This window comes from Ursus maritimus, unplaced genomic scaffold (genome assembly GCF_017311325.1).
Source record: "Ursus maritimus isolate PB19 unplaced genomic scaffold, ASM1731132v1 scaffold_18, whole genome shotgun sequence".
NCBI classification, from domain to species: domain Eukaryota; kingdom Metazoa; phylum Chordata; class Mammalia; order Carnivora; family Ursidae; genus Ursus; species Ursus maritimus.
In genome coordinates, this window is record NW_024424230.1 from 10,523,850 (window position 1) to 10,668,028 (window position 144,179).

Consider the following 144,179-nt stretch of genomic DNA (forward strand, 5'->3'; position numbering starts at 1 on the left):
TACTAAGATTGTGTTTTTCTTGTAAAACATTAAGACAGTTACAAACTATAGTGGAGTTTCATGTCCTGCATGACTGTGATCTTTATCAGTTGAACATTTGTTTCTCCCCTGCCATTGCTCTTAGGCAGTCACTAGTGCCTGAGGAAGGTTACACATATCCCGCCTTAAGGGGGTGGTTTGTGGGGTGTCAGGTTGAGTTTTGCCCTCACCTTGCCTTTTGCCTTCTCAACAAGGGTCAATAAATCTTTTTAAAAAAAGAAAAAGAAAAAAGAACCAACTGAAGGTGATATAAATTACCAGAGTAAATGCCAAAAAGGAGAATAGAAAGCATCTAGAAATATTTTGCTAAAATGTAAGGACATCCATGACAATAAAGAAAATTGAATAGATTCTGAGAGGGAAAACTAAAGATAAAAGGAGACAGCTGGAAACAGACTTTCAACTGGACACCAGGAGATAATGAAGTTTTTGAGGTATTAAGGAAAACAAATTTAATTCTATAATTTTGTAGCCATTATGAGAACATTTCAAGGAACAAGCACAGTAAAGATCTCTCTAGGTATATAAAGCTTTAGAAGGTCCTAACAGGAAGACCAGCTGAAAACACCCTTTGATGAAGCAATCCAACAATAACAAGTGGCACTCTCAAGAATGCAAGAATGTATATTGGTTGTAAAGGATGATTAAATAATCTACTGTTCCATAAAGAAAGCAAGGACCACAAAAGGAAAATGATGACAACACCACACAAAAGGAGTGGGGGAGTAGAAGAAGGAAGAGATACAAGGTGTGCTATGGTACTTGCTTCTTTTGGGATAGGTGAGTATCTTTGGTGGACTGTCGCAGGAGCAGAAGACTGAGCTGATGAATATGAATTGCCCATGTGAGACCGCCTGCAGGTACAGGCATCACTGAGCAAGAGGGGGGTTTAGAATTAAAAGTGGAGAAGAGGCTGAGTGACAGTAGATGGCCAAGACCAACCAGCAGTGGGGGTTGCAGCTTGTCTCAGTGATTGACCTCTTCTGAATCTCCCCTCAGAAACAGAAGTCCATTGGAACCTTGGAGGAGCTCCTCCCTGAACATGTGCAGGAAAGTAGATCCATAGATTGCAGCCAGAATTTTCCTACAAGAAATAATTTGCCTATCAGTTGTGATGAGTGCAGTTAGCCGACAGCCTCTGGCTGAGGAGCTCTTGTTATCTATCACAGCATTTAAGCCTAGACCTTTGTAGAGAGCAAAATGGAGTCTCTCGAGTCAAGCAGGAGCCTTACCTGCAATGACACAAGCAGGTAAGGTACTGCAGCCAGAAGATATCTCTGGACCAATGTCAGCTGACACCCCAGAACTAATATCGAGCAAAACCAGAGGAGGTCTGCAGGAGCCCAAAACTGATTAAATCCCTTTAAAAAGGGGAGGACTTTGGCAGCAAACTGTCAGACTCTTCAGACCTGACCCCTCTATGTCTGGCCACTTGAAAAAAGCAACTGCCACCAAAGGCTGTGCCGGATTGATCTCCCAAAAGAACCGAGATCCTTCACTGTTTGAACATCAGAAGCAGTAAGTGCTGAGAGCTGACCCGGACCGGACCCAGGTCTTATCTCAACAGTGGGCCCACAGACTGACTTTGTGTTGGCTTCGTTAACTTCCAGCACCCTTCTGTTATCCTGTTAGCTGTGTGGCTTGACTTCTGTCCTGCTCTGTGTGCCATGTAAGAAGCCAACTTCAATCACATGGTGAATTGTCATTGAGTTAGGAATCTGGAACCTGCTTTATAATTGTGATTTAACTTTGCTTTAAGATTGAGTAAAGCTGACATCGTGGAAAGACACAACTCATGTGTGCGCCTTTATCATATGCTCATGACAACTTCCTCTTCCTGGTTAACTGCAGCCACTGCTTGAGTACGGCCAAGTGCTAAAGTACCTAATGGCATGATCCAAACCCTCACTCTGGAGAGATCTGCATGCCTGGTAACCAGACCTTTCGTACATCAGGATTGCTGTGCTTGTCCAGTCACAGTCACTCCGGGACAAGGGAGGATTAGAGACGTCTAAGAGATTCATCTGTATTCCACATACAGTCAGTCTTCACTCCTTCATACCTAGCAGCAACCCTAGCTCTTTCCTGGTGATCAGAGTCAATTACCCCTGGTAGGATGGTGAATCCTTCTTATGTTTGCTGGTCCCAGGATGCCACGAATCTAAAGGACTCACTTGATGCTTGGTGGATTGTCATATCTCCTTGGATATAGAATGAAGCTCTGTTCTTTTTATTATTATTATTAGTTTTATTATTTTTTAAATTAATTTAATTTTTTTAAGTGGGCTCCACATGGAGTCCAATGTGGGGCTTGAATTCACAACTCCGAGATCAAGATCTAAGTTGAGATCAAAAGTAGGTGGTTTAACTCACTGAGCCCCCCAGGTGCCCCGGAGCTCTCTCTATTCTTAAATGTGCAGTGTGTTCCCTCCATAACAAAAGAGGCTTAACGGGTGGCATCATATGTTCTTCCATGTGATAAGGGATGCCAAGGGCAGGGGGAGATCCCAGTATTCACCTGACAATGAGAATCCTAAAAATATTCCTTAAATAGATGGTCCCTGGATATTGATAGGATTTAGCCCCAGCTTCTAGGGCACGTATTTTTTCTTTCTTTCTTTTTTTTAACCAAGGCCTCCAGAAAGCTAGCCACCTCTTTGTCACCCTGCTCAATTAAAAAGATGCTTTCAATATAGTGAATCAATACAATGTTACGAGTGATATCCTGAAACTCATGATCTGTTCTGGAGATTATGACAGAAGGCTGGAGAGTTGAAGTAGCATCAGACAAAACCGTAAGTGTGTGTCTTGTCTGTTCCTTATGAGTGCAAACTGTTTCTGTTTTTCTTTTCTCATTGAGATAGGAAAAAATACATCTGCCCAATCAGGTGATCACAAACCTGAGGCCATATTAATCTGATCTAGCAAAGATCTCACGTTCAGTGCTGCAGCTGCAATTCCCATTACTTGGTTGAACTTGAGGTAGATTACAGCCATTCTTCAGGATCCTGGAGGCAACTGGTTAATTAAATGGAGATATAATAGGGATCATTACCTCTGCACCTTCTTCCCCCTTCCTTTCAGTAGTATCTGGTTTGCACTGTGACTGGAGGCTTCCCCTGATTGCTACTACTCCTTCCCTCTACCATTCACAGGAGTTAATACCAATACATTTGTTACAAATCTACCTGGGGTTGGCACCTGCATTGCAGAGGACACACCTGACACAGTTGGTCCTACCGAGGTTCAAGGCCTTAAGCACTAATGTGAGACATTAAGATTAGTTCACTCACTTCCCGTCTAATTAGGAGAATCATGTTGAGTGGTATATGGAATGTTAATATCACAGAATGCAACACTATGTGTGGCAAACTCCTTGAACTTAGTGTTTGAACCCCAAAAGCCTGCATCTTGGATAGCTGGTAATTCTGAATTAAACCAGTCCTCAGAGGAAGTAACTCAAAACTCTAAGTCATCTAATTGTCTGCAAAATTCTGAATCATGGATATTGGATTCATATAATTATGTATGGTTCTACTTTTTTTCAAATACAATATCCAGGAAAATCTCAAAATTAATGATAGAATGGTAGAGAAGGGCATGAAGACAATATTGTTTTTCTTGTACTGGATGGTAAATGAATGGATATTATTATAATTTATTAAGCTATATATCTGTTTCCTGTATTGTATTACATTTTCTCAATACAATGTTTTCAAGTAATAATAAATAGGAAATGTAGAAGAAAGCAACGTACATCTTTCCAAGTGCCCACGTGTGATTCCTGAAGATAAATTGTATATTTGCCAACCAGAAAATTCTCAGTAAGTCCCCCAAACTAGAAATGATAATTTTGCATCCAAAAAAAAAAAAAAAGAAAGAATGAATGAATTAAAAGTGAAACATAAATTTAGAAGCAACAGGTAATTTCATTGTGAAATTTAAAACCACTACATAGTAAACAAAATAAAGCAGAAAAATCTCAGGTCTATGGGGAAATACAAACTGAGAAGCATGAATTCCAAAATAAAAAATGAAAAGATCTCATATTAGAATTTCTCAGTAGAGCTAAAGCAATGCTCAAAAATAAGTGGCTTGAAACACATCATTGTGTGTGTGTGTGTATAGCTTAAAATACTTTTTAAAACAAAATACATGAATTATTTATCCAAAGCTAGAACAGGTTTAAGAAAGCTGTTAGAAAGTAGAAGTAAATAAGAAGCAAAGATAAAAAAGTAATTAATGGAGGGTACCTGGGTGGCTCAGTTGGTTAAGTGTCTGGCTCTTGATTTCTGCTCAGGTCATGATCTCAGGATTGTGGGATCAAGGCCCGCATCAAGCTCTGTGCTCAGTGTGGAGTCTGCTTGTCCCCCTCCTTCCCTCTGCTTGTGCTCTCTCTCTCTTAAATAAATAAATAAATAAATAAATAAATAAATAAATAAAATCTTTTTTAAAAAAGTAATTAATGAGTTAGAAGACCATCTGTAGACTGTACATATAAATGTAAAATTTTGCCTCTAGGGGAAAATCAGTATAAGAAATATATTTCTCAATGACCTAACCTGGAGACACAAGAGGAAGTACAAACACACAGGTATTTATAGCAAAGGAGAAAAGAACATCAAAATAGATGAAAGTTCAAGCAAAAATTCAACTTTGTACTGGTCTATGCATACAAATGCGTACAAAAACCCAGCTCACAATGTAACTTACCAAAACTAATCTCAGATGAAGTAGAAAAGTCTAAGTAGATCAGTTTCCATTCATAGGATAGAGAAAGTTTTCTAACACATCCCAAAATACTAAGATCAGACAGTTCCTCAGGGGAGTTTTCCCAAAACCTTAAAAAATAATAATATTTCAAAATTCATTAAATTATTTCATATCATACAAAAACAAGAAAAATTTAATTAAGTAAATATAATATTGATACTAATTATTTGAAATTTGGATTAAGAAGTGTCCAATCAGGGGCGCCTGGGTGGCACAGCGGTTAAGCGTCTGCCTTCGGCTCAGGGCGTGATCCCGGCGTTATGGGATCGGGCCCCACATCAGGCTCCTCTGCTATGAGCCTGCTTCTTCCTCTCCCACTCCCCCTGCTTGTGTTCCCTCTCTCACTGGCTGTCTCTATCTCTGTCGAATAAATAAATAAAATCTTAAAAAAAAAAAAAAGAAGTGTCCAATCAATCATGCTTACAGATATTAAGGAAACATCACACATGTATAAATATTGTTGCGGAAATCCTAAGAAAATATTTACAGGTAGAATCCAATGACATCATCAAGAAGAAATACATGATATTCAAGTAGAACTATTTGTAAGAATGTACATATTATAAAAATTGGGAAACTATTAATATAATGAATCATTTTATTGTTTTCAACGGGACATGTTTCTCCATATAGGATAACAATGAATAACAGAAGAATGGAAGAATGGTTAGTTTAACAAGTTTTTATGAATATAAATATGTATAAATACATATAAACATCCCAAATTCCCCATCTTCTCTATATGGGAAGCAGTAAACGCATTCTTTGTGTGATTAGGAACAAGAAGCCATGCTTATAACCATCACAGGTATTTAATACTTAATTTGCTGTAATGATAGGAGTTTGAGAACTAATGGCAGATACAATGACCAATTGGAAAACTATTACAAGCAATAGGAAAATTCTTAATTAGCAAGATATATTAATATACAGACCTAGACTTTATTTCTACCAATAAAAGACAGAATATATAAAATGCTAAAGAATTACTTTAACAAATGCCTAAAATGTAATAAGAAATCCCAAGGTACTTCTGAAATGCTTAAAAGTAAACTAGAACAAATGGGAAATTATATTATGTTCTTGAAGTGAGAAACTCAACATCATAAAAATATCTCCAAGTTAATGTATTAAAGCAATTTAAATAAAGATATAGTCTGATTTTCCTTTACTGGAATTAAAAAGTTTCTAAGGTCTAAATATAAATATTAATGAACAATAATAACTAGTAACATTTCAAAAACAAAAACAAAACAGTCGAGTCTAGACCATCAGATAAAAACTGTTCGAAAACTCTAATAATTAAAACAATTTGGTATTGGATTATAAATAGGTAGAGCACAAAGTAAAAATTCTGAAAAAAACCCCACATATACAGAAATTTAAAACATGATAAATGTGATGTCTATAATCTGAAGCATGTAAAATGGACTTTTGATTAACAGTAAAGGCACAGCTGAGCAAATATTTCAAAAAAAATCAAAGTTGCATCCATTCCATACATGATGCCAAATTCACTAAAAATTGAAATGTAGAAAGGATTTTCTAAGTGTTCCAGAAGAAAATATTGGTTAATTTTAAAGTCAACTTGAAGTTAAGAAAACTGATTTTTGATTTAAAGTATTTGAAAGAGAAAAATCTGAACACCTATTACAGTTTTACCCATAGTGATCCAAAAACATGTCACAAATCATCCGGGGGTCCATGTAAATAGGTCATCAGAGAAATCCCACTTGGGGCTGCAAATATACGTTTACCAAAATTCACAGGGCCATTTAACATAAGTCCTACACAACACATAATGACCAAGATAGGGCAGTGAAATAGAAGATATAATATCAAAAATTTATAACTTTAAAAATTCTGTTATACATGTGAGCCTTGAAGAACATGAGATTGAGCTGCCTGGGTCCACTTACAGGCAGACTTCTGTCAATAAACAGACTGTTGTCGATAACCTATCTTTTCTCTTCCCTATGACTTTCTTAATATTTTCTTTTCTCTACCTCACTCTATTGTAAAAATACAGTATGTGATACATAAAACATACAAAATAGGTGTTAATCTACTGTTTATGCTATAGATTTCTGGTCAACACTAGGCTAGTAGCAGTTAAGTTTTGGGGAGTCAAAAGTTGTACATAGATTTTTCAACTGCATGGGGAATTGGCATCTCTTAATCCCTATATTGTTCAAGGGTCAACTATATGTTTTTTGTAATTTCATTTAGATACAGCTTTATCTATTCCTAATCACAGTCTATATTAAAATTATTCTCATTTATAATTTTTATATTAATTATTTATACTTTTGTTCAAGATTAAACTTTGCCATACATGAGTTCAGATAAAGGAATGCAACTATGCTGTAGAAAAAAATACCTGGCTGATAATGAAGTCTTGGAGGATTTTCAAATTCATATGAAATAATGTATGTCAGGGTAAAAATACGTGAGAGCATAAAAGAATTAATACCAGTATTTTTCAAGGCATCAGTCTATCTCCAGAGAATGGGCTTTCATTTTAATTTTGGCGTGTAATGTTGCAACAAGTAGAGAAGAAAACTTGGTCTGGCTCAAATACTCAGTCTGACAGTGTCCGGGCCACTGGGGTGGAGGGAAGGAGAGGAGAAGGCAGCGCTGGAGGAGGCCATTGCCTTCGTGACTCAGCAGCTGCTGGAAATCCAGGGCCCGTCACTAGCTGGGGGAAGCATCCCTGCGTCACACTACCACCTGATTCCTCACCGGCCCTGCTCGCAGGACTCTTAAACTATGATTCAAAATCTAGAATCCATTGCTAAATCTGTGTCCTTTAAATAAAATAAAGCAGATCTACAAGACTAACTACCTTGGAAGTTAAAATAGTCAACAGACAAAATATGGACAAACTATTTGTGGTTCATGTCGCAATGGCTGTGTATATACGCAAACACATACACACACCCAGGGCGATCAGGCTGGCTCAGTCAGAAAAGTGTGGGACTCTTATCTCAGGGTCTTCAGTTCAAGCCCCATGTTGGGTGTAGAGATTACTTTTTTTTTTTTTTTTAAGATTTTATTTATTTGCCAGAGAGAGAGAGAGCACAAGCAGGGGAAGCAGCAGGCAGAGAGAGAGAAAGAAGTGGGCTCCTGCTGAGCAAGGAGCCTGATGTGGGACTCGATCCTAGGACCCTGGGATCATGACCCGAGATGAAGGCAGACGCCGAACTGGCTGAGCCACCCAGGCATTCCAGGTGTAGAGATTACTTAAATAAATTAAAAAAAAAAACAAACCTTACATATACACACACAGACATGTATAGAGATGTATAGATACGATATACATCTATGAAGCAGATAGCGAACATAGGTTGCTCCTAGTCATTGAGAAGAAAAAGTTTAATGTAATAGTGCTATATATACAAAATGACTCATTCATCAATGATTATAAAAGTGAGAGATTGGAGATAACTTCATATAAAAAACTGAATGAAATTTGTAATGCCGTCCATTTGGAGAAAAAAGGCAGTTCTGAATATACAGAAGTGCTGACACTTGTGGCTTGTAGTGATAGGTGACAAAAGTAAGGTGTAGAAAATGCATGTAAGATACTATCACGCGTGTAGAAACTGACAGCTTGGTTAGACAAAGTTTTGCTAATGAGACATCTTATATATACTTTCATCCTAACCTTTTGGTTTTTGAAAATTGAAATATTTTATTAATTTAGATATATACAATTTAAAAAGAAGAATAAGAGGAAGGGAGAAAAGTGGGAAATATAAAATTAAAGATGAATACAGTAGGTAAAACAGGTATGTAGAAACAATGACCATTATGAACTACTGTTTACTAATAAATTAGGAAATTTAAATAAAAGAGCTAAAAAGCACTGAAAGAAATTTCTGGAAAATTCTGAATAATTGATAATAATGCAAAACAAATAAATGATAAAATGCAAGTATTACTAACCAAACCATGTTAAATACACTGCACGTGTGTGTGTGTGTGTGTGTGTGTGTGTGACATATGGCTTTATGGGTAAGTTATAAAAATATGTCCAGAAACCAATAAATTCTTCTCTCTTAGGAAAGTTTTCTTCAAAATAATAAAAAGGGAATGAGATGACCAACCCATTCTGTGTGTCAAAAAAACAAACCTCTAGTGGTAGTTAATTTTATGTCAATACGTCTTTTTGATAGGGTGCCCAGATATTTGACTAAACATTATTTCTGGGCATGTGAGAATGTTTCTGGATGAAATGAGCATTTGAATCAGTGGACTCAGTAAACCAGTTTGCCATCTCCTGTGTGAGTCGGCATCATCCAATCCACTGAGGGCCTGAATAGAATAAAATGTCTGAGATAGAAAGAATTTGGCCTTCGTGACTGACCCCAGTCTTCTGCTCTTCACGTTACTAGTTCTCAGGCCTTCAGATTTGGGCTAGGCCTACATCACCCTCTGCCCTGGTTCTCAGGCCTTTGGATGCAGACTGAATTACACCACCCACTTTCCGGGATCTCCAGCGGGCAGACAACAGATGAGGAGACTTCTTAGCCTCCGTAAGTGCATGGGACAATTCCTCAAAATAAATCTCATATATATATATATGATATATATATATATATAAATAAATAAATCTCATATATATATATGATATATATATATATCTCCTATATATATATATGATATATATCTCCTATATATATATCATATATATATATATCTCCTATATATATAAATCTCCTATATATATATACATATATATATTATATATATATATCCTATTGGTATCTATCTATCTATCTATATATATCCTATATATATATATATATATATATATATATATATCGGTATCTATCTATCTATAGGTATCTATCTATATATATCCTATATATATCATATATATATATCCTATATATATATATATATATATAGGATATATATCGGTATCTATCTATCTATCTATATCCTATTGGTTCTATTTCTCTGAAGACCCCTGACTAATATACTTGATCCAGAATGAATAACAACAGTATGAGAAAATAAAATATATAACTGTTTTATTTATAATTGTGGACATACTATCTTTTTCTTTATTTTCTTATTTATTTATTTTTATTATTATTAACATACAGTGTATTATTTGCTTCGGGGGTGCAGGTCTGTGATCATCGGTGTTACACGATACACAGTATTGACATGGTATCTTTAAGAGAGTAGTAATCAAAGTGTATGTCCGCATATTTACAAAGAACTTATACTCAAGTACAGTATATCCTAGGAAGGCAGAACAGCTCTCTCAGAATATGTATCAGAGTAATTCATGATATGTAGCAGTTAGATTTCAGATTAGACAAAGCTTGCCAGTTTGCTTATGAAAAGTTCAGTGAATTATGGGATACTTGCTTTGGGTTGAGGTTCCAAGAATGATTTGTCTGAGCAACATCCTAGAGTTAGTCCCCGGAGGAAAGTGCTCCTCCTAACATAACCAGGAGACAGGAGATCCGGGAAGTCCAACCGCTGAGCCGGAACATCCCTGCCTCGCTCACGCTCACAGTACGGAGAGCAGGAAGTAGCCGACTGTGTGGCCAGAATAGCTCCACTGTGATCCACGTGCAAAGGCTGGAGGTCCCGGCCCTGCTGTCTGACAGCCACAACGTTAAGAAGCAAATACATCTGCTACCCCCGCTGCAGAAAAGCCACCTCTCAGCCTCGCTCCTGTTCCAAATCCCGTTCCATGCATCGTCTGCTCGGAACCTAGTTGTGTGTGGGACACAAACCATGACTACATTGCAAGAGATAGGGGACTGAACTGGAGTTGAGGGGCCCAATAATTTTTTATGCCCTCAGCCTGCCTTTAACTAGTCAATCTGTATAAACGAAATCACATCGTGTTTAAAATCCGAAATACAGTAATATTCAGTATTCACCTAAATGATGCAACTACCCATTTAACAAAAAACAAGCAAATGAACGAAACACGGTTTCCAATGCTTCCCTAAAGGAGAGTCAAACAATCTCACTAATCAATAGTACCCATTTCTGTATAATACCCTTTTCTTCTCAAGTATAGGAGCTTGAGATTCTTTCATTGCCTACTGGGTCAATTGGTTCCAATCTTGGCAGCTGCCCTGTATAATATTCACACATGTTCAAGCAGGCTGATTTTGTTTATATTGCTTTGACTATGCATGTGTTTATATGTGAAGTAATGCTTGATTATAACAAAAGCTCCATTGGTTGGTTATAACACATGTGTCCCTTTTTAAGTTTTTGTGATTATTCCTTCTGAAGTCCAGACGGTTGAAGATTCCCCCTGCTGTCTGCAGAGAAATATATCTACTGTTCAGAGTTTCTTAGATAAAGTAGATTTTTTCCAATTCAATTATTCTTGATTCTGACTCATGATTCTCTTTGCCTCATGGGAGCCTGAGTTTCAATTACCGTGACTATTATTTTTCTTTTTTCTATTAAAGACTATATCCCTAGACTTCATAGGAAGTCATGCTAGATATTTTCTTCTGTTATATTTTTCACAGTACAGGGTGTTTTGCAGTCCAAGGAAGTCTTTATAAGCCTAGTTTCCAGTATTTAAATTTGCTGTGGCAGATTAGATCATTGTCCTTTGTTTTTTCCCTCCTAGCTTGTTACCTGGCAAAGTAAGAAATTGTGCAGAGTATCTTTCCCCATGCATTTGGCTCAGCAATGGGATTTTTTTGGTCAATGGAATTGGTGAAGAAATTGCATTCTTACTAGTCTGAGCCGAGACTTCAAGAGTTTACTCATATTTCTGCCTTGTCTCCTGGTCTCCTGTGACCCAGGATGAGACGAATGCATACCAACTAGCTGGGATCCAAAGATGATGTGGAGCCAATATGGAGCAGATCTAAGTGGGTCTACCTGGAGTTCAAAGCTGAAAGCCAAGGCCAACTGACTGCAGGCCTGAAATAAAATTTCTCCACCCAATCCACAGGCAAGTGAAAGGAAACAAAATGCCTTGGGGTGTTTTGTTATGCAGCATGAATTTAGCAAAAGCTGAGTTAGAGTTGGATAAGCAAAATCACGTATTGCTTCTTCACTTAGAAATTGAGGCAGGAACAACCTTTTTAGGTGAAATTCTCCACTTAACTGTGATAATAAATGGCCTTGTAGCTAGGCTATCAGAAGTAGTTGTTGTTTGAGGAATTGCAAATCTCAGCAGTACAAGTAAGTCAACTTGTAGGAGAAATACTTTGAAAGAAAGGTGCTCAAAATCACTATCATGTTGTCCATATGATTGGATCACTTTCCCCGAAATCTGTCACCAGTGCTAGAAATGGTATGCACAATGACTATACACAAACTAGGAATAACTTTCTTCCTGCCATGGGTGATACTCTGCTATTTCAAAGGCGTTTGGTTCATTCAAAAACCAGATCATGCAGCAACAAAAATGAGTGACAGACTGGTGAGGACAGTGGTGAAAAGCTGTCTTTTTTTCATAAAGTCTGATTTGTCACAAAGGTGCAATTTATTTGTATTTTTAAGGTGGAAATGGTCTGGGTCAACCTGGGAAACATTCTTGAAAGGTTTACAATTTAATTTATTCATTTGATTATTTTTTCTAGTAGCAATTTCTTTATGGTCTGATCCGGTTCAGCTGGAAATTTTAATCCATTGTTACAGGACAGTGTGCACTTTTCTCAGTTAGTGGACATCTTCTGGAGGGTAGGTGGTCTGATGTGGTAAAGCTGTACTTGGGAAGATTTTAGGGAACTCATTAAGTTGGGAAATGCTAAGGAAAAATGAAACTGCTAATGACGGGTGGCCGGTCTAACATTTTTGGTCCGAATTAGCTTTGCAATACAATATATGTAAAACATCAGTTCTTGGCGACCTTAGTGTGGTCAGCCAGAGGACTTGGTGCAACTCAGCTACTTGTATTCAGGGCACATCACTTAACTGAAGGCATGTGTATCTAGGAAAATAGAGCGCTGGGAAAGAACTGTAAGCAGCAGAAAGTTATCAAGCAAGTATGTTTATAAGGGCAATTGATAGAGCACAGCAAACTCATTGGCAAACTCCCATTTCATCAGAAAAGAATGGGTCTGCCAATTGGAAGTCCAGAGTCTCGAAGAAAAATAGTCAAACAGCAAATCACTACTTAGTGTTTTTGGAAGTCACTACTTATTAGAAGGATAGTTCAGTTTAGTTTTGTTTATTTAATGCTATACCTACCATCTCTTTGATATGTTTCACCTGGACCCAGTTGGCTAGAAGTAGCTGGTAGCCAAGGTTAGTAAGGGGTCTGGAAATATTTTTTAGATATATGAATGATAAAATTTTACATCATATGCAAGTTATAGGAACTTACAACATAGTTATTATCATTGAGGATATTATATGGAATGAGAATTGATGAAAATAATCTGCTGGGTTTTCCTACTCATGATTTTGTGTGGCTCAGATGAGGATTTTTGTTACGAGTTTGTTCTCATTCTCCTTAGGGCGAAGGACATTGCCTCGGGTAACTAAAATGCCATATTCTTTACCTAACATATATATTATAATTTCTTATTCTTATGCGTCTTCTCTGTGATGATAGAAAGAATGAACAGGGTTGAATCCACTAGAAATTGGTGGCTTATCAACTTTACATTGAAATGCATCTAAATCGCCTTATATGGGAGATATGTTCCCTTTCTACAAAGAGCCTAGACAATTCAGGGGCGGAGGTGGGGGGAGTAAACTTGAAAGCAGATACTTTTATTTTTTCGCAACATAAATTAATTAGCCTAATGTCCATTTACTTGATATGTATTTTCACACTGGAACAAGGAGATCTAAGTTCTAGAAACACAGATGGAAGTGAGTTTAAGATGGATTCTCTTTTTAGACTGTGCTCACAGTATTCAAACATGACAAGTCCTTCATTTTTTTTTTTTTTTTTTCCCAGAAGAGCTTTTGGGAGTGCTTGACAAAATCATTTAAAACGCTGGGTTTTCTGGGGTGCCTGGGTAGTGCAGTCTTTAAGCGTCTGCCTTGGGCTCAGGGCGTGATCCAGATCCGGGCGTGCCGGGATAGAGTCCCACATGGGGCTCCTCTACTGGGAGCCTGCTTCTTCCACTCCCACTCCCCTGCCGTGTTCTCTGTCTCGCTGGCTGTCTCTCTGTCACATAAATAAATGAAATCTTTAAAAAAAACAAAAACAAAAAAAAACGCCGGGTTTTCTAGTGTCTCTCCTGCTTACTGTATTATTAGACACGCAAAAAAAATCCCATGAACCAATTTCAGTTTTATTGACTTTCTTATATTGACAGTTCCTCCCTTGATCCTGATGATCCCACATTCTTTTTCTTTATAATTTACGAAGCTAAATTGAGGGCCGTACATTGTGCGTCTCTGTCTTCCCCATCTTGTGACTGACAGCTTACACAGTGATCAGTCATCTGTCTCGTTTGTGCAGAATCTCTGCCTCTCAGCTTTTCTCACTAAAGTGATTTAAAATTGCTTTTGAACTTCAGGGTGGAGGCCACAGACAACTATGGCCCCGAAGAGCATTTTCTGTGGTTTCAATTCCCAAATGGCATTCAAATCTGTTAGTCATTCTCCGAAGGGTACTCACCTACTGTTTCACCTTTGCTCAATTTACGAATGTTTATTTTTGTTCAGTCTGACCTCCTGGACAAAATGCAGAAACTGCCTCTACCAATTTTTATGAGACTGCCTTTACAAATTTCTATTTTCTAGAAAATTTGGTTTATCTATGCAGTCAGCCTGGGCATGCCGTTGGCTTGTGCATACAGTTTATGAAGTTTATCCGCTGGCAAGACAACCATGGAGAACATAGAGAGAATCACTGTGACTTCCCATTGGAAGGAATCCGAACTGGGACTCTTAACAGTTTTTAGTTGAGTGGTTTACGCCCACTTATGAACTGTTGGCGACCACATCCGCCACGCTTCCAAGATCTGCTATGTGTTCTCATCTAAGACGAAACTAGAATTTGGGGTCCCCTTCTCCAGGTCTGTGTGTGCAGGGGATGAATGTGGAGTAGAGTCCCATGACCAACTACACTGAAAGGGGGAACTGGAGGGCTTTACACATAGGGTTCAGACTTGATTCAGTTTACAATTCTTCTGAAAGATCTAGGGCTTAGATTTTTAGTTTACTATTAAGAAAGATGGAGGGAGAAATTATGGCTACTAGGTGCTAACAAGTGCCTTTTTAGTATAAGAACGCCGGCTTCCGTGAATCTTTAACATTTCTAGATTGTGATTCTGTATGTCTTTGATGATGTCCTAGCTGAACAGCATCCAACCAAAATTCTATTTTATTTTATTTAAGATTTTATTTATTTACTTGAGAGAACAAGAGAGAGAGAGAGAGAAAATGAATGAGTGTGGGGGAGGGGCAGAAGGAGAGGAAGGGAGAGAGAGAAGCAGCCTTCCCGCTGAGCAGGGAACCTGACGTGGGGCTCCATCCCAGGCCCCGAGATCATGACCTGAGCCAAAGGTAGATGCTTAACACCTGAGACACCTGGGTGTCCCCAACCAAAATTTGAGATCCAGGGCCTTTACAAAGCCTTAGAAGTAAGTGTGCTGACTTAAAGCAAGTATGCCAATCAATATAAACGACTATTTTGTTTTCTTCTTATTATTCCCGGGATTATATTTTTTTATTGCATTTATATGTATCTTTTCTGTAACTCTATAAGAAATCAGCAGGTATTGTAGAAAAAAAAGATATTTGATGAGACTTATTAAAGAGTAAGGCAGACTTTATCTGGAACCACTGTGATAGGTATAGGGGTACTGCAATACGATTTAACGGGGAAGAGAGACTGGGCTCAGCTCCAAAAACAGCATGGGGAAGTGGGAATTCATAGGCAAGAGCGGGGTGGGGATCAGTGGATAGAAAATTACTAAGAGGAAACTTCCAAAGTGAAGGGGATGGTGGTTAAACTAACTTAGCAGGGTACTTGCTAAAACTGGCGTTTAGGGATGCCTGGGTGGCTCAGGCGGTTGAGCGTCTGCCTTCGACTGGGGTCGTGATCCTGGGGTCAAGTCCCACACTGGGCTCCCTGCTCAGCAGTGAGCCTGCTTCTCCCTCTGCCTGCCGCTCCCCCTGCTAGTGCTCGCTGGCATGGTCTTGAAAAACAAAAACCTGGGTTTTATAAGAAAGTGCATAGGTGGGCCTCAGAGAAGCTTCCAGGAGGCTGACTAAAGTTTGAGTCTTTGCCAGTCTTCCCTTACACAGAATCGTCACGGCTTGAGATTTTTTTCTGCTTTTCATTTTGTTTTAATTTATGTAGTTGTCATTATATATAAACAATTCAGATTTTTTTAGAGCTTGAACTTGACATCGTTCTCTGCAATAGGATGTTTACTTTATACCCAAGTATGCTCTCACTGGTACTACCTCCTCATAGACTGATACCTACTTCTGAATTGTTCTACTTCCCGGTCGTAAGGATTTAAAAGCAATTACTTAAAGACTCGATGGCGTCCCAACCTAAAAACAGTTCTGAAATATGTTCTTTCTCCGTGGCCTTTATGAACTATTTTACTATTCCTAGGAAATTTCTACTTATAAGATCCCCCTGAATCTGACTGAAGGCACAAGACAAACACACTAGGCAAATGTATAAACTTTTATTTAAAAGAGAATCACATGGCACTTCGGAAGTGGTGTCTTATTCTAAGTACCGTTCATCGAAGTGGCACCACTTCATAGCATAAGTAAGTCCTCCTTTGCTTTCTTTGAATGTGTACTTGGAATTTGTGAAGAAAGTTGATAATCCATTTTTGCTAGCAGTGGACACTTAACAATATGAGATCAGGGACCAATTAATTATCAAGGCACAACTGAAGAACTTGCATGCTCAGTTAAACTGTCTGAAGTCTTGCCATTTATGGCCACGGTGTTGCCAAGAGTCAATCAACTGTGTCCCCAGGGTGCCAGATGCATGACATACTACTCTATGCAGCCAGCCTTACAACTTTAGATTTCACGTAATAGACACAATAAAATACACACACGAAAATTTAGATGTCACATAATATGCCATCAATATACACAATACACAGAAATACTATCCGCAAAATCAATCTTTTCCATGATTTCATTGAAAAAGAGGGAGTTTGACTGACTGGTTTCTCAAAATATTTTATACTTACCTCTCTAAAGTTATAGCATATTACGCTGTTGTTAAGATGCATTTTCCCCACAAATTTGCATATTGGTAATCCAGACATGTTTCACAATCAACAATTTACAAGCATAATTTCCTTTTACATATTAGTACAAATTACATATTAAGAGGTAACTTGAAGTTGATAAAATATGGTATATGAATAATATTTAAATTATTATACAAACAAATTGTCAAGTAAAGGACTATGATATGGAATATATGGTATACTGGCCAGGGAATGCTAAAAGTAGATGAAAGGACACTTCCTGGGAATTCTGAAATTTTTAATGGAACATTAAAAGCATCATTGCTATAGAATACAAGGGTCTCTCTGGTTCCTAAATCCGTCCATTTCAGCAGTATATATTTTGCTCAAGCATTATATATATGGCAAATTGTGAGTCATAAAGCTTGGCATATCAATCATAATACCTATTAACATAAGGGTTTTTTGGTGGTTTTTTGTTTTGTTTTGTTTTGTTTGGCTGAATCATTCATCTCAGGAAACTAAATAAGCTTCTCCAGGATTTTAAAATAATGAGCAGAAATACAATCTTTGGATGGCATAGATATGTCTTCCCTGCCATTGACAGAATCATTTTAGAGACACATAAATTCAAGAGGTAGTCTCATTTGCCTAAGGACTTTAGGGTCCGTGCCAGAGCGAAGAAAGGCCTTTGTTAGAAAAAAATCAAAAGCTAATGTGATAAAATTCTGTATTTGTACCAATTTTCAGGAGAGATCTAGGGGAAAGCATGACCTAATAATAGAATATGGGTTTAGAAAAAAAGGATCTGACTCTGAGTACAGCTAACATAACAGTATCCTGCAAATTGTAAAATCATCTTGGGCAAGGCTTCAGGTATGTTTTATTGAATAAGATATTGTATCTGATTGAAGCCCCAATACTAGTAATGCACAACTAACACTAAAAATCAAAAATAAAACAGCAAAAAAAGAATGTTGCTATCATTCATATATCGTAATGGAACAGTGGCACGAAAAACATAAATAAGTTTCTCAGAAAAAATTATAAAACCTAACACACAAGAAGGTAAAAAAGAAAAATAGCATCTCTACATATACACGTGTGCCTATATGTGACTTCGTATTTAAATTGTGATAGTGTAGATTGAAACAGATTAGAGCAAATCTTCCTTCTTTACGTCATACAGTTCTTTAAATAACTGCCTGATGGATTTTTTCTCTCCTAGCGTTTGTTGGCTTTTATCTAAGTAGTTATGTATTTTTACTCTCACTATTATTTGATGGGTTGATTTTTTCCTTTCTTTCTTCTAATAATATACAAAGACCACCAATTCTCAAAAACAGCACTGATGTTCTCCTGTCTAGGACTGCTAAACTGAGACCAGCCTCTTATTTGGGTGATGCCCAGTGGCTGGTGTACATGAATGAACTGTGGATAGAACTGGGTCAGTGAAGAGTAGGTGGAAGAACTCACTCTCTCTTCCCACATCTACTGGCTAGACACAGATGTTCCTGTGGGCAACTCTGAGCCCCTAGGGTTTCGGGGAGTACGCATGTGGAAGGAATCAAGATCTCTGACTTCAGCTGTCTGCTGAACATTTGCACTGGAGTTTATTACAGGAAAGAAATAAAAGCGGATTCATTTTAGATTACTGGGAGATTTTTGGTAGCTTACCGCAACTAGTACAAACTAACTTTAAGTAAGGCAAAAAATGCTGTTAGTTTACATATTGCTGCTTTAGAGGAAACATGTAATTTCTGATTGGCAGCTTCTTAAGATTTTCTTTTCAATGTTTTTTAATGTTACAGTGAAATGTGCATAGGCCTAGATTAACTTTTGACATTTTTGATAAAGCGGTCACTTGAGGTAGAATCAAAGCAGAAATCTTTACAGACATTTGAGGTACGGCTCAGAAGATTACATATAATTGTTTTGCATAATTTTCTGAATTAATGCATAGTTCTTCCCTCCCAAACTCACAAATATACATTGCAAGGGTAAAAACAACAATGGCAACAACAACCAGGGTAACTATATGAGGTGATGGGTGTATGAGTTAACTTGATTGTGGTAATCATTTCAAAATGTAAGCATATATTAAGCCATTCCATTGTACACCTTAAATATATACAATTTTAGTTGTCAATTATACCTCAATAGTGCTGGGGGGAAAAAGTAAGTCAGTGGAGGAGTGTGAAGTCAGTTAACTATGCTTTAAATCCAATACTTGTATTTTTTTTCAGCTTTATTTTAGGTTGTTTTCTCACCTTGACTCTTATGAATAATGCTGCGATAAATGTGGCAGTACAGCTAGGGCTCTAAGATAATGATTTTGGTTTCTTTAGATATGCTTGGAAGTGGGATTGCAGGAATCTATATTGGTTCTCTTTGTAATTTTTTAAGGAAACTCTGTATTGTTTGCCATAGTGGCTGCACCTGTTTGCGTTCCCACCAACAGTGCCCAAGGCTTCCCTTTGCACCACATCCTTACCAGCACTATTTATCTCTTGTCTGTTTGACAGTTTACATCCTAGCAGGTGTAAGGTGATATCTTGTCATAGTGTAAATTTGTATTCCCCAAAGGTTAGTGGTTTTGAGCAAATTTTCATGTATCAGCTGGTCATTTGTACGGGTCCTTTGGAAAAATGTGTATTTAGATCTTTTGCCCAGTTTTTAATTGGGTTATTTGTAGTTTTGCTATCTGGTTGTATGAGCTCTTTGTATATTTTGGATATTAACCATTTATTGGATATGTGGTTTGCAAATATTTTCTCCCATTTCATAAGTTGCCTTTGCATTTAGTTGATGGTTTTGTTTTTCGGGCAGGAGCTTTTTAGTTTGATATAACCCCACTTGTTTATTTAGCTTTGCTTGTCTTTGTTTTTGATGTCAAATGAAAAAATAATAATTGCCAAGACCAATGTCAAGGGACTTATTCCCTATGTTTTCTTCTAGGAGTTTTATAGTTTCGGGTCTCACAGTTAAGTCTGTAATGGATTTTGAGTTGATTTTTGTGTATGGTGTAAGATGAGGTCTAGTTTCACTCTTTTTATGTCGCTGTTCATTTTTCCCAGCACCATTTTTTGAAGAGTCTATCCTTTCATATTGTATATTCTTGGCTCCTTTGTCATAAATTCATTGATTATAAATGCCTGAATTTGCTTGTAGGCTCTTTATTCTGTTCCATTAATCTATACTCCTTTGTGTGTGTATATGTGCTAATGCCATACTTTCTTAATTACTATAACTTTATAATACAGTTTGAAATCAGAAAGTGTGAATATCCAACTTTGTTCTTCTTTCTCAAGATGACTTTGCGATTTAGGGTCTTCATGGTTTTGTATATATTTAAGGATTTTATTTTTTAGACTTGTTAAAAAATGCCAATGGAATTTGTTGGGAATTGTATTGAATCTGTAGACTACTTTGAGTAATAGCATAAATTTTGGAAATTTTTAACAGTATCATTCCATGAACATAGAATATCTTTCCATTTGTTTATTTTTTCTTTAATTTCTTTCACCAATATTTTATGGGTTTTAGTGTACAGAACTTTCACTTCCTTGGTTACATTTATCCCTAAGTATTTTTTTCTTTTTTGATTCTACTGTAAATAGGATTGTTTTCTTAATTTCATTTTCTAATAGTTCTTTGTTAGTATAAAAATACAACAGGTATTTTTTGTATATCGATTTTCGTATCTTGCTGCTTTACTGAAATTATTAGTTCTAATAGTTTTTTGTCTCCAGTGTTTCTACATGTAAGTTCATGTCATCTGCAACTATCTTTTCTGTTGGGATGTCTTTTAGTTTTTCTTGCCTAATTTCTCTGGCTAGGGCTTCCAGGACTATGTTGAATAAACGTGATGAGTGGGCAGCCTTGTATTTTTCCTGATCTTAGAGCAAGAGCTTTAAACTTCTTACCATATAGTATAACATTAGCTTATATATGGTTATGTTGATATACACCCCATTTATACTTAATTTGTTGAAAATTTTATCATGAAAGGAAGTTATGTTTTTTCAATGTTTATTTTTTTTGCATCTGTCAAAATTGTCATGATTCTTATCCCTCATTTTATTAATGTGGTATATCACATTGATTCATTTGCAGATGTTGAACCATCCCAGAATCCCTAAAATAAATCCCACTGATCATGGTATAAAATCCTTTTATTATACTATGGAATTTTGTTTGCTAGTATTTTGTTAAGGAGTTTTATACTTTTATTTGTTTTCCTATTATTAGTTGTTATCCTTTTATTTCATCTTGAAAAACTCTTTTTATCATTTTTTGTAAGGCTGGACTAAGTGATGATAAACTCTTTCAGTTATTTATTTATTTATTTATTTATTTATTTATTTATTTATTTATTTATTTTTATTTGGAGAAACTCTCTCTCCTTCAATTCTGAAGGGTAAATTTGCCTGGGAGAGTATTCTTGGTTTGCAGTTTTGTTCTGTTTTTTTCTTCAGTACTTTGAATATATTTCCCTATTCCCTTCTGGCCCACAAGGTTTCTGCTGAATTAATTCTCTGATGGTCTTATGGGTAAACCATTAATCTGTTTCATAAAGATTAGATTTGAAGGTTTTTCATGTTTTGCTTGTAATAAATTTCCCTTTTTAAAAAATTTTTATTTTCTCTGTTGGTTTCTGCACATTAAATAAAACAGCTACCTCTTCTAATCTTGACAGACTATTCTCATCAATCTACCTGGTCCTGGCTCCTGATTGTCTCTCAGATTTTTTTGATTATTCATGCTTCCCTCTGTTCTTAGTGGCTCACAGTGGTAGAGAGTGTCCCAAAACCTGTCAGTCTCTCCAAGGGAAAGATGATTATCTGCACCCATATGCCAGCTTGTTAGAAGCTGGACCCTTAAACACTCAAACTCCTTCCAGGGGAAAATTGGAAGATGGGCATTTCGGCCCGTTTCCTCTGTGCTGAGCCCTGCAGAAATAGCTGTGGTGAATTCTTCTGTGCCCACTAAGGACCGTTTCCTTATATGCTGCAGTGCCTATGGGATTCCTGAATGCAAGCCCCACTGGCTCTCAGAGCTAGGTGATTTGAGGGCCCATCCCTCAGGTGGCAGCCTTAAAAGTTGGGGTGCTAGATGTGTGATCCAAGCCCATTGCTCCTCAGGGAGAAACTCAGAGGTGGTGGTTCCCTCTGAGCTGGATGGTACTTTGCTGAATGTGGGGTCTGTGGTGGGTATGTTGTCTGTCACCTACGTAGGATTCACTTAGCTACATTCTGAATTTCTTTCGGAGAGAATTGATCCACACGTAGCTGTACTTTCAATGCATCCATAGGAGGAGGGAAATTCAGGAGCTTCCTGTGTGGTGATTTTGGTCCAAGTCCCCATATCTAAATCCAGTGCTCTTGGTCATCAGCCCTGTGGCAAGGAGCTTCCATTTCCCAGCGTGTAATAACGGGATAGTTGAAATTTAGAAAGTTGTTCTGAAGGTAAAATAAGATAATGTATGTAAAGTGGAATGTACCATGCTCAATAAATAAATTTCACTTAATAAATGTGTCTACTTGATTTGAAACATAGTCTCTCTCAAAGAATGTCACCATTAAATATAAAAGCAATGTTTCAGGCTCTAATTATATAGTCCATTTTTTTAAGTAACAGTTTTAGAATCTATCCAATCTTACCATTGTCAGTTATAATTATTCTCATCTGACTTTATTTATGCCAGTGACCTTACTAATTTGGAGAGACATAGAGACACAGTTGCTTTCCACATCTGTCCAAACAAGAGAAAGAAGACCCAGAGTGTCTTCTTGTTTTGTAGCATATAAAGATAATACTTCAGGTTTTGACCTTCCGAAGTCTGGCATTTGCTCCTCAATCCATGTTTAAACAATGCCTTCTACCTATTATATAATTTAGAATTAAGAGAATCTCAAAATTTTACATCTCACATTTCATCATACGGTCTTTTTCTCCTCCCCAGCAGACTCTCCTTTCTTTCAAAGTATCTTTCCTATTGCTGAAGAAATATCCATTAATCTCTATTTAAGATGGTATTAACATATTTTTTAGCCATGGATCTGTCTTTATGCTTGTGTTTTGATCCTCCAGCATATTCAGAATGATTTCTAGTTGTCTTAGCTTAGTGTAAAATGCTTTTCATAATCTGGTGTTAATATGTTGTCAACAAGCTGAAGTCCGTTCCTTGGTCACTGGAAGCATGCTTTGCTCTTTTAAAGATTTGATATCTACCAAACTATACTGGATCATTTAAGGGCCAAATGCTAAAAGAAACTATAGAACATGATTCTTGAGAAGGCTCCAGCAATAACACTTTGGGATTCCTGGAATTTGCCAATAAAAAAAGTGATGAGTAAAAATGAATCTAAGAAGGCAAGTAGGATGTGCGGGAAGAATTTTAGTGAGCGACTAACATTAATGTATAAGGATATATCACATTTCTTGGACATTTTGGACATTTTTATAATCCAAAAAGTCAATAAATCTATCCCCAAAATGGAGGAGTATTCTTTTTTTTGCAGGTTTTCTAGAAATAATAAGGCATTGAATGAATATTTGTCAGAATATGCTTCAGGAAACATTCTTCTTCCACTGGCTTCTTTCTTCACTCTAGAATGCTGGGTACAGAACCATGCTGTTCTACAGTACTTTTTAACCTTCGCCCATGCTATCATAATTCAACAGTACATATAATAAATAGCTTATCTATTCTGCAGTTTTTAATATCAGGGATCCTGTATTGATTAAAAGCCAAGAGGCTAATTTTCCACTGATCATGTGGTTTAAGGCAGGCTGTTATGTTCTGCTGTAGGCCCCCATGCCATAAATCCGTCCTGACTCTTCAGTGTCTCAAGGATAGAAATTATTCTACATTATCTGTTTGATTCACTATCAAAATTTTAGAACTCAGACAGACATGGCATGTCTACAGTCTGTGGTAGATGTCATATCACCTCCCTGGGTTAAAAGAATCCCGGTGTTCTGGACTACACTCTGTTCCCGGGTCAGTGTTTGATGCTGCTGTGCTGCCCAGGTGATTGTCAGTTCATGGGGGGCAGATTCCAACATTCTTCTATAATTTCCTCGACAGTGTTAAAATCTAGAGAGGCTGAAAGCAGAACTGTTGCCTATGTGTTTCAGCCAAGTGGCTGTGGAGAGCATGCAGTTTTGAGTTTGTAGTGGTGGGAGAGAGCTACAGTGACATAAATTACCTCTAATTAGTAGCTGTGCCTTTTTCACAAAAGCAATGTGAACTTCCCTCGCCTTTCATCCCTAAGAAGATCTAGCATCTTATCACGTGACTTGTGAAATCATCATCATCGTTGTTTTTACAAGGATTTCCGTAGATACCCAGTACATCTACCATATTAGTTTTTGCTTCATTTCACCTATAATCAGTTCAGAGTGTGTTCTGAAGCTGACTCAACCTTTTTTCTTTGATTATGTTTTGGTTACATTATAGGATAAATAAATGTATGTGTATGAGTATATTGTAGTATTTGTGTAGATTGCTTGGGACTTAAAATTTCTAAAAAAAAAATTTAATCTACATTTTTAATCCTTTTCACTTGACAGCTGGTTTGAAAAACGTTCTCTAAGTTAAATTTTTAGAATATTATAAACACATACTTATCACTATATTTTAATCTGCGATTTTATATTTGATGCTTCTATTGCTACTTGGCATCAGTCTGATTCCTGGTGAGCAGATGGCTTTTTAAAATTTACCTATGTACTTATCTACTTAACTATCCATTATCTATCTATATCTTTGGAATTTAACTTTACATAGAATAGACTTGATATTCTGATAATTTTGGAGACAATTTTTCTTGTTTTGGTTTTTCTCCCCCACTCACATTTCTCTAGAGTCAATAGTCACACACTTTTTTTTTTTTTTGCTTCAGGAAATCGTCTCTTTTGGCTTTGGAAAAATATATATCCATATCCATATGTGTATGTGTGTGTGTTATATATATATATATATTTATTTATTTATGAATATCTCATAAATTATACATTGGTGAAATATTACATTCTCACAAAACAGGATGGAAATACCATTCTTTAATCATAGATTAGACGAAGAACTCATCAGGGTCAAACCGATTTGGCCATCTCATGAAAAGTAGAAAAGCTGCATCATGGTTAGATAGTAGAAATAGGCTCTGACTAAAAAAAGGGAAATATCTCATGTTCCTGGTCAAAGCTCCAAAGGAAAACCATACATAAGAGCTTGAGCCACATGTAAGTCACCCTTGACCTGTTGCTCCACCTGAACATGGAACAACTCTCTGAATGTCAACCTTTAAATATTCCCATCCATCAGTTTAGTCGCTTTTCCTGATATCTCCTCTGAGGTAAACACATCACATAGATAAGTGAATATTAACAAATAATTGAATACTACAATTACATCAACAGTTTTTGGCAATTTCAACTACTATCTTTCCCATCGTAGATAATACAGTGTGTTTTGATTGTATTGTTTATACAGGGAACCACAAAAGAATGTCAGGTAATATAGTTATTATTTTTGTGCTGTAAACATTTTTTCTGATACATTTTTTGCAGAGATGTGAACCCAAGAATAAGACTTTGTTACAATGAATAAAATCTTCCTGAAGGAAGGGCTCTAAGAAGTCACATTATAGCAGTTTGATAGTTTATTATGTGTAACTGCTCAGAATATTTCATGAATATGTTTCAAATTTCTGTAGATGCATCATGATCAATAAGTGAATTTCCATTTTGAGGAGTCACAAAGGAAAAGTAATTGACACATCTCTGTCGAGAAGTCCAGGTCAACCTGTTAAAATGGGCCCGGAAGATGTGTTATTTCTACACCTACTGCTTGGTGGATGTGAGAGCAAGGGTAAATTCCACTTACCGTATGATGCTAACACCAACGGACAGAAGGAATATTCACAACTGAAGTCGCAACCTGAAGATCGAATTGACTTGTCGGACTCAGATTGCATGTCCCTAGAAGAAAACATACCTGTGAAAGTCATTATTTTTTTTAAAGATTTTATTTGTTTATTTGAGAGAGAGACAGAGTGAGTGAGAGAGAGCATGAGAGGGAAGAGGGTCAGAGGGAGAAGCAGACTCCTCATTGAGTGAAGCCTGACAAGGAGCTCAATCCCAGGACCCTGGGATCATGACCTGAGCCTAAGGCAGACACCTAACCCACTGAGCCACCCAGGTGCCCTGAGAGTCTTCATTATTTAAGGAGAAAGTTATATATTTCAGATCTTACTGCTCGAAATGTTATGCTAGTCTGTGTGGTAAGAGATGGAGTGATATTTCCTTTACTCTCCGCTGAGTAATACAAGAATGATGATTAAAAATCTCTATCTGTCATGGAACTACCTGAAGTCAATAGCAATGTAGAATTCACACATAGAAACTATTTTTCTTTCTTTCTTTCTTTCTTTCTTTCTTTCTTTCTTTCTTTCTTTCTTTCTTTCTTTCTTTCTTTCTTTCTTTTTTAAAGATTTTATTTATTTATTTGACAGAGAGACGGCCAGCGAGAGAGGGAACACAAGCAGGGGGAGTGGGAGAGGAAGAAGCAGGCTCCCAGCAGAGGAGCCTGATGTGGGGCTCGATCCCATAACGCCGGGATCACGCCCTGAGCCAAAGGCAGACGCGTAATGACTGAGCCACCTAGGCGCCCCTAGAAACTATTTTTCTAATACCACATGGAGTTGGTATATGGTTTATATTGGAATAAAATAGAAATAATCTTATAAATTGTGCCTTATATAACTCTAATTCATTAATTCATGTACCATTTGACTGACGATTTTCAATTTGTAAATATGCAGCTCTCCTTAAAGCTCAGTGGAACAGATTATATATATTTTTTCTAATTACTATTCATATAGGTAGTTCCTTGTTCTAACTCTAAAGTGGATATGTTTATTTTATTTCTTCATTGGTGATGGTTAATATTTTATTAGATTTTTATTAGAAAGTCTAGTAGAAAATAATTTACAATTTACACTTAACCATGCAAATATTATGACTTTCTCTATCAAATTTATTTTTCATGACATCATTAATACTTTCTTTCTCTTATAAAAGTTTTCATTATTTTTGTAACTAGAGAAAACCACAAAGTATTTGAAATATATAGAAAACCTTAGAAATGAATGTAGTGGACCTTGTGTTGCCATCAGCCAAATTAGTAAATGTTAATATTTTATTATGTTTATTTCAACTATTTTTAAAATATATATCACTAGTGGTGTAACTACAGCGATCCCCCAACCATTTTTCTTTCATTCCTTTCAACAGATCTGGGAATATGTGTCTTTTATTATGTGTAATCATTCTTTTGCATTAGATCTGGCACTAGAATCATTTAGTGCCTTTGGGACCCTACATTAATTTCTTAATTTATAATACTTCCTTAATTAATACTACATACAGATATAGCTCTTTATTTCTTCTTTGTTAAATTAGATTGCTTTTTCAATTAAAGGGAATCACAAATCCTCCATTTGTGAGAATTCTCTGAACAAATTTTGCCAAAAAGTTGCCTTCCCATTACAAATGTTCAAAGTGTCTTCTTGAGTAAGTACCATTGTCCTATGTCAAATTTAATAGATTTTTCTCATTGCCCCCTGGTGAATGTTTAGATGAGACAACTCTTCTTCCAGCTGTTAATCCAACTCTGATGAAAACTCAAACCAAATTGACAACCTAATAGAAACAGAGATAGATGGTGAAACTCCAGTGATTTCTTCCCCTGAAAAAGTGACTGATAAAAAAATATAGGCTTCCTTTGGAGTTAAAGGAGAAATGATTTGGTGTTTTATTTCCCAGGGGTCAGTATGTTATGGGCTGGTTTCTTTCCCCTTTGAGAAACTATATTCTATTTATGAATAATAGCTTTTGAAACCCTAGCATCCATTTGATATAAGAAATAAAGGCAGTACATTTACAGAAAGGTTATGAGTGTGTCACAGAAATCTGCTGGCCTATATTCTATCCCTTTAAAATCGGCTCTAGTTGAATGAACATCACTCATCCAAGTAAGAACTTTATCCCTCACTACAAATGTGCTTAAGAGCTTATTACCAAGCAGAATTCCCAATTCCCAGCTATATTCTGGGCATCAGAAAAGGCAGAGTTTCGTCACACTTAATAGCTTCATTTCCCCCAAACTTTTGGAATACTAAACACTGAAGATGTTTTCCTTTCTCCCCAGCGATACACGATATTTCCTTGCCTACTTAATGTCTTGTGTATTTCTATTAAGCCTGGAAAAATGATTGTCTTAAAACTATCAACACCAGAATATTTTTAGATTACAGTAACATCCTTTAACAAATGCTTACTGTCCATAATTCAATATTTCTTTTGAAGATCAACTTTAGCAATTGGGGTTAATGTAAAAAACTAACTCCAAAAATGATTGTACATTTTTTTTTCCAATATGAAATGGCTTTCATATGATTATTTGGGCTTCCATGGTTTTTATCAACCCACACTAAAGTGTTTTCTGTCAGTGTAGCAAAGTTCTTTGTTTCTTGAGAAACACAAGGTTGTGACATAAATATCAGATCAGGGAAACATTAAAAATAGAGCTAATCATATTTAAATTAAGAAGTAAGACTCAATACCTAATTGAGGTTCAGAAGCAAACAACAATGGATGTATTTAAGAAATGCATTTCAGGCTGTTAACTGTCTAAATCGAACTGACCAAAGGGCGCCTGGGTGGCGAAATCGGTTAAGCATCTGCCTTCAGCTCAGGTCCTGATCTCAGGGATTGAACCCCATGTCAGGCTCTCTGCTCAGTGGGGAGTCTGCTGCTCCCCCCTCTTTCTCTCCTACTCTGTGTGCTCACTCTCTCTCTCAAATAAATAAATAAGATCTTTAAAAATAAAAAAAATAAGTTGAACTGACCAAACCTCAGCTCCTATAGGAAAGATCTACTTATGGGTAGAATAAAGGTATAAAATTAATTCAATCGCAGGGAAGGAAGGCTTGCCAGAACAGAAGGGGTGGGAGGAAGTAGTGGGGCAGGTGGTGAGATTAACCACCTCACTATTGATTAAAAGAAAGACTTTCACAGAGCTCTATGCATTTTAAAAATCAATTCCAAACTAAAATCCTTATCCACTGTGCTTTCATGACATTTTGAACAACTATTTTAACACTCTTCACAGTGTATCAATGCTATGTATGGCCTAATATCACATTCACATCTTACTTATTTTCTATTCAAAACCAAAGCTTCTGTAGGGAATAGCCAGATGAGCAACTAGCTGAGGCATCCATTATTAAGGTATACCAAACAATTTCTGGAATAAACTGAATTATTATCCCAGCTAACTCACCTCACCCGTATGTCACCCTTCTGCAACAGCGAAATGTATATTGGTTCTATTCCTGTGGGTGCTTGAGGAGCCAACACCATTTCCATTTTGAATTTTGCAGCAAACAATAAAGGGTGTGGTTACAGGCAGGGCCACCAAAATCTATCAGTCACTTGTAGGAACAGGTGACTTTTAAGAGGAATCAACTCTCTTTTCTGTATCCACTGCAAGAATGAAGACCCTTCTCAGCAATTGGACCATGTACATTCCAGAAAATATTGACATCACTCCGAAGGGACACAGTTATTGTGAAGACCTCCAGAGAATTTTAACCACATTAATTAGAATTCAGTTACCTTGGAAAGAAAAAGAGGCTTAAGATGGACAAACGATGGGGACATGGAAAGTAATAGGCTACAGTTGTGACGATCTGTCATCATGTGAAGAACACGTTCAGGGGGTCACGCTGGGCTTCCTTTACAAGACGGTATCTGTGTAGGCTCCCTTCCTCATCAGCACTGCTGTTCAGAGGAATGAGTCTCTTGTTCAAATCTGAAATTTCTTGGGTCAAAAAGCAGGGTTCTGATGAGACCAGCCATTGCTTGTTCAGTTTCTCAAGCTTCAGAAGATGAGTGAATTCTCGAAGGAAACAACGTTGAATGTGTATCAAATTCAGATGCATTCATTCAGCAGGCCCAAATAGTTAAAAACAAGGATTATTGAAATATTCTGATAGTATCTGTGTCTCTGGAAAAGGAACAGTTCGGCAGGCCAGTGAACAGAATCTAAGGGTGATGGGCTATGGAAAAAGCAAGATGCTAGATAATTCTTTTAAAAAAATATTTTATTTATTTATTTTAGAGAAAGAGGGAACATGAGTGGGGGGAGGGGCAGAGGGGAGGAAGAGGGAAGGGAGAGAATCCCAAGCAGACTGCACTGAATGTGGAGCCTGACACAGGTCTTGATCTCATGACCCTGAGATCATGACCTGAGCTGAAACTAAGAGTCCAGTGCTTAACTGACTGAGCCACCCAGGCTCCCCATGATGCTAGATAGTTCTTAGGATCTATTTGTGATATGTAAAGATATAATAAAAGCCCCCTATTAAAAAAAAAAGGAATCAGTGTTTGTTACAATGTTATTTATCAAAACAAGTTATTAGTTATTTAATTTTAAAAATGTATGTGCTTGTTCTTTCATTTACTCATCAAATATTATTGAACACTTAATATTTTGGACACTGTTCAACAATCTGGAGATGTCAGAAAACAAGACATTGCACATGAAACTAATTGAAAGCAAATATATAAGGACCCTATGAAATATTTGAGAACTTATTAAGTATTTGTACTATTTTGGGGAAAAGCTTCATCAGAAACAAAGGGAGTTTCTCAGAGTTAAAGTCTCCTGGTATGTGGGAGGGGCAGCTACACACACACACACACACACACACACACACACACAGTGTTTCGATTTCTGTCGAAGTAATTGATGTTTTTGATGTTATTGTGGGTTGTTGCTGTTGTTTTCTAGTTTCAAGTTTTTATTTAAATTCCGGTTAGTTAACATACAGTGTAATATTTGGTTTCAGGGGTATAATGTAGTGATTCATCACTTATATACAGTACCCGGTGATTACATGGTCTTTTTTTTTAAACTTTGAATTTCAATTGTCTGTTTCTAGTTTATAGAAACACAATAGGTTTTGTTATTGACATTGTATTCTGTGAAAATGCTCAATTTATTTATTAAATTTAGTAATTTTAATAGATAACTTGAAATTTTCCATGTAGAAAAATCATATGGTCTGTGAACAGGAGGAATTTTATTTTTCCTTTCCAATCTTCACCTAAAATTTTCCCCTCTATTATTATGAAGGGTTTTCTAAGCATGATGTACCCATCTCTAGTGTCAGGATAATATTAGTGTCATAAATTTAGATGGAAAATTTCTCTTCTGTTTTTGAAAATTTTGTTAACAACAGGTATTTTTTTGTTTGAATACTTGAAAGTGTTCAGGAGAAAAGTTCTCTGGACCTTGGGATTTTCTTTTTAGATATATAGACATTTTCTCCTTTGACTATTCCTTACAGTCTACCTTTTCTGATTTAAAAAAGCCTCTATTTTTATTAGTGTTGCATAATATGTATTTTCAATAATTTTATTTTCAATCAGTGTATGTAATTTTATTTAAAGTGTAATTCCTATAGACAGAATATGGCCAGGACCTGTTTTCTTTTGTAATTTGATATGAATAGATCATTTACACTTAGTGCAATTTTTAAACTGATTAGACTAAATGTCTATCTTGATAGCTGTATACTATTTATTCCAGTTTTTTCTTTTTTCCCTCTTTTTATGGGTTTTTCTTTATCTTTATATTCCACTCATCTACTATTTACAATACAGTTATGTAGCTTATCAGAGTGTAGATTGAAATGAATATTACACATCTTCAAATGCAACGTATAAATCTTACAACAGTATATTCCCAATTGTTTCTTCCCACCTTTGTATTATTATTGCTGTTACACATTTTATTTTTCATACATTTCAAATAACGCATTACTACTCTTTTTGGCTTTAGACATGCAACTTTCATTTAGAGATATAAAAATATATTTTATATCTACCTTCATTTAAATCATTTATATTGGTCATCATTTCTTTTTAAAGATTCACATTTCTGTTTAGTATTTCGTTCCCTCCACCTAGTGACTTTTGAACATTTTTGTAGTACAGATCACTTGGTAATAAACTCTCTCAGCTTTAGTTTGTCTGAAAAAAGTCCTTTTCTACATTTTTAGCAAAATATACCTTCACTATATATAGAGTTCTGTGTTGGCAGTGATTTACTGTTATTTCAGCACTTTGGAGATGTCAATCCATTATCTTATGACCTAAACATTATTCCTTTTAATGTAATATATGTCTTATTCTCAAGCTACCTTCTTGGTTTTTTTCTTTATCTTTAATATGCAGTAATGTGAATATGATGTGTGTGTGTGTGTGTGTGTGTGTGTGTGTGTGTCTATGTTGATATTTATCTTCTTCAATATACTTAGCTCCCTGGATCTATGGTTTGATTTCTTTCATTATTTTTGGAAATATCTTGACCCTATGTCCTCTATTTATTTTCTACTCATTCTCTCTTTTGCTTCTAGGATTCCACTTATGAGTATGTTAAATTGTTTGAATATTTTCTATAGTTCTTAAAGATGCAGATTTTGTTTGTTTCCATTTTTTTAAACTCTTTTTTCTCTTAGTGTTTGATTGTGAGCAATTTCTATTTACCTATATTCACTGATTCTCTTTTTCTGCTGTGTCTGGTCTACTGATCAGCCCATCAAAGGCACTTTTCATCTCTGCTATGATTCTTCTTCTCCCTTTTCCATTAGAGTCTTCTTATAATTTCTATTTTTCTATGAAATTCCCCAACTGCTCTTGCATGCTGGACACCTTTTCTACTATAGCCTTTAACACATTAATCATGGTTATTTTAAATTTCCTGTCTGTTCCAACACCTAGATCATATGTGAGTGTGGAATTTTTACTTTGTATTTATAACTGGAAATATGTTTGCATATTCTGCTGGTATGTAAGTGGGCAGAGCTGAATTAATTTATTCAAGAATGGAACTCATGTGGGTTTTATTGTTTCCATCTACCATCGGATTCAGATTCACCCACTGTTACCATGTCCTTAGGGTGGTGGCTGGTTTGCTGAAGAATTTTTCTTTAATGATTGTCTTAATGACTCTTCCCTGCTTTAGACCTTCTCTGTACACCTGTACCTCAAAATGCCTCTTTCTCTATGCGGTTGTTTCTCTGAGCAGTAGACTGTTGGTACTTGGTACTCCTTTCTTGCTAGCCTCCTTATGGGGAAGGACATTTTTCTGTTATCCTCTCTCCTAGGCAGCACTGTGTTTCTGGGTCTCAGGATTGGACTCAGTGATCTACCTCCTTCACCAGTGAAAGGAAGACTGTAGAAGAGAAAGAATGTTTTCTCCTGTCCCCTTTCCCAAGCTGCAATAGGCCTTCATACGTGCCTTGCAGCCAGTAGAGTTTGCTGCCCATCCTCTGATGGCTTAATGCTCCTTTTCCCTCCTAGCAGGTCTACACCAAATAAAATGCTTAGTCCTGTCTTCAGTACCATCCCTAATGGTTCCCACGATCACCCCGAAAAGAACCTGTGAAAAGGTCCAACACCCCTTGTGTATGTGGCTCCCAGGGTTCCTATGCTTTCACTGTGACCCACACTCAGCATTTGCCACTTTGTGAGCAAATTGTACTGTTACGTTACTCACTTTGTTCACACTCCATGTTTATTGAGAACTTACTCCATACAGAACAGGAGGCTAGGCTCAGAGGATTCAACCATGAGTAACATAGATGGCTCCAATTATAGACTATTTTTTTCTCAATTTTGTCTGCATATTAGAGTTTTCATGTCTCTAGGTATCTCCAAATAGCATCCAAGATAAATTAAACCAGATTCTCTGGAGATGGGATCCACATAATTGTATCTTCTAAAGTTCCCCCAGGTGATAAGAGAATACACCCAGAGTAACCACTAGACACTCTGCAATCCTACCTCCCGTGATCTCCGTTTCTCCTCAATTTAGTACTGAGGGCCTGATCAAAATACTGCTTACTGTGTAATAGGACAGCTGCCTTCTAGGGCAAAAAAGGCATTTGCTGAATTGCAAATGGAAGGCAAACTTTTACAAATCATTATTTCTTTTATCTAACTGTGGTTCTGTGATATTTACCTGATGGGTCAATTTTTATTACCTGTTTTCTATTTATTTGAAATAGGGGAAACTCTGCTTCATGTTTGGAATCAATGGGGTGATATCTATGGGACAGAGCATGGTAAACAAATTATGGACATGATCCCTGATTTCCCAAGGTGAGCTCTAGGCATTTCCTGTGAGGTGGATTTTAAAATGTATTGCATCTAGTTGTTTGGAGACAGAAAAGTAAAAGTTGGAATCACAAGATTCCCAACACTGTAAATCCCGTGTTTGAGCAGCCAAATTATTCCCCTGGAGAACTTTGAGATAACACAGTTTTCAAAGACAAAAGAAAACATAGTACTGCTATTACTTGCAAAGACATTGGCCTAAAAGTTCAAGGTAAAATTTTAATGAGATGTAAGACCACTGTTTTGTACTCTATCCAGTTGGACCAAATTGACCAAAAATAACAGCATTCTGAATGCATTGCTTTGTCTGAATTAATGTCTCTCTGGTTTTACCATTCCAAGAGGCTGTAGCCTAGGCCTGGGGGGGGGGAGGGAGGGAAACAAAAAAACAGCAAAGGAAATGAGAGCAAAAGACCTTATTGGCCCAGCACTGACTCATCATTCATGGTCTTTGGCCTTCTTTTCACTTCTTGACTACTTTTTATCATTCAAAACACAGAGGCACTAACGCATTCTAGATTTTGTACATTTCAGGAAACTGGACTTTTTAATTATTCAGATTTACACATATAAACAGGGCACAAGGGATAAGAAAATTCCAATTATTGAGCAAGAAGAAAGGGAATTTTGATAGCAAAATTTCAAAGGGAAGCCCAAGTATAAACCCAAGTATAGTTGGAAGACCAGAGAGCCCTCTCCCATCTGACTAAATCTCATCCAATGTTGCAGGAATGATTCTGCCTGTAGAGCAAACCCCAGGGTAAGATTAAATAACTTCACTGCCTGATGGAGACTAGGCGTACATGCACAGTCACAAAAATATAAAACTGATTTTGAACCCCTGCCCCACCCCAGTCCCCATATCCTCTATTAAGTTAGCTTTATACAGGAAGGTTATGGGCTCCGAGTGAGATTCATTTACTGAGTTAAAAAAATGCAAGAATAACTCCTATAAATTAAATTTACTAATATTACGGAGGCAAAATAATCTATCTTCCTACTTGGATAAAAATCAATAGAGGTGCCAAGTAAGATCTTTTTTAAAGATAAATATTTTAATTCATTGTTGAGCTGGCAAGAAAAAAATCCTCAGAGATCAAAACTAGTAAAAGTAGAACTCTTCTCAGTTAAGGACGAGCTATTAAAAATAACGAAGCCTGTTTTGAGACACACCTAAAGAGACCTTTTAGAAATCAATACGTAATTGTTGAAAGGTAAAGTTAACTGGGTTGTTTATTAACAAATTAATTGCAAACACAACTAAGCAATCAATGAACTGAAAGTAAAGCTGAAGAAGGGTTTTCCTAAAGGCAGAAAAAGCCACAGCAGATAAGGATAAAAAAATGAAAAAAGAGTAATTTGAATAAGAAGATTTTTATCTTATTTGAATTCCAGATGAAGAAAGAGAGACTAAAAGAGAATGAAAGAGACAATGAAAAATAATTCAAGAATTAGTTTTAAAAAGACATTGATAGGGGCGCCTGGGTGGCTCAGTTGTTAAGCGTCTGCCTTTGGCTCAGGGCGTGATCCCAGAGTCTGGGGATCAAGCCCCACATTGGGCTCCCTGCTCTGCTGGGAGCCTGCTTCTTCCTCTCCCACTCCCCCTGCTTGTGTTCCCTCTCTGCTGGCTGTTTCTCTCTGTCGAATAAAATCATAAAAAAAAAAAAAAGACATTGATAGCATTAACAAAAGCTCAACAAATCACTGTTAGGCATACTAAAAGCAAATACCCCCACCCCTACCACCACCAATGGAAATACCCAGGAAGATCAGTCATCTCAGGTTACAAAACCCAAAGAGGAGATGTGAGTAGCAGCTAGTAATTTCAAAGAGATGATTTATTTTAAAAAATAATATGTACATTAACAGCAAGAGTTTCACACAGGAATATGGAAGCCGGAAAAAGGGAATCTTTTCTCAATGTGCTAATTAAAAAAACTATGCCAGCCAGAAATCACTATAGCTACCCTTGCTCCGTGTTTCCACTCGCAAGAAGTATCCTCTTCCATTCCTTCCCTTTGAACCTGTGACCTTCAAGCTGAAATGAGTCTTTGTAGGCAGCTTGGAGCTGGATTTTGGGTTATTTCTTTGTTTGTTTGTTTTTTTGTTTGTTTATTTATTTATTTATTTCCAGCCAGCCACTCCATGCCTTGGTTGGATAACTTAATCCATTTAAATTTAAAGTAATTTTTGATAAGTAAGAACTTATTAACACAATCTTATTAGTTGTTTCCTAGCTATTTTACAGTACCATTGCTCCTTTCTTCCTCTTTTGCTGTCTTTGTTGTGAATTGATAATTTTCCATAGTGATATAATTTGATTTCTCTTTCTTTTTGGTATATCAACTGTAGGTTTGTGTATTGGAAATTTTGCTGAGAGAGTAAACCTTAAACATTCTCAGCACACACACACACACACACACACACGCACACACACACACATACACACAGAAAAAGTGGTAGTTACGTGTGATGGTGGACGTGTTAACTAACCTGATGGTGGCGATTGTTTCACACAGTATCTGTAGGTCAAAACATCACACTGTGTGCTCTACCAGCATACAATTTCATTCGTCAAAAATACCCTCATAAGTTGAGAAAACCAATACACCAAGAATCTCCTTCTTTTTTTTAATACACCAGCCTGACATGTACACACAGTGAAATCATTTTTCAATGAAAAAGAAAAAAGATATGTTTAGGTTACCAAATGTTGAGCTAGCATTTACCAGCATTAGGTAATTACTGAGCTAGACCAGGCTCCTGGGTGGGCCTGAAGCCCTGGGGCTTCATGGCTCTTGAGGGTCTGAAAAGAATTGTAACTTCTCTGTGACTGTGAACAAGGAATGGCAGATTAATGGAGCTGGGGGCAAAGCTGGCCGGCTGCACTGCATGTCCCCTGGTTAAAAATGGGACAGTCATTAAGAAGGCTGTGTACACGGTCTACGGGTGAAAACAGTTGCAGAAACGGAAACTGCTTTTACTCTGAGAGGCTAATTGTGAGAGTTGACAAATGCTGGAGACAGTAGTGGTCGAGCCGACACTAAGAACAGCCTATAAATGAATGCTGCTTTCATCAGACTTACCCAGATAAAGAGCTTAGGTACCAATCCTCCCAAAGTCCCCAAACCCAGTTGTGCCTGCTTGGGCTGTGTGAGGGCTCTACAGCAGAAAGAAATGGATTTTTGAACCAGACTGTGACGGAAATAGTAATCCTAAATTACCGGTTGACCTCTGCATTTCCCTGAACACAACAGAATCCACCATGATTAATTAGTACAGCGCAGAGAGGTCAGAGTATTTTTTAAAGATATTTTATCTATAAAATTTAAGTATTACATTTACAATTCTGGGGCTTTACATTTTACAACCGTTACTGTTTTATAAAGATAAGTTCTATTAGAAAAGTGAAGGTATGGGCTTTTGTGATAAGGTCAAAGGGGAAGTCTAAGGTATGGAATTGAAGGAGTAGACATGGCCTTTACTTACGTGGCAGTTATCAAAGTTAGAATTTGATTCAAACTGCACTCAGGGCTTTCTGGTCGTGACCAATACGTGGCACAATGCTTTGCACATCGCAGGCAATCAAAAAATATTGAGATGGTGGTTGATTCTCACAGGGATAGATCCCTCATAGGGATATATAAATAGTGAAAAACAGAAGATGTTATTTGATAAAATTTATAGAAATTTTAATTGAGGCACACAGAATAATGTCTAGACATTTGTCATTAGTTCTGAATTGCTATTTTGTATGAGTCTTCTCTCCCCAAAGGTTGCGATTGCAGAAATGAAGTGAACCAGGCCCAATTGTAGGTTGGTTGTTCAGTATAATTTTATTTCAAAGTTATTTTGGTAAAATATGGACTGCTATTGACAATTTTTGAACTCTTATTTAACCTAGGATTTGCTATAACAGAATTGGCTGTTTTTTTGTTGTAAATGGAGAGCATATTAAGTAAGTACATGGACAGTACTTTACCTTTAAAATTCAACATGATTTTATTTAATAATGATTCAGTACACTACTCAAAATCTCTATTAGTGCATGTTACATTGAATATCCAAAAATTCTAAAATATCTCTGAATTATTAGTCAAGTACATATGCCAAAACAGTAAAAATTGTGGTACTTACATTTCTAAACGCCAGTAGTATTGCACAACATAGAAACTTTTCTTAAGCCATTTAGGAAATCACCAAATGGAAAACATATATTCCTTAGATTTTCTAGGAATTCCAGGAATTATTTCCAAAAAGAAATAAGTTTCCATTCTGTGATAACCCAAACAAAGAAATCGCTTGCTTTACAGAAGAGAATCACAAAACTTTTCTGTGTGTATTTTCAGCCAAACCTGTTGGCCCTTTTATATCATCATTCCAACCGTGTCTACATAAAATCTAGTGAGGGAAAAAACTTGCTTTCATTGAGGATAAGAATTTTCTGCACTTTTGCTTTGCTCTGAGCACACAGCTCTCAAAGAAGCAGTGGTCTTTGGTTAAAACAAAAACAAAAACCAAAGAAAATATTCAGTGTCAGCTGACTAAGGTTCTTGATATAATACGGTTCATATTGCTGCAAGATAGGATCACACAGCCAGTGGGTGTTAGTTAATTCTCTAAAGGGTGGTGTTTTATCAACAGAAGGTCAGGAGAGAGGAGGAGGGAGATGTTGCCTTGTTCAGTCCACGTTCACACATACGGAGAATGTTGTATTGCTGAAGCCACAGACACTTAATCATCATTAGCAACTTCAAGTACGTTTTTAAATGAAAAATCACCCCTGACATTGTTTCTCTAAACTAAGCTAACTCTATTATCTCCAGAATTAAGTCTCTTTCCCATCTCAGGCCCCTTCATGTTTGTCGTGTTTCTTTATTCCCACGGATACAGCTAAAGCTTCAGCACACATTTTTGGTGGTGATGCTGTTGACCTCACATATTGTGTCTGTAATTTCCACTCAATAATAGAATGTTTGCTTCTGTTTCTTTCCAAAATTGTCCAACTGCTGAGCTGGATTCGCATCATTAGGTCATCAAACTGCGACGTAGAATAAATAGCGGTGCTTCAGTTTCAACGGCAACCTAATTTTACAATTTTATTCCAAACCAGCTTGTCCTAGTTGTATCTTGATTGCTTTGTGAAATGTTGTGTTCATGCTCCATTAGACAAATGCCAACGCTATAATTCATCCAGCAGAGACCTGGAGGTGGGGAGTGCCGCCAAAAGGTGCTTCCCAGAAACGTACTATTCAAATGAGTCTCGTTAATTGCCATGGAGGGGTTTTCTGCTGATCCCCTTGATAGTTTTTATACTGAAAGAGAGTTATTAAAATAAAAATGTTTTACTCCTGGATCGCAGATAGGGGTTCCTTTTGCTACAAAACACAGCGCAATTGTCAATGGGGAGCATAAAAACAAGTGTGAAAATATACACATATATATACATATATATATGTATTTTGGACCAAGGGAAATAAAACGGTTAATTTAGTAGAACAGGAAACATATTTAAAGGGTATTAATTGCTTCTTAGAAATCTTCCATTTCTTTCAGTTGATTTATCTGAATATTGTCTATTTTAACACCCTTGAGCATTCACTAATATTTCCAAGGTATTTATTGTAATAAATGACGAACAGTCTAAGCGTATGGACTTTGTTTGCCTATCACTTTAATCCTGTCTTAGAGGATATCATGTAATTTTTTTCATGTTTTACTATATTCAAATACCTCTTTCCAAAGTTCTATTTTGTTAAGTAACTAACCATTACCCAGGCTTGTACTTGATTTTCTAATTTCATATTTACATGGGATTTTTCCTTCTTTCCAAACCAACCATATGTCTCACTCTCTCATGAACCTATTTGTTGTTGTTAATGTGACATCATAGGAATTCAAGTAAATAAAGTAACTTCACCATTCATCTGACAATAAATACCATTTAATATTTATTTATAACCTATAAAATACTGTATTTCTGAGTGTGGATGTAGGCAAAAAGAAAACAAAAGTACCGATATGCTTCTTAAAATTATATACAATAGAAAAAGCAAGAAGTAAAAACGAAAAAGGTAAGATATTTTAGAAATCCCATATGAAAGGAAAATAAGGTACCATAGGAGTTCAAATACAGAGCTCCTACTTCACAGGAAGTTTAAGTACAGGTTGGCCTGGTGAATCAGAGTGTGACTGTAGAGATGTAGGGAGGGTATTCTAAGTGAAAACAATAGTATGAGCAAGAGTTCCAAGGCACAAAATCTTAGTTACCTAAATACCTATTAATAATTTCCATGATGCATACATGATTCAGCACATAGAAGAAAGAGTATTTAAGAAATGTTTATCAGGGGCGCCTGGGTGGCTCAGAGGATTAAGCCTCCAACTTTTGGTTTCAGCTCTGGTCGTGATCTCAGGGTCGTGGTATCCAGTCCCGAGTAGAGCCCCTTGTGGAGCCTTGTGTCAGGCTCCACGTTCAGCATGGAGTCTGCTTGTCCCTCTCCCTTCGGCTCATCCTCCCGCTTAGTCTCCCTCTGTCGCTTTCTCTCTCAAATAAAGAAAATGTTTATCAATTGTGTCAAATATTTCATTGATCGAGGATGATGAAGACAGAATGATTGGTGATGTGCATTTTAGCTATGGTACAGAGGGTACTTTGTGATTGAGGCTAAGGACAAAAATATCTTTATGTTTTTCCTTTATGTGCAGTCTGTCTTAATATATACCCAAGATATTTGTTCTACTATCTACTTTTCCTATCATGTACAACCTATAAGTATGCTTATGAGTAGAAATAGTATGCAAGATTTAAACACAGTTACAGAGAGCAAAAATATAGAGGGATCTTTGAAATAGTTGATAAAGACACCCCAGGCCACTTCCACGTTTCCTTCTTGGAGGTGAATTTACTCTGACTCAAAAAACCAAATGGTAAAAACACTGCACACAGTCTTTGTGGTCAAGGAGCCCAGTGTTTTCTTTTCTCCTTGTTGTGCTTGTTGCGTTGAGTCTGGACTGAGATTCAGAAGCTGCCCACGTTACTAAGTCAAATTGGAGCCTCTTCTGATACATGTCTTTTCATTTACCCACTTACTCAGTCACTCACTGACTCACTCATTCTTCCATTTAATTATTATTCACTCGTTCACAAGATTGTGCACCTACCCCCTTCCAGGAACTGAAATGAGGCAAGGCGAATACGACAGCAGCTAAAGATGGCCCTTGAGTTCACAAAGAGCAGAATCTCATGCAGACCACATTCACCTCACAGGACAAACAAGGTATTAAGGTGCTGGGAATAGATATTTGAGTTAATGATATTATTTATCTCCTCTTTTTTTCACCTGTTCATCCTTGGCCCTACCCGGTGTATGAGGGATACACCAGGAGTGACATAATGTTCTCTCTGATTCATTCATCGACTCTTCCTCTCTCATCTTTTTCATCCTACCCATTTCTACCTTGAATTTTCCGAAATTTAATTGTTAAAAATAAAAGGGCAGTATGCATTTTATAGACATATTATTGACCATGTTTTTACTCAGAATAATTTAGGATAGGGGGATTGTTGTAAGAACCTGGAAGATGTATACCATTTCTCATCCAATAAGGATCATAAATGATACTTTATATATTCCTTGTGAGGATTCAATCATTAGCACAACAACTAATATTTATTGTATGTATATTATTAATTGGCATACTTTTCTTCCATTTAATTTCCATAAGTACTCTATATAAATATATGTAGGGGGACATTTAATATGGAAGAAATTGAGGTTCTAAGAATAATTAATAGAAAAATATGTTTTAATAGTTTCCTAAGATTGCCTCTTATTGGCTGTCATGTTAATTCTTTTCATTTTCTTCAAAACTGTAAGGTACCCACATATCACTGAGATGAACAGAGATTCTCGAGTGCCAGGGCATGCCTATCTCTGGTATTTGCTTTATCTAAGGAAAATTGAACAGATTCAATACCACAAACTCACCTTTTAAAGGAAAACATTAACAGTCTATCAAGATATATTATATCCCTAGACCAATCTAAGGGTTTAGATCCCAGCAATAACTTAGAAACTGAAAAACATAAGACTTTTTTAGGCTGGAAGCTTACAATGGAACGCATTACATCAGTAATACCATGCAGTAGATGGCCTCAAATTCTTCTCTGCTCCACAAGCCCAGAGGGGAAATAGAGTGATTTTCAATAATGCTGCAAAATAATGGACTCAATTCTCCCCTGCATCTCAGGGAATATGGGTTTCTTAAACACAAAGAAATGAATATCTGCCATTTTCATTCCCCTCCTTTATCCCACAATTGAGTCTTTCCAAAATTAGATTTAGGGAAAAAAACCCCGGTGATTCACACCAAACAGAACTATCCATTCTGGTGTAGTTTGCGTGTATCTTTGTAAAATGTAGTACTGGTACTTAAAAATCTACATGCAAATGTTGAATTAAAAAAAAACCTACATTGGAATAAATTTCAATAATAAATCAATAGTTAAAATATTTAATTTTAAAAGTGAAATCATCAAATCATTAAAAATATATATAAGGAAGATGGAGAAATAATTTAAAAACACGGCATACATTTTAATTTATGACATGTAACATTAAGAGGGTAATATCAACATTATTGATAGCAAAAGTTTATTGATCATTTCACATCTTCTAGCCAATATATTAATTACCTTCTCGTTGTATATCATTTGATTCTTGCATGAACCATATAATGTAGGTAATCATTATTATCCTTATTTTACAGATGAGGAAACCATGCTTGTAGTAATAGAATTAGAAATGGACTCTCTTGACCCTGTATCTGTTTCCAAAGTCTGGAAAGTTAAACACTACACAATAATGGGTTGGTACATCATGAGCGTGTGTGAGTGCGTGTGTGCACATGTGTGCACATGTGGAACATGGCTTCTCCAAGTGACTTCATCACTTGTACATAGATGTCCATAATATACAATTTTTGTATAAATGTCACACATACACACACACACACACACACACATTGCTGATGGGAGTATAAATTGTTATGATAACTTTGAAAGAAATATTATGTTATAAAGTGAGTATACATAACCCAAGAATACACATAGGAAATACTCCAGTATTTGTACAATAGTGTGTGTGTGTGTGTGTGTGTGTGTGTGTGTGTGTGTGTGGATACAGCCATAGTACCACTGTTGATAATAAGGGAAGTAAATTGAAAACAAGTTAAATATTCATTGAACAGAAGATAGTTAATCAAATATGCTATATTCGGGGCGCCTGGGTGGCACAGCGGTTAAGCGTCTGCCTTCGGCTCAGGGCATGATCCCGGTGTTATGGGATCGAGCCCCACGTCAGGCTCCTCTGCTATGGGCCTGCTTCTTCCTCTCCCACTCCCCCTGCTTGTGTTCCCTCTCTCGCTGGCTGTCTCTATCTCTGTCGAATAGATGAATGGAATCTTAAAAAAAAAAAACACAAAACAAATATGCTATATTCACCCAATGGAATATTATACAAAAAACTGAACATAATACATGTCCATATTATGACTTGAATGTTTAGTAAAAAAATACAAGCTACAGGGACTACAATGAATATAACTTTTGAAAAATTAAGTTAATTTAAAAACAAATAAGAGTAATTTATGTTTAAACACACACACACACACACACACACACACACACGTACTTGGCGGATTAATTAATTGCATCAGGATGAATTTAGGGAAACTGGTGGCCCGATTGGCAGAGTGTAAATAAGACTATGTAACTTACTGGTACTTTTAATTTATTGTGTTACATTACGGGTCTTGCATGTCTATTGTCTTAGTAAAATAAGTAATACAAAATAGAATAAAAGTGGATAATGGTAATTCTAGGGCAACATATAATACTGTTTAACAAAGCAAGAATTATGATGCATTTTCTTTTGTGCATCAGACTCCACCTCTAAAAAAAGAAAAGAAACAGCACAATTGTCCAAATCCAAATTTCCAATTTGGTTGGGATTTATTTCATTCCGGATGGATACATAGTATCTGTGACAAGACCTAACACAATTTACCCTTCTGGATATTGAGCCCTGCCCTAAGAGTAACACCAGCTTTATCCTCAGCACACACATAACTTTCCTCTTATCCTACCTCTGGATCCTCGAATTTCAGGATGTTACTCATATGCATCTCAGACTGTTTTCGGTTGGTTTCTCAAGAAACAGATTCTGAGAGCCAGGTTTGTAGGCAGGAAGTTGATTAGTAAGTGCTTTTAGGAAAAAACGAAACAAAAACAGAAAAACGTCTAACAGAGTGAGGGAAGCAGGGTTTGGCAGAAGGAGTGTGTAACAGAGATAACCTGCCAGGATGCTCTGCAGCGGGATGACTTTTAGGAATTTTCTAATAGAGGTAGAGGGACCTTTGTATTCTCGTTCAGACCACTCATTGGATGCTGACTTCCCTGGAAGGGGTTGCCAACTGTATGAGGCGGCTCCCTTTGATGCCTAAAGAGGGCTTAGGCGTGAGCTGTCCGCAGCAGAAACTCACCTAGCTGGGGGATGAGCACCTGTACTTGAAGGGGGTCTCTGGGCAGCATACCACCCTGTCACACCAGGGTCCCGCTGGATTTTAGTTGCATGCGGGACATGTCCCTTCTACCTCTCTATTGGTCACAGTGTCGGGCATTGGGACTGACTCAAAGTGAATGACCAACAAATGGTTGGTCATATTGTTCTTCATTACAACCGTACACTCTGATTTTTACAGTTCTCCCCCTACAATACATTATGATAATTTTATCACCCTTCTCCATCCTCAACACATTTGTTTTCCAGTTTTTAATGGCACAAACTGGGTCTCTAACCAGTTAAGTAGTCTGCCTGATGTAAAAACGTTGGTTGTGAGCAAACTACAGCACTCATTGTGGTCTTCTATATTTAAGTCCAATGCTTCATATAAAATAAAATAAATTTAATTTGGACCAAAAATCAAGATAGAGACTTCTGGAAAGCTCCTGAGAAGTAAAAGGCAAATTATCAGCCACAAACCACATGACAAACAGCTCAGTGTTAGGAGCCAGGTAAACTTCTTGCAACCCAGTTAAAAGATACTCGTAGAAGTACGTTTAGAGTGCGTTTAGAAAAAGGTACCAAAATTCAAACAGTCTTCTAACCTTAGTTGCCAACATGACTCACCATATCCCTTTAGGAAGTTTTATGCATGGGGGTGGGGGTGGGTGGAGGTAGGAGGAGTCCCATTCTGGCAAGTAGCAATATTAAATAAAAAGCAAGGAATTAAAAAAAAAAATAAAACCTGCGATAAACAAAAGCATATACACAGAGAATGAAAGACAAAAGGAAGGCAAAGGACAATAACCCCAAATAGCTATGCCAATAGAGAAGTGAAGCAGGATAAAATAAAAAAAGTTATAAAAGATGTTTTTTTTTTTAATCAAGAGCTTAAAACAATAAAATTTCAATGGATTGCAGATAAAACTACGTGCAGAGACAAAAAGTGAGCTGGCATAAATGAGGGTAGAAATGTGGAATAAAAATAAAATCAACACTAAAAGGATTGCAATACAATAAAACAAGGCACTAGTGAACACGTAAGATAAAGGATGAGCAATTCTATTTGGAAAAAAGCAGAATTAAAATTATGTGAAGAAAATGAAAGATATTTGTTACAGGCAAAAGTAGAGTGGAAATAAAAGACTATAATTTCTCACAAGCAAAACTGAACAAATGGGAGACACGAATGTTTCAATTCCTTAAAAGTTGCAGGACAGAAATTACCTGACTATCTAGATTAAGAGGACAAGCATGTGCAAGGTAATGCAGCGTAGGAAACTGTGCTCACCTCTCCCGTTAAGGCTTTTAGATCCAAGAACATGGAAATAATTCGAAGGATGGTCAGTGCTCATCTTCTATCAATCACCTATATTGGAAAAATTGCTGATGAATTTTGGACATTGAGTATCAAATTAATAGTGTTAAAAGAGAAGCTGAAGCATATTCAATTTTTGAGCGTATTTGAGCAAAAAGCAGCATCAAAGTGGGAGTGGTTAGGAGTGGTCCACCCACGGGAGTCAGGGGAGAGATATTTAAGGAGAAGAAGCAGAAGCAAGGCAAGAAAATTATTTGGCTGTAATTAAGCAGGTGCATTATTTGGGAAAGCCTGGTTGGACGTTTGTAATTGGTTGTCCTTAGGTTTCAATTTCTTAACTTTGTGGCCCGACCTGCACAGGTTTCTGTTTGCTTACTTAGGCTCTTAAGACATTAAAGCCACCTCAGTTTAAGGGCCCCCGGGTTTAATTAATTTAACAATAGGATTTCTCCAGTAAGTAACAACACATGCATTAGCTATTTCTGAGAGAGAGCATTTGAGAATTCCCTAATTCGTAAATGGAGTAGCCAGAAGAGTAAGACTGGAATTCATTTATCTGTTGAACTAGTCTAACTAGTGGTAGTGATTAGAGATCACAACCATTATGATAATGAAATCATTTTGTCTTTTGTTTTTCAAAATCAGGGAAGTTCATTTGTACACAATGGATCTGAAAAGAGACGGGGGGGGAGAAACAGGGTTGCCAGCACAGTAAGGCAGTCACAGCAGCAGAATATCTGGCTAAGTCACTAAGCATGGGGGCTCCTGGGTGGCCCAGTCCCTTAAGCCTCTGACTCTTGATTTCAGCTCAGGTAAGGGTCTCAAGGTCCTTGGATCCCGTCTGGGGCTCAGCACTGCCTACTCCGCAGGGAGTCTGCTTGTCTATCTCTTCCTCTGTCCCTCCCCCTGTGTGCTCTCTCTCTCTCTTTAATGAATACACCTCTTTAAAAAAGTCACTAACCATGTGCAAGTGAAACTGACAGGCAGCCCTGCCCTCCTGTATGTTGCAGCACTAATAAGGGAGCAACCTGTGCTACCCTCAGATCTGCTGCGTGACCAAGGGCAGACCCCAAAATTGATCAAAACTCTATAAAAAAAACCTCAATCAAAGGGCTCCTGTTCCCAAGATCTGTCCCCAGGATGACTACTTCCCTTTCTCTCCCTTCCTATCCCTCCTCCCTCCCCCACTCATTCTCCCCCCACCTTCTTTTTCCTCCCTTGTCCTCCACTCCTCCTTCTCCTCTCCCCTCCCTTTCTCTCCCCTTCCTCCCCCTCCTCCTCTCTATCTGCAAGAGTGAGTAATAAATGTTTCCACCGTATAGATTTAATAGATGTAAATAACTTCAAGGGCATAAATGACAATAAAATGTAGGAAAACTAGAAACGATCCGAGCATTCATTGTCTTTGTTTTAAAGTCATTTATTTTATCATAATCTAATAAAATTTAATTTTTTACTAATGGCTATGTTTAACAACCAGCTTGCACAAATTCTGAAAAACTAACAGTTGGTTCTCCTTAGCCTGAAGGAGCTGGCTCAGATGTGCTTCTCAGTAAAGTGGTGGGACACTGGCAAGTGGGGACACCAGGGAACAAGCAGATGGCTATCACAGACTACCAGAGAAGATATATGGTGCTTTTACCACAGTGATGTCATGAAAGAGAGAGCAAGAGAGACAGATTTGTGATATATTTTTGGAGGTAAAAAACAAGACCTGTTGATACATTGCATGAAACTAGGGAAGAGTGTACCATATGCAGTGTAAATCAGAAAATATATGTATCAATTAATTCCATAAAAACAGATCCAAAATCAATGGGACCAGATGCCTTTCAGATTTTTTAAAGAGGTGATCTGGTGCATATAATATGTATTATATAATACCCCCTTAGGATAAAGACAGTACGCTTAAAAAATGCATGAATATTTACATGGGTTGGGTAGACAGCAACCATAAATAGGACTCCATCAACGCGGGTCAGGTTTTGTTGCAAAAAACAAAATAACTTGTTGTATAAATGGAGATATAATCTATCTTCCTGATGTAAAGTTTTCAGAGATTAATAACATACGATACAAAATCTGTTGGAGTCCTAACAGAGATCTAGTTTTTATTTGTTTATTTATTTATTTAAAGATTTTATATATGTATTTGTCAGAGAGCAACACAGAGCGAGCACAAGCAGGGGGAGCAGCAGGAGACAGAGGAGAAGCAGGCTCCCTACTGAGCAGGGAGTCCGAGGCAGAACTGCGTCCCAGGACCTGGGGATCAGGACCTGAGCCAAAGCCAAATGCTTAACCAACTGAGCCACCCAGGCATCCTGAGATCTAGTTTTTATATATAAAGTAATTTCAGGGTTTACATCTAAATAGAAATGCAAAACAAACAAAACAAAACCTCACAAAATTCAACTCTTATGACAAAACGAAAGCCAAACCACAGTTGTATAGTATCAAGCAAAATGGCGAGGAAGATTCATAGGGGATACCATTGAAGGGAAACCTTCTAGAATTCAGCTAAATCTGTACTCAGAGATATGTGTTTGGCACCACAGTACAATCATCTAAAAAAAAAAAAAAGTTCACACAAAAATAAATCACAGATAAAAATTAATGTTTTAAAAAGGAAACTATAAAAATATTAGAATATAACACAAAATCTGTGTAATAAGATCAGCCTTACATTGCAAATGAAACAGAGTCTATAAATGAAGAGATTAATACAACTCATTTTATAAACATTTAAAAATCGTACAGCAAAATATCTTATTCAGGTCCCAACACAATGTAAAATATAGGAAACATATTTACAATATAAATTAAGGACTAATTTCTCCAACATAACAAAAATTGCAGACATCAATAAAAGTAACAATCATCAAAAATTAAGGAAAACTTCAGAAGCTGACAAAAAAATAAATAGATAAATGCACAGAGCTATGTGCATGATAAATCTGCTCTCGTCATGCCACAAACTCCTTTGCCTTATTTCAGTTTCTTCTTCTGGCTCAAAACCTCCATAGGTTCCAGGCCTCAGCTGGATATACAAAGATTCCAGTTTTCACCAAATCTGGAAGGATCCTGGGCAGGCTGAGCTTCAGTCCAGTGAGAAAGGATTATCATGAGACATCAAATTCACATTTCATGTTTTATCAACAAACACTAGTGGATCTCTAGTTCTTGTAATAATGACATTAATTTAAGTACATCCTTCCCAGAGTACATTTTTTTTTTTCTCACTGACAACATAATCTAAAACTGTATAGAAGGATCAGTGGATGCCCAGAGTTAGGGTGGAGGGAGGAATGAATAGGCAGAGCAGTGAAACTAGTCTGGATGAAATCATAGTGGTAGGTACATGTCATTATACATGTATCCAAACCCATAGACTGTACAACATTAAGAGTGAATCCTAATGTAAACTATGGTGACAATGATGTGTCAATGTAAGTTCATGGATTGCAACAAATGTACCATTTAGGTGGGAGATACTGACAGTGGGGAGACTGGACATGAACAAGGGCAGGGGGTCTATGGGAACTCTCTGTACTCTATGGTCCATCTTGCTCTAAATCTAAAATAGCCCTACAAAATAAAATCCATTTAACAAATGCTTACTACCTGGTAAACACTAATCCTTTGATAAATGGCAGTGATGATTAATTCCAGTGCAATATTTTTCTACTAGATACAGACTAAAAATGCAAAGAACATCATATTGTATTTTTATGTTTTCTTCCCAATTTATTGTCTGCCCTCATTAAAAAGTAATCTAATCTGATGTGTAATATTCCTACATTACGCTCTATGTTTGCAAAAATCTCTAATGCTTAAGAATATCAATATTACAAACATTATAAATCAAGTGGCCTTTGTGCAAATATATATAACATACATATATAATTCTCAAATTGATGAAAAATTTTAGAAATTATGGTTGCTGACATCATTCAGTAACGTAACAACTTATATGTTCCATAGAATAGGAACTTTGCCTGGTCATGACTCTAAATGTATGAGTGAGGCTGAATAGGTCTCTCCTTTACATACTGACATACATGTTTTAAAATATGGAACAAGAGCAATCAATGTAGGAGAAATATGAGTAGCAGTCTCAAGATACCTTATGAAGGCAATCATATTTAAAAGAGATATATAACATATGTGTACTCCTTTTTTCCCCACTTTATAAGATAGCGCTTTTCTTCTTGAAAACAAAACAAAATACAACAGAACAAAAATTCTGTTGACTCTACATTGTCGACAGGCTGAATTCCAAACTGATAGCATGACATTAAGAAGTACTTCACAATTTCAGCTTCAATCTACCTCGCCAACTTCATTTCACACAACTACCCAGTGACCTCCATGGGCCGAATGATTTGGCAGCTCTGAACTTATATTTTCTCATTTTCTCTAAAACAGGAGTTATTATGTATGGGCTACTGTCAGGGGGGAGAAAAAAGAAAGATGAATTTTTCAACAAATGGTAGCTGCTATCCACCTGAAAATTAATTATTTCCTCCTCTGGGGTATCACAGATATAAATGAAGTTGTGCACTAGTAACTTTTACTGCAAAAAATGTTTTTTCTATATGTATATATTTTTCACTAACACTTAAGTGTCATGGCACAGAGGAAAGAACTAAGTTATAGAATCAGAAATTTTTATTTGAATTTTGTTTCTCCATTCACAACTGAAGCCAGGATAATGCCAGGATCCTTTAACTTGCTATTCATTAAATGTTAGCTGCATAAAATATACATAAATTACATAAAAATATACATAAATTACATAAAAATAAAACTGAAATATAAAAGCATTGCAATTCTGAACTGTGTTTCATCTTCTTAAATTAAAATTAACTTGATCTGAATGAAAATATAATGCATATTTATATGTGTTCATTACAAAAGAAATAGGAACGATGGCAAAAATTATCTAAACCAATAAGCAATCACCTATTTACCAAGGGATAATAATTGCGGCTTATGCTTTGGTAAATATTCTTCCATTATTTTCTTTTAAATGAACATATATTTAAAACATATGTAATATACAATGTCAGAAAGTGACTGAAAGCAAATATGATTTGCGACATGCTCTTTTCTCCTTCACAAAGTATTGAATAACACATTTACATAGTTCAGTCATTCAACTTAGCAAGTCTATTTTAAGTGCCCATTATGTTTCAGATACTTCTCAGGCACTTGGGATCAATAAGCAAACAAGACGACACTTTTGCCCATAAATCATACAGGAGGGAAGAGAGTGCCATGTTCTACCAAAAACTAGAGTGAAGAAATTGCCCATTTTTGAAAGTCCTTACTAACTAAAGATGAATCAATTTGATAGATAACATATAATGAGCCCAAGGCATTTCTCTCATCTGTATATTTGGCCTTGAATTTTTATGTTTCCTTAGTAGAGAGAGTCATGGAGCTAAGTCTTTGCATTGATCCAATGTTATTTCGTTAGGCTGATTTTGTTGTTGTTGTTGTTGACTTGCTAGGTATATATAAAATATATAAATCAAAATTGTCCTTGAGAGAGTTTTTGCCTCTTTTTATACTTAACTGCCGATTGTGAGTGTCCCTATGTTATAATCCCCTCAAACAAGTGGTCGGCTACAAATGTATTTTTGAGGAGCGGAAGTAGAGAATATTGTATTCAGTTTTAAAAGACTATCATAGTTCCTGGGACTTAGTCCATGTTCCATGAATGATGGTTTTCTTCCAAATGTCTTTTTAACAAGAATGAATAAGTTCCCATGTAAATATCACCAAAAAACAAAAATAAAAATAAACCAGACAACTCTAAGTTTAATTCATGCAATTGAAGGCATGATGGCTTTTGTCCTCATGAGATGACCAAACTATATAACAAAGTGAAAACAAAAATGTTTTCTAGCATTAAAAAAAAATTGATTCTAAAATTTATTTTGACATACACATTTTTATAGTATTGGATAATTGCTTTTTAAAAATATTCTGTTTGGCTTGAATAAAATCGCCTTAATATTAGCAGTATGAATGTCATGAAGTAGTTTTAAACAAATAGTGTAAGAACATTTTTCTTGTTCGGATTACTGTGTATTTCTATGCAGGCTTTTTGAATTGCATTATTTCTGTTGAATAGTTCCAATGTTTACCATTGGGATTTAAGGGTATTCAATTAGTACAAGACATTTTCTAACTTGCATTATTTCATATTTTCCTGCAAACCTTTTAAATAGCAGCAATATTTCTACTGAATGGATAACATTCGTTACTGTTGCCGTTTAAAAGAGCATTCAAGATGAAATCACTCATAGCTGGTACATCAACTCTTCCTACATCAGAGGAGCCAGCCAACCTTACACTTGTTGATTGAGCTAATAGTATGTTTAAAACTACTTTTATGTTGATGAGAAGTTGAAGATTTGGATCGTTGAATGGGAATTAGACAAAGAGGCTTTCAGAAAGTTTCTAAGTTATAATTTTATTTTAAAATGGTTCTCTTTTATTATCATTTCTTTGGGTGCTGCTACTTGTAAAATAGCACATCAAATTCTGTTCTGTGCGTGTGTGTATTTAACTAGGTAAATTTTGTTTGTAATACCAGCCAAGGATGAATCAGAAATGACTGAGAATTGAGGGAGCGGAACTAAATGAAACACATATAACTGGAAAAACAGTAGGAAAATAAGAGAGTGAATGACTGTCAAATAAATTCAAAGCTTTCCTTCAAGTTTATTTTTGTATAAAAGTCATTCTTTAAGGTTACCTGCGGACTAAACTCATCTGGTTTGTTACTCAAGCCTAAATTAAAAGAGGAAAATCACCAGATTTACATTTTTATTAATAATGCATTTTAAGTATCCCTTTGGCATTTTAATGAACTAAAACTTAAATGCGTCTCTATTTCATTACATACTTAAAATTTTCTACATGGGGTCACTGCGTAGGTTTTCCACAAAGAGATAATTGAAACCTTAAATCAAACAAATTCAGAGAAGAAATTTTTCTGTAATGGTTGGTGGCACTTTATTCAAAACTATTTGTCCTTTAAAAATGAAAGCAATCGCTCAATCTAAAATATTATCTAGGAAACAATTTCGTTTTCTAACTTTTCACATATTGTTATGCTTCTCAATTCACAAGATCATTACTGATTTGAAAACACTTATGAAAATTGAAGAAGAAAGACGTCAGTAGGAATGTAGGTAGGATGTATAGGTAACTATTAGATCTGCATCTAAGAGTCGAGTTAAATCTGACCTTTTTTTAGCCTTCAGTACACATTTAGTATCATTAATTCCCCTACATTGCCAGTCCTTCAATAAAGCCTAGAACAAATGGGAACTCTTACTGGTCCATCTGACTTAATTTGAGTAAACGTAGCTTTATAAAGATCTAAAAGGCTGAAATAAATTACTCAAATGAAAGAGCATTCTTTGGAAGTAAATATCACCTAAAAAGGACTCTTTCTCCTCATTATTTTTATTTTGTCCTCATCCAGAGTGACATTTTAAAACAAAATATGCCCAACTACATCAAGGGTGTGTAACTGTCCACTCCAGTCAAGCCTGAGTTGTTAAGTTTCTCTCAGCCATGGCACTAATTGCTCGGGTCTATAGATGGGTCATTTTTACACGGTAGCATTGGAAACTACAATAAGGCATGGTTTGCTCATTATCCTACCTTCAGGTGTAGGAAAATATTTTTCAAGAAAAACAGATATCAGACTCATGTGACAACTGACTGAAAGATGCTTCTGTAACCACAGAAATCCTGACACTGGTGTTTAAAGGAGATTCTGTCTGGGATATAGGACGCTTAATTAGCCTCATCCCATGACTTAGCAAAGACATCATAAAACTTACGTACCAAATGTTGGGGAAGAGGGAAACTCCAAAAGTTGTGTTTATATAACATCCTTCAGGCCCATGTACTCATTTTTGCCTTGTAATGAATGAATGTGCTCTTTGTGTCCAATCCCGCAAATTAAACTTCAATTTAAGAAGCAAGCAGAGAAGCAAGCATAGCAAATAAAATCAACAAAAAAGTATTTACAATAGCATCAAAAAAGAAATTAAATACTTAGATATAAATCTAACAAAATAGGTACAGGATGTGTATGCAGAAAACCACAGTGATGAAATAAATCAAAGATAATCTAAATAAACAGAGAAAGATTATACGACTGTGGATAGGAAGACTCATTATTGTTAAGATATCAATTCTCCCCAACTTAATCTTACTCATCACAGTGGTTTAATTAAACTGGAGGTTGAGACTGACACTTGGCCATTTTAAACTTCTGCTCCTGAGCCCATCGGCAGAAAAAGGCATCATTCTAAAGATCTAACCAGTAATACTATTGATACTGTGTTGCTTCCAATAGAATGAGAGGCTATTATTGTAACTCAAGAGACTCAGTAGGGAGCCTCCTACTAAGTCCATATCTAATAGTAAATGTCAGTGGAGGATTAGAGCAACCCCATAGGGACAGAATCCTTAAGAACTTAGACCTTTTAGGAAAGTTATCTCTCCTCAAACCCAACTGAAATATTCTACTGCATTTTGGATAAAACAGAAAATCTTTAAAAGTTTCAACTCTTTTCGTGATCTGAGCTGACCCATCACATGTCACTTTTCTCCCTGCTCATTTGACATCAGCCTATGGAACTTCCATCCTCCAAGCTGTCAAGTCCATTGCTGTTCTCTTTGTCCATGCTCTCTACAGGGATTTACTCGACCTCTTGTCCTATTTAAACTCTTATTATGAAAATAGCCTCCTGTCTTAATTCATTGTGATATCAATAGACACATAATGCCCGTCGCCAGTTCTTTGTGTCCACGTGTTACTCCCAGGATAATTCCTAGACTATGTGATTATTAATAACAGCAAATCTCTCCATAAATTCATCCTCAAGCACCCCACACTTTGATGACTAACTCCTATTTCCACCTGCTCTCTCTAGCATCCATACTGTAGAAATCTGATTGTCCCTTTGTACCTACAAAGCTTTCATTCTACCTCTTTTCATGTATGTTCTTACTTTCCTATTTAGCCACTTAACCTCCACTGCCGCCATCAGCTTCACTCTTCTCCGTTCTCGCACTCTCTTCCTTCAGTTGCTAGGTAGAACTGGAACTGAATGGTCTACCTAATCAGCATGGGGCAAACTGCTAAGCAGGAGAGCTAGAGAAAAATACAGAACCACAGTGACTGCTCTCACTGGAAAAATCCTAAAACTGAGCCCCAGGTGTGCCCTAATTGCTTCATTTCCCAAGTCCCTTAATATCCCCAGAACTCCAGGTGGCCTGATCTCTCTCTACTCACAATGTTACTATCTTAGACTCTTCCATCCTCATTCTCCACTAATGTTCTTATTTACTGTTTTCCTGAAAAAGGAGAACTTAACACCCCTTTCCACCGTCTTTTCTGCTTAATGACCACAAGTATCTTAATCTGTATGTACCCTTTCCTTCTGCTGTCTGAGGCCAACACTTCAGTTTATGCTCAAGAGTCAATCCCCTTTCAAACTCCTAAGAATATTGCTCTAGCAGTTGTAACTTCCAAAACTGCCATTATTTTTTTTTCTCCTGTGGAGCCTTTCCAGCTGCATTAAAATATGCTGCTACTGACACATTTCCTCTCTGTTGTAAGACTTGTTGAATTGATTTATTTGATGGCTTCAATTCCTCTTTCATTTTCTTTTACATGCATTTCATATCCCCTCTAATGGCCAAGTTTTATGTGTCAGCTTCAGAAGGCCGCAGTCTCTAATTATTCGATTGAACATTAATTTAGATGTTGCCGTGAAGGTGTTTTGTAGATGTGAGTCACCTTGACTTTAGGGAAAGGGCATTATCCTGGATTATCAGGATTGGCCTAATTCCATCGGTTGAAAGGCTTTAACAGCAGATCTGAGACTTCCCAGAGAAAGAAGGAATTCTGCCCGGGATCTGCATCTTCAGCTCCTGCAGGAAGTTCCAGCCTGTTCTTCCCAATAACTTGCCCAATGGACTTCTGATTTGCCTAGTGATCCCCCTCAATTACAAAAGCAAATACGTTGCAATTAATTCCTTACTGTATATCTCCTACTGGTTCTGTTTCTCCGGTTGTGTCACAAGTGCCACGCTCACTATTCTACCACAACTACTTTGAGAAGGTCAACATGAAGTTCCATGTCATAAAACCCAACACTTATTGCAGTCCTCATCTTGATTGATTTATTAGTCTCATCTGCCACAGTGCATCGATCCTTTTCTTTGACACAGCTTCATCACTTGCCTTCAGAACTTCCACATTCTCCACATTTTCATCCTTCTACAATAGACACTTCTCTCCTTTGCAGACTCTCTTCAAATGCCTGGACAGATTGATGAGAGTTCTTTTTTTCTTTTCTTTTTTCTTTTTTTTTAATTTTAGCCATTCTGATGAGTGTGCAGTAATATCTCATTGTGCTTTTAACTTTATTTTCCCAGTGGTAAATTATATTTGACATCTTTTATGTGTTTTTAACCATCTGTATATATTTGTTTAAGTATCTTCATGTATTTTCCCTATTTTCTAATTGCACTTTTTTTATTGCGGAATTTTGAGACTTCTTCACATATTCTAGATACCGGTGCTTTGTCAGCTGTGTGGTTTGCAAATATTTTTTTTCTCACTCTGAATGAGTGTTGAATTTTGCCAAACGCTTTCTTCTACATTGATAAATCACATCGTATGATTCTTCTTTTGGATTACATTGATTGGTTTTAAAATATGAATCGAGCATTGCGTGTCTGGAGTAAACCCTACTTGGTCATGGTGCATAATTATTTTTATACATTTTACTGCATTTTCTTTGCTAATATGTTGTTAAGGATTTTTACATCTGTTCCTCTCTCTTTGTTCCACCATTCAGCATTTTCCTATATTTATTTTATATATAATGGCCAAACTTGTAAGTTTACTTAGTGGAAGGAATAAGGAATATTGAATGTACCCCACCTTCCCAGGAGCAGAAGTCCTATCACAGCATTTTGAAATTAAAAAAAAAAAAAATAAGTAGGAATGTATCTTATCTTCAATTTTTATAAGTATATATCAGCGGTAAAAGATATTCCTTTGGGTGCACCTGGGGGCTCAGTTGGTTAAGTATCCAACTCCTGATTTCGGCTCAGGCAATGATCTCAGGGTCCTGTGAGCAAGCTCTGCGTTAGACTCGATGCTGAGTGAGCATGGTGTGTGTTATAAGATTCTCTCTCTCTCTTCTCCTTCTCTCTGCCCCACCCCACCCTGCTCGTGCTCTCACTCTTTCTCTCTCAATATATATATATATATATTTCTTTTATCTTGTATTCATCATCTCATTTACACCAACTGATATATTCTAAAGGATATTGTTACTACTCTACAAATAAAGAAAATGAAGCCTCTAAAAATTACTTTAAATTAGGTCAGTGATAACTAGAGGAGATAGGATTTGAATCTAGAGTAATTGACCTGAGAACCTGTTTTGTAACCACAGCGCCATGTTATCTTTCTTATTTACATGATGACTACATTTTAATATGTCACTTATATTTTAATCAGAAAGCTGAGCATTAAGGATCACTGTTATTTTCTTAACATACATACAAAAATGGTACATATAAATACAGACATTCTGTAAAAAATGTCTTTGGAGACAAAAGCATTTAATAAAAATATTTGTGTAATATACTTGTAATTAGGGCCATGTTAATATAATTAAGCCTATCTTGTTCTCCTAGAAATATATATAGATATATTCTCCTAAAATATATATCTATAATGCATTTAAATGCAAATGAGGTGATATAACCAGGCATAAAGCAAGCTTTATATTAATGAATGGAGGTTACAATAAAGCTGCATTCTATGTTAATTTTTATACAACACATTTGTATTCTAACTAAAACATAATGTAACCTCCAATCATGCTATATATTCTAATATTAAAATTTCATTTTTCAAAATAGAGCATTTTTCAATTACTTATATAATTATGTTTACTAGAAATGTCAGTGACTTATTCTATCACTACATTTTTCTAAATTCATTTGGGTGATGATGGTTATTATTTTCAATTTATAGGCTAAAATTATTTTTCAGCATCAGCAAATTAAATAATATAAACCACTAGAGTACAGTTCTTTAAAAATTAACTGTTAAAAAGCTGTTTTAGTTTCTCTTCATATTCCGGTTATTCTAAAAAGTCAATAACTTTGGTAATTCATAACAGTAATGAATAGTGTTCTCATGTATTCTTAAGAAACCACATTTGATCTCTACTTTTCCCCTTACTTTATCCCTCCACATCTCCCTTTTTGTCTCATCCCGTGCATATTATTTTATGAAGTAGATTTTTAAACTATAGGCTACATAAAGGATAACATATGTGTCTCATATTCTTTTTTTTTTTTTAAAGATTTTATTTATTTATTTGACAGGGACAGAGACAGCCAGCGAGAGAGGGAACACAAGCAGGGGGAGTGGGAGAGGAAGAAGCAGGCTCATAGCGGAGGAGCCTGATGTGGGGCTCGATCCCATAACACAGGGATCACGCCCTGAGCCGAAGGCAGACGCTTAACCGCTGTGCCACCCAGGCGCCCCATGTGTCTCATATTCTTGACACACCAGGCACAATTTAAACTGAAACCTAGTCATCCTAATTTATGAGGCACATATGATTCTAAATATGGCATATAGTAGATTTATTTTTAGAAAAGAAGAGAAATCTTAAAGAAAAGGAATCTCATCTGAACAATAATCCTATTAATGTTATAATAATAATTAATCATGCCCACTAATAGCTTAATATATTTACATTCCTTCATTCATTTACTAACCATTGATTACTGTTAGAAATAAGGCTAGTCACTGGTGATATAATTATGAGTGACAAATATTTCTATCTCTAACACTACAGAAGATTTTCAGTCAAAGGTCTAAATGTATGCAAAAATAACTTATTTAAAATATCTTTTTAAAAAGTCTAGGTATGAATATATATTAAATGCGGCCTCAGGTGTTTTTTATTTGTTTGTCTCAACTGGGGGTAAACAAACCATGCAGTCAAATCTCTCCTTTCATCTCAGGTGTCTGTCTCTCTTGAACTTGGAATCATCCTATAAACAAGGTTTTTCCACCAGGCAGGAGAAAGGGCAGACAGAATCCCACAACTAAACACTTTACTATCTTAACAACTCTGCTCCCTCCCCACTCCCCATTCCCCTGAGAAAAAGATTATTTCTCCACCAATACCCTTGCCTCAGTATTTGGTCTTGGCTTCATGTTTTTAACCAATGGTGCAGAAAGATGTCATTCAGTAACTGGCCCATATCATGCACCACTTCCTCCAGGGTCAGGAGACACTCAGACCCACTAGTTATCATATGAATTAGGCAAGACCGTTGACAATCTCTTCATAAGGATATGGATGGGAACCAGAAGTTCTCCACTGTGTATTAAAGAAATACGAGGAAGATCATTAGTTTCTACCCTATTTTCACCATAAAAAGTATAGAGATACACATGTATTTCTATATATTAAAAATCCAACATTATTATATTACACTGTGTTTGTCTCACGTAACTATCAGAAGTATAAGACATATGTTCTTCCCATTTTCCCAAAAAAGAAATGTCTCAAAATGCAGTCTTATTACATCAAGCTCCAAGTGCAGGAACTCTGCATGATGTCTCTTGTTCTCCAATCACCTGTGCCTTGGTCATCATGTAAATCTTTACTATCCAGAAACCAATGGAAACCTGTTTTCTAACCCCTGACTCAAGTCTCAGCTTTATCGGAAAGGCCCCTGGGGCGTTTGATTATCTGATATTCAGTCCCACCTGTGATAGCTGGAGGCAGATATAATGAGGTCTCTTAATAAAGCATGAAGGTCTGTCAGAAAAAGGGCAGCCTAGTCTGAAGCCTGTCCTTTTCATCCAGAAGCTATTGAGCATGGCATGAAGAAACATACTCTGACCCTTCACTTTTTTCTACCAAGTATCTTAAAGACATATACTTTGTAAGATGAGGCCCAAGCTAAAAGTTGAAGCAAAGTATAATTTATAAACTTTTAGTTATCATGTTCATCGATTGCAACCTTGCAGCCAGGGTCCGTATGGTAATTGCCTCTTTTTATTCCATTTATTTTGTCCATTTAGTCTATTTATTTAACTGCACTCCTGCTAACAGTTTCTGTTTATCAGGACTCTATTGATTGAAAAGGAGAGCAATTCAACTTTAGTTAGCCTGATTAAAAAAGAAATATGATATTTTACAAAATTGTGAAGTCCAGAGATGGGTGTAGATTCAGGAATGGCTGGATCCTGGAGTATAAACAATGGCAATAAGACTTAATCATCTGGCTCTTCTTAACTACATCTGGATTTACTTCACTATAGAGTCTCACCAGCCAGAAGGCAAGATTCCCAGTTCAGCTATCCCAAAGAAAGAACCTTACTCTTTCTTAGTAGCTATGTACCATCATCAGGAAAGTCTCTGATTGGCCCTGCTGTTATCATCTGCCTGAACTCAACCTGCGCCTGCGTAGACTGCAAAGAGCATGGGTCCTCCCTCCTGACTCATATACTAGGGAATACAACAAAGGGGAAGAGAAGGTAGTAAGACTAACAGGCTCAGCGCAAGCATTTGGAATGAAGGGGATCTGATAGAGTACAAAAACAAGATACTGAGCAAAGCACATAAATAGAGAAGTATAATAATATTCATATTGGGATAAGTTGAATATTACGATAGAAGTAGAATCCTATTCATGTTTATAAATTCATAACTAATATAGTATATAAAATTAACCTTGAAGACTAAACATCAGTTTGCCAGGAAAAGAAGGATGGTAAGGGAGGGAGAGACTTAATTCCTAAGAAATTATGTTATTTATTATGAAACCCCAAATTGTTACGTTATGGTGCATTGAAGACCTCGCCAGGTTTTTTAGATAAAGTTGCCACCCTTATGATTCCTTCTTCATCGTACCCCCACCTCACAGACCTACTTCATATTACCTGTGTAGACCACACTCATTCATTCTTGTGTGCTCCTGTATGCACATTTTCCTTAGGAATTAAGTCTCTGCAGGTACGTCGGTACCCACATTTTAGCTGAAGATGAGCAAATTCCACTATATAATTGTGGAATGTTCTAAGTGCCATATTGGAAATATGTAAAGCAATATTTAAGAATTATAATATGGTTGAAGATACAGAGATCCAACAAATATTTCAAATTTGGGAAAAATCACAAAGAACAAAAATTATATGAAATTATCCAGTTTGTAGCTTCATTATTTCATTAGAAATAGCTGCTAAATAACTGATATTCCATCAACAGTTCCTGTGGCAGAAAATAACATTCTGCACGTGAAAGTGAAGTTTACTCTTTAACTTATTCTTCCATAAATTTCTTTTTTTCTTTCATGTTTAAGCTGTACCTGAGCTCAGTTTCACACAGTGAATTTTAGGCCATACGATGAAGACATAACACTCTGATCAGAAATAGAATGTAGAAAAGATGTGTGGGAAAAATTAAATTAAAAGCTTGACTGAACTCATGTTGTTGAAATTTCAGAAACGTTTATTTCCTTGCTTGTTTGACTCAGTCTTTTTTTGATAAAATTATGAAGGTACTTGACACAGGTATTTCTCTAAAGCAAGAGTGGAATGAGGGCTATTTCATTAAGAATCAGAAACAAGGTATAAATCTTTCATTGCTTCTTTCTATGAAATTTGAATATGATTCTCAGTATTTATATCACAGAATATTTCTTGAAATAAAAAAAGGAAGGCTTAAGGAAATAGAGACATGTACAAATCAATAAAATCAGTTATACATTGTTTGAGATTTTCTTAATGGACATTTTAAGCTTTGAAGTTAGACAGATCGTTCTTGGCCCTGAGTTCTTAGGCTACTCAGCTATAGTGAGCACAGTGTTTCACCTTCATGAACCTCAGAATCATCATACGTGAAATTTAGAAAATAAATTGTCCTTGTGAAAATAAAATGCCATAACTCTTACATTCAATCATTTCTTTCAATTGTTTTTCAAATTGAACCAAAGATAAATAACTCCTATAAATACCAATTTTTAATCTTAATAGTTTCTTTCAAGCAATATTTACAGTTACAATTATTTAAAATAAAACTTAGAAATGTTTCACTAACTCACAGATATATTTCTATTGGGAGGAGAGAAGAGAATAAGACCATTCCTTGCCTTGATGTAACGAAAATCCAGTAGGGGAAAACAGAACTGGCACAAAAACAAACAGTAGGACATAGAAGAACAAAATATGGCAACATTGAAAATTATCAGTTAATTAAAAGGTGAATGTTACGATGTGTCGTGTTATAGGACTTCAGAAAGATGCTTCGATCATTAGAGGAATAAAAATGTTATCAACCAGGAGACAAATCCGTAAAAGAGGACTTTGGATATTTACAATATTTATTTGGATTTTGTTTATAAATATAAAAATATTATTCAGTATCTGATATTGTTTTCATATCCATTGGAATAATCAACATTGAAAAATGATATTTTGCTTATTATCTAATTATGACATAGACAGATCTGACATTTACTGATACATTCACCAGGTGTGATTGTTAAGTGCCTTCAATAAATAATCTTATTTAATCTACACAACTACCTTTTATATAGGTTGTATTTTATCCTTATTTCTCACAAAAAGGAAATTGAAGACAGGAAATTTAAGTCAAACAAGGTCCTAGAGGTAGGAAACAGTAAAGCCACTTATAAATACGATCAGGGTGTATCGTGACTAGTGAATCATCTGTATATGTAATTACGTGGTTGAGAATGGGTATGTATTACTTACGCCCCCATTTCTTCCATGGAATCACCAACACTGGTCCATAAGTGACTTAGGAAGGCATTATTGTAAACAATTGGTGTTCTTTTTTTTAATCCCCAAAAACACTTCCAGCAAGTTCTTTTGGGAAAGAGACTGTATTTGTCAATATTTGTCAATATTCTTGTGGCTAACAGAATGCCTGGCATTTAGGGCTGTGGGGTAAACGTTTGTTGATAAAATGAAGAGCTGTCTTCAAGGAGACACCTCTGAAGAGCATAGAAAGGATACGTGCTTTAGGATTCTCTGATTACCTAACTGGTATATATGTATATCAACAACGCACACACACACACACACATACACACACACACACACACCCCTCTGTTTTAAGTATAAAAGAAAAAACACTATTTTGAGTTGTTTATATAAAATACTAACTGTGATCTTAGATATACTAGTTGGAAAAAAGTAGTCAATTTTATCGTGATTTCCATCAATTAGACAGCATGCTCCTCACCTCCGTCGATGTCTGTGTCTAGACCTATTTTCATCATAAAGAATATTTACAGCATAAGAAGACATAGTTTAGGGAACAAAACTAGAGACAAGTCAGTGAAAGAAGCCTGTTTCGATTCCATGGAGTAGGTGTCCTGGCTTTATCGTTCATTTGAAAACAGTTACAACACTTACTAAAACATTAATAGCAGGTTAGAATGGTTGTGTGTAGCTCGTTCGTAATTTTGACACTGATCTATCTATGGATCTATCTACAATTCTAACAATAATATAAGGCATTTTCACCCTAAAATGATGTTGACATTTTGATACAGTTTAAAAGGTATTACAAGTTTGTCTCCAGCCCCATGTTTTTCAAATATATTTTGAAAGAAGGATAAGGGACTCATTTATCCCATGTGTCATTGCCTTACAGGCTTATGTTTAAATAGCACCATTTCTTTATTGAAGATTTTCAGATATTAAAAGGGGAAAAAAAAAAAAAAGAAGAAATCCCCAAAGGACTAAAAATCAATGCTACTCACCATGTGGAATGGTGACTCATTCTGGTAATTACTTGTAGCCTATCTATTATAGGGCTAAGACACTTTTCAACTTTCTGTCTGTTAAGCGTACTTTGGAAAGATTTGGTCACATCAGTGAAAAACAATCCTGAAATCATGCAATTACAGAACAGCTTGAGGCATACCATTGATGTACTTGAAAACAAAGGATTTTTAGCCCAAAGTGTGTTTTGCGATAATAGCAATGTATCTTCTAAGGTGTAGTTACTCTCCATTGGGGTATTCAAGAATATGATAAGTCTTAAATTCTTCAAATCTGCTGTATAGGAATGTATGTTTCTCCAAACTTGATTAATTAACTCAAACACTAGATATCCAAAAAATCTTAAGTTTTTAAGTAACTTTAGAACATACTACTCCGGCCCTTTTTCTAGACACTCCTATCCCATGTTCTGTTTCATAGTAATCCCCAAGTGATATGATGAAAGAGAGCATGCTGGTCACAATTTGCCATGTTTAGGCCGTGTATTGCCAGAGCCTGATGCGGGGCTTGATCTCATAACTCTGAGATCATGACTTGAGCTGAAATCAAGAGCCAGAAGCTTAACTGACTGAGCCATCCAGGCGCCCCTCCTTTGCCATTTCTGCCCATTATCTTTACCGCACTTTGCTTGTCTATCCTACATTCGTGTTTATGTCTAAGCTTAGCTCTGTCTTATATACTTCTTGTCCTCTGATCGTGTGAAACATTATTCAGTTTTGCTCACATATCATTTTCAACTGTTTTATTGAGGCATAATTAACATGCAAGAAACCGCACATATTTAAAGGGTAAAATTGAATAAGTTTATTTATATGTAAACCTTGTAACTGTGACTTTTCTGAGTTTCTTTGTCAGTAAAATGAGTGTCATGATGTCACTTAAAGATTTCTTGGGGGGTCAGGTGTTACATGAGGTCACCTTGACAAAGTGCCTAGTACATGATTGGTGACTATAATCACATATGTGTGTGTGTATATATATACACACACAGAATCCATCATCGCAAAAAAAGGAAACAAAACATTTCTATCATCTCCCAAAGTTTCCTAGAACCCATTAATCATCCTTGCCCCCTGCCCATTCTGAGCCGCCAACGAGGCAACACTGAACTGCATTCTGTCACTATAGATTAGATAGAACTTTCCAGTAGTTTATAGAATTGAATTACACATTGTGTACGCCTTTTGGTCTACCTTCTTTTACTTTGTGTACTTATTTTGAAATTCATCTATATCATGTATGTTCACTTGTATTGCTGCATAATATCCCATTGTATGGGCATACCATACATTTAATCCATTTCCCTGTCCATGAACATTTGGATTTGATTCAAGTTTGTTTATAAAAATTTATATCTATTTTAAGCATTCTTGAACACTTTGATAAATACCTAGGAATGAAATGGCTAAACATGCATGGTAAGTGCATGTTTAGCTTTTAATAAGCTGAAAAACTGTTTTCCAGAGTGGTTGCAACCATTTTATATTTCCCCTAGTGATGCATGAGAGTTTCATATGGTCCACTATCTCAACAACATTTTTTATAGTTTAACTTTACCCATTGTAACAGGCAAATAATGGTATCTTCTTGTGATTGTAATTTGTGTTTCCTCATGGACTAAGAATGTTGTGTATCTTTTCACATACTTGTCACTTGTATATCTTCCTTGGTGTAATATTTGTTCAAATAGTTTGCCCATTCTATATTGGCTTGTTTTATCACTGATTGTTCAGGTTCTTTACATATTTTGAATATAAGTCCCTTATCAGATATGAATTTCAGAGTATTCTCCAGTCTATGCTTTGTCTTTTTATTTTCTAAGAGTATCTTTCAAAGAACAGAAGTCATTATTATCATTATTGCCATGTTTTACTTTCATGAATTTCAATTTATAATTCTAGGGGTTATGATTTTGTTATATCTAAAAATTATTTGTCTAACCCAAGGTCACAAAAATTATCTCCTATGCCTACTTCTGAAAGTTTTATTTTATTTTGTTTGTTTTATTAGGCCTATAATACATTTTTAGGGAATTTTTGCATATGGCACAATTTTGCATACAATGCAAGATATGGATACAGGTTTATCTTTTGTATATGGATATATAATTGTTCTGGCAACTTTTGTTAGAAAGACTGTTCTTTCCTCACTAAATTGCCTTCAATTATTTTTTTCCAAAATCATTTGTCTATACATATGAATGTCTATTTATAGACCCATGCTCTAGACTAAATGTCTGTGTCCCCTCAAAAATTCATTGTTGAAATTTAACCTCCAATGTGATGGTATTTGAAGGTGGGCTTTTGGGAGTTCATTGAGTCATGAAGGTAGAATCTGTATGAATGGGGTTATTTATACAAGAGACCCCAGAGAGATCCCTGGAGCCTTCCACCATGTGAGATTATAGCAAGAAGACTGCTTTCTATGATCGAGGAAGTAGACATCTAATCTGCCCAACACCTTGTTCTGGATTTCCCAGCCTCCAGAACTGTGAGAAATAAATTTACATTGTTTATAAGCTGCCCAATTTGTGGTATTTTTGTTATAGCCCACTGAAACAGACTAAGACAACTTTCTTGTGATACTGTAATTTATAATAAGAAATATGTATTCCGTCTTCCTTCCCATTTCTGGCACAGAGCTCCTAAAACTAGACATTTTCTACGAAATGAGAGCAACAAAAGTGTCTTTTCTTTTCTTTTTTTTTTTTTTTTTTTAAGATTTTATTTATTTATTTGACAGAGAGAGAGCCAGCGAGAGAGGGAACACAAGCAGGGGGAGTGGGAGAGGAAGAAGCAGGCTCCTAGCAGAGGAGCCTGATGTGGGGCTCGATCCCAGAACGCTGGGATCACATCCTGAGCTGAAGGCAGACACTTAATGACTGTGCCACCCAGGCGCCCCCAAAAGTGTCTTTTCTTCAGTTAATGAACTGGATTTTGAACCCCACAAAGGCTGGTTGTCAGGGGAACCAACTTTGTAAGTAGAAGGTTGAAACTCATAGCTCCACCTCCTGACCTCCAGGGTTGGGAATGGGGCTGGATATTGAAGCAGTTGCCATTGGCCAATAATTTAATCAACCATGCCCATCTTATGAAGGCTCCACAAAAACCCAAAAGGGCAGGATTTGGAGAAATTCCAGGTTGTTGAATGTATGGAGATTTTTCAGGAAAGGGCATGGAATCTCTCTGTATCCTTTCACCACACCTTGCCCTAGGCATCTCTTCCATCTGGCTATTACTGAGTTATATCCTTTTATAATACACTGGTAATTTAGTGAGTAAAATGTTTCTCTGAGTTCTGTGGGCTGCTCTAGCAAAGTAATCAAGCCCCAGGCAGGGGTCACAGGAAATTTCTATCGGATCTATAGTTGGTAGATCAAGAAGGACAGGTGATGATATGGACTTGTGACTGGCAGCTGGTGACAGAAGTGTGTGTGTGTGTGGGGGGTGCAGTCTTATGGATAGAGCCTTGAATCTGTGGATTCTGATGCTATCCCAGGGTAGGGAGTATCAAAACTGAGTTAAATTGTAGGAATCCAGCTGGTGTAGAATTGCTTGTTGGAAACCTCCAAACCACATGTTGTAATTGGTGGCCAGAATCTTTCACCTCTATTCTGTTCTATTTTTCTATTTGTCTACATTAACAATACTACGTTGGCTTGATTACTGCAGCCTCATAATAAGACTTGAAATGAAATAGTGGTAGATCACCATCATTATCATTTTTCAGAGTTGTTTTGGCTCTTCTAAGTTGTTTGCCTTTTCAAGTTAATTTTAGAATTAACTTGTCAGTTTCATCAAACATGCCCACTGGAAGTTTTTTTGGGGATTTTGGAGGTGGTGCTTTTGAAATTGATAAGAAACTGACAAACTATGGCCTTCTCCTCAAACTGTTTTAGTAAACAAAGCTTCACTAAAGAAAGCACTGTCATGGCACTCATTTACATACCATGTATGGCTATTTTCTTGCATCAGAGGAGCAAGCTGAATTGTGATAGAAACTCTGTGATTTGCAAAGCCCAGAATATTTACTATCTGGACATATACAGAAAGGTGTACAGACCTCTGCTGAGAGGAATTTAGAAGGAATTGGTATTTTAACAACTCTAAATTTAACAATTTTAAGTCTTCCAACACATGAACAGGCATCTCTCTCCATTTATCTGTCTTTCATTTCTCTCAGGAGTATTTTGTACTGCTCAGTGTTGCCCATATTCATTACAATTTGTTGTACATAATGTTTACATCTAGATTCTGTCGGTTAATGATCTGTCATTTTCTTTTCCTGTAATATCTTGTCCGATTTTAGTACCAGAGTAATGCTGGCCTCATAGGACAGTCCATGAATACCAGTTGGGTACAATTGGTTTGTCATGCTCAGTGCTTCTACTCCTAACTCCTAACTTTTTGTCTACTAGCTTTGTGCACTAGTGCCAGAAATTTTGCTTTTTCTGAAGAGGTATGTAAAGTTTCTAACTATAATTGTTGTGGACTTCTGTATAATTTTTTGAAGGAAAGGTTTTAAAATCTTTATCTATAAACGTGGATTTGTGTATTTCTCCTTGCAGATCTGTTTTTGCTCCATAAGTGGTTAGGTGCCTAATTATTTAGGTTTATTATTTTCCTTTGAATTTGACCCCTTGATCACTATGAAATTATCTTCTTTATCTCTGACACTAGTCTTTGTTTTGAAATCTACTTTAAATGATGGTAATATAACACTCAGCTTTAGCAAGTGGTAGTATGGTGTATCTTTCCCATTTTTTAAATTCAACCTATCATGTCTTTATATTCAAGGTGTGTTTCCATAAGCAGTACATAATTATGTCTAGTCTTCCTTCCCACCCTCATTGCCTGCCAATCTAATCATATCTGTTTTTAAATGGGGATGTTAACACCATTTATATTTAAAGTGATTATTCATATGGTTAGAAGTAAGGGTACTATTTTGCTATTTTTTTCTATTTGTTCCGTCGGTTCTATGTGTTCCCTTTATTATGATTTTCTGATTTGATTGAGTATATTTTGAATTTTTTGAATTGAGTATATTTTATGATTACATCTCTTTTTTTGTGTATAAATGTTTTGTTATAAAGGGACTGCTTTAATGTTTATAATATTTTTTAACTTATCATAGTCTACCTTCAAATGATATAACATTTCACACATAAGAATTTTAAAATATTTTGTTTTTATATCTTCCTTAACATACTTTATACTATGATGGTCCTATAGTATATATCAACTATACATAACATATATTTTATATACATATATATGTGTGTATATATATAAAATAATGTATATGTGTGTATATATGTTATATATATATATATAACATATATATTATAATCCTGACAATATATTTTTATTATTGTGTTTAAATAGCCAGTATTTTTTAAACTATTTTCATAGGAAGGAAATGTTTTATATTCAACCCTGTATTTACTTTTTCCAATGTTCATTATGTTAATCCATATTGATATGTCAGTTTCCTTTGCCTAAGGGACTACCTATGCTAGGATTTGGGTGTGTTGAGGATGAATTCTATCAGTTTTATATGTCTTTATTGCACCATGAAATTTAAAAAATATTTTTGTTGGACATAGAATTACCAGTTGACTTTTTTCTTTTGATATATAACTTTTTTTTCAGACACAGAATTCTAGGTTGATAGATTTGTTTCTTGACCTTAAAGATATTGTTCCACTCTCTTCTCACTTGTGTTCTTTCCAATACGAAATCTGTTAATTTTTCTCTTTGTTCTCTAGGTTACATGTTTTTTGTCCCTACTTAAAATATTTTCTCTTTTTCACAGCTTTTGAGTGGTTTGATTATAATATGATTTGTTTAATTTTCTTCAGGCTTTTTGTGCTAGGGAATGTTGAAATTTTTATATCTGCTGGTTAATAGTTTTCATCAAATTAGGGGCGCCTGGGTAGCGCAGTCCTTAGGCGGCTGCCTTCGGCTCAGGGCGTGATCCTGGCGTTCTGGGATCGAGTCCCACATCGGGCTCCTCCGCTGGGAGCCTGCTTCTTCCTCTCCCACTCCCCCTGCTTGTATTCCCTCTCTCGCTGGCTGTCTCTCTGTCACATAAATAAATAAAATCTTAAAAAAAAAAGTCTTAAAAAATAGTTTTCATCAAATTAGAAAAATAACCATTAATTTCTCAAATATTTTTATGACATCCTCTCCAGTCTCTTTCCTTCAGGGACTCTATTTGCACATATATTGTTATCTTGAAATTTTCTCACAGTTAACTCAACTCTTTTTGTTTTGTAAGTTACTTTTCATCCTTTTTCTTTTTTTCATTGCTATGCCTTCAAGTTCACTTACCTTTGTGTCCACAATATAAATTTGGCTGTTAATTGTGACCAGTGTATTATTAATCTCAAACATTACATCTTCCATCTCTAAGAATTCCAATTTGACTCTGTTTTATATGTTGCATCTATTTGTTTATTTTTTGAACATTCAGAATACTATTATGATAGCTGTTTTCATTTACTATTCTGGCTATTTGAATATCTGTGTAGATTTTGTTTCAATTTTGATTGGTTGATTTTTTTTCCCCTCCCTAATTATAGGTTATATTTTTCTGGATTTTGCAGGCCTGGCAATCTTTGATCCGATGATAGACATTGTGAATTTTACATTATTGGGTATTAGATATTTTTGTATTCTTATCTACCTATCTATCAATCATATCTATCCCTTCTTAAGTTTTTCCTTGAATTCAGTTAAATCAATAAAGGGATTTTGATACTTTAGATTTTGCTTTAAGTGCAGCATTTATTTTAGGGCAAATTACTCCCCACTACTGAAGCAAGACCTTCTGAGTACCAGATCCAGTGGTCCCTGGATTCTAAGCATAACTTGTCTGCTTGGTGGGAATAAGTTCTACCCCATCCTTGTATAAGACAGGAAGTGGCACTTCTAATCCTCTCAGATGATTGTTTCACCACTTGAGCTATTTCTTGCGTGAACCTACTGGTCAGTACTCTGCAATACTTGTGAAGGACTCTCTACAGTTCTCAGAATGTATCCCTCTTGGCAGCTTTCTCTTCTCTAGTACTTTGTTTTGTGAATTCTACCTGACTTTTCTTCTCAGGCTGTCAGTTTGTTCTCCTCAACTCAGGCAATTTTACTTTCTTTCCCTAGTTTAGAAACTCCATCAAGGCTGTAGGGAGAAAATAATAGTAGACTTGTCATGTTAGTTTCCCATTTCTGAGTGATTACTCTGTTATTACCTCTTGTCCAATCTATTGATTTTTTTCTTATTTTTGTTTGTTTGATCCACTTTACTCCATTTCTTTTTTTTTTTTTTTTTTTTTTTTTTTTTGCTCAGAAGCATCAGTATCAAATATCATCTTGTACTTTCCAATTTATCAGGGGAATTACAAAAAAGAGAATTTCTACTTTAATAGAAAGTCTACCCTAGTTGATTCAAGCTTTGTGGGACCAGCAGCCGTCTATTTTGCTCATCTTATATCCATAGAACTTAGAAAAAAATCTTGTATATAGAAGATACAGACATCTATCATTTATTTATTCATTCATCACGTATTTATGGGGTGATGCTACAATGACCCTTGTATAAAGTGTGCTAAATAAGATAAAAATTCTGCTCTCATATTTTAGGTGTTATAGAAAATAAATAATATATGATATACAAATATATTCATCCATATTTCCATGCCTATATTAATGCCATGATGAATGATATAAAAATAAGCCAAATTTATAAATTGTAAACAAAATGATTCACAAAATTACTAATATGCATGCTATGTTATGACTCAATAATAGCGTGTTACTAGAACTTTATTTCATTTGGCTTAACTCTGGAGGTAGTTACAAATAACCTAAAAACATTGCCAGAATTTTTAAAAAATATATTACCCACCTGACTAATGTTCAAAATTTCTAAGAAAACACAATATGTCAATTCACTTTCTAAAAGGAAGCTGCATTATTTAAAAAATTCACATGAGAAATTAGAGATGCCAGATGTCATCATGTTATTGCTCAAAAGATAAAACCTAGCGTGTATCTCATTCACTAACCATGCTCTTCTAATCCACAGTGCCACTCTTTATTTTCTTTCTTTTGTAAGAAAATTCTACTATCCAATTTTACTGATTTATACTAAATAGAAAGCTACAGCGGCGCCGTTGGTCTTATAGAACAAATTCCAGTATATGTCACTGATGTGCTATTTGGGAAGACATCCAGAAATTAAGCAGTAGATATAATTTGTAAAGAAATTCAAACCTAAAATTCTAATATTATGTACTTTGAGGTAGAAAATGGAGGAAACCCTGTAAGTTATCCAAAGGATGACAGTCGTTTTACTGGGCAGTAAGATATATTAACAACAAATATAAAAGACTGTATCACAGGAAAATTTGGTATATCATCATTGTGGTCCTGGTTAAATATAACATTGAGAAGATAACGTAAACATTCATTTCCATAATACCTGATATATGAATAAAGAGAAACACATGGGTGTACTTAAAAGTATGGAGGCTTGTGGGGCGCCTGGGTGACTTAGTTGGTTAAGGTCTGCCTTCAGCTCAGGTCATGATCCCCAGGGTCCTGAGATCAGCTCCCAAACCACAACTGGCTCCTTGCTCAGTGGGGAGCCTGCTTCTCGCTCTCCCTCTGCCCACCCTGCCTCAGCTCGTGCATGCTTTCTCTCTCTCTCTCTCTCATGCATGTGTGCTGTCTATCAAGTAAATAAATACAGTCTTTAAAAAATTATGGAGACTTGAGTGGATGATAATACTAGAGAACAAACTTTTACATCCAGGGCTTACAGATGATCATCTAAAGAACAGAAATTCTTGTAGTTTTTTTTCCTATTAAAGCTCACATCTTTCTTAAACATAATTTTCAAAAGCAATATACTATTTAGATTACATACTTATTTACACATGAACATACTTTTATACAGTTACCGAGTGACAGAAAGGATCAATAGTAGATGAATTGATAGACATTTAGAATTAAAATTTTAATTTTTTTCCTCCTAAACATCATAATGTAAGTAATAATAGTGCATGGTTAAAATGCGTCTGTTGTATAGTATTCTCTTCTGAAGACTTTGTAAGTGTGATTCAAAAGGTTACCTAGTTGCTGTTTTTCAACTCTAAAGATTTCTTCCTGGTGGTAAGCATATGAAAATGCCTACATCTGCAGTATGAAATGTTTTCACTAGGAAATAAAGGCTACTGAAATTTATCCTTACATAAGAGTTTAAATAAAAGAGTCTGTTCCAAGAGAAAAACATTAATTTTTGAAATCAATGTTATCTTCAAGCTACCAACTCTAAGGATAGTTTATTTTTATATTTTGCATTTTCATTAAGGTATAAATTAATATTTTATAAGTAGATATTGTTAATCTGAATTTGGAAGAGGATATAAAATCTCTGATAGGTGACTCAATCAGAAAGAAATTTAACGCAGAGAGTACGGAGCTTATAAAAACTGTTGAAAGTTGGAAAATCATGTTCTAGTCCACATACCTTAGAATTATTCCCGGAACTATATGGAGCTATTTGTCAGATCTTATGCCAGTCTAGCCTCTGAATACTAAGAGGCTGGAGAAGGTTCATCCAAAGCTGTAATCCTGAGTCTCATGAGTTCTATGAAAGGTCATCTCTATAGACTACTATTTCACAAGATCCAGGACGTGAATCTTATCTAGAATGAACATTAGAAACTGCTGATGGAAATCCATGATTTCAGTAGACACTGACAACTGCTAACATTCTAGAATGTTCTGACTTCTAAATCTGTAAATGCATCTAATTGGTAGACAATAATTCATATCCCAAACCTTATCAACAATGGGGTTGATGAAATACAGTTTTTCCTTTTTAAGTTTCTATAAAACATGGAGGTTGAATAAAACAATTCCAGTATGTTTCACATGGTTATTTTAGTTTACATAATATATGCAAAATGATGAGGGGTCTCTTGAGACAACTGAGATATCCTTTAAAATTTAGGACTAATATAAAATAATTTTTGATTGGTTAACATTCTTAATAGTTATTATTAACTAATTCAAGTAAGTAAATGGTGGCACTGTATTTAAAATTCATGAGCCGTTCTAAGTGTAAATCTCATTTAAATATTGAAAGCTGGAAGCAGTGCTTTCTTTTCTAATTACACACCCTTTTCCTAATCATTGTAATGTGGATTTATATAAAACATAAGTGAAGAACCCTCCACCAATCATAGTGCCAGGGAGGTTGGAATTGTAATCTCAGTAGAGATCAAAGATCCTACAATTACTCTCTATACAGAGTAGCTCCTAGCATACTTTATTGTATGTTTTATTATTTGTTACTGGTACTATCGCCAAACAAACCTAGATTTCCTGACATATAAAAAAAATATGTTTTTGTCCCTCTGGAATCTTTTTCACAAGTTTGCAGGCCACAATTTAGACAGTTCTACTGAACAACATAAATGCTAATGTTTCCATGGTGACTCCATTCACATGACAGTTACCAGATTTCTTGCTTTTAAGGTGACATTTAAGTAATTCTGAAAATATTCACACTAGAGTTAGATAGACAGGGCCTATGTAATTTGAAGTTAATTTGAGCATATATATTAACAACACTTATATAACCCTAGCTGATTGAATATCTTCATTCCGCATGGTGGGTATACACAATTTTGTTGATTTGTTAAGCTATTTTAAATGCATCAAAGATAACTATATGTATTGTCATCAAAATATAAACATTATTAATGGTAATTCTTAAATTATTAAAGTGCATTTTTAATGGTAAATGACTATACATAGAGTGACACACACAAACATTTACTTACAAGCTCAGAAATTCTCATCAAAAGTAGTGCCTTGCTACAGACATCAACTTTGAACCTAGGATTGATTTGTTTTTGCTCATTCAATTTGTTAATTTAAATAATTATTTAAATAAATAATCAATGTTCACATTATTTGACCTGTAAAAAAACCATTTTTTAAAAAAGCAAGGAAGACATCTTCTCTAGCATATCCCAATATTTTATTATTGTACTCTTTATAAATCAGATTTTAGTAAAGTCTTCTTGAAAAAATGTAAAAAGTTGTAGTATTCAGGCATTCTTTATTAAATAATTGATTATTTTTCTTATTTTAAATGTTTTAGAAGAAAATTAAATATTTCATATTTAGACAAAAAAAGATTGGAAGGAAATGTAGGAATCTTGGAAATTTAGGACAGTTCACTTAATTATCTGTATGTACCAGAAAACTTGGTTCTATCACTATAGGTTGTAGTTTACTTACTTATAAAATATTTATAAAAGACCAGTTATTAATATCACCTCTAAAACCCTTTAAAGAATGAAAATTTTATTCATGGTTTATTTTATACATTCAATATATTTTCATCATAAAGAAAATTTCAAAGTATCTTATCAAAGAGCAAATGTTTATTCCGGTCAAGAAATAAATGTGTCCATTGTCATATAAAAGTCACAGTACTTATTCCAAGTGCATAACATTCGAAGTGCACAGTATTTATTCCAAGTGTATGCCAAGTACATATTCCAAGTGCATCCTACATATCTGACACTTAAGAAAATAGAAACATGGGAGAGAGCCATACATGGGAGCCTGCTTCTCCCTCTCCCTGCCTCTTTCACTGCTCCTGCTTTCCCTCTCTCTCTCAAATAAATAAAATCTTAAAAAGAGAGAGAGAGAGAGACTTAAATTCAAAGACACAGATGAATGAAAAGTAAAGGGATAGAAAAAGCCATATTAACCACATATTAAGTATTAGAAACTACAAGCAACTGTATTAATTTCAGACCAAATATACTTTGAGACATGCCACTAGACTCCTATAGTACTTTTCATAATGTCAGAAGAGTCAATACATCAAGTAGATGTAAAAATTACAAATGCTTATGCACCTAACAATGGAATCCCAAAATACCTGACTTGAAAATTGAGAGAATTGAAAGTAAGAAAAAAAAAAAAAAGTCCACCATTGATCTTAGAGCCTTTGACATTCTGCTATTGGTGATTGATTTAAGTAGGCACAAAATCAGTAAAGGTATTAAAGAGTTGAAAACCACTGCCAACCAACTTTGCCTTATCAATATTTATAAAATATTCTACTCCAAAGCTGAAAATATATTATTTTTACATTCATATAGGATACTTTTTAGGATAGACCATATGCACAATGTTAGTAAAATAAAGGCCAAAACCAAATGATTATCTTGATAGATGTAGAAAAATCATTTGACAAAATCCAACACCTCGTACTTATAAAAACACACCAAAACTAGAAATAGGGGTGCCTGGGGTGGCTCGGTTGGTTAAGCGTCAGCCTTTGGTTTGGGTCGTGATCTCAGGATCCTGGGATAGAGCCCTGCATCAGGCTCGATGCTTAGGGGTGCCTGTTTCTCCCTCTCTCTCTCTGCCTCTCCCCTTGCTTGTGCTTGCTCTCTCTCTCTGTCCAATAAATAAATAAAAAATCTTAAAATAAAAAACCTAAAAATACAGAGGAACATTCTTAACTCTTTAAAGAGTATCTACTAAAAAATCCAACAGCTAATGTCATAGTAAATGGCCAAAATAATAATCTTCCTCTAAAATTAGAGACATAATGAATAACTTATATTGTCATTATTCCTGTTCAAATTGTATTAGGTAAGACACAAATTTAAAGACGTACAGATTAGAAAGAAAAATTAAAAGTAAAATTCTGTTTTCAGAAGACATTAACTTGTATGTAGAAAACAGTAATAAATCTATGCACAAATTAAATAATACTGTTAGAACTAGAAGCTGGTTTAGGAAGTTAAAGAATGTAAGATTAATTTATAAAAATTAATCACTTCATAAAAAATATTGCCAAGACAGTTCAATGGGGAAAGGTTAGTATTTATAACAAATGGTTTGGGGACAATGACATAATCAGGTACAAAAATAAACAAGCATATAAAACCCAAATTAGGTCCTACCGCACACCATACACAAAAATTAACTCTAAAGATCACAGACCTAAAATTAAGATAAAACCACTGAAACATACTGAGAACTTGTTTGACCTTTGTGTAGGTAAAGATTTCTTAGACATGACTATGAAAGCATGGTTCATAAAAACAACTGAAAGATCAGAACGTCGCTTCTTGTGAGGAATAGGACTGAGAGTCAAGGTGACCAGGAAGTAGAAACTGAAAACTGCAGAATTTCCTTAGAGATCTTCTATAATCATATCATTTTAAACTGTGGGCAGACACTAATTTTGCAAGAAATATTGTTATAAAATATGATAAGAATATTTCAATATTATAAACTTTATGCTTTTTTCTCTAATTTTAGACATTTTCAAAAACAAAGTGGGAAGTTTATAGCTACTCTTCTACCATAATAATAACAATAAGTGTACTTGGCATACACTTTGTGTTGGTTAGAGACACAAAGCTAAGTAAGCTAAAGTCTCAAAATGAATGAGCTCTTCCTAGTAGAAGAGTGTCCTCAGGGTGGATTTCACTACTGGAGGCTTGACGGATGAGGGAATGAAATCTCCATAGGTGGGGGGTAAAAAGGAACCAGCTGATTTTTTCATAAACGTTTACAGCTGCATGTGAATAGATGTGATGTTTTCACATTCCAGATGAGTCTGCTAAAGGCTGGGGCAAGGGAACAAGAAAGACAAAGTTATATCTGGTTGTAAAGCCAAGCAATAAGCTATTATTTGGAAACCAGGGGCATGCTGTAACATAAAAAGCAATCTTTGGATTGCTGGTTACTTTGCTGATGCAAAGTCCTGATCCTGTCTTCAAAGTATTTGAGGTTGGGATCAACTGAATCTAGCTTAAGATACCACAGCAAACCTAGCTAAGTGAGAGAAATGATTGCCTCTGATCCCTCTTACAGCATCCTGACAGAGGGTAAATAAATATACTTAAAACTCTACTCTGCCTTTATAACCAATGCCCAAAACATAATTTTAAAAATATAAAACGTAAAAAGAAGCAAGGAAATGTGACTCATAATCAAGAGAATCACAGGCAGCAGAAGCAGATGTGCAGATAGCCCACATATTGGAATTAGTAAACATGAGTTTCAGAGTAACTATGAAAAATATACATAGTGTATCTTTCCCAGACTATTTCTAAACTCCCTGTGATTTTAGCTTTAAAGTGTGTATGTTTCTCATATTGTTTGTAAAATTATTTACTGTCTGGCAGGATACTGTTGTAAGTCGTAGATGCATATCATAAACTTGTTTAGAGAAATGACTAAAATTTGACATAAGGGAAAATAACTAAAAAGTCAACAGGGGGAATGATACGTAACAGTAAAAAACACACTCAATTAATCCAAAAGAAGGCAGGAAGGGAAGAACAAAGGAACAAGAAGCAGTTAGGGAAAACAGAAAATAAATAGCAAAATGGCGGACTTTAAACTATACTTATTTATAATAAATGTAAATGCGCTAAACCGTCTGATAACATTTGAAGTATCTTACACCTATACCATGTAATCTATCACGTCTAACTGTGTTCTCTGCAATGGTTATTTACTATTCAGTGTTTTGTGACAGGAGAAAATACCTACCTATTATTTTTAGGTACTAGAATTTGTACATGTGTTTGGCTATTTAAATCTTACCACAAAAACTAAAAATATCATGTCAATTTTATGCAAGGGAAGTCGAGACTATTAACAATGATAAATTCATAAATAATAATAGATTCACCCAAGATCTTACCCCTAGAAAATTTGGGAGCTGGTGGGATTTAATCTTCAGACTTTCTACCTCCAAATTTTTTATCTGTCTGTAACATGATGCCTCCTAAAAGTAAATGTATTACACTTGCATTGTGAGAGTTAGAAAAGTTATCTGCATAGCATTGTAATCACTGACTTTCTAAACTTATAATAAGTGCCTCACTCCTGAATGAAGAGCTGAAAGCCATCTAATAGTCAAAAATTACAAAGCATCAATTTGAGGATTATAAAGAACTAAGAAAATTGTTTTTAAAATAAGCTGTGCATTTCCATTTTTAATTTTTCTAATTACCCCATCTATTCATTAGGAAAGTTTTCAAATGTGATTAGATTTAGAGGGATGGGTATAATCAAGGTCAATTATGTAAGTGTTCCAAATATACACCAGATCTTGCTCCATATTAAACTACGATCCTAACATTAGCTTCAGGCCACATTCAAAACTGTGCTGAATAATCATTTCTACCTGTAATGCATTTACTAATTGGTAAAGCATGTCTTTGTCAATTGGGCTCATTCTAAACTATTTTCAATTCATTAAGTAAAAATATTGAGTTGATTTTCTCCAAATTGCCATAGATTTTCTTTAACTCATTGAAATGTAAACATACACCTTTTCTTCTAGGAGTAGTCATCCTCATTTGTAAATCTTATTGAGAATACTTTCAGCCTTATTTATCTGATAGTTTTGGGATGAGAATAATACACTGAATATATAGAAAGAATCTAATTTTCAATATGATTTGCCATTTAATAGTGAGGTACATATTCTTACAACTTCATATATTATTAATTTTAATAAGATTGTTTTCTGTACTCTTGAAATATGTAACCTGTTTAGGGAAGAATCAGTTAGTCAACTGTCATGCAAATTTATTAGCAGAGAGTTCAGAAATAATCACAGGTGTTGTTTTCTGTTCATAGATTGAGAACGCTTTTTCCTGTTATTAAATGTTAGCTATTGTTCTTTTTCCTTTAGTTTTAACATTGTTTTTAAAATATTTGACTTCTCTAATACTAGCTAAGTACCAAACACTGTCTTAAACACTTAATGCATTATCACATTTAATCCTCATAATAATAATTTACTTTACTAATCTATACTTATTTTGTGGTGACTATGTTATGAAGAAAGGAAATAATTTCTCCAAACTAAAACAATTACTAAATTTTGGAGTCGATATTTGTATTCCATCTATTGGGATTTTAACCAGTAAGCTAGAAAATAACAATGTTGCCAATGGCATTCATCTGTTCGTCCCGTAGTCGCCAAATACACACTGAGCACATTTTACATCGCAGGCTCAGAACCAGGACTGGGAACAAAATTGATCATGACACAGAGGAACTCATTTTTCCTGGAAAAATAGGAGACTCAATAAATGAATTAAACATCATAATTGCTCAGATAGATGTGTACAGTTATAAAGTATAATAGTAATTATTTTAGAGTGATTTCCACATACTTACTAGATGCCACACGATGAATTAGGCAATGAATTGAACACTATACAACACTATACAGAATTTAAATCCTCATGCAGTACGCTGTCAAATTGGAGATTTACGAAGAAGTAAAAGATAACTAAATTAAAATATTGGCAGCAAGAGGGGCACCTGGGTGGCTCAGTTGGTTAAGCGACTGCCTTCAGCTCAGGCCACGATCCCAGGGACCTGGGGTCAAATCCCATGTCCCAGGTCAGGCTCCCTTCTCGGCAGGGGAGTCTGCTTCACCCCCTCCCCCTGCTCATGCTCTCTCACTCACTCTCCCTCTTTCAAATAATTGAATAAGGTCTTTAAAAATATATATTGGAAGCAAGAGATACAGAAAAAAAGACCACTAAACCTATATTGTCAGATAAGCCTTTCAGGAAAAATTGTGTGGAAATTAGTACAAACAGCAGGGTAGGAAGAATACCCAGAATGTTTTAGAAAGAGGTAAGAGCACATGCAAGACAACTTAACCTAAACAGAAGTTCAGCACTAAAAGTAGTTTTGCATGGTTAATAGACATACTGCAGGATTAGGGTTCCTGGTTAGTTCAGAAATACCTCAAAAGTGCCATTAGTTTGGCGGCATACCGGACATAAGGGCACACAGTCATAATGTATCTGAGTCAATAGAAATAGAATGAGAATAGAAATACAATCAAAGTTACAAATCCCTATTGAATCAGAAAATCCCCTAAGGATTTCCTGCACCAATTCTCCCCAATAGAACTTGCTGCAATATGGGAATGTTCTATATCTGGCCTCTCCAATACAACAACTATTAGCCATATGTGGCTAGAAAGCTCTCACAACGTAGATAGTGTGACTGAATAGCTGAATTTTTTATTTTATTTAATACTGTGTCTACCATATTAGAGGGTATAGCACTGTTTACAATGTCCAGCACTCCAGTGAAAAGACATCCAGTATGCTTCTTCAGGCTTTCCACATCTTTAACAAATTTTCTGTATATTCTCTCCCTTTGTAATCATCAATGGCCCGCATAGATTATTACTAATCACAGAATGACAGGTTTCATTAGGTTTGGTTTGATTATTTCCATGAGTGCAGCAGAAGTTGAATAACCAGGTATGTCTCCTTTACTTTTCAAACCATTAGCTGCACAATACTGCTGAATAACTATCAAGGGCTTCTATGTAGAGGTTTTCATACGAAATTTCAGATTGGACTTTAAAAGCCTCTAATATTTGCTAGACTGTGGCTAAGAAATCAAGCTAATAAAACTCCCTCAGTACATTTTATCTGCAGTATATATAAATGTGGGTAAAGTCCTTTCTTCTTGAGACTCCACAAATTTGCTGAGGTTCCTGGTCTGACAGGAGGTGACCTTGCTAACTTTACTGCGAGACTGCAGTCCTGGAAGTTAGGTCCCATGCCTGTTTCTCCAGTAAGGCTCTCCAAGCACTGGCACAAAGTCAACCTTTGTTTCTTAATAGCTTGACACACCTGTTTAAATAAGAATTATCCATAAACGTGGCACCACAGCTATGGCCTTGATTGCACAATGGCTTTATCTAATTATAGACTGGCAAAAAAGAACAGATTTGTTATTGACTGTATGCAAATAATTATATTGCTACAAAAATTAAATAGATTTATATGGATTTCTGAATTGAGGTGGGGAGATTTGTGAGAATCAAACACCATTTAAAAATGTTTTATTTCAATTTGCAAAAGCAGACTTCACTACATCAAGGATTAGAGATAGATTAAGAAGACATTAAAAAAGGATTTCCTCACTTATCTATTGAATATAGAGCGTAAAAGAAGCACTAACTGTATTCCACTGCTATGGTCTGAAATTATCTCAGCGATGTCATCACAGACATCAGAAATGTGTACCAAAATACTATTCTTTAATTTATCAGCAGTTCAAAATACTTAGTATAGTCCCTTATTTTCCATCTCTTAGGATACTGTAGAAAGGATTCTTTTGTTGGATGATATCTTCAAGTCTTTCTAGTTATAGGATTATGAGACATTTACTTCAATTATGTAAACTTTACTTCAATTATGTAAATGTGTTGTTAATGATCTAACAGTTTCTGTAAACAGGGCTTTTAATCAAAAGTCTAGCACATTTAAAATATTAGAAATTTTATTTCCTTGTGTTTAGTGAGTTTGGGAAATAGGAGATTTAAGTATGACTTACAGATCTCTATAAAATAATTAGAACAGAGCAGGTTTGTATGTAAGGGATGTTATAATCCAATTTTTATGTACTTCTTAAGAAGGAAAAAAAATTGTATTTACTCACCAGGAGGACAAGACCATATCAATTATAGACACAAGACACAGACACATATAGACATAGAGACTTTTTAGCTTCAGTTCTATAACTTTAGTCATTAGCTAAGATTAAACACAAAAACTGGCACAGAAGTCAAAGAACTGTTTACCTATGGAGGAGGCACAAAATTAATAATTTATTTAAGTGCCCTAATAAATAAATAGACAAAAAAAGACTAACAATCTTGATTCTCTATTATGCCTCACACAACTGAGAATATATTTCTAGTATCCATCTACAGAGATGGTCAAATAGTGAAATCATAAAGCTAAATTCTCAAGTAAAGCCTGGGCCCAGATGTCTTCACCAGTGAATTTTACCAAACATTTAAAGAAGAGCTAATACCAATTTGTTGCAAATTTTTATAAAAAAGTAATTAGAAATGAGAATACACTTTCTAATTCATTATAAGGATCCTGTACTACCTTAATAGGAAGGAAGGAAGGAAGGAAGGAAGGAAGGAAGGAAGGAAGGAAGGAAGGAGAGAAGGAAGGAAGGATGGGAGGGAAGGAAGGAAGAAGGAAAGAAGGGAAGAAGGAACAAAAACCTCCAAACCAAAACAAAACAAAAAACCCAAAACAGAAAAAAATTTCAGAAGAAAACTAAAGACCAATATCTCTTATCAATATAGACCAACAATCCTCGGCAAAATACTAACCAAGTCAAGCAGTATGTAAAAATGATTATATACCATGACCAAGTGGGATCTATGCCTGGAGTGCAAAGTTGGTTTGTCATCTAACAATCAATGAATGAAATAGATTATATCAATAGAATACATATCAAAAACTCATGATTATCTCAGCAGATACAGAAGAACATTTGACAAATTCAAACCCCCTTCTTGATATAAAACAAATCAACAACTATGAATAGGAAAGGACTTCCTCAATCTGATAAAGGTAATCTACCAAAATCCAATAGCTAACATCATACCTAAGTTGGAAAGCTAAATGTTTTCTCCATAAGATAAAGACAAGACAAAGATTTCTGCTCTCAGTACTTCTATTCAACATGTACTACAGCTTCTAGCCAGAGCAATAAGAAAGAAAATAATACAAAAGACACCTAGATTAGAAAGGAAGAGATGCAACTATCTCTATTCACATGATCTTGTATGTAGAAAATTTAAGCAATTTATAAAAAAAAACCCACTATTGAAACTAATTGATGAAAGGTTGTAGGATACACAACTAAAAACATTTTTTGATACATTTGCAATGAACAACACAAACTTAAAATAAGAAAATTCCATTTACAATAGCACAAAAGTAAATAAAAGACTTTAACAATATTTAACAAAAGAAGTACAAAACTTATACCCTAAACACTACAAAATACCATTGGAAGAAATTCAAGGATCTTCCAATAAATTGAAAGACATTCTAGGATCATGGGCAGGAAACTAAGATAACTCTATCCCAAATTGATCTGCAGATTCAACACATTCCCTATCAAACTCCCAGAAAACTTTTTTTTCAGAAATTGATGATCTAGCCCTAAAATTCATATGAATATTCAAGGAACCCAGAATAGCCGAACAATCTTCAAAAGAGGAACAAATTTGGAGGACTCACATTTCCCAATTTTGAAACCTACTGCAAAGCTACAGTAATCAAGACTGCGTGCTACTTACACAAAATGGGCATATAAATCAACAGAATAGATGTGAGAATCCAGGAATAAGCCCTCATTTACAGTCAATTTATTTTTGACAAGGGTGGCAGTACTATGTAACGGTAAAGGAATAGTCTCAAACAAAAACGTCAAGACAACTGAATGTCCATATGCAAAAGTATGACTTTGGACCCCTAGCTCATACCATATACAAAGCTCAAAATACTTCAGATACCTAAATGTAAAATATAGAACTACTAAATTCTTAGAAAAACACATAGATAAATATACATGTCTTTGTCTGCAGCAATAGTTCCTTAAATATTTCACCAAAATCACAAGTAGATCAATTGGACTTCAATAAAATTAAAAACTATTGTGCTTGAAAGGATGCCTTCATCAAAATAAGGAATACACAACAAACTTCTGGTTGGAGAAAATATTGGCAAATCATATATCTGATAAAAGACTTAGGTCAATAGTAAAAAGAAAAATAGCACAACAAATAGACAAAAATCTGATTAGACAGTTTTCCAAAGAAGGTACATAAATGGCCAAGAAGCACATGAAATGTCTGAAATCCTGAGACTTCAAGAAGATGCAAATCAAAACCACAATGAGATATCTATAATTTCACAGTCTCTAGAATGACTATAATGAAAATGAGAGATAGTAAGAAGGATGTAGAGAAATTAGACGACTCATACACTGTTGGTGGGAATGTAAAATGGAAATACATCTGACAGGTTCTCAGAAAATTAAACATAGATTTACCATATGGCCCAGAAGTTTCTTTCCTTAGTATATACTCAAGAAAACTGAAAATATATATTCACACAAACCTGTATGTGATTATTCATGGTAGCATTATTCAAAATAGCTGAAAAACGATAAAAACCTACATGTTCATCATTTGACAAATGGGTTTAAAAAAAGAATGTGGTATGTCCAAACAATGAAATGCTATTTAAGCAATAAAACAGAAATAAGTGCTGATATATTTTACAACATGGATAAATCTCGAGACTATTATGCTAAGTGGAAGAATTCAGATTAGATAGATAGATAAATATTTAGATAGATGATAGATAGATATAGAGATGTATAGATATATAGACAGTATGATTTCATTTATATGAAATGTCCATAACAGGCAATTCTATAGACAAAGAAATTAGATTAGTAGTTATCTGTGGCTGAGAAGAAACTGACAGTGGGAGATGATGGAATAATGACTAAAATGTACTTGGTTTCTCTTAGGGGTAATAAAAAAAATTGAAAAAAGATTTATGCTGGTGATTGTAAACTCTGTAAAATGTTTTTTTTTTTAATGACTGAATTGTGCACTATAAGTGGGTGCACTGTATATGATAATTATATCTCAATAAATTTTAAAAATATGTATCAAAAATAAAATCAAAATGGTTGAAAGACCTAAGTATGAGACAGGAAATAATCAAAATCCTACAGAGGAACACAGTTAACAAACTCTCCAACCTCGGCTGCAGCAACTTCTGACTAGACGCATCTCCAGAGGCAAGGAAACAAAAGCAAAATGAACTATTGGGCCTTCATCAAGATAAAAAGCTTTTGCACAGTGAAGGAAATAATCAACACAACTAAAAGGCAGCCTACAGAATGGGAGAAGATATTTGCAAATGACATATCTAATAAAGGGTTAGTATCCAAAATATATAAAGAATTTATCAAACTCAACACCCAAAAACCAAATAATCCAGTTAAGAAATGGGCAGAAGACGTGAGTAGGCATTTTTCCAAAGAAGACATACAGATGGCCAATGGACACATGAAAAGATGCTCAACATCACTCATCATCAGGGAAATACAAATCAAAACCACAATGAGATACCACCTCACACCTCTCAGGATGCCTAAAATTAATACAGGAAACAACAGATGTTGATGACGATGTAGAGAAAGGGGAACCTTCTTATACTGTTGGTGGGAATGCAAACTCAAGCAGCCACTCTGGAAAACAGTATGGTGGTTCCTCAAAAAGTTAAAAATAGAGCTACCCTACAACCTAGCAACTGCACTACTAGGTATTTAACCAAAGGATACAAAAAATACTGATTTGAAGTGACACATGCACCCCAATGTTTATAGCAGCAATATCAACAATAGCCAAATTATGGAGAGAGCCCAAACATCCATTGACTGAGGAATGGATGCAGAGGTGATATTTATATATAATGGAATATCACTCAGTCATCAAAAAGAATGAAATCTTGCCATTTGCAACAACGTGAACGGAGCTAGAGTGTATTATGTTAAGTGAGATAAGTCAATCAGAGAAAGACAAATACCACATGATTTCACCCATGTGTGGAATTTAAGAAACAGAATAGATGAACATGGGGAAGGGAAAAAAGGGAGGGAAGCAAACCAGAAGAGACTCTTGACTATAGAAAACAAACTGAGCGTTGCTGGAGGGGAGGTAGGCAGGGGATGGGCTAAATGGGGGATGGGTATTAAGGAGGGCACTTGTGGTGAGCACTGGGTGTTATATGTAAGTGACGAATCACTAAATTGTGCTCCTGAAGCCAATATTACACTGTATGTTAACTAACCAGAATTTAAATAAAAATTTGAAAAAAATAGCAATTAACAAAAAGTAGACTCCACACCCAGTGTGGTGCTTGAACTCACACACACACACACACACACACACACAAATTCAAAAAAGATTATGGTGATGATTGAAACTCTGTAAAATGTTTTTTTTAAACTACTGAATTGTCCACTCTAAGGTGTACCGCATGTGATAATTATATCTCAATAAATCTTAAATCTATGTATCCACAAACTCCCGTATTAGTGCGATGAGGATAAAGGCATGCAGAAGAAACTGTCCATGGATAGGCTCTATTTGATACCAAAAGAATTTGTGATGATATAAAATTTATATAGGCTTCAAGACAAGGAATTTTCTGGAAAGAAAATTATTGCCAGACAACAAGAGAAAGATTCTGCAACTTGAATGGCTGAGTTGTGAGCCACAATAAATTATGGAATAATAAAAACTAAGTAAAGGCTTGCCTTTGAGTTAAAGAAAATGATCAATACAATGAATGAAGTTTTTTTTCTTCTTTGAAACAAATCTGGTTCAGTAGAGAGACTACTTTTCTCTCTCTGCCTATATTATTTTTCAATTACATTCAAAACTGACTAATAATTAGAAAGTGAACAACTTATAAATTATATATTTGAACACTTGCAAAAATGGGCTTAATAGATTAGGGAAAATGGAGAAATGCAATTAAGAAAATAAAAACACTAATTTGAAAAAAATATATGCACCCCTATATTTATTGCAGCATTATTTACAATACCCAAGATATGGTGTCCATTGATAGATGAATGAATAAAGAAGATGTGGTACATATTTATATACAATGGAATATCAGTCATAAAAAAATGAAATCTCGCCATTTGCAATGACATGGATGGAACTAGAAATTTCACTCATATGTGAAATTTAAGAAACAAGTAGACAAAGAGAAAAAAAACAGATTCTTAAACACAGAAAACAAATTGGTGGTTGTCAAAAGGAACGTGGGTGGGGAGGTGGGTGAAACAGATAAAGGGAATTAAGAACGCACTTACCCTGCTGAGTATTGAGAAATATATAAAATTGTCAAATCATTATACTGTACACCTGAAACTAATGTAACACTGTATGTTAATTATACTTCAATTAAACAACAAAAGGTAAAAAAATATATAAATGAACAAAAGAAACAGAGCAAGAAAAACAAAACAAAAGTTCTTTATAGCTCCAATGAGATCAGTGGGAATAGTATCTCTAACCAAAATTAGCAGAAAAATAGAAAAAAATGAATATTAGAAAAAACTGTGAGGTATTCAAGGAAATTTTAAGACAATAGATGCCCCCCCCCCAAACAAAACTAAACAAAAAGCTAGTTGGAAAATCTCAGAATAGAGTGGTTGTTCTTTTAATGAGAGATAAAGGAAAAGTGCATTAAAAGAAAAAGAACATGAATGAAAATAAAATCAAGGATATGGTGGACATGTTTGTTAGATATCACCCTCAAAATTAAAGAGTTTTAAAATACCACTAAAATTATCGTCGCTAAGCTGCTGGATTAAGGCAAGAAGAGATGTGGAATATTCCGATATTACCAAGGAATAGAGTTTTGAAGAATGTGAATAGAAATAAAATTCAATGCAGATAGAAGGAAACAGATACAAGACAATATTTTAATCCGAAGGTGCAAACGGCTTTACTATAGGAGGAACATTTGATTTAACAAAATCATAATACAACTGCTTACATTCCCAAAGTGATTTCTCTTCAAATGTAGAAGAATCTCAGTCTCATGCACAAAGCAAAAGCAAGGGAGACACAAAACAAAGGTCTCTTTTTTGTCTAATGGAGAATCTTTCCTTTTCTTCCTAAAAAGAACCAAAGTGTATTCTAGTTAGTGGTTCACTTAGTAGAAAGATTGCTTTTTGCAGGCTCCCTTCTAACTGTCGTGACCTATGAAATGTAGTGGGCACTGTCGGGTATGTATTTGGAGGCACTTTGTGATTGCTGGGACAGCTGGCCTGTAAGCCCTTTCTCCTGCAACCCTTTCTTCTTTCCAGACATACAGACTTGGAGCTGGAAACCCAGAATCTCTCTTGGACAGAGGTAACATTGAGGATAGAAGCCATGCACTAATTATGGAAGAAAGCAAAGCTAATATTTATCCTCCGTAGCCTACCTAGGCTGACCGTTGTTTGCCTGAGAGAGAATCAAGCCTCTACTTTGTTTAAACCACTCTGAGGGGGCTTTCTATCCTATGTAGTTGAATCTCATCCTACACTGAGTACCAGTTGCGGCTGTACCGCCAGGAACAGAACACAGATTATGGGACTGGCTAACTGGAGGAGGTGAGAATACGTATGATAAGGAATATAATTTTGCACGCTGCAAAGCTAGTGACCATCATTTTGTAGTGGCAAAACAGTAGGTCAGACTGTTACCTTCAGTAATTTGGAAGGAAGAGCTAGGATTCCTGAGGCTGATATATTATGAAATATATGAAAAATTCAGGACATTAGTGTGTGTTGGCTCGTTCTGGATGTTTTCAACAAAACCCTATCAGTGAGAAATAAATTGAGTCTGGAGCTTTCTAGTCTACTAAAAGAGAGAGAAAGAAATGCCATTTTGCCAAGGCACAGACTCTCTGCCTATGGCTTACAAAATAAGTTGCCAGGGAGTCTGGAACTTGGAACATTTTCAGGGTCAAAAATCCAATTGCTTCTATATGTATATTGAATCACTTATGAACAGGGGTTGTAAAAATGCAGATACAGTGGGAAATAATCCTGGTGCTTTGCCATAAAAAGGCAGTGAAGTACTGGCAAAGATGGCAAATGCTTCTGATTGCCTCTGGGCAGTGATTGCTGAGCTTGAAAGAGAAGGGAGCTGGCAGAGCTTAAAAGCCAGTTAGTACGAGTTTAAAAACTATGACAGCCTAAGTAGCTCACTGTGCCATTTTCATAAAAACAGAAACAAAAACAAACTGTCTCAGCATCTACTCTATTTCTGAATGAACATATCCTTATGAAGGTATTGAACTTCAAAGATTACAAAGATGTCATAATGTCATTCATGCAGGGTATGCAGATGCTGTCGAAGCGCATGGTCTTCTAGGGCTTTTCCTTCCTTAATAGACTCGTTTTATTCTGTGTGGCAAAGAACCTGGCTAAGGGATTGCATTTTCAACTTGGGGTCTTGCTGGTAGCTAGAGGTGATCAACTTATAGAAGTCAAACTTTTGGGATAAGCTTCTGGAAAGACTGTATAGAGATAATTGAGTCAGCTCGTGGCTGACTCCTTTACTCTTCTCACATTTCCTCTTCCTTCTGCTAAGATTGTGGATTTTGAATTCCAGCAGACATCTTGAATCATGCACTCAAGTTAGAGGAGCAGAAGACAGGGGTGCTCTGCGTGGCATGTCCCTGTCTGCTTGTACTGTTTAATCTGGCGTTGCTTTGTTTAATGTGAGAGAAATATAAACATAAAAAATCAGCCAGGGTGTGGTCCCTTTGGCCCTGTCCTCTCTTACTCTCTTCTCTCACAAAAACTTCTAACATGATGGTTGCAGTTTCATTAGCTATTCTGAACTACAAGCGGAACTTGAATTTCAAAGTCGTGCACCAATGTTGGTACAGTAGAAAAATAGAGGGAATTTGGGTACCTGATGACCACGGAATAGCAATTCCAGACACCTTTTATCACCGGTTTTGTATCGGCAATGCATACCTCCATCTTGTGGGTTTCTTTTGGCATTACGTTACATGCATCTAATCTTAATATAAAAATGGAGCAAGTAATATACAAGAAGGACAAAATAACTTTAGCCCCAAACTTTTTCATAGCAACATTTGATGCTACAACATAGCTTGAGGATTATTATCTTCAGAGACTTTAGAGAAATAAAATGCATCCCAAGAAGTGTAAATACAAATTTCCTTGTAAAAATCAAAGCGACAGTCATTCTTAGTCATGAATTAATGCAGAGAGTCTAGCACCCGTGAGGTCTTCTTGAACAATATTTTAACTGAAAATAGATAGAACAAAAAATGTGGTTTAGAAATGAAGATAAAATAAAATGGCTGGTGGTTACTAAAACCGTACTTAAGCATAGAATTAGATATTATATAATAAAGTAAGCAATGATAGGAAAATGAAGAATTATTAATGAGAAATAAAAAATGATGTGTATATATTCATATATGTACATACATTCATTCATGCATATGTATATATGAAGTAAACATGAATTGAAGAATGTGTATATATATATACTCATATATTAATATGGAAGATATAGTCTGTTGGAATGTGTAAAAAATGCTCAATAAGTGTGAAAGGGACTTACTTCAAAGAGACTTCTAAAGATACTTGTTATCAAAATAAGTGTTCTATACAACAAAAAAATTAGAGAAAAGGGAAACAGTAACATATATATAAATGGAAAGATGTTCAGAATGACAGTAAGGCCATGAATATTCTAAAACATTTATTTAACTGGAAATGGAGATTATATAGTACAAGTGTGTGCATAGAAGATCTTTGTGAGAGTAATAATATATAACTTGTTTTCGTACAGTGGATATGTATGAGTATCTTGAAAGGGTAAGTGACCACTGACAACATGGGAAACCAGTGCAGAATTATAAAATTGAAAATGGGACAAAAAGTAACAAATAGCAATTTAACCAAACCAGCAGCAAAGAGGCAAAAAAGAATGAACAGAGTAAAATAAATAATAAATCAAGGCAGTTGGAACACATTAAATCAAGTATGCCATTTATTAAACTACATGCGAACAGCTTTGATTTTACCCCTGGAACACAGACTGGTAAGAAGGGCTAAAACTCCACACCCAATTATATTTCATCTTTTAAGAAACACATTTGAAATAGAGCTTTATAGAAATGCTGAAAATAAAGAGACAGGTAAGGAGATTCAAAACATTTCCAAACATGAGAAAAACAAGATATGACAATACTAATGTGCAAAACATTAAGATAAAAGAAATACATTCCAAGACAAAAGCTAAGGTTCATTATCCCTAGTAGAACACATACTGTAAAGAATGCTAAAAAAAAGAATTTTAAAGCCAAATTAATATCAAATGGAATCACAAATTCTAGGGAAGAATTAAGGAAGAGTAAATATCTGGGTTAAAAAATGAACAAACTATGGTGATAACAAGAGACAAATTGGTAATTATATTACATATACATGTATTACATATAACTGTATATAATTAAGTCATATATATTTAGATGTATGTACATGTAAATAGACAAAACCATCCAACTAAACAGCACAAATTTCTGAATTAGTTAAAATAAAAATAAGACTATGTTTTTTACAAAGAATAATGTTTAAATAAAAAGAACTGGGATACCTGGGTGGCTCAGGAGATTAAGCGTCCAACTTTTGGTTTCAGTTCAGGTCATGATCTCCGGGTTGTAGGATGGAGCCCTACTTGGGATTCTCTCTCTTCCTCTGCCTTTCCCTCTGTCCTTCCCCCCTGTTCATTCTCATTCTCTCTCTCTCTTTCAAATAAATAAATCTTTAAAAAATAAAGAACTAGATTGTTTTAAAGTAAAATATTTGAAAAAAATACACACTGCAAACTTAAGGGAGCTGATGTGTCAGTTTTAACCAAAAATGTTGAGACAAAGAATATTACCAGATATTGAGAACGACATCTTGTAATTTTTAAATGAAGTTATTCATCAAGAAGACATAAAATTGTTTATAGACCTAAATATTTATGGACCTAAAAGAGAGTGTTTCAAAATACATAAAACAGTAATCAACATGATTAAGTGGAGAAATACAAATATCTACAAATATAGTTGGAGATTTTAAGAAATGCTATTGTTAAATTACAGAAACAAGCAGAAGAAATACAGAATACCAGAAAAAATAAAAGTTTTAGAAATAACTTCTAAATAAAGTTTTAGAAAATTTGAACACTATCAACCAACTTGGTCTAATTAATATTTACAATAGGCCACAGCCAACAACTGCACAATATATACTTGTTTCAAGTGCATTTGTAATATTTACAAATAACTATTTTGAGTCACAAAACAAGTCATAATAAATATTGAGATTTCAAAATAATTCGGAGTACACCCTCTGACTAGAACAGTAAATTAGAAATTGATAAAATTAACACACGAAGAAAATTCACAAGTGTCTGTAAATAAACAACATAGTCCTAAATAACCTCGTGGTCAAAAAAGGAATCATTAAGGAAATTTAACAATATTTCAAACTGAATTAAAATGAACACAAAACATACTACAATTTGTGGATGGACTTCCACTTAGAATAAAATATGCTCAGAAGAAACATTGCCTCTAATTTGACAACGGGAAAAAAACAGATCAACTGTTTCATCGACAGTTCATAACAATTTTTATTCTTATTGGAAAACTGAAGTTAAAGAGAAATAAAAGAATCTGAAATCCAAAGAGGTTTGAATTCTTCCAAGCAATGAAAGGATATACATATTTTCTTATCTATGATAATCTGGAACTGTCCTGGCCACAATATAAGAAGGTAAAATTTAACTTGGCTAAAAGTCAAGTGGGAACTGATAAATCTGACGTTGCTGGCGGCACTTAGCAACTGCTCTCACTCAGCCATACAGCACTGCAGCATTTCAGATCTCATTCCCCAGGCAGGTGCTCAGTGGAGAAATTGAGTGTAGGGCAAAGGACTGCAGAGAGCAAATGTTGAGTGGCTCAGATGAGCAGGGGGTCATTGACAGCTGTTGGGGGCCAGGTAGGAAACATCACCCACTTCCCAAGTCCCTTATTTTTACAAAGCAAATGCCTTAATCCTCTGGGGTAGGAGCAACAAACCCTTTTGCCTACAGAATGCAAAGGAGTTAATCACAGATAGCAGACAAGACACAAATGCCACACTGCCTGCTTCGCTAAACTTTTGTATAAAACTAAAGATCTCCATCACTGGGGAGTGGGAAGAAATTGCTCTTATGCAATACTCCAAGGAGCCTGTCACTTACTGCAAGAGAGATAGACACAAAAAGGTGCTTGTCACTTGCTGCAAGAGAGATAGACACAAAACCCTGCCAATTACCCCCACACTTCATTCCTGCAGAGCCGAAGATTCAGAAGGAGGGGCAAAACTCAAGGTTAACTAGCACTTGTGAAGGTGATAAAGTGGTCAGCGCTCACTCCCTCCAAAATGATATTCTATACAGCAAATCTCAAGTTGCTGGGAGGGACATCAAGGTCACTCACTGGCAAAGCACAGGTAAAGACTGCAGATGGAGGGAAGTCAAAGAGAAATTCTGTACAACACATGGAGAGGCAAGAATGTAAGGTTTAACATTCTATCCCCTGATCTGTACGATATGATATATATTGATGTGGTTTCTGCAGCTGTGGGCAGTACAGTAAATCCACACCCAACATCAACCACAGATATAAGGCTGAGCTTGACCAACAAAGGGATGAGGGTGTAGGAATGCTGAGAAAGATACCTCTAAGCACAGAAATTTCCTAGGACTGAGAGAACAGAAGACTAGACCAGAAAAAAACAGATGAATTCCACACACCCCCAACAGGTGTAACATGATGTATTGCTAGAGAGCGCAAGTGTATGAAGAGCCTCCTCCATGGTACAGACATCCAGGTATGGCTGACGCTAAGAATGCACTAACTCAGCACGAACTCTGAGAAAAACTGTCCAGCCCTCCAGCTGCTACCTTAAGCACTTAACCCACCACTAGAGGTATTTGAGCCTGTGACATTGGAAAGTAACCATAGCAATAAGAACCATAAACCATCACAGCAACTATAACAATACAGCACTATTCTAGACTACATTGGCTCAACCGCCCACTCTAATGGCCTGACAAAAGACCTGTGCGCTTGCCAAGCTTCAACACTACTTACGACAATAACTAGCATTCAATGAAAATTTGTGAAGATATGAAAGAGTGAAAAACTAAATCCCATTTCAGGAGATAAAGCAATCCACAAAACCAGGCTCAGAAATAATCAAGATGTGGCAACTATCAGACAAGTTTTTTAAAATGACCCTCATTAAAATCTTAGAGTCTAGTGAAAAGGAGGCCAGTATACATGCACAGATGGAGAATTTCATCGGAGAGAAGGAATATTGATTAAAATTAAAATCCTGGGAATTAAAAAAAATGGTATCAGAGATGAACAATTCCATTGACTGGCTCATCAGTGACTTGAATTACCCAAACAAAACACAAAGGGGAAAGAAAGAGTTACAGATGAAGACAGGAAAGACATGGAACATTATCACGGTCTAACATATGGGTGGATAAAATGCCAGAATGAGGGGGAAAAGCAATAATGCGGGGAAGTAAAACTATTTAAGGTAATACTGGCTAATAATTTCTCCCAAAACAATAGGGAAAATATCTTGGGTATAACATCAGAAATATAACTTTTATTTTAAAAAGTGAAAAAAATGATAAATTTGTCCTTATCAAGATTTTTAAAATGTGTCCTTTCTAAAACACTATTATGAGTAACGAAAACCAAGCAAAGACTGGAGAAAATATTTGAAAATCATATACTTGATAAAGAACTTATATCCAGAATATATCAAGAACATCAATAACACAATAATAAGAAAAAAATGAGGAAAAGGTTTGAATAGACCCTCCACCAAAGATGATATTCAGATGACAAATAAGCATGTAAAAACATACTCAACATGATTCATCATTAACGACATACAAATTTAACAAGAGCTGGCTTTATATTTTAGGGGGTAGGGTACTATGCAAAATGAAAATCCATGACCATTTGTTTAAAAAATTAGTAAAAATGTCAAGATTGTCACAGCTCAGCATTACAGCAAATACAAAATGCTTCTAAGTGTCCTGTCCTGTGTGATTGCCCAGGGAAGACGCACAGGAAGCCTTCCCTGAATACTGTCACAGAGTTGTTAGAATATCCACAATTGAAAAGACCAAAGATTGGTCAGGAGGGGGAACAATCTGACTTCTCATACATTAATGTTCGGAATTGAAAATAGCAAAACATTTTGGAAAACTTTTTGGCAGTTCCATAACATGTTTAACATGCATGTAACTATATCTTAAAAATTGTAAGTTTTTCCTGCCTTTGCCTGTGAAAACCAGTAAGTCCATATATTATGTAGTACAACACTTTAATATGTGTAGAAATAACTTTTAGTGGAAAACAACAACAAAAAACTCAACAGAGCAGCAGTTGAGCACAGAGAGCACAGAGAAAGGGTAGACTGGGAAGTGGTACCAAAAGAACTTTCTAGGTCTATTGCAATATTCTCTACCTTAATATTGGTGTAGTTAACAGGTGAGTTTAATCTGTCATAATTTCTCAGTTGAGATTTGTGCATTTTAATGTGTCCAAGTTTTACCTTTCCTCAGTCTGTCAAAACACACAAGCAGAAGGAAACTAGCAAGAAAACAAAAACTACTATAAACCAGGGCCAAAGCTTTAAGCATGGTTACTGAGAGCCAAGTTCTATTCATTGAAACTACTCTCAAAGAGGAAATGGCTATGACTTGTAAAGTCATCTCAAATTCTGTCCCATAACCTCAGAGATGAAAAACAAACAACAACAACAAAAACACTTTGATTTTCAAACTGAAAATCTTTTAGGTACAGTTTGGAAGCCATTGACCTTGGTCAATATGATAATTAATGAAATAAATGTTGAGGAAAACATCATAGTCACACTGATGGTATGATATTGCCCTAGGAATTAAATAATGTGAGAATGTGAATGTCCCAATCACTGAGAAATAATATACGAAACATTTGCCTGAGATACGGTTGCTGAATACGTTGAATTAATTGTACTTTCACTTAGGAATTTAATAAAGGTATCGTAGCAGCCAACACAGGGTAGAAGCTTGGGATCAAATGATGTTTGTCTTACCCCCCAACTCTCCTCCCTTAATTTTCACGGACAATGGGAAGAGAGAGCATTGTAAGAACACTGTTACATCGCCAACTCACACATCTGTCATGTTTTCAACAGTGGTGTTGGTTGTGCTGGTGCAGTCGCTCATGGATGCTAAAATTACATTTTTTCTGGCAGTACATCACTAACATCTCCCACACCTATTTTATTTCATTTTTTCCCCACACCTATTTTAAATCACAGATCATTAGCATAAGCTCAATTATTTGAAAAACTCAGAGAAGAACTTGAATTAAGAGTACAGATGTAGAATTTAGAAACATTCCTAATTATTTTAGAAGTCTATGCATAGCACTCACTGAAAAAAATTAGCTGCATTTCCCCCAGAATTGCTGCAATAAGTTAGACTAAACTGTCCTAAGTCAAAAGTTGTGTGTGTGTGTGCATGTGTGTATGTGTGTGTGTGTATGTATTTACAAAAAAGAGAGTATTGTGGTGGATACTAGAATAACACATTAGAGTAGCTATGATAACATCTATCAGATAGTCGGAAAAAAGTCACTGCAACATAGGTCATGTTGGGGAGGAAAAATAATTTTCCCTCTACCTTTCTGAGTTCTTAGAGGAGACCACTGTAATAAAAGATTAACAAGAGAAAAATAAGTATCATGACTATGTCAACCTCATGTATGCATGGGACACACCCAGGGGAAAATAGGTAACTCCCCCAAGGTGGCTTAAAATTAGGGATTAAATATTATCTTAATAGGGGAAGGGGAGGGAGTATGTACACCTCTTGGGAAAGACCAATGGGCCGTTAGAAGAAGAGATCAGAGGTATGATAGTGTTAAAAGATAAACGGATGCTTATTAAAAATTTTTAGTTTATGTGAGCCAACTTCAATCCCAACCAGCAGTCCAAACCTGACACGGTGAGGAGCACTCCACAGACAAAAAGCAGGGCAACACTTACATAAAGAAAGTGCAGATGCAAGGGAAACTTTTGACTGGCTACAGCTTGAAGTCTAGTTGGCTGTTTGTGATGGGTTTTCCTTAGCATTTTGATTTCATAACCGTGAGGCATTTGGAGGCTTCAGATGTGGGGTCTATTAGGCAGGCCTCTTGGAGCGCTAGAGACACGTTCATCTAAATGGCTCCCCTGTTTAATTAACTTAACAAATGTTTGTGACAAAGTTTGGCTGGGTGTGATGTCCACTTCTACTCCCCTTCCCTGAGATAAGAGTCAATCAGCCCTGGTTGAGGAAGCTTTTCCGGGGAGGAGATTTATGACAATTCAGTTCTTTTTGGAGGATCTGTCTTCAGGCAGATAAGGAAAAAATCAGAGAAAGCCTCTTCCTGCTTTTACTTTTTTCAAGTGCTTTCAACTCAAAATAATATGTCAAAGCAGCATATTTTGAGGTGGCACATTCTGCTACCCTACAGCCATTAGGAAAGGGTAATTCTTTTTTTTACCTGTGCAGTAGGGGACAATTTTATCACGTATATGTTAATGTCTGATACTGCTTATCCCATCTGACAATTTTCTATTTGAAACATACAGTTGGACTTTTATAAATGGATAAGTACTCACGAAGAGTGTTTGATTCTCTTTCTTAGTTATACCAAAAAACTTCTTCTCTGTCCAAAATGAAACAAATTAGGTTTTTTGCCCATATCTCACTCAGAGAAGATATATAGAGAACGGTAGGGTTTCATTCGTTTATTCATTCAATTAAGAACTTTGTGCCCCTGTTGCATGCCTGTTGGGCTAAAGACACATGAGAGAAGGAAGAAAAGGTGAAGGCTTCTGCCAGCCTTTGACTTACAGTCTAGAATGGGAGATAAATGTTAAGCCCAGCAGAAAAAAGTAATGCATAATTATATTTACAAAAAATGATATGGATAAAAAACAGATGGTGCCATGAGACAATACAATGATGGGATGCAGCCTCATTTGGGTGACAGGTAAGCGATGACATTCAGGCTGAAATTTGACACATGAGTTAGTGTGAGGTGTGCATCCAGGTGGGCATGAAGAGGAAGGGGCAGGCACACAACAGTCCTACCAGAGGAGGTAGAAATGACTCTGTTTGGAGATGAAAGAGAATGGAAACGTTTGCAGGCAATCAGAGTGGTAGGTATACCATTTATATGTAGAATAATTAAGCAGATTGTTAGGCAGGTTGCATACGGCACATCAGAGATGAAACCATCAGAAAGCTGAGACACACTGCATTGCCACGGTCTCCTTTGACCAAGAAAACAATGCATGAACTCAACAAAACTATGGCACGATGTCACTAAAAGCCAGTTTATTGGTCCTGGATGGCAGAGAAGGACTGACTCTTTTGCCCTTTCAAATTCCCCTAAGGAAATTGCAGCCCTGAAAATGGTAATGAAAGCATATTAGCTTTCAATGCTAAAATAGTTTTGAATTAATTCATTAGTATGTTGACATTCAAAACAAACAGAATTCTTTTCCTTTTCCAGTATATTCAAGCTTCCAGTGGATTTAGCTAGCAGTTGTCATGCTCATTAAGCACACATTTGTATTGTTTTTGCAAATGTCATCTAAATATTTAGAATTATAGAGGAACTGACAGTGGAAAAAGCAAATGATTTTCCCCTGAAAGAAGAATCCACTGCTGCCAGGAATTCATCATTTTGACGTTAGAATTGATGGATTGAATATAATTCCTGTCCAAAGCAATAGGCTAAGAGGTCAAGTATATTTCCCTAAGCCAAGGCACCACAGTGTCATAATGAAATCCCTTGTGTTCTGGGCAAACAAGGTAATGATTTTCTACCTAAAACCTCATCTTTGGGTGATGCATTTTGATTCCTTATTTATTTCAATTAATTAGTTCAATTTCACTTAGAAGTGGTGATATAAAATAGAAAAAAAACAAAACAAGATGGAATAAACATGGTTATAAGATATGCATCATGATGAAAATGTGTGTTTTATCTACATTCAGGAAAATACCAGAAATGATAAACCCCACCTTATACATGTGAAAGCATTATATTTATAAAGCCAAAATGAAGAATGAAACCCCATATTTTCTTACACTTTCTGTTCTTCATTGTTATTTCTCTTATGTCTCCATCAATAAGCAATATTTACCACTTGCTGTTCAGTCAGCATTACTTTGGGTGCTTTTAAGAGGTGAAATGATCCCTGTACTCAAGACATTTATACTTTAGTTAGGTGAATTAGACTCAGGTAATAATAGCATAGAGTAGGAAGCAATTTGAAAATAACATATAAGAATATATAATTTAGCACTAGACAATTTACTATATTATCAAGTACTAGGTGGTAGGAAGGGAGATTTTTCTGAAGCATTACAAAAAAAAGAGTATGGTGCACAGAAAATTATCTTGAGTTACAATAAAACAATTAGTCAAGTGCAATATGTACTCACAGACACGTGTGTATGGCCTCTGAATTTTAGAAATGCATTTCATAGCTGTTTGGAATGGTAAATAGCTCGGGATTGGGTGTCAGGGGACATGTTAAAAGTCCTAGCTCTGTCGGGAAGGCTTGATGGGTGTGGAAATATCAGGGAAAGAGTGACAGTATGTTATAGCTTGATAGATATGAGGGATACTTGCAGACACCGTGAATTAATAAGAAGACTTCAAAATTAGTTCTACGATGATCGCCAAAGATTTGGTACAAGAGGCAAAGAACACGTGTTCCCGACAAGATGGCAAGGGTTCAAGATTCCAAAAATATGAGGCAAGGTGCAGAAGCCAGGTAGCAGAAATCTAGAATCCAGCCTAGGAGAATGGTGTTAGGACATCAGGAGAAGTTCGGCGCAGCAAACCACCAGAAGGCAAAATTCTATAACTGTAGATACTTGGCCTCCTCATGGAGGCAAATCTGTCTACTTAACTCTCTCATGTGGCCATTATAAAGGAAGTATGCATGCTGTGCTCTGATAAACGAGACTATGCTCCACAAGCTGACACACCTGGGTGCAACTCAGCATCTCCTATTACTAGCTTTGCAATTGAGACAAACCCCTTAATATCTGTAGATATGAGCCTGTTTTCTGTAGGGTTGTGATAATACCTACCTTATAAGTTTGCTTGTAAGATTGAGTAAGAAAACAGGGGCACCTGGATGGTGTAGTTGGTTAGGAGTCCAACTCTTGGTTACGACTCAGGTGGTGATCTTGGACTCATGAAATCCGGATTGTGAGCTCAAGCCCCGTGTTGGGCTCTGTGCTCAGTGGGGAGTTTGCTCAAGATTCTCTCCCTTTCCCTCACGCTTCTAGTTTTTTCTCCTAATCAGATGTAAATTCAAGCATCACCTCACTCGGGTTTTCCTGACTACTCAAACCTCCTGGGCTGACGTTATCCAGACATTCCTTATATCAATTCCATTTAATTACCTCCGTTTTTACTCTCCGAAATTATGATCTTTTCCTTTCTCTCTTTCTTTCTTTCCTCCTTTCTCTTTTATTTTCTGTGACAATAAAAATGTATACATCAAAAAATTTGAATACTAATATGTTTCATCTTCTTTTTTCCTTCCTTCCTTTCTCCTTTTTTTCCTTTTCTTTCTCTTTTCATTCAATATTTCAACAAGTAAGTATTGATGACCTACAATTTGCCCCTCTGATCTAGGTGTTTGAAATTTATCAGTGAACAAAACTGATAAAGATCTCTGCTTTCATAGACATTTCTTTAGAGCTCTATTGAAGTTAAAATATTTAGTATGTTAAAATGTAATGAGCAGTAGCAGTAAAAGAAAAAAAATAAAAAACAGAAACAGCTCAAAGATCCCACAATGGAAAAGTAAAAGTAGTTGAGGATTTGCAGGGAGCCCAGGGTGGTGAGCTACAGGAACAGTACAAGAATTAATCGGTGTCCAGATTGGGAGAACTGTGTGAGCCATCGTAAGGATTTTTGCTTTAACCTTGAGAGCGTAACAGTTGCAAGGTTTTAAATAAATGATTGGCATGATCTAATTTAGTTTGAAAGAAGCATCTGAGATGTTATGTTCAGAATAGACAGTTGGGTGTTAAATATAAAATCAAAACGACCAGCGAGGAGACTTCTGGGGAATTTCAAGCAAAAAACTACTTGGACCAAAAGGCTGCCAGAGTAATTAATATAAGAAATTGATATGATTGATAAATAGATATAGAGAACATATTGTATCTTTTCTATATAATCAAGCTATTTCTATTTGTGCTTATTTTCATTTAATGTATTGAAATTATCTTCTTACAACTTTTGCATTTACAATGTTATTTATTTACAAATATAGTTAGCATAAATTATCTTCTAAATAGACTTTGCATGTGGAAGCAATGTCTCCACCTGCCCATTTTCTGCATAAATTACTAGCCATAAACTCACTTCCAATTATAAAGGACAAATTGTGGGTCTTGTTTAAAATGAGACAAAAAGGCACAATTTCCCTCTCAAAGATTATTTTACCAAAATAATATTTACCTAAAAAACGCGGAACTTGAATGTAATGAATAACTTGATCCTCATATATTAAATAATATTGAATAAATTCCCCCTGTGTTTATGATAAATATCATTTTTATTTTTAAGAGAAAGATCAAACTATTTGATGTTGTTTTTAAGACTGTAGACTTGTAAAAGTGGGCAAAGAGTATCTGCACGAACCTGACCAATGAATCTGACTGCTTCAATATAGCATTGCATTCATGATCATTTGGGTATTATTGTTGCTTGTTTATTAGAAATATCTTTTATAGCAAATGTGCCAGTCATCAGAGTTTTGTTAAAATAATTGTTGAATTAGCATATAACGATCACAAGAGACGGATATAAAATGTCATGAACTATCTGAAAAGAATAAACAAAGGACCAGTACCATACCTCATCATTTGTAGTGTGACTGATAAAATTTTATCACAAACAACAGCAAAGTGGTTTGCATAAATTCTTAAGTCATATGCATACATAAGAATTCATAATTAAACAGGAAATTTTATAGTTTTTTGGTAATTAATTTACTAAAGAAAATAAAGTCCATCTATAATTCAGCTTTACTTTGATTTTATCACAATGTTGAGCTACTATTTGTAATGCTTTCACACTTGGCAAGGAATTGATTGTGGGATTGTGTTTTTGCAAGTATATACCAGATTTGAATAATAAATTTACATATGTAAGGCACATAATATATTTAATATGAAATAATTTGGAATGGCTACAGTAAGCATAGATTTATTGCAATGCATTTTTAATTAAAGAATTTAAATTTTCACCCAGGTGACTTTAGGGTTTGCAACCCAAGTATGTTTAATATTTCCACTATTAATGATATTTAGAATATGCATTTTCATTTGTTTCAGTAAGTTTTGTTTTTGTAAACAACTCAGCCTTACAGCACATAATTCAGTTTTTGAGGCAGATGCCATTTAGAATATTTCATGTTTCCCATTGAGAAAATATACTAACAAAATCATGTTTTTTATTTACATTGTATCCTGATAAATTATGAGTTATTTAAATGCATTTTAATTTTGATAACAATATCTATTTTTTATATTCTGATGTGAAAATGGCTTTTTTCATATACTGGAATTATGAAAATGTTAATACATGAAATATAAGCTTCTACATGCTGTATTATGTATATTAACTACCTAGACTTGGTTCATTCTAGAAATATTAGTGAATAATGCAGACATTATTACTACGCCTTTGAAAATTAGTATAATTTGCATGCATTTCCTTTTTGGCCAAATATAGGTGAAAAATCAATATCTAACTCTGTCATATAGTTTAAATTAGCCTACCTATTTCAAAATTATATTTAGAAGTACTTATCATAAAATCATATGTCTAGGGACCCCTGGGTGGCTCAGTCAGTTAAGTGTTGGCCTCATGATTTTGGCTCAGATCATGATCTCAGGGTCTTGAGATCAGCCCCTTGTTGGGCTCCAGGCTCATTGGGGAGTCTGCTTCTTTCTGCCTCTCCCCTCTCTCTCCCTCTGCCCCTCCCCCTGCTTGTACTTTCTCTCCCTCTAAAATAAAGAAATCAATCTTTAAAGCAAAATCGTATGTCTATATTTATGTATATCATGCTAGTTAGAAAATAAAGGGGACTTATAAAGGAGAGGGAGAACAAATATAATCTGTCTTCGAAAAATCTGAGCATTGTAATTACATAGAAGTTGGTAGTTAAGGTATAATGAGCATATACTCTTAGAGAATAAAGTATGTATAAAATTATTTTTATAATAAATAAATAGGGCACATATATATGTGTGAATATATATTTCAATGATAGGGTTTTTTTTTAGATTTTATTTATTCAGAGAGAGAGAAAGAGTATGTGTGCGTGCAAGCAGGATATGGACAGAGGGAAAGGAGAGAGAATCTCAAGCAGACCACGCCTAGCATGCCCAGTGGGACATGGGGCTCAGTCTCAAGACCCGGGGACCATGACTTGAGCCGTAATCAAGCGTCGGATGCTCAACTGACTGAGCCACCCAGGCGTCCCTTCAGTGATAGGTTTTAATGCATTTCACATAGGCATATGTTATCTTAGACTCTTACTATGTGGTAAGGCTGAACTTGTACTCGACTGTTAATAGATGTAATATAAACATACAATGAGTATTTGAGTGATAGACAATAAAGAGAATACGAAGGGATCAGATATGTTGGGGTAGAGGTAGAAACAGAAATACTGTTTTCGCTGTCAGCAGCTATTTTCTTACTAAATGGCAAAACCATTCTTCCCTTTGTTCATATATTCGACATAGAGCAGTGTCTTTCTATGAGACATTGCATATGTGGTCGAGGATGGAGCAGTGAACAAGCTGATGGGAGGCTAGCTCTCACAAACCCTACTGTCTAACGTGACGTCAAATAAATACAGCGGAGAAAGGAAACTGTAATGAGGATAGAAATAGGGGTTATTCCCCAAGGATACGAATGGGATATGAGGAACACTCTGGTTATTTTTAGTTTCTCGAATAATGCAATTTTATAACAATTATTTGAACATGCTAACTTAGTAAATGATTCAGAAGCTAACAGATGAATCTAATTCTCCACTTTGTTGGCGACGTTAAATCTCAGTTCACTCTTTCTAGTTTGAAGTGTCTTCTTTCTATATGTGCCTTTTCCCACAAACTTCCATAAGTAGATATTTCCCAAAAGAAAAGCTTAATACTGTGTCATTTAACATAAATGATGTACTACGTAAAATCTGTACATCTCTCACATTAACAATTTTTAAGATTCAGAATAAATATAAATATATGTTATATACATAAGGATTCAGAATATAGATACAAGTGTATAATATGTATATTCAGAATACATATATAATGTATATATAATGTAAATATATAATGTATATGTGTATACGTATATATTTATTTTCCTGAATCTTAAAAATTGCTCTATAATATTAAGAATATGGCTGTATTCTAATTGCACTGGATAACTTTTTCCTAGTTTTACTGTTTATATATGAAGACAGAACAGCTTATTTCAACAAGAACGTGTGTATATTTAATATAGTGGTGGTCAAGCAGAACTTTGTTTATAAAATATTTTAATAATATTTTAATGTTTTTGCTTTTTTAATAAAAAAAAGGAAATGCTTTCATCCAAGAATCTTATCTTTATAGTATTAAAAAAATGATCTTAAAACAAAGGGCCAAAGGGTATTTTTGCTTCATTTGGAAATGGATTTCAGTTAAGAAATACATCCTATTTATCACTATGACTAATGCTTTTCCTAGTATTTTTGTTATCATAGAGGCATAGATTACAAGTCACTAGGCATAGTGTATTCTTTCTAAAATGTTTAATGTAAAGCCTTCTTTATTTATACATATATATTGAGGAATATTTAAATGCTTTACTATTGGCATTTAAAAGTACAACATATAAGAAGCAAAAATTTTAAAAGGGGACTATGTGAATTACAGACTATATTCTCGTAAATTCCATACAGTGTCCACTAGAGAGGACTCACCAACGTACCAAACTTATTCTTGATAGTTTGTGCTCAAGATAGACACTGTTCCAGGGCATAACTCTGTTTGTAGGTTTTTGTTGTTGTTGTTGTGTACCTCTTTGTTTTGTTCAGGTTTTTAGAGAAATCATAAAGTCCTCTTGATTACGTAAAGCAAAACGATATTGACGTTAAATAAACAGACTTTTTTTTTAACCTATTGAGTTAGACACTTCATATCAATCTGTGTTCATGCTTACACTCTGTTGCCTTCTACACAGAGATGTGGATACTGTGATGAAGTAGTAAGATCCACAGATTTCTTTACATTTACATTTTAAGATGTAAACCACAATGCCCTCGTTTTATGTGCACCTACGTTCACTACAAACCTTACTTGTAATATGTCAAAAGACTCCTGAGGAGTGTCCTTGAACTTCTCTGAACAGGGCCCAGTGGCATCCAAAGTGGTACTGTCCACATTAAAATGTAAATGAGCCTGCAGTAACTGCAACCAAGATCATTTTATACAGGTGTTTAAATATAACAAGACCTTAAAATCGATCCTTCAGGGATCTCGCCTGTACCGAAGTTGCTGAATTGCATCTAGGCGTAACACTTCCTATATACGTGGTTTTATTGCTCTTGTGTGATTCTCACTGAACTCTTCAAAAAATATCCTGCTAAATTAAACAAAAGGGCTTCTTACCAAGGCCCAAATGAGTTCTATCTCAGGCCCCTTCAAAATGAGCAAACATAACTTTTAGTAATACTGATTTACTCGACATTTGATGAATATTTATTGAGCAATTATATTAGTCACAAAAAGAAACATGTTTTCTGCCTTAGAACAATTTATATTTATGGAAGAAAAGATTAACATGTGGCATATATTTTTTCTGGCTAAGGAGAGAATTTTATCTTCTTTGTTGTCTTATTGTTATTTTTTTTTATTTCTGATTCATATAATATGTGGTCAAATTGTATGAGCCTCCTTGTCATATGTCACTACCAAGGTGAATTAAATTATCTTCTGGCAGTGTTGTTTCTAGTGCATATTCATAATGCATGATGCATAAAACACTTCCTAATCTTCTAAATCAGATCTTCTACAGGCACAATAAATGTAAATGCAGTCAACCTCAAATAAGATCTCATTTCCAATGAATATAAGAAAAATAGCTTTTCCAAACTGGGTTACTTTATTATCAGTGAGAATGCATGAACCTTATTTTCCCTCTAAATAAAGCCTGGAAAAGGCAAATGAGGACAGAGGATGCCAAGATAAAATAAAAGAGATTTATTCTCTATTATTTGATATATCACTTTTAAAATGCTCATGCATTTCTGGGTCTTGTTACCTTATAAATGTCAAAGAAAGAAAAATAGAAACTGCCTCTGAATTAGCAGCACCTCTATTAACTAGAGGTAAAAAATGAAAGCAAACAAACAGAACGCTCATTTTATTAAGCCAGTCATAATGTATATTTACAGACTTAATTAGCTTTTTGTTAATATATTTTTAAAGTTTCATTCAAAAATTGATGTTTTTAATTAAATATATACCTCTAAGAAACAATCTGAGGCTCATAAAAGTTAGGAAATATTTACCGATAAATTCGTATCCTACCTTATCTATCATCTACCTGTCATCTATTTCTATTATTTATCTACCCATATCTATCCAATTCACTATCTACCCATCCATTTATTTCCTTTGTTTCTGTAGTTTTCAGAAATTATCCTTTAAGAAAGTCTAGTTAAACTAATTGTTTCCAATTCCCGGGATAATGAGATGCGTTCAGGAACAAGATACCACATTGATGGGAATATTTAAATACATTTTTTTAACTTATTCATCAGTATCATACTACTAGTCAATCCCTCCCTTTATTAAACCTCAGGCCATTTTCTTATCTTTATTTTTTTTTTAACAGAGCTATTGCTATACTTAATAATAGTCAGAGAATGTAAAGATAGAAGCAGTAGGAGATGTGTGGTTTGGCACTGACCCAATTTGTCCCCCTTAGAATTACACTACCTGCCCTAATGATACAAACCCCCCCCAACTCAGTCATAATTGGCAGGGTATTTGTAGACTTTGAGAATAATACTCCTTCCTTCAGGTATTCATAAAGTATTCCCAGTATTCCTAGGAAAGCATTAAAACAAGTAATTCAAGCCACCCAATGAACTTTACTCTGTTCCAGACACGTGGACTCTTTGAGGGGCTGTCTGACTTTTCGGTGGGCAGTCTCTCGGTGCTTGCTACCCGCAGCCAGAAAGACTGTGCTGACATCCCAGGCTGAAGCCCCGTCTTCTATTGCTGATGTGCTGAACTCTACCCAGTCCATGCCAAGGCTTTAGGCATTACTATGGCTGGATTTATATAAACACAGACATATGTAACTTTAGTCTTGGACATATTTAAGTATTTAGATTAGATATTCAAGGGAAAAAATCAGTAGCTCAATGTCTGAAAGTGTAACCTTTCAAGAAAACTCCTGATGTCTACGCTGGCAATTCTCTTACGCTAAGATACCCATGCCCATGTTGGGGATGGAAAGGATTTAAATTATACAGGCATGTCCACGTTCCTCCTCAGTGGCCATTTCAGAGAGAGCCCCCTGACTACCATGAAATTAGAGAATTCAAACAGGACATGTATTCTCTCCAGAAGAAAAGGAATCTTCCCAGGCTGCCTTAAGAGTTCAAGGTCCTAAATCTAAACCAGAGCCAGTAGCCTTGAGGTGTATCTGGAGCCAACGGCGGCTGTATAGACTCCTCTGTCATTCCCTACTGGATATTTGCTGGAATCTAGACATTCAGAAATATTGCAGAAGGGTGTGCTTGTCAGGAATAGGAATAAAGAAAAAAAAAACCAACTTTTAGTACAACTTGCCTGAACATATAATCATATAGTTGATTTTCCAAACATTTGACAGTAACAGCAATCCTATTAATAATTAGACCGGGACTCTTCTGAGTTAACCAGGACCATGACTCCCTAAACATAACAGAGACAAGAAGATACATTGGAGTTCTCTGCTTCGAATCTGCTGGACGCTCCGATGTTTTTCCTGGGTCTGTTCAACCTGGCTTCTCTCTGTTTCCCCTCCTTTCACTTCAATTCTTTTGAGAGACTATCATTTTTACTAAATCCAAGTTCATTGGGCTGGGACCCTGACACTCTGCCTACTTATTCCTCATTCTTCTTAAGAGTGGATCAGATCCTATTTAACTCAAATCCTCTCATTGGTTATTGGCCACTGAGCACCACGGGTTTGGGGGCTCAGTGAAAGAAGACACAGATTCTGCATTTTGTGTTTGTTATTGTATCCTTGGTGCATTTTACAGTGCTTGCTAAGTGGTTTATATTAAGGAAATGAATGATTGAATACACGCATGAATGTTAGTGCCTGGTAATTTTGTCACTTGCTGTCCTAAATCTGTGCCTCCTCTCTTACATCAAATCTCCTTGAACACCAGTATTTGCATGAATCAATCAATTTGTTTTCGCTTTAAATATCTAAGATTTGGCCTCAGCTACCGCTCTGTGATTATTCAATATAGACCTTATAATTCTCTACGCCATTGGATGTTTAGGATATTGTTCAACCTGACATAGAGGAAAATATTTTATGTCTGAGATCAGAGAAAAATCTATGAGTTCCCATAGAAATGGTGATTAGGACAACATTGTAAGTCACCATGTAGACATCTTGTTTTTATTTGAAACATCACTTGGTAGGAACAGTTTTCAGCATCTTGATGTAACGTTCTCTTATCAACTTTCTGTTTTAATTCCATATGTTGTTACTCTGCCATTTCATCACTCTGTTCATACCTTTATTTTATGGCTTGTTCACTTTTAAACAACTTTAGATAATCTGTGGAATATAGCAGGGCATATAAAATGGAAAGTGTCTCATCATTTCTAGCATATAGTAAGTACGTAATAGATGCTAGCTTCATTCCTTCCCTTCCCTTGCTATTCTTTTCACTAAAAATCTGTCCTCAGAAAATATTTCCAGCTTATCGCCTGCACCTCTCCATATGAACGTCATCTGAAATGTCTCATTTCTGCTCATATATTGGCCTATATCCTTCCCTTGACTTTTTAGTTTGGTGAATAAAAAACGTTCTGAGGAATTAGGATGAACTAAGGTAACCATATGTGACAGAATGAGCTTTCTTTGTACATGAATATAATTATAACAGAAGTTAATTAATGGTAGAAAATCAATGATAAAAATGCTTACTTTTTAATTACCAGGCCAGATCCATAATGAGTTGGAAGTCAGAGAAAATATTGGTTTGTTTGCTGCGTGTGCCCACTGGCGATGCTTGCTCTTCCGTTGATGAGGTCCGTGGCTAGTAAAAATTAGGTCTGTCCTCTCAAACTCCTTGAAAGTCTATGGATGCGGGATGCCTGGGTGGCTCAGTTGGTTAAGCATCCGACTCTTGATTTAGGCTCAGGTCATGATATCAAGGTTGTGAGATTGAGGCTCGCATGGGGTTCTGTACTCGGTGGGAGTCTGTTTGAGATGATCTCCCTCTCCCCCACCTCGCACCATGCTCTCTCCCTCTCAAATGAATAAATGCAGCTTAAAAAAAAAAGAAAAAGTCTACGTATGCTGCTTCAGTTGCTACCATGGCAGTCCCTCATCTCTCACTAGTTTTAGTAATGTCCTTCTCCCAATCCCATTCAGAGTGTCATACCATGTCACACCAAGGCACCTCTGCTCTATGGAAAACCTATAAGTTATCGATCCAGAGAAAAACATTCTGCATCATCTGGTGTGAGCTCACAGAAACCCCTACACGCATTTCCCGTTACGTGCAATCTCATTAGAGATGGCAAGGATTTCTTTCTCTCTTTGACTAGAGAGCCTTAACTCAACTATTTCTGGATACACTGTTGAACGCAGGCATTTTCTGAGATGGGCTGAACTTTTACTAGGTGGAACCTAGCGAAATACACAGCACGCATGCATACTTCAGCTTTTCTCACCAAATTATCCGTTCTTTTTTCACTACCTTTTTCATTATCTTCCCAGAAACACCTGCAATAAGAAGTCAAGACATATATGTCTAAATCTTGCCTTTTCTTTTTTTTAGTTTTTATCATTCTGCGGGATAAAGGAGTCCTAATTTTTTGTTTTAAATAAGTATACACTTATTTTGTATATAATTTTAACTTTTATTCTTCATCTATTATATTAAACTATCAGTTTTTAGTACACCAGATTTGAAGATTTGTTTTGTATGACATAAAGTTTAACATGGACTAAGTTACGCAGATATCAAGCATGCAGTATGAAGAGCATTAATTTTTCTATCACCCAGAAATCTCCTAATGCCGTTTTCTGCTAAAACTTCCATGTTGTTCCGTGTATGGGTAATTGGTCTCTTGTCATTGCTGAGTAGAATTCCATTACGTGGGTATGCTGTAATTTGTTTCTCTGTTTTCCTGCTGATGGACATTTGATTGGTTTCCAGTTTGAACATATTGTCGGCAAAGTTACTGTAACAATCCCATTACATGGTTTTGTGTGGACATGTGTTTTTCTTGTCTTGAATAGATACCTAAAATGAAGAATTACTGGGTCATAGGGTATGTGTATGTTTAAATTTGTAAAAAACAAAACAAAACAAGCAAACAAACAAAAAACCAAAATCTTCCTAAATATGTTTGCTTTCCCCAAAGTCACTTTACAGTTTTACACAGCAGGTAGTAATGTGAGAGAATTCCAGTTACTCAACATTCTTTCCAGAATCTCGTAGTTGCAGTCCATTTAATCTTAGCCATTCTGGTGGGTATATACTGGTATTTCTTTGTAGTTTCTGATGATTTCAAGCAACATTTTCGCGGGGGAGAAGGGCTTACTGATCATTCATCTATCTCCTTTTGTGATGGTACAGGAATGTACCCATTTTTAATTGGATAGGACTTTTGTGTGTATTCCGGATGTGAGAACTTTATGATATATGTGTATTCCAATTTTGCTCTATGGTTTGTGACTTGCAAATCATTTTTAATAATACTTTAGTTGAGCAGATTTTTAATTTTGATGAAATCCAGTTTATCAGTATTTTTTTCTTGCAATTAGTTTTGTTTGGGTCCTTCTTAAGAACTTTTATCTCCCATTATTACAAGATTTCTCACATGTATTTTTCTCCAGGTCTATGAGTCATCCTGATTTAATTATGACAAGAATTGAGGTCAGGGTTTATTTATTTCCATTCATACATCCAGCTATGCCAAGATAGTTTTTGATGTCTTTTATTTCTTCATGATTTGCAATAGTTTATTAATTATAAATTAATCAACTAGGATTATATATAAATATCTATATTATAATTTATTTTCAAATATAATATATATTTATATATTATATATGTCTATATCTGTATATACAATCTCTTTCTTGAGACTGTTTTGTTCCTTTGATCTATTTAGTAATCCCTTCAAAAATATCACACCAAATTACTGTCTCAATTACTATAGATTAATAGTTAATCTTGAAATCCATATTTTAAGTTTTACAAGCTTATTCTCCAAGATTTTTCTTGACTATCCTAGGTCTTATGACTTTGGCTTTCCATTTAATTTTTGCAGTCAGTTTATACATACACAGAAAAAGCTGCTGGGATTTAGACTGAGATAACTTTAAATTTGTAGTCTTTTGGGAAAAATTGGATCTCTTAATACCAAGTCTTTATGCTGCACACTTTGTATATCCATTTATTTAATTGGATATTTAAACATTTTTTATCTTAGTAATGATTTTTTTATTTTGCATATAGTGATATTAAATTTTTTAATTAATTTTATTCCTAGATATTTGATATATAGTAATGCTTGTATTCAATTAATATTGCAGCATAACCAATGACCACAAATCCATTATTATCTCCCTGTTCTATAAACCAGAAATGCAGTACAGTATGGCTATATCTTTTTCCCCTTTGGTGGTTTTTCAGCTTTCTCTTTATGGTTTTGTGAGATTTGAATATAACCTGCCTAGGTGTGGTCGTCTATATGTTCATCCAGGAATTCTCTGAGCCTCAGTGGATGGAAGAGGAAAAGCCAGGAAAGTGTTATCTCACTCAGAATGTTTCCCTCTTTCCATGGTCACATCCCACCCTTTTCTGTATGAATTTGGTTAATTTTAGCACTTTCAAACATTTGCTTTTTCTTTTTTGTCTAGAGTTTACAATTGCTATACTTAAGAGTTTTTGAACAATAAATACTATCCAGCCATTATCATAACAGGAATTTCCAGCTTCCTTCTTGATGTTTAAAATGGTTGGGGTGAAAACAAATTACCTTGCAAAATATTTGAATTTCATGGCTATCATCTTTTTTTTTTTTTTTTGTATTAAATATCTATCTTGGAAAATGATAGTCTGTCAGACTGTGACTATGATAATTTGGTGATTTCCTGTGGTATTAGTTGTTTCTGATTGAATAGAGGAAAGTAAATTACCCACAAAATAGCCCAGAAAATAATGTACTCATTTATTTCAAAGTTTATTTTTATTATGTAACAAGCTATGTATAGGGCAGAAATATCAGTGGATATTGAGTTAGAAAAACAGTTAAAGTATTGGTTTGGATCACTGTATTATAAAAATTCATGAATGCATTTGAATTGAAATTATTTTTATAATATTGATTTTAATGAAATGATACTATTGTATATTTTTATAACATATATTGATATTATTCATGTTTTCAACAAAGAGTAACATCACCTTTTACAATCAATCTCAAAAGGCACCTGGGTGGCTCAGCCGGTTAAACATCTGCCTTTGGCTCAGCTAATGATCCCCGGGTCCTGGGGTCCTGGGATAGAGGCCTATGTGCAGCTCCCTGCTCAGTGGGGAGTCTGCTTCTCCTCCTTCTTCTTCCCCCCACTCATGTTCTCTCTTGCATGCTCTGTTCTTTCTCTCAAATAAATGTATAAAAAGTCTTCAAAAAATAAAAAAAAAAGAATCAATCTCAAAAAAAAGAAAAGTTTTCTTTCCTAACAGATGGCAATCCATTTTTTTAAAAGAGGACCCATTTTGTACTTATATTCAGAACATTATCAGTGCTATTGTCTCTAAACATTTTAAATCAATTTGTAATATTCAGAATATATTTTCATGTTTTCTCACCCTTCCTAAACTTTTACTATGTACCTACCATGTACCAGTCATATTAATATGTGCTTAAAATATATGAGTGGCTATTTTCACTGTCATGTAGAAAGAAATCATTTTAAACTTCACATCAATTCAGGATAGAAAAGTAGCACCCCCAAAAATAATCTGGGGAGAAATTTTCAATAAATACAAGCGAATGTATCTGCTTTTAAAAAGAACACCACTCTGAATGTTTGAGGAAGAGTTAAAAACCATTACAAAATAAAATTAGAAATGTATATAAAATACACTAAAAGTAGTAGAAACAAATTGAACATTTTATTAGTTGATTTCATTTCTGAGTATTTTAAGTTTCTGATATTATAATTACTTTGGAATTTTTTATAAGGAAGCATACTTTCTTGATGTCTTTACTACCTAATGATTGACTTATTTAATTCCTTACAATTTTTACATTTTGGTTAACGGTGTGTAGAGATGGAGGCAGATGGTTTAGAGATGAAAAGTATCAAATTAAGAATTAAAATCATTCTACTAAAGTCAATTCTAGGGCGTTGATTAGGTTTGCATATATGACACATAATATGCACCCACACCTATACACAAATACGTGTATTTCCAAAAACGATTTTGCTCTCATGAAAAATAGCGTACTCCAAAATCAAATGCTAATCTTTCAGGAAAAGTGTCATTGATTTTATTTTAATAATCAATTTTAAAAATGAGCTATCAGTTTTGCAAAAAAAAAAAAAACCCATTACAGATAATTCTTGTCAACTGAAATAATATTTGAAACAAAGAATATTTTTAATATTTTCCCAGCAATAAATTATCAGAAAGATACTGATTTAAAATAGTATTACTAAAATGATGTTAATAAAATAGTTGTTATTCAATACTGTTTTCTATTCTACTTGGAAAAAAAATGTTACCATCTTTTTTATCCTCACCCTAAAAATATTGAAATCTATAAAAGCATAATAGTTATGTTACCTTAATTTTATTTCTCCTTGTATATTTATGGTTTGTAATGACTTTAAGGACCTGTGGATAGGGTTTTTCCAGCAGGTAATAATGTGGTTATTTTTTTCTGCCAGGAAGTAATCAACCCTAGGTCATCATTATTTAAATAAGTAGATGATTATATAGCTACAGGGAAAAATAGGATATATGAGGAGAATTTTACTTTTTTTAATGATTGAAGGATATTTTCTTCAACTAATACAAGAAGGTTTTTATTTGTCACCTCTTTACTGAAAGTACATTAGCCTAAGTTCACTGCTGAGTATATACCTAATGGAAGGAATAAATCTTTGAACACCACTGAGAGTACAAATTTGGCTGTGGCCTGTGCAACATCTCAAGGTTAATGGATAGAAAAGTTATAAGTCAATACTAAACCTTCTGCATCCTTGAGTTATTCAGAAGCATGGATTTTATAACAAAAACTGATTGTATCTCTATTCTAGTTACTGTTACAACTTTGTCAAGGTATTTCACAATTTTGGTAATAAAATTATTTTTCTATATAGATTAGATAATATAAATTTTATAGTCGTTGGAGAATTATGTTAATTATACAGAATCTAGTGTAGTTCCTTGAAATAAAAGCTCAATAGATGCTATCTCTCCCTTTTGTTTCTATTAGACTAATGGTCTCAATATTTCCAGTACAATATTGACACCTAGTGCAAATAATTTAAAAATAATGCTTATAATATGTTTCTAGGTATACTAATTACCTAATTGACTTTTTAATAATTTTTTGTTGGTGGGGAAAATGCAAAACATAGATTGACTTTACATAATGATTTAAACCTAATTACAAAGATGTTATAAGCTGTTTTGTATTAAATGTTTGTGTCTCCCCAAAATTCACATGTTGAAATTCTAACCCTCAGTGTGATGGTATTTGTAGATAGGACCTTTGGGAAGTAATTCGGTCATGAATATGGAATCTTCATGAAATGGATTAGTGCCCTTATAAGAGGAAATGCAAGAGAGCTTGCTTCTTTTCTTTGCTGTCTACCATCTAAAGACACAGCCAGAAGGGGCCATATACAAACAAGAAAGTGAGCTCTCATCAGACACCAAATCTGTGAAGGTATTAGGAGGTGGAGGATTTGGAAGGTGGTTAGGTCATAAGAGTGGAACCCTCATGAATGAGATCAGTGCCATTATACTAGGGACCCCAGAGAGGTCCTTCATCCCCTCTACCATGTAAGGACCCTCGGAGAGACCAGCCATCTATGCGCCAGAAAGCAAGCTCTCACAGGAGGACATCAGATCTGATGGTGCCTTTATCTTCGACTTTCCAACCTTCAAAAATGTGAGAAATAAATGTTTGTTACTTAAGCCACCCGGTCTATGGTATTTTTGTTATGGCAGCTGGAACTAAGACAGAAACACTACCAAAAATTAGTACCATGAGTGTTCTTTAAGGAGAATCCCTATTTGGGCTCTGAACGAAAGAATGCTTTCAACAGATCGTGTACTTACAGTACACTCAGAAAGGAAAGGATTCCAATCACATATTAGGCTTTGGGGCTTCTACCCTATGAAATATCATGGTACAAACTTGGCAGCCTGAGCAAACAGACTTGGTGTTCAAGCACAATGCTCATGTGAATATCTTGAAAGAGAATTTTCATTTTTGCTTTTCAGCTGTCATCTAACCAGTGTCCCATCGATGCTAAAATTGGTCCATAATAATTAAAATGAGCTTTGAATCTTTGCTCTAGGGTAAAAATAGTTACCCAAATGACCCTGTGTGGAGCTGCAATGGGAAAGCTGAGGTAATGACTTTCCCACTTAACCTTCTTCCACAAGAAAAACTCCATTTTCATTTTTGTATATTCTGGCTCTCTTCATAAGTTTATGCATAACGAAAGGATTCTGATGTATTAAAAAAATGTTAAAATCTACTGTTTCAGAACATCAACTAAAAAAGTATATGAAAGTACATAGACCAAACAGCTTAATATGTATGGAAATAATCAAAAAGAATCACTTTATCCTCATATTTTAAGGTGCATCAATTCTTAATACACTGTTTCAAAAGAAAATATTTTCAAATTTTTCATTCCCAGATTGTAAAATTATTTGTTTAGTAGAAGTTGGCATCATGACCAAACACTATTATTATTAAATCGAGCCATCTACTCTTGTCATTTTTATAGATTAAAAATGATAGAATGTTGAGTGCTTGCTTCAGCAGCACATATACTAAAATTGGAACATTACAGAGAAGATTAGCATGGCCCCTAGTCAAGGATGGCATGCAAATTCATGAAGCGTTCCATATTTTTTAAAAGAAAAAAATGCTAGAATGTTGACAACCTTATATGACTCCTACTGTGCCCTACTATGTTCAAGAACAGAGGTACGTTCTAATTGATATAAGGTGGTATCTCATTGTGGTTTTGATTTGTATTTCCCTGATGGCTAGTGATGTTGAGCATTTTTTCATGTGTCTGTTAGCCATTTGTATGTCTTCTTTGGAGAAGTGTCTGTTCACGTCTTCTGCCCATCTTTTGACTAGGTTATTTGTTTCTTGAGTGTTGGATTTGAGAAGTTCTTTACATATCTTGGGTATCAGCCCTTTATCTGCAATGTTATTTGCAAATATCTTCTCCCAGTCTGTGGGCTGTCTCTTAGTTTTGTTGACTGTTTCTTTTGCTGTGCAAAAGGTTTTTATCTTGATGAAGTCCCAAAACTGCATTTTTGCTTTTGTTTCACTAGTCTTTGGAGATATACCTTGAAAGAAGTTACTGTGGCTGTTGTCGAAGAGGTTACTGCTTATATTCTCCTCCAGGATTTTAATGAATTCCCATATCACATTGAGGTCTTTCTTTGAGTTTATCTTTGTGTATGGTGTACAGGAATGGTCAAGATATTAAAAATAGAGCTACCCTAAGACCCAGCAATTGCACTACTAGGTATTTACCCCAAAGATACAGATGTAGTGAAAAGAAGGGGCACATGTACCCCAATGTTCATAGCAGCAAAGTCCACAATAGCCAAACTGTGGAAGGAGCTGAGATGCCCTTCAACAGATGAATGGATAAAGAAGATGGGTACATATATACAATGGAATATTACTCAGCCATCAGAAAGTATGAATACTCACCATTTTCATCGACATGGATAGAACTGGAGGGGATTATGTAAGTGAAGTAAGTCAAGCAGAGAAAGACAATTTTCATATGGTTTCACTCGTATGTGGAACATAAGCAATAGCATGGAGGACCAAGGGGGAAGGGAGGAAAATCCGAAGGGGGAGAAATCAGAGAAGGAGATGAACCATGAGAGATTCTGGACTCTGGGAAACAAACTGAGGGTTTCAGAGGGGAGGGGGGTGGGGAGGAGGGTAACAGGGTTATGGGTATTAAGGAGGGCACATGTTGTGATGAGCACTGGGTATTATACATAACTAATGAATCATTGGACAATATGTAAAAACTAATGATGTACTATACAGTGGCCAACTGAACAAAATACATACATACATACATACATACATACATAAATACATAAATAAGAACAGAAGTACCCATGCACATAAAGGAAGCATTCCAAATTGCGATGGTGGGGCACATTTGGGAGAAGATACACAGACAGGTGGCACATAACATTGTAGCTACCCTTCAATGCAGTTTCTTAAATATGAGAATGGGAGAAAGAGACACACAGACAGACAGACAGGCCAGCTGGGCTTTCACAAAGGTTTAGAAGAAAAGAATTTTGGGAAGGACTTAAGACCAGGCTGAAAGGTCCGCAAAGGCTGGCAGAGAAACTAAGCTGGATGTGGTAGGAGAGAGAAAACTGGTGGAAGCTTCTTGACACAGACACAGGTCCTGAGCATATATGGATTTTATTTTGTACGTGGGCACATACATATTTTGGAGAATTAAAAGTAAGAGGTAGAGTTATATGAATGCGGGTAAATTCATATAGATGCAGTGTATTCATCATCACCTTAATTTATAAACTTGCCATCCACATAAATGAGGCAATTAGCTAGAGACATATCACGGACTCATCTCTGATATAGAGGTCAGAGAAAATATTTTCGTCAAATTCTTTATTTTTAGGCGCTTGATGCACATTAAAACACCGTGTCACTTTATCTCCTCTTTATGACATTGAGGCTCATCTCTATTAAGATTCTTTAAATTGAGTATTGTTTTTAATCCAATCATAAAGTGGTAGAAAAGATATTCATTGAAAAGTTTATCTAAGGTAATATCATAAGCGTGAAGAATTAATGGTAAAAATTCTTACATTTTTAGTCTAAAGAACAAACTTCCCAAAAGAAATTTTGCACAAGTAGAAGAGCACTCTTTGAGCAAGAAGGTATTTTCCCCCCTAACTTTCCAAAACTTTAGTCATGCTACCTAAATCAATAACGAAATATTTTAGGAGACGAACTGAAGCCTCCTCAAGGCACTATTGTGTTTTTGTCTTTTTTTTTTTTCACAAAACAAAAACTGTTCATTTAAATTGATCTAAATACATGTAAGTCAGAGAATGCAGGGAAATTAGATGACACCTTCTGGCTTTCATTTGATTATTGCATATAATTATGAAAATTCAAAGCCATTCTTTTTATTACGTATTACATACTACAACATTTCTTTCTTTGCTATATTTCAGATTATTCATTTCTCCTAGTTAGCTTTAAATATTAAGACTTTATGACATTCTTATTATTCATTTTCTGGTCCTCTCCCTGTCCCCAGTCCCATTCCATATATTCAAATATTGGAATGTAAGATTTCTCTTCAGGTTTACCAGTGACGTAACCATAAGCAAACAAAACTTTTTACGATGAATTTTTCATTATGAAAACAATGGGAATAGTGAGCAAATAAAATAAATGTCAATTATATTTGGACTTTTTTGTAACTTGTGTATTATATTTATTTTCTCCCTTTGGTGTGGGATAGTCTTATAAATAAGAGACTATATGAATAAATGAACATTAGAGATGTGCCATATCTATAATAATTGTTAAAAACTACTACAGATACATTCAACAGAAATACCATGCTACGCCCCCCTTACATTAGAAAAATCTAACGGTGTTCGTAAAACTCGCTCTTATATCTTGTTTTTGACACTAATGGGAGTTTTCAGTAAAGACTTCAAGTCCAATTGATGCATGAGCCTAGTAGTTCCCCTTAATTGTGTTTGTAAATTCAATAGCTATTATAGAAAGAGACATTCTTGGCTGCACTTTACAAAAATTATTATACCTCCTAGACCATACTTTATTCATTCTTAACTTCTAGGTGTTTTAAAACTGTCTTGTGTTAAGAGTAACTCAGAAATGTATACTTGACTCTCACAGACTTTGGAAGGCTTTTGTTCTGTCACATGTTCCGCTGCTCAATACATTTTGTCTAAATCTAACATAATGGTGTTGAAAGTCTACCATAAAAGAATGAAGAAAATTGTTTATAAATAAAAACACAGTAAGATAAAGAGAACTGAATATTGTGTTCTGGAATATTTTGAAATGAGTTCCATCTTAGTTGAAAGATGAAAAGTATTTAAGTTATTGTTACAGATGTATATCAATAATATTTATTATTGAATATGAAATATTGACCTTTGTCCAATATTGGGGAACATTTTAGTCTTAGATTCTCTAAAAGCATTTTCACTGTCTGCATAAATACATATCATTAGTCAAAATTGAAAAATGAATTAAAAAGGAAAATGTTGGTATGTTGGAGGAGCCATGTCACTACTCAGAAACACATATTTCCTTTTTTTTTAAAAGATATTTATTTATTTATTTATTTGACAGAGAGAACGAGACAGCCAGCAAGAGAGGGAACGCAAGCAGGGGGAGTGGGAAAGGAAGAAGCAGGCTCCCAGTGGAGGAGCCTGATGTGGGACTCGATCCCAGAACGCCAGGATCATGCCCTGAGCCGAAGGCAGACGCTTAATGACTAAGCCACCCAGGCGCCCCCACATTTACTTTTTTTTAAAATTTAAATTCAATTGGTCAACATATAGTACATCATTAGTTTTCGATGTAGTGTTCAATGATTCATTAGTTGTGTATAACACCCAGTGCTCATCACGTCACGTGCAAACACTTCCTTTTGCTATTGCCTCTGGTTGGCGCCGCCTGGTTGCCTCTACAAGAGCCACGTTGCCCTCATCTTGTCCGCTCTGTAAATTGACCACTGAGGCTATCCTCTTGGTCTCATATGATGAACACTCAGAAATAACTGGTTATTTTTTATAAGAAACCCAGCAGTGGGAAATGTGGGGGAAATTGATCAACCTCAAGACTTTTCTGTTTCCCTAAACATGCCATACTTTGATTTCTCTATGATGACACAGGAAAATCTGCTAGGCAATTCTCTTCCAGAATTTAAAATCATAGGTGGTATGCCCAAGGCCTTATTTGCTGGTTTTGTTCTGAAACATTTCATGCTTTTCTATGACCTCCCACTTCAAGAATCATCTAGGAGGGAAATGGGAAGACTTGAGAATATTGTCATCTGATCTCTTGCCCTCCCCTCCACTTCAGACTTCCACTGTTTCAGGGGCGGGATTTATCCATTAAATCTATCCTTGTTCCTTTATTTCATATGCCTTTTTATCAATTAGGGGTGCTTTTGGCTATGTTTTTTGTCTGAATACCCTAAAATCTAAGGTAAATGTTTGTGTGATAGTGATTTTCTGAGAGGGATTCAGTTCCAAGGAAGAAAGAGTGAGGAGACAAGGAAGAGAGATGGAGAGAGGAAATCTATTAGAGAATTTGTTGTGAAACTAAGTACAACATTAATACCATCTAGACACCCATTCTTGCCAGATTTCTAGAGACTCTATGAGTACGTATTCCATGGTAGTGAGAAGAGTGTAGTGTACTGCACTCGAGGTGGGGCAGTGGAGTTTTGCTGAAGCGTGACACAAGAGATGAAGAGTAATGACAACAACAGCATCCTTACAAGTAGCAACAGACATGGGAAAAATAGCAACCCAGCTTCACAACACGGGATGCATGTTATCCTTTAAGCCCACTCTGGCTGGAAAGAAAAGATTCATGAATCTGGACTGATACATAACTGAATCTTTTTTAGTCTGCCATTGGTATAAAGCAGATCTACTTCTATGCTCTGAAGATACTAGAATTTCACCAGGAAATTAGATGCCCTGATGGTTTTTCCCTGTGAAAAAAGGAAAGATCAAACTCTTTAATGTTGTGGCTAGTTGTAATCTTCTAAATCAAGTATTAGCAAGTTAGGCCAATGGCCAAATCCAGCCGCAGGACTGTTTTTCTGTGTCTCTGAGCAAAGACTTTTCATATTTAAGGATTGCAGAGGAAAAAAAAAAAAGAAAGAAAAATCTATGATAGAGACCCATAAACTCTAAAATATTTCCAATATATAACTTTTTACAGAAAAAAAATCATCAACCCCTGTTCTAAAAACACTGTAAAAAGGGTGGCAAGGTAAGCTATAGACCTCATTACTACAACTGGTGCAGATTATGTAACTAATTTTCATCATATTTTTTTCCCACCTTTAGTTAGTCTGGGTTTCTTTGCCTTGTTGGGTGATCCAGACCTTCATCCCTGAGAGTCTGATACTGGTTTTCTAAACAAAGGAACCACTTTCCAGAGAAGGGAAGTTCTTTGTCCATTGTCCTCCATGGTCATATATGAATTGGGAATTGGATGGTCAACCACATGAGAATCATGTTCAGTTTCCATTGCCTAATGGAACAGATCTGGAGCTTAGGGTCATTTTAGGGGGTAAACATATGTGTTAACTCTTCAGAGTGAAATTTTTTGATCAACATTGTTTTCTCATTTATTGAGACTCCCAAATATTTACATCTGGTCAATTTAAAGTGTTAAAGGCTTAAAGCCAAATGTCTAAAAACAGTCTACAAGATTGATTTTCTTTCTTTCTTTTTTTCTTTTTCTTTCTTTCTTTCTTTCTTTCTTTCTTTCTTTCTTTCTTTCTCTCTTTCTTTCTCTCTTTCTCTCTTTCTCTCTTTCTTTCTTCTTTCTTTTTGCCACTGACTTCTATGCTCTGTTACTCCTTTAGCCATTAAGTTAATAGCCTCTGCCCTGGACAATTCAAACAAGTGCCTTCGATGGGGAAAAAACATCATTAATATAGTCTTTGCCAATTTCCTTACCCCCTTTATCTGGAAGAGAATAATTAACAAGTAGCATGGAAGTAAATTGGAACTTTAATCCTATCAATATTTTCTCCTGATAAAGACTCTATCTATCTATCTATCTATCTATCTATCTATCTATCTATCTATCATTTTCCCCCCCACTGCTTCCCCTTGGATGAACCAGAGTTTAGGATACAGAAAGTGGCTCCTGCTTGCTTTTCTCCATAACATCAAAAAATTCCCTAGCGTTGGGTCTTTCCCTTGAGGATTCTATTAGGAAAGTTTTAGTTGCTCCTAGTAGAAATTCATGTGAAGGTAACCTAAACAAGTAAAGATTTCCTTTTCTCACTTAATAACTCTGGAGGTTAGTCCTCACTGATGTTTTTCTCCAACTTTCTGCTCTGCTTCATTATAAATATTGACTTTTTTGTTTTAATCATATTGTTTCGTTATGTACATTTTCACATATAACCACATTACAAAGAAGGAAATTGAGGTATTGTGAGATAGGACTTTCTTCTTACCTGGACACAACCAAAATTTTTCCCATAAGTCCCTAGAAAACAATTCCTCACACATCACTAGATTGCTTTGGGTCACATCCCCCTCATCTCCCTCAAGCAACTGGGAAAATGAGTAGTTGTCATGATTGGCTAAGACCAATGGTGATTTGCTGACTGGGACAGAATTAGAGGCTACCCTAAACAAAGCTGAACTATTGTTAGTAAGAAACTAAGAGTAAGGGTCTGATATGTGGGATCTGCTTCAGTAAAAAAAATTTTTTTTCTGAGTTCACTGGGATTACTTCTTGATATGTAAAGATAAGCTCCTAGAATTAGAAAAAGCCCGTTTCTCTCTGGCAAAGCCTCACTGATAAGATTGTAATCACAGTATGAAATATGAAAGCATCGAAATCGACAGCTAAAAACTGAGCAAAAAATTTATTGTTATAGCCATTACTGCTCTTTCTCTGATATACTAAAACACATTGATTTAGTGGTTGAAGAGCCAAACAACATTATGAATTAAAGAAAATAAGAACATCTTATTTCATTTTTTCAGAATATTATACCAATTACTACGACTTAATGACTGCCAAGTGACAGGCAGTATAACTTGAAAATGAGAATTATATTTGAGAATAATTAATTTAAGAGCCAGTTAATTTTTCATCATTAGCACATCCTTTGAGTTGTCCTAATAGAAGTGAAGGAAATTCATTTATTAATTATTATATTGTCACCTGGATACGGTTATGATAATTTCAAAAATAAATAAATAACAACGACAACAACAACAACAAAAAAAGCCCAAATCCTCCCTGTGTATAAATAACATTCTGTGGACATGAAAGTAATATTATATGCAGCAATTAAAATCTGACCTTGACTTCATATCATCAGAATTTGTTCAAAGTTTTTCTAGACTACAATAACGCCAGATTTTAAGGGACTTGTTTAAGACATAGGCTCAGTTTGTGTTTAATATTTTAATGTAATTACATTTAAAAATATATTTTTAGAAGTCATATAACAGAATAATTATACCACATTATTATGAGGCTATCTACATTTAATTTGACTTTCAAAATATTTTCCAAATACCTTCTATTTCTCTGAATGTTAAAAATTCTTGCAACGTGTCCTTTAACTTTTTTCTTCATGTATTTATATATGTCAGAAGCGTGTAACTGAATGTGTGCTGATTGGAAAGATTTAATTTGATGGGGTAGTGGAGGCAGATTTTTACCTCTACCTTTTTAGGGCTTTTTGGCTTGGTCAGGAATTAAAATTGACATAAGACATGTCAAAGGAGAAAAGTGTACAAATTTATAGAAAGTCTTATGTGATATGGAAGCTCTCATAAGGACTAAAGACCCAAGGAAATGGAATCTTCATGCTCTGATAGCAGGTTGAACAAAGACAAACAATTATGGAAAAATATCTAAACTCTGTGGGGAGGCTAAAGAAAAAGAGTTACTCTAACAAGTTCCGTTCGTATAGAATCCTATAGGTCTCAACTGATGATAAGAAGGTCACTTTCCTTCTCATCTAGGGAGGGTATCTTTCATATAGAAATTTCATCTCCTGCATTCGGGAATAAAAAGGAGGGTCAGAGTGGCCTTCTTGTATCTGCCATTTCTCAAGTGACTTTAATTCAAAATAATCAATCTGCCAAAGCAGCACATTTTGGTGTACATACTTTGAATCCCTTCAACATTCATGTTAATATAAGTTGTGGTTTAATTCATATGTTGTGACAGACAATGGCATGAAATGGCTGGACTATAAGTCTTATATAATTTGCTCATGTGATAAATGTTAGCATTTTAAACCATTAATTTTATCTAAATTATGTCCAATTTTTATTCAGTGACTTATTTAGATAACTGCTATTTTCTCCAATTGAATCCATGAATTAATTCTGTTTACATAAAACTCTTAAATAATGTGTCCTTACCAATATTATTCATACCAGATATTTTCAACCTTAAAAAAATCACATTTTTAATAGTAAATAAGTATTGTATTTGTCACCATGGTGGTTTAATGTATTGCTAAGAACAATTTTTTTTTCCATTTTGAGAAGGTAAAATTTGGCTCAAATGAAGGGAGAATAATTTAAGGGCCAATGGCCTAAGACTTAAGTTTTTTTCTCCATGAGATATAGGACAATTCGCTCAAGGACTTTGAATATTTCTTGGGAAATAATACCAGCATAGAATGTAATTTACACCAATTTAAAAGCTCAAATTCTTCAAAATTGAATAAAAGTAATTTATCTGTTATTATGTTATTATAGATACTATACAAAACCTTTTTTTTTAAAATTATTATTAAGTTCAATTAGCCAACATATAGTACATCATTAGTTTTTGATGTAGTGTTCAACGACTCAGTTGTTGGGTATAATACCCAGTGCTCATCACCACACGTGCCCTCCTTAATGCCCATCACCCAGTTACCCCATCTCCCCACCCACCTCCCTTCTGTAACCCTCAGTTTGTTTCCTGGAGTCCAGAGTCACTCATGGTTTGTCTCCCTCTCTGATTTCTCCCCCTTCCCCTGTGGTCCTCCATGCTATTCCTTATATTCACATATGAGTGAAACCATATAATAATTGTCTTTCTGTGCTTGACTTACTTCCCCTAGCATAATCTCCTCCAGGTCCATCCATGTCGATGCAAATGGTGGGTATTTGTCCTTTCTGATGGCTGAGTAATATTCCATTGTATATATGAACCACATCTTCTTACACAAAACCTTTTTCGTAGAGATACTCTTTTTTGCTTTTCTTCAATTTTGAAATGACACTGCTGGAACCGGAACAAACAGAGGTGGATTATAACGATAACAAAGAATAAATATGGTATGACTATCCAATAGGGAAAAGCACCACAAGAAAGGAAAATGCTAGGCATTATATTTGGGGGCACTTTTGCTTTGTTCGTTTGGTTGCTGCTGCTCAGGATATTTGCTGGCGCTCTGTGCTTTAATATACTACAGTTTCTAAGATAATTCTATAGCACTTTAGGCACAGATGTTACAAACCATTCACTGCATACAAGCATATTGATTGTGTGTGTGTGTGTGTGCATGTGTGCATGTTTTAATGACCATAAATATTTACTGTTCCTCCCTCTGAGGGGTGGTAGGCTCATGTCCCCCTCTCCTTGAATCTGTGAGCTTTTGACTGTTTTGAATCCTAGGATACCTCCGGAAGGTTGCTGAGTGACTTCTGAGGCTAGATGAGAAATGACCATGAAGCGTCCACCCAGTTTCCTTTAAAGTCTCACTCTGAGGGAAAGTAGTCACAATATAAGACACAATATAAGAAGTCCAAATACTCTTAAGTGTTAAGCTCCAGAGACCACAGGTAGTCATGTTAATCTAGCAGGGAACCTAGCTGAGGTCCCAGCAGATAATCAGTATTTATTGCCAGCCTAGGGAGTGAGTCTCATTGGAGGCTAGCCCAGTCATGCCTTCAGATAACCACAGCACAGCGAACTTGTGACTGTGACTCCTTCCCAAATTACTGACCCCAAATCATAAGCAAATAATGCGGTATTGTTTTATACCACTGAGTTTGTGGGTAACTGGTTAGCAACTACCTTAATCAGCTTAGGCTGCCATAAGAAAATACCCTAGACTGGGTGGCTTTAACAAAAGAAATTTATTTTCTCACAGTTCTGGAAGCTGGGAAGTTCAAAATCAATGTTCTGTCAGGGTTCCATCTTTGTTTAATAGTAAATTCAACCTTATTTAATCCTATTAGTTAATTCAATTATGATTTAACCCTATTAAGTGATTATATTTATTCCTCCAATGATGAGGCATTCTCAATGTACTGATGGGATGAATGAGCTGATGATACCATGTTCATTAGGAATGAACTAATTTACAAGTGGAATAAACGTACTTATCAACGGTTACAAAATGCATGTGTAAAGAACAAAGATGGAAAGCATTAGGTAAAAGAAATTTAGTAATAAAAGTATAAGGAAAATTGTGTGGAAGCAGATAAATGACATCCTCATGACTCAAACAATTCAAATGATCATACTTGTAATCCTCAGTCTATTATTTCTTAGTGAACCTTGTCTACAGAAAAAATTAAAACAAGATCTTCCATTTTCACAGGATAATTACTTCATGCAAGATATTTCTAGTATTGATTCCTTTATCTTGTAATCTAAGATTATTGAGGCCAAGTTTTCACAGTCTTTCTTAGGGAATTGCAAGCCATAATGAAAGAGAAGTGTAAGATTAGACTATTCAGAAAAAAATACCATATTTTCTATTTCTCTTGATTAAAAATATATAAATCCAGACTTAATAATAGGAAACCAGGAGCTATCTATTTAATGTTTCCCATTTATGCCAATGATCTGCTAGTGATCAAATGTCACTTGTCAAGCTGTGAATGGTGGAAATACAGAAAGAAGAAGGCTCATGTTAACATGTATTGACATTATTTTATAATTCAAATAATCTTATGAAAAAATAATATATTTGTTTTAAAAATAAGGAAATGTATATCGCATGGTATGTAAGTTATCCAAATTTATGGAGCTGGTAGCTGATGCAACTAATTTTGATTCCAAAATTCAGATTATTGTCCACTATGTTATTGTGTTGCAACCAAATGTTTATCACAAGTCGTTTATGCCTGTGTATAATTTTATATATGCTTATAATTAACTCAAGTTTTTATAGTTCCCAGAAGTATTTGTAGTTTACAGATTATCTCCAACTATAACTAACATTTAAGGAATTTAGCAGAAATGGAGGACATTTTCTTGGCAGGAAATAAATCCAATAGCCGCAAAATTACTTTAAGCCTAACCCTGCATTTTTTCCACATCTGTTCTTTGGCAGCCACAATCTGACTCAGTTAAACTATATTATGTTCTCTGTTTATCACATTATTTTCACAGCATTGCTATCAATACTGTTATCCCCACCAATAATAATGTTCATTACACAACTAAAATACGCAGGAACATTTACCAAATACTAGAATATGAAACATATCCTTTAAATATTCTCTGCTTCTGGGACACCTGGATGGCTGAGTCAGTTAAGTGTCTGATTCTTGGTTTCAGCCCAGGTTATGATCTCAGGGTCGTGAGATGGAGCCCAAGTTGGGCTCTGCACTCAGTGGGGAGTCTGCTTGAGATTTTCTCCCTTGACCCTCCCCTCCCTCCTTATTTGTACATGCACTTTCTCTCTCCCTCTCTAAATAAATAAATAAACAGTCTCTGCTTCAGAATGACTTCCCATTTGGTTGGCCTTTTAGATCACATACATAAAAATACAAGTTTCAGTACAAAATGGACATTACTAGACTTCTCATGGGCTAGATAGAAAAATAATTACAACAACTGTTAGAGAGTGGTAAACATAAATGTTTGGTATAGAAGAGGAAGACTGGAAAAGCTATGACTTCATCTGGATCCCATTGGAAAACTAGTCATGAAAAAGTGGAGTTTGTCAACAAAGATATTCCTCATAAGGGAAATAAGAGAGAGAGAGTGTGCACAAGAGAGCACCTCAATAACCTTGCCATATTTATTTTGTGAAATTAAAAGTTATTTTGTTATTCTTTTATGAAAAATAGGTTGGCAAATAATCCTAAAAGGCAAATACCTATAATATAATTTGCTTTACAATTGCAATGTTGAACTTTATCTGTGCTCTGTACTCCTGAAAAACAGAAAGGGGTGAAAAATTCACCTGTCCTTTTAAGTTCCTGGAAACACTACAAAGAACCACCCTTCCCATACAACACAGTTAAGACTTCCCTCTGGCCCTCTTATTTCCTCTTACAAGGCCAGGCACAGATCCTCCAAAATCCCATCATTTGTTTCATAAATAACTCATTGAACTGTTTGTCCTCCCCCTAGTCTGGATGAATGCCTGCTAATTTGACTTGACCAAACTTTAATTAGGCTTCTCTCTTCCCCGAAAGTCCTTACAGTTGGGCAAACTTACTGGTCTGGCCGAGGATCAGGTGACCACTAAGAAAATCATTTTCTGCTCAACTGTCTGGTCATGCCATCTGCTCAGCCAATACGCCCTATGTGCCTGATCTCTGAGACTTACAGTTCTTATGGTTAGAGTGTTCTCCTGAATGCAATATTCTCTTCAAATAAAGCCTCTCCTACCTAAGTGCAGATTTTTATTTTTCCTTTTTTTGACAACGGAGAAGTTCTGTTGTAATGAGATATGGGGGGCTTAATTGATGACTTATGTAATTACTGCAGAAGAAGTGAAAGAATTAGAAGTGATATATGTATCATTACATATAGACAACATTTTGGAATGCTTTTAAGTTAGAGTATTTAAATTTGGAAGATATATATCTCAAAAAACATGTATTTCTCAAGAGTAATATTGAGAAGGCAGGGGATGGTGGCAGTGGTTACAGATAGAAATCACTATTGACTTAGTACCCCTCCTAATCTTGGGGAAAATATCTGTGTGTGTGCATTTCAAGAAGGAGCTATAATGTGAAAAAGTAATGGTTGTAGGCTTTACTACATATCAAGGTTAATACAGTTTAGGGGCGCCTGGGTGGCACAGCAGTTAAGCGTCTGCCTTCGGCTCAGGGCGTGATCCCAGCGTTATGGGATCGAGCCCGGCATCAGGCTCCTCCGCTATGAGCCTGCTTCTTCCTCTCCCACTCCCCCTGCTTGTGTTCCCTCTCTCGCTGGCTGTTTCTATCTGTGTTAAATAAATAAATAAAATATTAAAAAAAAAAAAGGTTAATATAGTTTAGAATATTGTGAAGATATCCCTTTCTTATCAGCTAAGTAAATCCTTTCCAAGACTCACAAGTTATTGTGAAATGATAAATTATTTTTAAGTAGATTGAGATTTAAAGTATTATATATTTTTAAAGTCCAAGGTTTAACTATGTTGCTTTCCTCCATTTCTTTATTCAAAATCAGGGAGGATAAAATTATGATAAACAATTTTATGAGCGGGCTTAGGTTTCCTGGTGGGTCACAGTGTTCGGGGCCTCAAAAGGAAATACTGGGACGCAAATTGCCACAAAAGCCATCTGGCAAGAGCCTCTGAAAATCCAGTTACTTAGCAAAGTCATTATTTTTATCTCTATCCTGTGATAATTAATAGGGGTGCTCCCTCTAAAGGAAGTTTGCTTAATTGAAAGATTTGGGAAGAATTCATCACTGCCTGCTCTTTCTCCTTCAGTCGTAGTAAATACTGAAAATTACTAAATTACTGAATTGCCAAAAATAAGCCATCAGCAGAAGGGCAAAAGTGCTATTGATGTGGGCGGTAACTTTGTACAATGTACGGTACGATCTGTTTGTGTATGCGTAGTCTGTGTATGTTGAACAGGAAGCATTTAAACTCAGGAATTTAATTAATAAGAATCCTTACTGGCTGTTTCTAATATAATTCTAACTAGATGAATTTTTGGTTTATGGAATTTTAAATATTCGTCTTATTTTATGTGACTCGTATATTTGTTTTAATTTGAAAGGAAGATCTTTCATTTGTGAATTAAGCTATTTTGCATAGAAATTTTATAATTTAGTGGTGACTGTATCATTGAATTCTCAGCGGAAGATAAGATATCCTGTGTTGTTATGCTACTTTATGAAGACAGAATTACTGGAATAAGATGAGTAAGAACACATGTCTATGTATTGTGATACATACTAAGAAAATTCTCTTTAAAGTAATCCTTTAGCCAATATCCTATGACATGTGCTCATTAATGGTCCTTGCTTAGATCATCCCAGGGTCTTTTCATCACTCAATCTTATTTCTGGAGGGAAATGAAAACTTTGAAAATAGAAAGGTAAGTTTTGAAAATTTTATTTAAAAAAAGAAGCATTGAAAATAAATTATGAAGACACAAAATCAAAATTAACGTGTGAGGGAATTGAAATAGCTTTACTATCTGCAGAGTTTTCAGGTTATGGTATTCTCAGTGCATAAGTCTCGAGCCTGAAATAACCAATAATGCAACATACATTAAATTAATCTTTAATTTGTTTCTTCCCTTTTCAACTAATCAAGGATGTTGCTGGGAAAACTCTCCATTTAACCACACATCACAACACATCAGCCTACAAATATACAGATAATTCCCCCAATCTTAACCCCATTTCCTTATTAAACGACTGCCTCATCTCTCTGCTTATAAGTCATACAAAAAGTACACATTTAAAGTATCCAAATATTTAAATGCACATATACATGGACAATCATGTTTGTAATCGTTAACAATGAATTTTCTCATACAATTTTTTTAAAAGTTTTTATTTCTTTGTTCTGTTTTTTAAAGATTTTATTTACTTAACTGAGAGTGAGCCAGACAGCAGATCATAACCTGAGCCAAAGTCAAACACTTAAGCTACTGAACCACCCAGGAGCCCCTTGACCCACTTTAATTAAGCTTTTTACTCTATCACTTTGCCAGCACTGGTTGTGTCAGTATCACCAGAGATCGCCTCATTATCAAATCCAAATTCTCAAGCACACCCCAATTCCATTTGTCAGCAATATCTCTCTGCTCTCCCTTGAAAGTATATGTAGAATTGGTCTGCTTTCCACAATTTCCATTGCTATTACCTAGGTCCGCATCATGCCATTTCTATTTCTCTCATGGATAATTGCGATAGCTTTCTAACTGGTCTCCCTCCCTGTACCCGTACAGATAATTTGCTACACAGAAACATGATTTTTCCATGTAAATAAACAGCAGCAGCAACAAACATTAGTTATCAGATTGAATTAAAATATGTTCACTTGTTAGAATCAAATTTATAGCTTGGAATATCAGACAAAGGTCAATGAAATGTAAGTAAAGCAAAAACACAAAAGGGTATAAATCAGGAAGGAAAAAAAATCTCAGTACATAGATATAATACATGTAATTTATGGGGAAAAAGATGAACAAAAGACAAATACAGAGTACAATTTTTATCTAAGATAGGGAGATCGAGGTCTACAGGTTGAAAATTTTTACCACATTCCAGGTTGGAATGATAAGAAGAAACATATATCATGACATATACTGGAAAATAAATGTATCAAAAGAAAATTCTGTAATGCTTTTGACAATAGAAGCCAGTTACTCACAAATGTATAATGAAAATAATTTGATCTTGAGATTCTTATCAGCAAAACTGAAAACCAGAAAAGAATTGAATAACATGTATGAAGGACGAAGAATGGACTGTACCTAGGCAATGATCACATCATTCATGTATCAAAAGTAGGGAAAAATACTACCCGGTAGGCAAGAATCTAGCCATGCACGTACCCCATCTAACGAAATAAAAAGAGAGGACTGTACCAAATCACAAATATTTGAACAGAGACCTCAAACCACAGATGGGCAGAAGTCAGCAATGAGTCAAGCTTCTTTTCCTACCAAACAGATCAACTTATATCTGAAAGAATATTCAGAGACATGCTGAATGTGTAATATAAGTTCTAAATAAGGATTCTTTAAAAAAAAAAAAAAGTAAGTTCCTGACAATAGTCTAGGAACAAGGACTAATTGCCTTAGAAAACCAATAGTTGAGGGACAGATGTGAAACAAAACATTTTTTTTTTTTTGCTAATAAACTGATGTAGGGAATGAAGGATATGGAGAAGGAAAACGAACGGAAAATATTCGAGAAACTCATCTTGTAGAGGAGAAGAGGAAGAAAAACAAAGGGTAGGGAAGTAGTTCCTTGGCATTATAAACAGCCGATTTTGTGTTTTCTTTCTTTTTTTCAAAGGCATATTAAAAGAATATGTTTAATTCTGGGCACCTAGGAAGGAAGCAGGACCATTAATTATATTGGTAAGCTAGAGTATAATTCTTCACTAATAAATAAACAAAACCAATAAGTAAAAGTGAATAAACTATAAAAATGGGGAAAGAAAACTACTAACTATAAGGTAAAATGGTAAATAATAATTCATCCCAATAGTGCAGTAAAGGTTTTATCGTTATTTATTAAATAAATAAATTCAAGAGGAAACTGCCAAAATTTAATTGATAAAGTTGAGGTGGCATTCCTAATACAAAAAAACAATAAGTGATGTCTCATCCAACTAGGAACAGGAGACATTCAGCTTGGTAGAGAATAGCCACAAAAACCTACAGCTAGCATCATATCTAATGGTGAGAAACTAGAAACATTCTCAGTGAAATTATGTATATTTTTATTTTTAAACAATTTTATTTATTTATTTATTTATTTATTTATTTATTTATTTATTCTAGAGCAAATGAGTGAGAGAGTGAGAGCATGAGATCAAGCAGGGGGAAGGGCAGAGGAGGAGGAAGGGGGAGGACTCCATGCTAAGCATGGAGCCCCATGCAGGGCTTGATCTCAGGACCCTAAGATCACGAACTGAACCAAAACCAAGAGTCAGATGCTCAACCAAGCCGAGGCACCAAGGTGCCCCATCCCACTGAGATTATAAACAAGAGAGAGGTGAATAGACATAGCAAAGGATTTTTAGGGTAATAAAACTATTCTGTATGATACTATACTGGTAAATACATGTCATTACACGCTTCTCAAAACCCACAGAATATGCAATACCTAGAGTGAACCCTAACGTAAACTATGAATTTCAGAGGATAATGATGGGTCAATGTAGTTTTATTCATTTTAACAAATGGTTATGTTATTCCTGCTTATGCACACATGTATTGATGTCAGTTGATTTGGAGACATTTTGGTGGAATGGAAAGACTACCACTTGAAAGAGGTCAATGTGTGAGTGACTGTCTAGTCTGACTTTATGTAAGACTTTCATTATCTCATGTCCCCCGGAACGTATAATGACATATTGGCGTCATACCATTGATACACCTGAAATCATGTGAAAGGGACAACATCCATAAAGCAGAAATCATAGGGAGAGTTAAACATTCATTACCTTTTGAAATGACATGGCACTCTGCCAATATTGACAAAGAAAAATAAATTCATCCCCTTTATGACTGGTTTAAAACAAGTGACATTTTACTTGTTTTTTATTTCAACAACCCTTCTTTTTGAATGTGACTGAATAGCTAATCCCTGAAGAATTAAATAATGGATCAAGATACCGCTGCCTCCAACACTGTGTGCTCACTTAAAGCTATAAGTGAAATCTTCATAGAACAAACGTGTTCTGAGTATCACTGCTGGCGGAATGGAGAGGGCACTGGGTAGGGCGCTGGGTTGAGTGTCACGATTTTGAGGTTCTAGTGATTTCTAAATACCAGCTTTTGCATTTGCATAATGCAATAAAAGCTACCTTTCTATCAGCGCTGTTATGAAAATTAAATAAATTAGTATTCTATAATTCATTGCATCTAGGAAGCTGTCAGTTTTAAAGAAGGCCATCATTTACATATTACTCAGAAAGAAAACATGTCCAATTAAACTATAAGAGAAAACTTTGCATTTTTATATTATATGGGAAAAATTCTTTTAGACCAAGCCAATGTAGTAAATCGTCGGGTAATACATATATTGTTTTTTCTGTTTTCATGGTTTTCTGAATATCTTGTAACTTTTCATTTTAATGTAAACCATGATATACTATTTTTAGACGATTTAAACAACAAATGACTTCAGCATATATAATTTAAAAAGGCACATAATCAATTCATTCACTGATAATATGAGTAGCAGTGACCAGATTTGCGTATGTGCAGTCAATAATGACTACACCCATAACAGCTGTGTGGCCAAGAGCAACTGTCTGATACCAGAGATTTTAGAGTTTCAGAGAGAACAAAATTGGTTCAATGATACACAGAATGTGAATCTAAGAGATGAGCCAAGAGTTAGTTCTAGGTGTAATGTGGGCATACAACTTTGAGCACAGACTTTGAGGATTGATTGCACTGTGACAATATCGATCTCCAATATTTATTGTAAGAATTGTGATATACTTTTATAATATTTATTGAGGGTCAGTTCCATGTGTTGTCTTATTTAATCCCCCCTAAACCCTGCATGATCTGAGTTATTTCATTTATCTTACAAATGAGAAAACTGAGCCCCAGGATCATTGTATGACTGAGACCACATAGACCTCAATTAACGGAAATAGCACAGATGTTTCTATTTCACCATTTCCTTAAAAATACACAGTTGACCCTTGAACAGCTCAGGGTTAGAGGTGCCTGCCCCCGTCACAGTCAAAAATCCACGTATTAACTTTTGACTCCCCCAAAACTTAACAACCAATAGCCTATTGTTGACCGGAGCCTTTCTGATTGATAACATAAGCCTTTCTGATTGATAACATAACCATAACATAAGCAGTTGGTTAACACATATTTTGTTTGTTATCTGTATTACGTACTATAATCTTACAATAAAGCAAGCTAGAGAAAAGAGAATGTTATTAAGCATAAGGAAGAGAAAATACATTTATAGTACTGTATTATTTATAGAAAAAAACTCTGCATATAAGTGGGCCTGCACAGTTCAAACTCATGTTGCTCCAGTCGACTGGATGTTAATTTATCCAAAATCTATTATTGTTGGAAAAATTTTGTGCTACAGTACAAAACTATGCAGGATCTAGAGGACAGTCCTGCAGTTTGTCTGACTCTGATTATTTGGGAGTTATTCTTTTTTTTTTTTTTAAAGATTTTATTTATTTATTTGACAGAGATAGAGACAGCCAGCAAGAGAGGGAACACAAGCAGGGGGAGTGGGAGAGGAAGAAGCAGGCTCATAGCGGAGGAGCCTGATGTGGGGCTCGATCCCATAACGCCAGGATCACGCCCTGAGCCGAAGGCAGACGCTTAACCGCTGTGCCAACCAGGTGCCCCAATTTGGGAGTTATTCTAAAACTTGGGAAATTATAGAAACTTCAAGCCATGCGAATAGTTCTTGTCTATAGAAATGCAAATCATGTCCTGCCCGTAGAGGTTCCAGTGACTTCTCTCCCCCAGTGTTGAAGAAACTAATTTGCTTCCATTTGTACATTCTTTTCAATATTCCTTATCTATAAATATGTCTTTTCTTTGGATTCTCCTTTGATTTGAGCCAGTTATAGCATCCATCTGGTGGCCTGAGTTAAAATCTTCAACACACGTTTATTTATATCAATCATTCTTTTTTTTTTTTGAAAATTGTCTTTTAGTCAGTAAAGACATAAATAGTAAAATGTTATACTACTTTCATTTATTTATTGAACAAATAAATTCACTGACTTAAACCTATATCTGTCTTTCACCGACCTCAAAAATGATAATGATGACACCTTGCCTGAGGGCGGATGTGGGTTAGGAACACGGAGTATGAATATACTTTCCCACCAGTTTGTGACCCTGAAAACAAATGAAATATCTGTGAAACTAACCGCTAAGTTTTGCTGTTTTTAGTCTTTACACTCTGAATGTTAAATGTGTGCCTTCTCAAAAGGTCAACTATTTCATTCCATCACACCTTGACCAGGCTGACTTCCTTGTAAATCCACATAATTATTTATATCTTTAAAATCAGTAGCAAAAGTAAGCTCAGTTTCTTGAAATTTACTAACCCTATTTTCATAAATAATAAAAAATATCATTGCAGATTATCATTACCATATTTAGATAGTCCCCATGCGTCCAATGATAACCTTGTGTAATAGTATATAACACAGAGATGTTTAATATTTAGTCTTTGTAGAAAGATTCGAACTTCAATTATCTTTTTTTTTTAACTGAAAAGGAGTGTTAAGTTTTAGCACATCACTGACTGAGACCTTTCTTCTCGACTTGTCCCTGTGATTTCAAGTTCATTGAATCAACATCATTTAGGTATCTACTAAATTCAGTCTGAAATCGAGGCCCAAAGAAGGTTAGAGTAAGAAACCTGATTTTTTAACACTAAAACATGAGTAATTATATTTACAACAGAAGTATTTCATTGAAATAAGCCCAGATAGTCTCGGAGCTATAAAGAAATTAGTGACCAAGCAAATTGCTGTAGCTAAACAAATAACTACCTCTAGAATTACTATAATATTACTAACATGTATGTATCAACAACAACAACAAAAAAATTGGACGCACATTGGTTTGTCTATCCTTCTATATTTCTATTCCTTTTGTATTTCAATATTAACTTTCTTCAGTGCAAGGGAAATTTGGGATTGGTTATAAGCAATCCTAAGCAAATTACTGAAGAAGGAAAAACTTATCTTTAACATTCCATACTCTCCCTTTCTTTTTCTTCCTGTCCCACCTGACCAGTCTCCTAATCCCCTTCCAGTGCCTCAATTTACTGAGGTTGATTAGTCATTGAAAGAAAAATGAGTAAATATGGCCTTTTATTGCTGATCTGTGCAGACATATACGTAAAGGCAATTCCCTCTGATTTATCACACTGACACCATTGTGTGTTTAGTAATGTTGTATTAATTTATATCATGTTTTACATTATCAGACCATGTTGAAAACAAGAGTATCTATTTTTATAATATTTCTAGAGCTTGACAATGTCAATGTCTTTATAAGATTTTGATCTTATCCTCTTGTCTAGGTATTATATTTAATAGATTTTATAATGAATTATTCTCCTTATTCCTGGACTCCTGTAATGAGTTTTTATGATTCTACAAAACAGGAAAGAATAATCTTGGACTGAACTCTAACGTCTATGAAAAATATTTGCCTGGTCCTACGTATCTTTGGCAAAAAAACATATTTATGTAAAAAATATTTTGAGCCACTCCCCAAATAGCATCTCTACCCCTTCCCATATATAATTAAATTCATCTTAAATTTTTTAATGTAAATTGATAAGTGCCGTGTACTACTTATCTTGAGGAGAAAGAAATCTTCGTTAAACAGTAATTCTCTAAATCCCTGAATTTCTAAGAACACAATTCTAGATAAAAGATAGATAAAGGCTTTTCTAAAGGGAGCCATTCTGATTAAACATAAGTAGCACAAGAATGTGTTGTTGGTCATCAGTGTTACATGACCAAAGAACCCGAAAATGATTTATCACTACAATACCTGTGTCAACGAGAATATCCTTCCCTTTTCTCTTACAAGCCAACTTCAGAACCTTTCATATGAATATATATATATATATATTTTTTTTCCCTTTTTAGAGCTTCTGACAGGCGCAATAACTATTGTCTTTCATCATCTCTTTAATTGGGAAAGTCAGTCCAAGCTTGTCAGAAACTATGCGTTAGTTTCTCTTAGAAAAGATATAGGTAAAGAAACATTTTATGAGGTCCCTTATTATCTCCTAAAATGTTATAACCATCATGTTGAAAAGGGTACTTTAGCCCTTGTAGTTCTCTTGTTCTAAAATTAGATGTTTTATTTCATTTACTAAATTATCACATCAGTCAAGAGATGAAGTTACTAAGTAACAGGCTTGGATTTTTTTTAGGGCTACTTATCACTTTTTTTGACATTGCAATAAGAACACTTACATAAGAATAGGACTAAAGTGTCATCCTGAATGCTTGGAGCTAATTCACTATGGGAAGTAAACACGTGATAAATAAATAAATAAATAAGGCAAGAGTTATTTTCCTGATGTATTTTACCAATAACTTTAAGGATAAAAGAATTCCTAAACAATTTTTGATGATATAATTAAGGGGCACTGAGGTTCCAAAAACAAACAAAACATCCCATGATATGGGAGAGCCACTCTAAGAACAGAGAGAAGATAGCAAAAGGCTTCTGCGTTTTCGGTGACTCCATTACAGCCTGGCACTGCAACAGTTCATTTATCAGGAATGTATTATGGGAGGCTGTTTTAAAATATCCAAATGATAGATATTCCCTTCCTGTTTTTAGAATAAATGGCTTACTGTAATGGTGGAAATTACAGCCCTTGCTTCAAAAATTTCTGGGAAAATGAGCCATCACAAGCCTTTAAACCCATTTGTCTATTTCTTATGCCTTTTTTTTTTTTCCTCAAAATTAATTTTAGTAAAGGATTAAGCATTTTTTAAATGCTAAAAATCGTGTGTTTTAAACATATCTGTGTAAGAGTAAAGATACATGGTTTTAGTAATTAAGATATGCTCACGTTCAATAGCTAAATTGACTAAATCTAGAATAGGTGACTAGAGATTGGATGCATGTGGGAAAAAATTTCCATAATAATACTACTACTTACATTTAAAGTATGACAGCATATGCTTCATATTTTAAGGGACATTACAAATATTAATTATATAATGTTGCTATAAGAACATATGTACATATATTCATCATCATTAAAATACTAAATTGTCTACTACTTTACTGAAAGAACTACACTTTGCTATAATGTGCAAGCTTTTTTTTTTATGATAGAAAATGATTAACTCGTTGGCAACAACGTTTAGTAACATTTACCAAACATTAACTAGTAAGCAGTAATAAATGATGCCTAATATTCAGAGAAAATATTCTGTGTAAGAATTGCAAAATTTAACTTGAATAGATGTAAATATTCTTAGTTAAATACAACACTTAAATATCAACAACCATTCAAACTTGACAAGTGTATCATACAATAAAAGGATCATGACACCCATAAGGTGCTAAGTTATGACCAAACATTCTTGAACACAGATAGTAATACCCATTTGGGGGGGGGGGAGGGAAATTTTGCATGTGATTCATCATGCAATTTTTCAAAATAACTAATAGACAATGACACAATTGATGGCACCCTGTTTTCCTAAATATAATTTATTCCTTAATAAAATATATGGTAAGAAATGCATTTTATAAAACTCCGTGAAGTAACTCAGCTCATTTATGTCTGGTTATAAAGTAACTACTTTTATTCCAGATAAGTTTCTCCCTGAACTTTTCTCAGAACTCCCACCAGTTATATTGTTTCATTTGTTTGGTAAAATGGGTCTCACAGCAGGGAGAATAATTGGCATCCCGCTGAGGTTGCGGTTATCTGCCTGGATCTCTGACATTGTGTAGCAGGGATGCCTTTGTACCCGGCTTCTTGATCTTCCCCTTGTGTTGGGGAGACAGGGCCATGGCGTGGAGGGCAGCAGGGCATTTTCGTTACTGTATGGTATTTCACTGTGTGACTAAATCACGATGTATCGATGCTACTGATGATCATTTAGCTTCCTTTCAATTATTTCATTGTTTTTGTTTTAAGCAGTGCTGCTACTAACATCCTATTGGCAAACAGGCGTGCATTCTGCGGGGCACATACCCAAGGAAGGGAATTGCTGCACATACCTGGAGGCTGTGATCTGCGTTAGTAAATAATGCCCGATTGTTTCCAAAGCAATGGAAACAATTTACACTGCAACAGACAAGTGCAAGAGTCATGTGCTCTGCTTTTCTTACCGCACTTGCTATCATCAGTCTTTATCTCTGTAGCCATTCTGGTGCAGTGGAATCTAATCACAGTTTTAATTCACATTTCCCTGGATAGCAATACAATTGAGCACCTTTTTATGTGTTAAATGAACATTTCATATTTTTTAGTGAAGTAAGTGTTCAAGTGTATGACTGTTCTGAGGGTGGGTTACTTTATTTTTCTTTTTGATTTATAGGTATTCTCTTTGTATTCTGGATCTGAATCCCTTGTCTATTTTATCTATTGCAAAAATAGATTCTCCTCTCAGCTTTGTACTTTCATTTTCCTAATAGTCTTTCGATGAACAAAAGTTTCTGAGTTGAATGTAGTATAATTAATCAATATTTCCTTTATAATTATGACTTTTTTTTCTTTTGCCCAACTCATGCATATATTCTTCAGAAATACCCTATTTTATTCTTTTTTTCTCTTTCCTTTCTGCCTCTGCATCTCCGGGGTTTCTCGTGGATTAGTACTATTGTTTTCATTCCTTGGATATCCGCTGTAGAGTTTTAACTTTATAGACCTTTTATAGTTTCTCGAGTGTTGATTTTTGATGGAAGAAGCAGACAGCTTTGCTAATTTGCCAACTTGGCAGAAATGAACACACATCGGTCATCTATTCATATCACATACCAAGGATAAATGATGAATATATACCATCATTTCAAGAAATACCTTCATATCGATATACTTATGAAGAGAGACATATAAACAGGAAAGATAAAGATGAAATGCAATAAAGCTACGTATATGTGAGTGGAAATTAAGAGTAGCATCATTTAGCCTAGTCTTATTGAGGTTAGAATGTTTGAAAAAGACTTCTGGAAAATAAGATTCCTCTTGACTTTAGAACGGATGATTTTTCTTGATATTAATTCTCAAGCTGAAGAAACATTGGTGGGGAAGCAGGTGGACAGTTCCCTTGAGTTGTCACATACAAAACTATGGGGAAAAAAACATAACAACTGAGCTCTAAAACATTAAATAATAGGCTTGATTCTTTAAATTTCTATTAAAAATAAATGAGTTTTTGACAGATATAATTAGCATAATTCTACTGAGATCCAACCCCCTATTGCATTAGGGCAGATGAGAATCAATTTCTAAATTATTACTTATCCACTTGATATTCACTAGATTACTATTCCTGAGGTAATTGTGCATATTTTTGAAATTCTATTCAGTTTGACTCTCTCTGCAACATACACTCACTCATTGTACATATTTGTGTTTATATTGTTTCTCATTAATTAAGTGGTAGCCATTATAGATTTCCACTCGTGTTTAATTGACAGTACAACAATATATGGAAGGAGAAGGAAGGAAGAGAGTTCTTTATCCTGACTATAAGAACTCGTGGAAACTCAAGTAGGGGCTATGGTTTGGGGAATCTTGTCAGTTGTCAGGGTCTATCACATCCCCAAAGTAAAAGCTACCGATCGTTACCCTAATTACTCATAACAGTTCCTTCTGGAGTAATTAGTCAGAAATATTATCTCACTCCTAGTAAAAATGACGCAAGAAAGACAAGCCATAATCTGTGAGTCTGCTTATTATCCCAGCTAGCTGTTCTCTCTGCTTTGATTTTGTCCAGAATATCCCTTAATAAAATGAATGTAAATTCCAATCAAATCATGAAATTTCAAAAGAGCGAGATGTGTTCTAATATATACCTCATTCTCTCTCTCAGGCAAATTTAAATATAATAATCTTTCTGTTTTCAATCTTAAAGAATTCAATAGAAGCCAACAATTTAATGGTAGCACAGGGATGAAAGATGTTAGTTTAGAAGGATGAAAACTGTTAGAAATATGGTTGTGAACTTCTCCACTTCAGAAACAAAAATTGGATGTGAAAAGACATCAAAACATATATGAACACACCAGGGGTTGATTGTGTTCTCTACAATCTTCAGAAGCACATCAAAGAAAATCTAACAAGCAACTTCAAAAGCCTGTTAGTCTGACTGCAAGCTGCAGTTCGGGGAGAAACGGCCAGTTAAAGGCCTTATTGAGGAAAATGACAGTATCCACAGAGAACATGAGGAGATTGACCTACAAACAATTTCTTGAAAAAATACCACCAAAAGATAATACAAATTTCATCTAGAAATCGAAATAACACCAAAGTGTACTATGGATACGGGAGGGATAAAATAGAAACCAGGAACATAAACAGAGAAAAACTCAGTCTATTGAAATTGTGTCCATAACATATATGAGAGACTTAATATATATGTAACAAAGAGACATGAAAATGATTAAAAATCTTTAGCTTGAACTGAAACGGAAATAAAAGTAAGTCTAAATTGAATTACCTTAATTAAAAGATTTGCTGAATATATATGAGTGTGTGTGTGTGTGTGTATGTATCCTAATCCCTGGAACCTGTGTGTGTGTGTGTGTGTGTGTGTGTGTGTGTGTGTGTATGTATATATATACACACATACTATACACATATATACACTCACTCACTATTTTTTTCTCTGATTTAAAAACTAAAAACCTATAGGTACCATGCAGTACAGTAAACCTTCAGAACCTCTCTTACATAACTGAAACTTTGTACATTTAATCAACACCTTCCCATTGTCTACAGCTGATAATACTGTATCATATACTTAAAATTTGCTAAGAGGGAAGAACTTACATTAGGTGTTCTTCCTACAAAAAACAAACAAACAAACATCTAATAATTAAAAGGGACCTGGAGGAAACTTGGGGAGCTGATGGGTGTGTGTATGGCTTTGGTGGTGATGGTTTCATGGTGTATATTTATCCCCAAATTCATTAACTACATTCTATATGTACAGCTTTTAATATGTCAATCATATCTCAATAGAGTAGTTAAAAAAAAACACACACACACAAAACAGCTAGGGGCTCCCGGGTGGCTCAGTTGGTTGAGCATCTGACTCTTGATTTCTGCTCAGGTCAAGGTCTCAGGCCCTTGGGATCGAGCCCCTGTGTTGGGCTCCACACTCAGCAGGGAGTCTGCTTGGGATTCTCTCTCTCCCTCTTCCCCTGCCCACCCCTTCAAATAAGTAAATAAATCCTTTAAAAAGAGGGAAAAAAAGCTAAGCCAGAAACCTAAAAGCATACCAGGATTTAATGGAAGCCAGCACCTAATAGTACTCTATACATTTTTTGTAATTATTTTTTAACAATAAAAACAGGTATATATGGCACTCTGATTATAAAGTCTTGCTCATTTTCAAAGAAAGCAAAAAAAAAAAAAAACATGCAGGATATAGTGGAAAGCATAAACTGTACCAGATATTCAATTGTCTTAAAATCACTACTACTAACATGCTTAAGCAAAATACATATACACAATAAGGTGGTTTTTTAAATGGTACTGATGTGCCTTATCATTTGTTGAGAACATGATGG

At 35.3% G+C, this 144,179-nt stretch overlaps 1 non-coding gene across 1 annotated transcript; it reads left to right on the forward strand.

Moving 5' to 3' along the window:
• The first annotated feature begins 117,002 nt into the window (after window positions 1-117,002).
• Window positions 117,003-117,109, forward strand: LOC121103284. Its single transcript, XR_005835442.1, has one exon. It is a non-coding gene; the product is annotated as a U6 spliceosomal RNA (small nuclear RNA).
• The last annotated feature ends 27,070 nt before the right edge of the window (window positions 117,110-144,179 follow it).